The sequence below is a fragment of the Melozone crissalis genome, unplaced genomic scaffold (assembly GCF_028551555.1).
Source record: "Melozone crissalis strain CALT ecotype California unplaced genomic scaffold, PUWL_Pcris_2 ptg000023l_1, whole genome shotgun sequence".
NCBI classification, from domain to species: domain Eukaryota; kingdom Metazoa; phylum Chordata; class Aves; order Passeriformes; family Passerellidae; genus Melozone; species Melozone crissalis.
Window position 1 is genome coordinate 17,748,520 of NW_026535801.1, and position 144,179 is coordinate 17,892,698.

The following is a 144,179-nucleotide window of genomic DNA, read 5'->3' on the forward strand; positions in this document are numbered from 1 at the left end:
CACGAAGCGCTGCGGGCCGAGAGACGGACATCAGCAGCCTGTCCCCGTCCCTGCCTGTCCCTGTCCTGTCCCTGTCCCTGTCCCCGTCCCTGTCCCTGTCCCTGCGCCTTCAGCCAGCGGCACGGCTGATTGCTACCAGAAGTAAAGCAGCAGGTGAATAGCACCGAAAATACAAATTACAGTTTAGAATTTACCCGAAAAATAAAAGGAAATACAGCGAGGGAAACGGAAACCCATGCAATTTGCACACAAAGATACAAATTGTGATGCTGAAATGTGAGGAAAACCGCCCAAATTCATCTAAAAATATGACACTGATAATTTTCAAGATGCACACTGTATGAAATACAAGATGCCGAAGTGGTTTACTAAGCTATACATTCAGGTGCAACGCCATAACTAAATACTAAAACCACAGGCAAAAACAATATTTTAAAAATACCTAGAATATGAAAACTAAATTTGAAATGCGTTTAAGTATTTCATCGAGGCATACATAAATTAACATATTTTAAATAAAGCTGAGAAGAAAGCTAGAAGATATCTTCCCGGAGCACAGAGAAAACCCCAAACAATAATAGGCAGCACATAAAAAATGAGTAACAGATGGACCAACTGGAGGATTGTGCTTAATGTAATTAACATTAGCACTTACTGGTAACGGTTAATGGTCCTATACCATCACACCTCCCAAAACAAAACCTGATCAGGGACGCATCAAAAGACACGAAGTGAACCCTGAGGCATAAGTGCCATTTAGATCGTGTTGAAGACATTTTCATCAATCTTCACGAGAAGTAACAGCTATTGGAGAGAAAGAGATTGTAAGCAAGTTTCCATCTTTTATTCTCTACATTTTCTTAAGTAACTAGACTTTTCCCCCAAAATACTATATATGGCTAATTTCTTCTCATGTCTGTGCTGCTAAATCTGAAAGATTTGCATCCCTTCAGCTGTCATTCCATAGTGGAAACCTATCTGAAAGCATGGTTCTGCATTTTGAGACAGGAGTATGAAGTGACTGAAATGCTTCAAGAATCCAAAGAAAGATTTCGTATGTACCAGATAAGTGTTTAAAAGATGGAAATGTTCATGTCACTAGAAAATCCTTTGCATTTTTTATTAAAGTTTGGAAAAAAAATCCCACATTAAGTTGCTGCAGTGCATTTTTTTCAGTCACAATTGTAGCTCTATTCAAAATTGAATTAACTGATTGTTCATTCAGAAAATGGGCGTTAGAAATTGTTATTATATGAGCAAAAAGGGTTTTTCTCTATTTGAAAGCTTATCAGTGTTGTAGGACTTACTTGAGAAAATAGAATGTGCTTCACTAAGCAAACCCAGATGGCATTCACTGGGTGCTGTGGTTGGCTTCCTTTTAGCTTCTTCTTCATCATGTTTGAGAACAAAATGAAAAAAAGCCAAAGCCTTAAGTCCTTCCTAAAAGCAAATACTACGGAGGAGAGATACCTTCCGGATTATTTCGTGTTCACAAGCACAGAGCCGGTTTGTGAATCGGCATTTTTACCTTCTCTCTGCAGGACAGGTTCTCCAGTGCCATCTCCTGGTGGGCACGACCGGCGGGAGCCGAGTGTGGAGCCGAGCCGCATGAAGGGCTGAGAAGATGAAATGTCAAAATAGATATTAATTTCTACCAACTTATTAAACAGAATGAAGCAATCTAGCGGCAGATAAATTTTTTGTGTGTGTGTATGAATTGTATAATTTGTACCATGCTTTGTAATCCTCCAGTACACACATATATACATATATATGAAATACATATGATTGGGATATATATATATATATGAAATTACTTATATAGAAATAAATGGAGCACACAGAGCATTACTGCTTCATGTCTAGAATACGGGAGGAAGATTTCTTTTTTTTCAAATAAATGCAAATGTGAAGATAGGGGTTTTGTTTGTTTGTTTGGGGTATGTTTGGTTGAGTATTTTTGAGGGGAGTTAACTTTCTTATTTTCATAATCTAATAACAATTTGCTCTATTGAGTACACAATAAAAGGACATCCCCATCTTCTCTGCCCCAAAAAACAGGCAATTTTTTGCAAAGGAGAAGAGGGTCACTGTCATTATCATCACTTTATTGCTGACTTTACAGCAACCCCTCTGTGCCATTTTGAATTATATATGTGAACAGAAGACACAGGTGGAGAAAAACAAATTAGTGCTGAGACATTACTGCAATTCCAGAGCAGGACAGAGCACCCACAGACAGAATCCTGCGCTGTGTGAGTGTGGCTTTGTCCTGGATGGCAGGCACAGGGGCCTGCTGAGGATACAGCAGTGGGGGCTCCCATGGCCCCTGCAGATCATGGAGCACAGCAGCACCCCTCTGCACATTTTAATTGTGCAAGGCAACTGGCAGCTGGTGTGAGTTGGAGATATTCTTCATCTTCTCTAATTTATTTTGGAAGTTGATTGGGAATGCAGGAGGCAAATGAGCACAGAAATGGCTCTGAGTTACCTTGTTCCACGTCCTCCCCCACTCCTCCCACTCATCTGCACAGCTCTGCCCCCACGGCCATCCATCTCTCCACCACAGCAGTAATACACACAAATGAACTTCCAGCAGGTGCTCCATTTCTTCTCTGTCGCTTGTAGGAAGCAAAATATCTGATCCATTATTTTTTGCTTCCTTTAATATTCTAATATCTGTATGTCACTAAAGGCTTGTTCTCAGTCTCTTGTAAACTACCTCACCATAATGGTCAAGAATATTATCTCTAGTTTGCATCTCAATGCAAAGAAATGAAAATATGTTCTCTCTTCTCTAACTGGAAGCAAAACAAAGTAAAGCCTTGCTTAAGTTGCCCTTAGCATAAAGTCTATTTAACAATCTCAATCCCTTGTAAAAGGAATTCATAGAAAATACTATTTTTTTTCCTCAAATAAATGTTAGCCCTAAGGCTGTTAGAAGCAACTTCTGATGGTTGATGCATGAAGTCCTGTGCCACTAGAGATGGACACTGAATGCCTTCTTCTCTGAGTCTGATGTGGACTCTTGTCTGTTTCTTCCCAAATATTGCTGTGAATCCTTTTACAGAATTCCCTCCAACCTGGTCTTAGAGAACATCACAATTTGGCTGGATATTTTCTTGCTAGTTTGGTTGCTGACTAAAACAATTCTATTGGCCAGATAAATGAAAGCCACTATCTCTTCAAACTGAAAATGTAGAACTAAGCAGGATTGTGTGTCTGTTCTTCAGGGTGATGAGCACAGGTGACACATTGGGGTTAACTTGGAGTGAGAATGAAACATGCTGCAGATGGACGATGTAATGGGTAGGATGGCATGGGCTTAAGCCATCCAGGGAGACTTCAGCTTCACTGAAAACCTCTCTGGGATCATTTTTTCAGAGATCCAAACTAGGATAGGCAGGACTTCCCTTCTGCCATTCCTACAAAGCTAAAAATGAGAAAAAGTACAAAATACTGTAAATGTAATGTGGTCCCATACTGGGCCAGATCAAAGGTCCATCTAGCCTGGTGATGGTGTTTTCAGCACATCCATCCCAGATAGTTTAACAAGGAGCAGAAAATGGTGCAGTGCCACCAGTCACGATGGCTCAATGCAGAACCACATTGCAGCAGAAAAAGTGAGGGTCTCCATCTGCTCCTTTTCCCCCTCTCTCCCTGTCCTTATTCTCTCCTGGCTGTGTGCTTCTGCTTCTTATTCTGCATGTGTGAAGGTGTTTGTCAGGTCTTCTATGAGCCAATGTAGCCAGTTCAGTGACAAAAGGGTTTTCTAAGCTGAGTCCCACGGACACCAGATCTGTATCAGGGGATGGAGCAGATCCCACCAACAGGAGCAAAGGGAAGAGAGAAATGGAGCAGTAGGCAGAGGGAGTGAGCCTTCCCCCCATGAGCAGCAGCAAGCTGTTACATTTCCCCAGCTGCACAGGTGGCACACTGCCCTGCAGTGGCCTTTACTGAGCCCTCGAGTGCTGCACGCACCGAGCTGTCCCCCTCGGGCTCGTTCCCCCTCGGGCTCGTTCCCTCAGCCCCTAACCCGAGGGTGGGAATACAGCGGGGCTGCCCACCCCTGGCCAGGCTGACTCCTCACTGCTGCTCCCTCCTGCTCACAGCTCCCAAACTTCTGCTCACAGCACCACTGAACGAGCTGCCCCAAACTTGCAACAGAAAATTGGAAATCAAGGTGACCCAAGAAACTTGTAACTACCCGTGGGTCTACAGTAGAGGAAATGGACTATAAATTACTTGAGATAGAGTAAACCTGACACCAGCTGAAATTGCCAACTCTTTTCAATAATAAATCATTTTACAAGTACAAATCTATCAGAAGTAGGGATTCTTGCTGTTGTGAACCCCCCAGTTTAAAAGAAAACCAAACAAAAAGAAACAACCTGCTGAAAGTTGCCTTTCAATTCTGGACAACTGCAACCCTTAAATTAATTTTGGAAAGAATATGTAGTCATTCTCTTTACTGATAGTTTTACAGAGCATCAGTCTACCTAGAGGTGACATGGATACAGAAGAACAACAGATGATAGTTTGAAATAGATCTTTAAAAATACATCTTAATGTTATACTCTGTATTTCTGCTTCCACCGCTTTTTAAAAGTCAGTTTTAAAAATGCTAGATCTCATTCTCCATTGTCTTGTCATTGGTTTTTAAGTTTTTTTGTGTTGTCAAAAAGATTCTGTAAATAACACAGCATGAAGTCTGAGGATAAACATACAGAAATACAAAAATCATGGATTTCTTCTCCACTGCTTCACATGGGAAATTGTCAACTACAGATCTGCAAGACACCTGAAGAGTGACCAGGTGAGAATTCCCCATTCCTGTTGGAAGGAGAGGTTAACATCCCCTTTCAGCAGTGACCCCACTCTGCAAAGCAGTGGACAGCATGGTTATTTCTCTTGTTCAAGTGAACATAAACAACTGGATGCTCTAGCAAACTCACAATAGGCTACTAAGAAAGGGCCAGATGCTCTTATCCATTTGTGAGGGTGAAGAGGAACAAAACAAGTAAATATTTATATTATCATATTGGCATGTAACTGGAGCTCAGTTGTAGAGAAAACAGTGATTTACAAGCGTGTTCCTCCTCTCTTGGGAATCCACATAAACCAAGCAAAGGTTCAGCACTGAGAAAAAAATTCTGACAGAAGGACTAAGCCAGATGAGAGAGCTACAGGTTTTTAGGACACACTGGGCATACATCTCTGGGCTCAGATGATGATTTGCAAAGAGGAATGTTTTCCTAGGCATGATTCATCACAAATTAACAGGAAAGATCTACCTGGTACATGAGAGAAGTTATTGTGCATTGCGGCACACAGCTTCAGTCCCAGCACCCCAGAAACAGTCCCACCCAGAGCTTTGGGCTAAAGCTCAGCATTAAGGATGCCTCTGCAAGATTACTCCAGCCAGAACATCCTAACTGTTGCATCCCTGCCTGCCCATGCCAGAACTCCACTACAGCCAGCCTTTCTCCAAGGCTACAGTGTGGAGACCATTCCTTGTCCACACGTCTCCCACAGTCACTTTGAGCCACAGCCATCAGTTCTCTGACACTGAGCACCTCAACAAGGCTTGCATCTTCCCTCCTGAAATATCACAGAAAGTTAATTTTGCACAAGAACTTACAATAAAATATTTTGGGGTTTGGACATATTTTTGGTCCTCATGGACATTTGCCTTTGAAAGCCCTTGGGACATGACTGCAGTTTATTTATGTCTAGGTTGTGCTTGGTTTCAGCCCTAGGGCTGAAATATATAGGTATGTATATACATATAGGTATGTATATACATATATATTTCATATAGGTATATATACATATACCTCCTGTAGGTGAATTTTAAGATTTCCTCCAGACAATGAAGGGCAATAAAACCACACTCTGCAGGAAGTGGTATAAGAACAAAAGTGCTTTTTTGATGACAAGATAGCATCTTTTCTGTGAATCTTTGCAGTGAAAGAGGGAAAACAAAGTGTGCTATTTAATGCTTATCCTGTCCTTTGTGGATTAGAGGTTGAGACACCTCCTCAAGAAACAGAGAAGAACATCATGTAAGTGTAGTTTTGGGATAATCACACCCATAGCTGGGATGGTTAATGTCCCAGGAGCATCTCTGAGAAGCAGTCACATGTGGCGACACACACTCTTAGGCATTCACACAATGTTGTGAGCTGACAGTGACAGTCAGGGGGGTAAAAGGGGAGCGATGACAGGAACGGCAGAGGAAGGCAATCCCTTACAATGTGGTGATGTGTATAACTCAGAATATCCTCATATACACTTACAGTGCTTAGCAAGAGTTTCAGCTGTGGGAGTTACACTGTTCTGTGATGGGAAATGATTCTCCATCGTGCCCAGCTCACTGTGGAGCACTTAAAGCACAGATCCAGGTGTGAACTCACTCCAAGAGGTAAAAACAAAGCCGCATTACGTAATAAGATTTAATGGTTATTTGAATCTCTTTTTCCATCCCTGTGGATCATTGATTTAACCTTTCTTGTTTTGTTCTCAGGATATTGCTTAAACAAGTAACCATGTTCTGAGATTAATCAGGACCATTTTTGTGTATAACCCTTTAAGAGTGTTTTTGCTTTAACTTTCTTCAGTAAAGGAACACTAACAGAAGCAGTAGCTTTGCTAGGAAGTGCAAAATGTTGGCAAAATGTTCAGATTGGATGGCCATAGGGAACAAACACATAAGCTTTTATGTGCACAGCCTGGGGTTCAACTGCTATTTTCTCTCAGAGGAAAAAAAAAGCAGACCTTTTAAAGCCACCACTAAGGAGATTTCTATTTAGAGAATATGCAATAACTCATATTGAGACAAGATTTTAATCTCAGCAAAGCTTTGGATAATCTGCTGGCACCTGTGTTTGATGCTCTTCCACCCCATTGCACTGCTTAGACTGAGGCCAAAGGCCAGATCCTGCAAGTGTGTTTGTGGCAACAGCACTGCTTAAGTGAGGGAGAGTTTTATCAGAAAGGAAAAAAAGACTGGTCAGGATCCGCCCTGGAAAGTATCACCTGTAAGGAAATGACCCCAGTGTCATCATCCTTTATGCTTCTCTGGAGCCTCATATTCTTTTTAACAAGCACTGCACCAACTGACACTGTTTGTTGTGGCAAATATCGCAACAATGCCTTGTGCTGCCTTGCTTGAGGACACAGTGTGAAGTATAGACCACTCAGTCTCAGGGAACCAGGAGAAACGTAATGTCTAGGACGATTTTAGAAAGAATTGGGAAAGATTTTTCACATGTAGATCTCAGCTGCTGGAGGCTGTGCATCAGCCTGTGTGTGATCTAGAGAGATTTTTATAGAGGTTTCAGGATACAAGCAAGCAGGGATGGGTTTGGGACTGTGTAGATACCATCAGAGATGCTGTGGAGCCTTGTTGCTGCTGAGGCCTCTGTATCCAACTGAGATGTGGGCTCCAGTTAACTAGTGTGATATTTGCACAAATTCAGCCTCTGCAGCTCAAGGAAAGAGAAAGAAATGTACAAAATAAAAATGGGCTTGGGTTTGATAATTTGGGCATGCAATGAGTGATGCTGTAAAAGGGGATAATGTGGCTGGGCATAGGAAAGAAAAGGAAAAAAAAAATCTACATTGATGTATCTTACATAGATACATGTATCTTTCATCCCCTTTAAAATGAACATTATTCACTTGAAAGAGTTAAAAATAACATCAGATTTCTCTCCTTCTTTGATTCTGTGATTCATGTGTCCCATTTTAAAGTCTACACCCTGTGAAGAGGAGTACATTATCAAGGAAAGAGCCTTGCCAGGGACAGAAGGTAATTTCCCGTAGCAGGTGCGTACAGCAGGTGGTACACAGTGTACCTGCAACGAAAAGGTAGATTTAGGCTAAGATTTTATTTAATATGGAAAACTTATTGCATCCTGAGCCACTACTGGGGATGTGCCAAAAATCGTGTCTGCAGCATGATTTATTACGTGAAAATACCACCGAACTAATCAGTGGAGTTACTAATTAATACAAATCTGCATTTTTGCATAAGCAATTAGTGCAAAGAGAGTGCAATGAAAGAGGAAGTTTGACTCATTTAATCTCAGTGTCTATTCAAGCGGAAAGACCCACTAGGGCAAGGCACTAGGATCTACATTTGGATTTTTTTTTTCCTTTTGATTAGTTAAAGGAACTAAAAGGTCAAATTATCAATATTTAATTCAAATGGAAATGCATTTGTTCAAGAGGAAAGAAAACACTTTATTTAAACAAGGTGGGACTCTGGGGGTAAATGCCTGGATCAAAAATAATTAGGTTTTGCAGTTATAACAGCATCTAAATCCCTTCTGATAAGAATCCTTTTTCCTAATGACAGAGGTGGTTTGACACCGATAGCAGAGTGCTGACGCTATTTAAACTATAGCTCAGGAGGTAGCCGGCCTACCAATACAATTTAGACATTTGCTTTAATGGTACGTACTTCTCTGATTTGTTTGTTTTTAATCAATTTGAATTATATTTTAAATCTATTGTGATTTCATAATTGTGTGCACTTGACTAAAAGAGTAATTTAAAAAGCTGATAATTAAACCTCGGTGGTGATGTATTTTCCATTAACTAAATAGAAGTTTACATTTATAGAATTAAAACAACAACAGCGTTTATCTAGCAGGGAAAGGCTCAATAAAATTAATACACTGAGTTTTAAGGGGGGAAAGAGCAGAAAAGGCACCTTAATCATCCGTACCAATTTTGGAGCCCAGATGTACACTGTGTCCTAGAGAGACGCTACGAAGCGCGGAGCCGTCTCACGCCGGTGGCACCGAACCGGTACCGGAGAGGCTCATCCAGGGCGCGGTTCTCCCGCGGCGATTCCAGCGGCAGGCTGGCCCCGGCTCGGGGTGATGCGGGCGGTGGGGCTGCCCTCCCCTCCCGTGCCCTCCCGTCCCGTCCCCTCCTGTGGCCGCAGCCTTTGGAATTGGGGAGCGGGGCAGCGCCGCGGGCAGACCCGGGCCGGCCCTTCCCGAGTCCGATCGCTCCGGCCCCGCGGTGCCGTGCCCTGGGGAGGGACAGACGGACAGGGACAGCGGGCAGAGACGTTTTCCCTTCTCTGTTTTTTAATCAGGATAACCTCCTTGTTTTGCGTGTGTGCCTCTCTGGAGAGGGAGGACGGGAAACCTGGCAGCGAAAGGAGAGCCCGAGCGGCCCGGGCTACCCGGGCAGTAAATCACTCGCTCAATTATAAGCGCGGCTTCCTCTCTCCAATAGCTCCAAGCTATTTGGGGAGGCATCTTTTCCCCGCACTCTCGCAGGTGCAATATGAATCAATTATCTTAATTAAGATAATGCCGCAAACCCAAGAGATTTCGTCGGGAGCGGATTTCGCGCTCCGGACAACTGTAAGGCGTTTCCACAGCGCTGCCTCCCCCCGCAGCGAGCCCCCCTCGCTCCCGGCTGGGACAGCGGCGGCCCCGGGAGCGCCTCCTGCCAGCGCCGGGGGGCGGCAGCTGAGGCGGGAGCGGGGGCGGACGGACGGACGGACGGACGGAGCTTTGTTGGGACGCGTGCGGTTCGCGTGCCGCGCCGCGGGAGGAGGGGAGGGGGGCGGGAAGCCAGCTAGGGAGGGAGGGATGGGGGCAGAAAGGAAAAAGAAAAGGAAAAGGAAAAGGGAAAAAAAAAGAAAATAAAGAAAAATTAAAATAAAGGGAAAAGGAAAAGAAAAGACAAAATGAAAATTTTTTTAAAATCATTAAAAAACAATAGGGAGAGAAAAGAAAACCAAAGGATTCGGGAGGAAAAATAAACAGAAGCCGAATTAGAAGCCAGATGGAGAAGGAGGAGTCTGTAGGTCAGGGAGAAAAAAATAGGCACGCTTGGAGCGATAAAATCAAGCGGCTGGGGGAAGAGGAGGAACCGGGAAGGTGGGAAACTGGAGCCGTTGAGCCAGGGACGGCCCGAGTAGGGGAGGCAGAGCCGGCTGCCTGCGGGACCGGGAGCAGAAGCAGCGCCGCAGCCCCGGCAAGGGCGGGAAGGTGAAGGCGGAACGGCGGAGAGCCCCGGGCCCCCGCAGCGCTGCGCCCGTCCCCGGCCCCGACGGGCGGCACCGGAGCAGGGCCCCGTACCTGCGGGCCCGGCCACCGGTACCCTCGTCAGTCACCCACTGGGGTGGGACGAGCCGGGCCAGCCGGGTTTAAGCCCCTCTGTCCGACTGCCTGCTTCTTTATTTGTCTCTCTAGTTACCTGCCAACCGACAACGTGTTGATTTTATCTTGCTCCCAGGGAAGATGACTGTGTTCATCACACTCAGAAGCACACGAGCACCCCAAAGTTCTCACCGCTCCCCGAGATGCAGTTTTCTGTCAGTGTCCTCCTCCCAATACTCTTGCCTAGTGTTTCCCCAGTGCACCACATTCCCGGGTGTATTCCCAGACAGAGTCATTCAAAGGGACATTTTCCAGTAATCTAGACAGGGCTGGACCAGACCCATCTCTCTCGTGCACGCTCCAAACCTGTTTGAACCTCACTGCCTCCAAAACTTGTCCGTTCCAGCAGCGCGGCCGCCCCCGCAGCTCCCGTTAATGGGGTCGCGCTCTCTCGGGGGCTGCCGGCCCGGCCCAGCCGCCCAGGGAACGGGCATGCACCGGACCCCGGCCCGGGGGTGCCTCTGTGGCCGGAGAAGGCTCGCCAGGGCAGGGCCATCCATCGGTGGCCAGGGCAGGGCCATCCATCGGTGGGTCGCTTCCGTCCCCTCCGTGCCGCAGGGAAGGGCCGCAGCCGCCGGGCCCCGCGGGTGCCCCGCTGCAGCCGCGTCCGCCGGACCGGGTGGCGCACACCGCGGTGCTGGCCCTCGCTTCCCACCGGGAACCGGCCAGATTCGACGTAACAAAAAGTAGCCGGTTGCCCTCTGTATTTGGTTACCGACAAGGCGAACATCCCCGGAGTCCCCTCCTGCTGCCCCTGGCTATGTAGGTCACCAACAGGAGAGAAACATTTTAGAAATAACCCGACCTGGAAAATTATCTTCCAAATCCATCTCCTCAGGGGGGAATGATTTGTTCCGCATTTAAAGCCTCAAGAGGTGAAAATAATTTTATTTTTATTGAATAAATATCCGGATAACGCGTGCCGGTAGCACAGCTATCATGCAAGGGGGTTACATCCCTCCTCAAAGCGCATCCCTAAGGTTTGGCGGCCTTTGCAAATTCCGCCGAGACATTTGAAGACTCTTAAGCCGCCCCACTCGGCTTCTTTCTTCCAAACTTTCCGTTAACCGGCAGCATTCCCACCGAAAACCCGGGAAAAGCGAGCCGGCGTTTGCTCCGGGCGTTGGGACAGAGCGGCAGGTGTGTGTGTGTGTGTGTGTGTGTGTGTGTGTGTGTGTGTGTCACAGCCCCGGGACGTCCACTTTCCCCAGCACCGGCGCAAACCGGGAAAAGAGGAGGGGGCCTGTGACAAGGACGGGGACCGGGAGTCTCGGGGGGCCAGAGGCGCGCGTGAGGAGATGTAACGGGGTAGCGGCGGGAACCCTCGGCGGCCGCACCCCAGAACAATGGGAACAATGGGGCTCCGCGGGCCGGGGCTGGGCGGCGGCGGGCGCGGAGCGGTGCGGAGCGGTGCGGAGCTGTGCGGTGGCGGTGGCGGTGTCGGCGGTGCCATTGGTGACAGATGGCGCGGCCCGCGGGTCAGCGCGGGCGTGGCGGCTCCGCGGGCGGGCGCGCGGCCGCATACAAATAAGGGGCGTCACGTGGGGGGGGCGCCGCGCGCCTGACGTGGGCGGCCATATGGCGCGTGCCACCGGGCGGGGCGCGGGGCGGGGCGGGGCGCAGGCGCGCGGGGCGCGGCGGGCGCGCGCGGCCCGGGTCCCGGTGCCGGCCCCCCGGCGCGCATCCTCCGTCCCGCTATATAACGGGGGGAGCCCGGCGCCGGGCAACCTCGGGAAATACACGCCACACGCACACACGCGCGGCGCCCTCGCACGGACAGCTGTGCCGGGGTTATGAGACCGTCACCGCGCAGGAGAGGCTGAGCGACGGAGGTAACGGGAAACCGTGTGTTACCCCCGGGGAAAAGGGTTCTGCCGGGGTGGGAGAGGACCCTGCGACGTCGGGGCGGACGGGATATGCCTCTGCCTGAACGGCTTCAGGTTTTATTGTCGCTTGCGGTCGTTCCTGCTGGTGTGCGCGGGCACACCTGTATCCATCCATACACACGTACGCGTGTGTGTACATTTATATATGTATGTATGTAAATGCGTGTGTGCGTCCATGCACGCATTTAAATCCGTTTGTACAGCCGCATATTAGATATGTTAATGTACTTCCACCGATGCACCTCCGAACTTTGGGCTCCCCTTCCTCCCGGAGCGCGATCGCCGCGGTCCCGGCGCAGGCTGTGCCTCGGCGGCCGTGCGGCATTGTTCCTTCCCGGTGCGCCCGACGCCACCGGGGAGCGGTCCCAGCCCCGCACGGGAAGCGAGGAACCGATGCTCGTTTGCAACAGAGGGGACGACGGAGACGGGAAGCCGGGGCCAGTCCCGCACCTGTTACCGCAGGGGCAAGGCAGGGCAGGGGCCGCGCAGCCCGGTGACAGTGCTGCGGACGGAGGCGGCACCGGGGAGCAGGTGCTCGGTGCCCGCTGGGGCGGACAAGCCCCACGCAAGGAGGCGGCGAGGGGGAACCGCGGAGAGCGGCGGGGACAGGCGACACAGGCGCCAGCCGTCCCTGCAGGTGCCCTGTGTGCGCGTGTGTCCTCCTTCCCCCTTACCCTATTCGGCAAAAATGTTTGAGGAATTTTTTCCGAAGCAAAACAAAACAAAACAACCCGCTCTTGGTCCGCTTGCGTCGTGCCGCCCGGGCTGGCTCCCGCACGCATAATCTGCTTATATTCCCCGCTAATATCGGCGAGTTACATAATGGCATTTGAACATATGTCAACTTAATTACAAGGCAGAAACGCGGAGACAATTAAAAGTTTGCCCTGGCACGGTGGGGAATCCAGGGCTTCCCTCGGGAGGGGGCGGCGGGACCGGGGAGCGAAGCGCGGGCAACTTCTCCCCGCGGGTGGCCACGGTCGCTGCTCCTGGTGCTGACACGTCTCTTTTCTGTCCTCTCCGCCATGCAGAGGCTCACCATGACCAAGTCGTACAGCGAGAGCGGGCTGATGGGCGAGCCGCAGCCGCAGGGCCCCCCGAGCTGGACGGACGAGTGCCTCAGCTCCCAGGACGAGGAGCACGAGGTGGACAAGAAGGAGGAGGACCTGGAGGGTCTGCACGCCGAGGCCGAGGAGGACTCCCTGCGGAACGGAGAGGAGGAGGACGAGGAGGACGACTTGGACGAAGAGGAGGAGGAAGAGGAGGAGGAGGAAGACGACGACCAGAAGCCCAAGAGGCGGGGCCCCAAGAAGAAGAAGATGACCAAGGCGCGCATGGAGCGCTTCAAGCTGCGGCGCATGAAGGCCAACGCCCGGGAGCGCAACCGCATGCACGGGCTGAACGCGGCCCTGGACAACCTGCGCAAGGTGGTGCCCTGCTACTCCAAGACGCAGAAGCTCTCCAAGATCGAGACCCTGCGCCTGGCCAAGAACTACATCTGGGCGCTCTCCGAGATCCTCCGCTCGGGCAAGAGCCCGGACCTGGTGTCCTTCGTGCAGACCCTCTGCAAGGGCCTGTCGCAGCCCACCACCAACCTGGTGGCCGGCTGCCTGCAGCTCAACCCGCGGACTTTCCTCCCCGAGCAGAGCCAGGAGGTGCCTCCGCACGTGGCGGCGGCGGCGGCGGGCGCGCCCTTCCCGGCGCATCCCTACCCCTACCAGTCTCCGGGCCTGCCCAGTCCGCCCTACGGCACCATGGACAGCTCCCACCTCTTCCACCTCAAGCCGCCGCACGCCTACGGCGCCGCGCTGGAGCCCTTCTTCGAGAGCGGGCTGGCGGAGGGCGCCAGCCCCGCCTTCGACGGGCCGCTCAGCCCGCCCCTCAGCGTGAACGGCAACTTCTCCTTCAAGCACGAGCCGGCCGCCGACTTCGATAAGAGCTACGCCTTCTCCATGCACTACCCCGCCGCCGCCGCCGCCGCCGCCGCGCTGGCCGCCGCGCCCGCCCACGCCGCCATCTTCCCGCCCGCCGCCTCCCGCTGCGAGATCCCGGTGGACGGGCTGGCGCCCTACGAGGGCCACCCGCACCACGAGCGCGTCCTCAGCGCCCAGCTCAACGCCATCTTCCACGACTGAGCCCCCCGCCCTGGCCGCAGGGAGCGCCGGGAGCCGCGCCCGCCGCCCGCCACCGCCTTGTTTACAGCGGGCGGCCCGGCGGGTCCCGCCGCCGCCCCGGGCCCGCTGTCGGCGCTGCCGCTCCTCGGGGCGACGCTGTAAATTGGGGTAGGGGCATTGGGATCGCGTCAATTACCTGATCGGGATAACAAAATCACAAGCAATAATTAGGATCTATGCAATTTTTAAACTAGCGATGGGCCAATTACAAAATATATATGAAATCTATATTTTTCAACCAACGTTTTACTACTTGTTACCTTTCCCATGCTGAATTATTTTGTTGTGATTTTGTACAGAATTTTTAATGACTTTTTATAACGTGAATTTCCTATTTTAAACCATGCAGCTTCATCAATTTTTATACATATTGGAAAGGTAGAATTATATCTAATTTATACAAAATGATTTAACTAATTTAAACCAGCAGAAAAGTGCTTAGAGAAGTTATGTTGCCTTAGCACTTCTTTCCTTTTCAAATAGATGAAGAAGAAGAAAAAAATGCACAATCCGGGCAATTTCTTTCCTATCCAAGTCTCTTTTTTCATTCTTTTTCTTTTTTTAATTTCTTTTTCCTTTACCCCGTACAATAAGAACCAGATCCCCTAGGTCTTGAGAAGATATAAGAACGATAGACTTATTTTCTATTAAAACATATCATTTCAACACATTACTTGCACAAACTTGTATATAAAGATTATAAGCAAATGCCAACACCCTTTTTAAATCGAAAGCTGCTTGACTATCACATACAATTTGCACTGTTTCTTTTTAGTCTTTGAACCCCTTGGCATTCCGTGGTTTTTGGTTTGTTGGAATTTTTTTTGTTTGTTTTGGTTTTGGTTTGTTTTTTTTTTTAAAGATAACTTGAAGATGTTAATGTTTCCAGGCGCTATAAATGCATGATTTTATACACGTTCACACAATCCGTGGTTGTCATATGCTCATCTTATAAATCTGAACCGAAATCTAATCAGGTTGTTAAAGTCGGGCTATATACCTATTGTAGTCGATTAGTACGGTAGCTTGAAACAAATTCAAACCATTTAATCCGTAATTAGAACAATAGCTATTGCATGTACAATGCAGTCCAGAATAAGTGCTGTTTGAAATGTAACGCTGGTTCAACTGGAATCAATCTGTACTGTAATTTTGTTTGTAATCCTGTATATTATGGTGTAATGCACACTGGGATTTTAGAAAAAAAAAATCCATCCTTTGGCAACAACATAGTATTGAACATTTGGTCGAATGTTGCATTTTTCCTTAAATGTGATTTTTTTTCTTAGTGTAAGTAATTCCTATGGGATTATTGTTTTATTCGGATAGCTCATGAAAGGTGCAACACTTATTATTTGTAGAATAAAATTGGTCTAAAAAAAAGGACACGGGTTCTTTACTTACCTTGAGAAGTGCTCGGGCCGGGGCTGGGGGGTGGCGTTCGTTTGTTTACAGATAAACCCGGCTATTTGCAATGCTGATTTGTTGGACGAGGGGAGCGGGGCCGGAGCGCCGTTCGCTGGGAGCTGCGGCTGCCGGTGCGGGCTGCGCCGGGCTCCCGGTGCACCTGCCCGGGCGGCTCAGCCCGGCCCTGCCATCCCCGGGGTGTCCGCAGCCGGCAGCCGGCCCCGGGGTGTCCGCAGCCATCCCCGGGGTGTCCGCAGCCATCCCCGGGGTGTCCGCAGCCGGCAGCCGGCCCCGGGGTGTCCGCAGCCATCCCCGGGGTGTCCGCAGCCGGCCCCGGGGTGTCCGCAGCCGGCCCCGGCCCGGACCCGCACACCCGGAGCGGGCGCTTGGGCCCCGCGCTTGGGCAGCAGGTGCGCCTTCCCCCCGCAAGGCAGACCTGGACCCGCGCTATCGATTTATCGTCCCTTCCCCTTTGCAGACGGGAAACGTATTCCTTTAATCTTCGCTGATTATTCTGAGGCTTAAGAAAGCCGGAGACACAACCTGCGGGAGAGCAATTCCCCTAATGACCGGGAACAATTATCAACAGGTCTTTGCCTCCGACCGTCAGAAACAGATTTAAGACGTTACCTGAAACACTTTACATGAAGCCTGTCGCAAAGCGGGGGTATTTCATAAATATTTCAGCTAAACCCAGCAGAAAGTAAACAAGCTTTGCTATGGATGAGGGCATTTTTTTCCCCAGGAGAAATCAAGCTTTTGGCGTCTATTTTAAAGGTGTTTGCAGCTACGGAAATCCAACGTGTAAGCATAGCAAACCTGCCCTAGCAGTTCAGCAGCCCCTGCTGCCAGGCTTCCCCGTTAAAAACATGCTAAAATTTAATTGCGACGCCGACTGATGCATTTTGCAGCATCTCCCTGCATTTCGCCAGAGCCTGCAGCTCCACACTCGAAAACTGTTGCTGAATCTGAAATGACAGAATGCAAAAGGCAACTTTTCAAGCACCCATAAACCTTTCCCAGTCAGTGGCAATACAGGTAAGGGTCCCCTAGATAACCCGGGGGGGATAAATGAATGATGATTTTTCAGATAAAATTGAAAAAGCTGACCCAGGCTTGCTTGCCTTTTGGTTATGCACCTTCCTCCTAAATACAAGGATTCTTCTAGTCAGTCAAGGGGCAACTCACATGCCACCATCTTTTATTCAAAGGCAGGCACAGATGTTCCTTCTGCAGGGGAGGTTTTAATTTATGAAAATGATATTGTTTATGCATGAATGCACTCTGCATAACACACAGTACTTCCATCTGATGAGAGAAATACCACAGAACCAGTGCCAATGTCAGGAACATATTCTGCAAATTTAGTTGCTTAAATGTGTAATGAATATTTGGAAGGCATTTCCAAAGCACAAGAAACCTTTTCAATTACCTTTTCTTTTTCCACTATTGATAACAAAATTCAACTCTTCCAGCCAATGCAACCTACTTAAAAGATCAATCTAGGCTATCTCAGTATTTGCTACTGTGATACTTCAGAGAAAGTAATGTTTTAATGTTATGAGCAATCTAATAAGGAAAATTAATTAGGCATTTTGGTAACTAGAGGCTCTAATTTACAAATCACTTGCAAGTTTTCTTATTTCAATTAGTTTTGGGTGGTTTTTTCCCCATCACCACCCTTATAAAATACTGGAGACCTTCCCCCCTCCCCCGCTTTGCTGATGCTTCTGATGTCTCCATGATATTTCTTTCATATTATTAACATCAAGCCAAATGTTGAAATTTCTGCTCATGACTCCCACAGGAAGGTCTATCAAGGTCTCTTTTAATGGAAAGAATTACTCACACTGTTCCTATCCTATGAACATATCGCTAATTAACTAAGGCTACAGTGGGATTATCCAACTTCCGCATGCAGAGAAACAACTCTGGGGTTGGTTTGTGCCCACACGCACACTGGCTCAGCCAGCACAGGCCTAAAGCTCTATTTTTAGGGCTGGTTGTGACCAATGGCCTTTCCCTTCTTCTTTATGACATACTTCTGACAGCAGAAATTGCTCTGCCACTGGTGCGTGCTTGAGGTTAAATCTGCAGGTACAGTACACAAGAAACAGTCATGACTAGCAGCTGTTCCCTTCTGGGTTTCTGGAACAACAGAAGAGGATCTGTGGAGGTTGTGGACCCATTGCTGGCTGTGACAGACACAGTGAGGAGTCTGAAATGGTGGAATTCCAGGTTACATCCACAAGATGCCTCAAAGACTGAACACTCTGGTTTTAACCAGCCCAAATGAACAATGTGCCTGAACAACATCAGACCTTGGCCCAGTGCACTCAGGAGGAGTCTCCCGGTGAAGGGAAGTCGATTCAAGGAGAACCAAGATTCCTGGATTCACCAGAAGAAAACAGAGAGCCACTTTCTCCAAAAGATACTGTTACTGAATATTAATAAACTAACATGGAAAAGCAACATGCAATTCCAGAGGTAATAAGGATTAATAGAAATAATTCTAAACTGAGTACTAGACAATTCTATCTTCTGTAACAGTAATCTCACAATTATTTCAATATTGTAACTGATTAAAACTAGACCCACCTTGACCTTATCAATTGCTTCTGACATATTAAAAGCAAGAGTCTCTTTTTTAAAAAGTACGATACTTCTGGTCAGAGAACCATCCCTTCAAATAGTTTTAAAAATTACAGTTACATTTTATTCTCTTTTATAGATATATTAAAGATATCTTGCAATTAAAAAAATCAAGCAAAACCCACTAATTTCTCAGCCATTTCTATTGAGGAAGAACAGAAATGAAACTTGGAGTTCTGCCTGGTGCCGTATCAGGGAAAATATGCAGAAGTTGGTCTTTGTTTTTATTGACCAAATGGGTGGTATGGTAATTATTTCAGAAATTAAAAATGGTCGACACTTTCTCCTTATCTGAAAATCCCATATTACAAAAAATCCTTAAAACACAGTACATAAATACATAGTGAAACAGTGAGCTGAAGATCTACAAATACACTAATATCTACATAAGTGTTTTTTTAATAATTCATATATGTATTTAACAAACTGTCAGAAGCTATGCAATACAAAATTAAAACTGACAATGCTCTCAAAGCATTCTCTTAAGTATTTAGGTTGCCTAAAGGGTATGTAAAACATAGAATATCAGCCCTAATTTTCAGTTTCCTAGCTTGTAGTAGTTTGCAGCGTAGAGTTCACTGCATTTTGCATGAAATAAAATAGAAACAACTAATATTTACATGTTTACCAACACTGTGACAAAGCAAGAGACAATAAGATTCAGAGGGAAAAAATTACCTTAAAAAGATACCAACCTTAATGCAAAGAAAAAACAATACACCCCGAGCAATGCATTCTCATTTAATATTCTTCCTATTACCACATTTTTCTCTATTGTTCTGATTAATTTCAATTCATGGGAGTATCAGGAATGTCTGCAACTTCAGACTGCATTTCTGCAGCTTCTTATACCTGCATAATAATTTCACTGGTCTCTTTGCAAAGGTTTGTCCATTTCCTTATCTACATTTTTTTTTTCTCTGTTCTTTAAGGCTTTCCTTCTTTTGAAAATTTGAAGATGTATAGCAATAGTAGTGCCCTCTTCTACAGACCATTTATACCATTTTCCTTCAGAATAATTATGGCTTTGCTTATCATGCCAAAAATTGGTGTTCTGCTTAATGTCGCTTCTTCATGGTAAACCAATTCAACAGAGCAGAATTAATATTAAGAGTTACAAAAGATTATTTTCTGAAGTAGAAATGCAAGAAGGGAGCATACTTAGGAGAGCTAATATCTGTGAATGAACAGCTGAAGTATGACTGACTGTACACGAAACCCTCATTGTATAAACACACTGTAGCCAGAAAAACATGCAAGCCAAGGGTATGCTGCCAACTTCAAAATTCAGGTTTCTCCAGAAGGAAATCTCCAATAGCTACAGAAAACAAGTCAGCTACCAGAAAAGTTCAGTCAAAAGCTCTAGAATGGGGATATTTTCCCCAGAGTGTCCCCTTATTGCTTCTGGTCTAAATTCCTGTTCCTTAACTTGAACATCATATTTCTTATGACTCCAAAACTGGCCTAGATACCTCACTGCATTTTTACAGACACTTTTTTTGAGGTGTCATATTTTCCAATAGCAAGCTTTACCCACTTGCTGTCCTTCAGTTAACACTAGCTGTGCTTCCCTCACTCACTACTTCTGTCACAGGTTGTCCTACCTCTTTCTTCACTTCACAGGGTTCTTCTGGAAAAGAGTTCTGAGGCTCTCACCACTTAGTAGCTTAGAGAGCAAGGGATGATTTCCAGAAAGAGACACTGTTAGTTAAGGAGAGCTTAGCTCCTCTCTTTGTTTCCTACTACCTCTTTTTCCATAGGATGCTTCCCTCTCCTAGGCCATCTGGTTGTGCTCAAGGCCAGCACCCTGACCTGGGACCAAACCTCCCCTGGGTCCAGATTGCTGAGAGCAAACTCCAAGACACCACAAGGGAGATTTCCTCTCCTTCATGCAAGATCTGTCGTTTGGAAGAGGCTCTTAAGCGTGGTGTCTGCCTCCATCTTATTGCAGTCCTGTCTGTGCCATATCTGGGTCCTGACTCACAAATTCAAAATTCGTGTCTGACTTTGGACCTGCCTTGATAACACAAGCTTCCCTGGTGTCTGCTGGGCTAGCACTGACAGTGGTACTGCCACCTGACCTGGCCTAGGGACTGTGCTTTTCAGCTTGATGCTGGACCTACCTTGATACAAGGGGCTTGTCTGGCTGTCTGGGCTCTTGTTGAACTCAGCTACACACAGTTCTGTTTACCTTGCTCAGGTGTATGGGCTCCTACCTGACTTGTAATCACTCTAAACCCCATTTCCTTTTTGAAGCAGCCTGCTCCTACTGTTCCTCAGAATTCCTCCTCTTGTTCTTCTGGCTGCAAGGCCCATGAATCCACTACTGAGCCTTAAAAACCCTGAGCATCCCCACCTGCAACCCCCTCACCAACCCCACACATGAGCCTGGAGCTCTATTCAAGTTCCTTCTGGGACTACAACTTTTTCAGTTCCAGATGGTGTGGGATGCTGGTCTGCAGCTCAGCCACAATCCTGACCTGGCTCTGAAGCCTGCTGATGCAGACTTGCCTCATCATTGCAAACCTGGCTGATGATTTGGGTCTTTAATGGAGTCTAACACCCTTCCCTGACTTCCTTTTTCAGGTACATTTGCAGGTAGGCTCAGTGCTCCATGCTGCTTGAATGCCTGCTGTACAATTCTTACTGACTGTCTTGCATCTTCTTTCTCTGATACAAGAACAGAAGATACCACATTAGATCATCCATACACACAACCATTTCTTACAAGAAAGTTTATGGGAGTTTTATGTGTGAGAATTCCAGACATAGCCTAGAAAAATTGATAAAATTATATTGCTGGACTATTCCATGCATTTCCGAATTCAATGTGCAAATCTGAAATTTGTGATAACTAAAATAAAATAAAAAAAAGGCTGTTAGAATAGACTTGTTTGGAATCTTTGCCCCCAGGAAAAAGTGTCTGTCTCAGATTTACAAAGAATTGTGGGCATTGAGAATTTGTGAACAGCAGCAAAACACAATGAACAGACTTTTATGGGTTTTGTTACTATTCTATTAAGTTCTCTTACTATTTTATGTATTTATCTAATACATTTAGTACCTTAACTGTTACTGATTTAATAGACTTTTCAAGTAATGACTATAAGAAGGTGTTAGAAGTTTTAATTACATCAGTCAAAGGATATTACAAGTCTCTTAGGGATTGCAGTAGTTTCCCACTGGTGGTACTGAAAACACTATTATTTTAGGGTTCTAAGCCAGTTATAAATTTACCCTTTCCTCTACCTTATAAGAAATTATCTAGCGGTAATATATAATATACACTAGGTGGTATAGGCTAATAAATTGTCCCAGAAACAAATACAAATGACTGCAGGGAATTATAGAGGGCATATGGCCTCAAAAGAGATTTGACTATACCTAGCTTCATATTATGCTTTATCTTCCAGTTAATGATTTAGCTTTCCTTTTGAATGACATCAGTGCAAACACATTAAAGATCACTGACACCAAATAACAGGCACAAATTGAATTGGATCATCTACTGCTGTATCAGAATGATAAATGTTAAGGCAAGCTTGTTTGGCTCACAGTTTTTCCTGCCTCATCAGTCTTTTTTTTTTTTTTTTTTTTTTTTTAAAGATATTTTGCACAAAACTTCTGCACTCTACACATAATTTCAATTATTTATACCTTATTCTATCTGATTACTTTGCAGTTGAGATATTTTTTATCCCGAAAAATAAGACCTAAGGAACAAAACAAAAATTGTAATAATTGCTAAAGGTTTTAAGCAAACCTAAACCTTATGTGGTCATGTGATTCAGAAAGGCAAATTGGTGAGGGCTGTATTTCAGTAAAAGCTGTATTAATGGCTCGATGCAAATTGAAAACAGGCTGCATATTGAAAAAATATTTGGAATATACTTTAAACATGAAAAAGTTATAGATAGAAATAAGTATCAAAAAGTTGTACCATGATGACTTTTTAAAATGTGTCTTAAACCTGTCTTCTCAGCTACATAATAAGTAGCTTGTTACTGTTCTTTATGGAATTATGACAGAAGGCAACATGCCTTGAGAACAGGCATCATCTTGTGAGCTCTTGGCTGGTTTGACTCTCTTCTACAAGGCTAAACATCACAGGATACTCTAACATGTGGCTTAAACTGTATCTTGTATCCATCAGCAAAGGGCAATGTTTTCAATCTATTGCTTATTTCTCAGGAGGACAGTTACATTTGTATTGTGACAAACATTAAAGATAAAATTTCTGAACTTTTTGTTCACTTATATCCTTTTCACGCCCTAGCAAGCCACCATGACATTATAAAACTTTATAATTGTACAAGTTTAGCCCTTACAGGCTCAGAAGCACCTTATAAACGGGAGTTGACCCTGCACTCTAACATGATTGTCACCAGTGAACCTTACAGCAGCTGTGAGTAAAACTGTCGTATTTCCAAGCAGTAAAGTTCTATCATTCATAGAGCAAGAGTAAAGTGGTCTTCCTCCCTTGCTTTCAAGCTTTGAGGATGAGGGATGACTACGCAACCCTTCTGGGTATTCCTTCGGCACTGGCCCACTTGACAGCGGATCTGTTCTAGTACGAGTCAATAGCAGACTCCGAGTCACTGATTTGCTCGAATGCAATGTTTTGCATTCTTATGAATAAAGGGTACAGCTGGATGATGCCTCCACCCGGGTTTATGGCAATAATCTGTTTTGCAGCAGGAATGCCAGTGTGGTATTTACATTAAGATTATGTCAGAGTCACAACTTGTGAAAGATTCAGCCTTTTTAGTACGGAAGGGCTATTAGAACTTTACATCGTAGTTTTCTGAAGCTAAGTAACAGCAATATTGTTAATGATAACAGAAAAGTGGAAGACTTGGCACTCTGACAAGGAAAATTAATTTCTGTAGTGGGAGCGTTCCTTCCTTGCAGAAGTAACTGAGGAGAGCACAGCGCTGAGATGCCCGAGCCCCTTCGGGCCGCGGCTCCCCGCGGGCAGCGCTCCTGACGCGGGTCCGGCCGGCGCCGCCCTGCGCTCTGCCCGGCGCCGGGGGGGCCGCGCTGTCCCGGCAGCCGAGCCCGCTGTGCCGGCAGGCGAGCCCGCTGTCCCGGTGTCCCGGCAGCCGAGCCCCGCTGTCCCGGCAGCCGAGCCCCGCTGTCCCGCCGCTGCCAGCGAGGCACGGACGCAGCCCCAGCTCCGTTCCGGGCCGGGCGCCCTCCCGCCGGCCCCCGGGCTGTGCGGCCCCGCCTGCGGGGCGGGGCGGGCGCTGCTGGGCCCGGCGGGCCGCGGGCGGTCGGCGGGGCCGGAGCGGAGCGGGGGTGCCGCTGCCGCCATGCCGGGCGCCGCCGCCCCGCTCCCCCGCCCGGCGGGCCGCGCCCGGGCCGCGCCCCAGGAGCGGCGGCGCAGGGTGGCCCCGCTGGCCGCGGCCCCGCCGGCCCGGGCCGGGGACGGGCCGCTCCTCAGGGGCATCTTCGAGATCGGCAAGAGGAGCTGCGACGTGGTGCTGAGCGCCCGGCGGCTCCGCTGGAGCCCCATCCTGCCCGAGAGCCCCACAGGTGGGACGGGGCAGGGCGGGGCACGGGTGTCCGGCCCGGGCCGGGGCGAGCTGGGGCCCGCGGGGAGAGGCGGCCGGGGCTCTCCGGGCAGCGCGGGACAGGCACCCTAACCCGGGACTGCAGTAAGGTGCTGAGAGGCAGTGCTGCGGGCAGCTCTGTTCCCTTCGGGGTTACTTTGCTGACTGAAGAGAAAAAGAAATTGTTTCTAACGCTTTGAGTGTCTTGTACCTGAACCAGCTCTCTCTAGCAAGAGTCTTGTCTTCTTGGTGGGTCATACGAAAGGGACAGAAGGTAGAGATCATGTTTGTATGGCCTCTTTAGCCCCAGGCAGAGCAGTAAGAGGATTTGATTTTGTTTCTGCGGCATCAACTTTTCCCGGCTTATACTCTTTGGCAGGTACACAAGCTAGAGCACAGAGAGGAGAGTATGGTTTTGCGGGATGTGCCTGAGTTTTGTGATGAGGCTTCTGTTGCAGGTCGTCGTTGCTCTATGGCGCTCACACGGGAACACATGAGAAAGTGTGGTTACAGGATTTGATCAAGTGAAACAAATTGTATACAAAAGTTTAAGAAGCAAAGGAATGCTGCTTGAACGTATCCAAATAGATACCTTTTTCCTACAAACTGTAGAAACATACATATAGTTGTAAAACTGCGTACACACTCCTAAACGTCCTTGTTTATTTCAGTGACCTCCCAGTGCTTACATGAAAGAGAAGTCAAAGTTGTATTCAGGAATGCAGTTTCCAGGCAGCGTGTTTGCCTTCCGGGATGGCATGGTTAGTTCGTCCAGGCTTAAAATACCACATCTATTTTAGAAGTGTATTGGATAGAACTTAAAAGTTGCTGTAGGTAAGATCTCATCGCCATAGAGTCAGCATTTAGAGAAGCAAAGAAGTAGTCAGATGCTCGCAGGTGAAGTCATTATGGTTCATTTAATGTTGGGATACCAGAGCTTTGGAAACTGATCAAGTACACAGTCATGCCCTGCTGCTGACTCCTCTGCTCTGCACAGTGTAACCGTGTTAATGCAGTGCTGCACTCGCACTGAAATACCCGCTTTGCAGCCGGACTGCTGCGTTCTGATCGCCCCCACACCCGGTGTGGGGCACAGCCCTTCCTCCTGGGGAGCCGGTCTGGGTGCCTTAGGTAACGCTGCTAGCACTGGAGGCTCTCTTCCTTCTCATGTGGGACTATCTACAGGTCTCTGTGTATGTGATCTGTAGTGTGATTTATTAATTATTTAGTTCTGTGTGTAGAGCTCTAATATGAATGTCACTTTATGTTCTGCTTCCTTTAATGTAGGTTAAATTGCCATATATCAGGAACTAGGGTCTGTAATTGTCTTGTAATTGTCATCAGGGAAGGATATTAAGGTGCAGACAGGAAGAATTGATTCTGGAGTATATTGCTCCATGCTTCCAGAGATGGGGAGTATATTCTGTGTTTTGGAATTTGTGTGGTTTTGGCTTTGTTTGTTTTCCTAGGAAAAAATCATCCCTCTCAGCTGCTTTCATACAGACATCAGAAACTTTTCATAGCTCCTGAGAAGTAATGACGTATGCAGTGCCTATAGTCAGACCTGTAGCAGATGGCAGGACTTCAGGAGTCCTATGAAAAGCAGCACAGACAAACTGCTGCCAATTTTATCAGGATTTGGGCTTTTACTGCACATGTATTAAATATACGCTGAAACGTCTTTCTCTGAAAATTTGGTTTTATACTTTATGGCATTGAGCTGCTGAATAGTTTCATTTTTGAGAGGCTGCAGTTGCAGCAGTCAAACACAGATTCTGGAGCTTGAATGTTTTTTCTTTCCATCATTCTTGGCTCCCAGCAGCACTTACCCTGGGGTGTTCTGTACTGGTGCTGGGAGGAGCCATCTGTGGAAGGGTCTCATTCGTAGATAAGTACAGCAGTGGAGTGTTCAGAGATGGCTAAAGGATCTCTGGACAAGTCTTTCCACTGGGATTTGGCTTATGCATGTTCTCTCCAACCCAAAAGCTTCCTAATGTAGTTTGCCTGAGGCTCTAAGAGGTCAAGCCAGGTCTTCACGCTTTGCAAGCGCTGCAGAATGTCTTGCTTGGACTCATATGTAGCAATTCTTCCTATTTTAGGGAAAGGTCTTTTTTCTATGGCAATTGCTACAGTCTGTCAAAATCAGAGAACCATAAGGTAGTTGCTTTGTTCCCTTTTTCCTAACCTCCCATCCCCCATAGTTCTCCAGATGAATTCCTGTCTTGCTGAAGTTGTCGTTTGTCATCCACAGCTCTGAGGTTCTGATTGTTTGTTCTTACACGTGGTAGTTTGTGCAGCCTTGGCTCCTCCAGGTTCCACCAGAGCTCAAAGCTGCAGCTCAAAGTCCCCAGGCAGGGGGCATTCTGCTGTGCCTGGGCCCAGTCATGTCACAGGGATGTATGTATGTGTCGTTCTGCTCCACTGTGCTGTTCCTGGGGGGCTCTAAGCAACCTGATTATCAGGACTTCCTCCTTTACTCTGTCCTGGAGTTCTGCAGCTCTTGTCTCCAAGAGGTTTTTGGCTACCCATGCTTTATGATGACTTTTGATGGCTTCCTTTGCTGTTCACAGCAAAGTTCCTACCTCTGAAATAAGCATGACCCATTATGAGTTTTGTGTGTTATTTGTTATCACAGAGCTTATGGCAGAAGTGAGTCTTGGGCAGGTGGCTGGGTGTGGAGCCTGTGGAATGTGTCAGGTGGGAATGTGGACAAGTGAGGCACAGCTCAGGGCCCCCTTGGAAAGGCTGCAGCTCCAGCCTGGGTGTGCAGCTCAGCTGAGCCTGTTCTCCTCCCTGGAGGCAGGACCCCTTGGCCCATAGCTGGTTGCTTGCCTTTAACAGTGCACCGGGTGCCTCAATGAGACACAGAGCTCACAGGCAGTAGTTGGTAGGTTTTCTTCTCTAGCCTCTTTCTATGTGTCATTCCTGTGCTATAATCATGGAAATTAAGAAAAAGGCAAGACTTCTCTATTAATATTCCAGCCCTGAACTGTGGAGGTTCTCATTTTGAGTGCTGCTGCAAAACTATAGCAGATAAAGTGATCTTAAGTACAGATTTGAATATTATATGTGATTTTTTTAAGTTCCCAGAAGATCATTTGTATCCTCTTTATGCATACGGTTTTTTTTGTTGTTAAATAAAGACTGTAATTCTGATAATTTTTAAAGCCTCCAGCATGTTTTTAAAGTTTGCCGCAGAGTTTCCTGATTAACAATAATTGCAGTTTTTCAGCAGATTTCTGACAGGTAGGAAATGTAACAAAACTGGCAATTGTCCAGTGCTTTACCAGTATGTGAAGCCTGGAGGATTTTGATCATCCTGATAAACTTTGTAAGTGTAATTTCCTGTGTGTGTGTAGTGTACTAAACTGCATATGAAGTTATTCTCTGACTGACAGCTTGTGGGCTGGGCTGCCTATTTGGATAATAATAGTAATAATTTGGATAAAACTTGCTTTTTAATTATAAGTAATTGAACATAATTTCTAAATTAATTAATGAACAAGAAAATAAGATCTTGGAGCAATCCAGAGGTTAATGTACTATAGAATATATATTTCACAATGAATAAAATCAAAAATATATTTTTATAATGAATTTAAATTAATTAATAATAAGCATACTATTCTTATCTATAGTAGCTATAGTTCTTGTTGCTATTAATCTAAAATATAGATTTACAGATATTCTATCTAAGTGCAGCAATAAGGAAAAAGAATCACTGATGTATTTCAACAGTGAAAGAGTCAGCAATAAAGGACTTAAAATTAATTCCGAGTGCATAGTGGCCTGTTGCCAAGGCTATTTAGGAACAGATGTGGCTGAAATAGATACCAATAGTCTGTTTGGGATCTCTAAAGTAAGACATCTGTCAGTCTATCGGTCAGTCAGGAATAATGGAAATGGAAACTGGCTGTTACAAAATGTGAATTACTGAAGTTCCAAGAGGACTGAATTCAAAGCTTTTGATTCTACTTCTGACATGTAGAGAACATATTTTCTCTAAGTGGCTTATCTGTTCTCCAAACAGAAAAAACTGTTTTTAAGGAAGAGACGTGAGAAATATGAAGTGTAACTGAAAGTGAGGTGTTCATGTGCCACATAAATATGTGACATTTTATATACATATGTACATTTTAGGATGTAAATTGAAGGAAGAAAGCATGCAGTTGTAAACAATCCCATGGTATCTGAACTTATAAAGCACTCATATCTTTTTCCAGGGAGTCTGTAAAATTAATGTATTTTAGAAAAATGCTGTATGAAGCTGCAAAACAATTTACTAATCTACAATTTATTGTGGAAATTGAAAAGTATTTATGGAAATAGGATACACTAATTAAAGGAGTCTTAAATTTTGTTCTTTATTTCAGGGGACTTTTGAACATATCTTGACTGTCCATGTGTTTTTTTTTCCTTTATCGGAAGATCAGTTCACGTGTTTGTGGCACAACTTAGGTTGTTTCATTCTTTCTGTTCTTTCTTGTATTTCACACATTTATGCACCTCTTTGCTTACATTGAAAAGGGCTAACATCCTCTGGATACCTAATAGGGCCTTTTATATGCACTTTAATTCTCTACCTCCAAAGAGCGAGATCAGATATTTAAAACTTTGTTCCAGGAAAAAAGTTTCTGTGCCAGTTCTTGAAAATTGTATTTGTGTGTTCAGGTTTGCATGCACCTTAAGTTCTGCCTGTGTTAGTGAGCTGGATTCTGATGCTATGGGAATTTGAAATAACAGGATTTATTTAGCTTTCATGGAAAGTAAGTCTACTTTATAGCCTGTTTAATGTAAGACTTTCTGTTGATGAATTTGTGGTTTGTGTTGTCTTAAAGCTCTTGCAGGCCATAAACTGAGCAAGTTTTAGGCTTGGATAAAGGTGCTGGCTTTTTCTTTCATGGGTGAGAATTTTTCCTTTGTTTCTCCTGTAGCACTGTGTAATAATTAGGTCTTTGCCATGTCCTATTATTAGAGATAAGGCTGTGCTTTGCTTTATTCCTCCGCTCTGCCTGCCTGGGGAGCGAGGCTGGTGCCTGGCTGGGTGCTTGGCACAGCACCTTGTGCGCCATGGGCCAGGTGGCACACCAGGAACGAGCCAGGCGTGGCTGCTGCTGGGCTTTGGCTGCTGAGCAGGGCATTGAAGGATTGATAGGTGGGGATTAGGGGCAGTCAGGAGCGCTGGGGTGGGGCTGAGCTGATGTGTTGTGGGAGTGTGGGGGGTTTGGGGCAGTGCCCTGGGTGTGTGGGAGCGATGAGAGTGAATGGAGGGGACACTGGAGCAGTTGCTGGGCAGACAGGGAGACATGCAGGGTGGTGCTGTGGTGTGAGGGGGTGTGTGATACAGCCTGGGGAATCACTGGAGAGTTAGAGGAGACATCATGAGGTAATGAGGAGTAGAATATGAATTATTTTATAAAAAGGTATCAAGGTTCCGCAATTATCTTGTTCACAGTTCACTCTTGACTATGCCTTTTGGGCAAAGGTGTGCAAGAGTCAAATGATGGTCCTGCTTACAGAGCATGATGGAGAGAATCCAAAGGTGTATATTAAAAAAAAAGTTGATATGCTAACCAATCTTTGATGCCCATGCTAGTGATGTTTTCATATCCACAATGGTGCTGTAACACTGAGTCACTTTCTCAGTTTAAACTATTGTTCTTTTAAAATTATTAAAGAATATGCAATCAAATCCCTTATTGAAGTAGGAAGATGCAGTCAAATCTCTTATCTCAATTTCTTAATTATCCTGGTTTTTGTCCCTTCAGAAACACTAATTTTTTTAGCCCCTCCCTCTTTCAGATCCTAGATGCTGTTGTATTCTTTCTTTGATTGTCCTTTTACCGTATCATCCCCGAATCTGTACCCTCTATTATGCACCTTTGTCTTTTTCTATTGCATCAAATGTTGCCTGCTTATCTTAACTTTTAGGCGTAATTAATTGGAAGATGCATGAAAGTGAATTTTTTTCTGCAGTTGCAAAAAAGAAATAAAAGCAGGGAAGTCTGTCATCTGCTCTTGTTGGAATCAATAAAACTAAACTTAGAAAAACAATCTTCCTCTCCTTGTAAATGTCTTGTTAACTATGTATGTCACAGAAGCAGCAGGTAAATAATAGATACTGTTGCAATTATGTAAAACCCAAACAAATAGATACTGGATAGAAGAAATCCCTTTTTGTTTGCTGTTTCATTTAGGTATGCCTGGCTATGTTATGCACTGCCTTTAGAAGGAAGTATTTATTCAGGACATGCAGTTCTCTAAAGGTATTTTTATCCTACTAAGACAATTTATGAAAAAGCTTGAGTGTCTGAAAATGTCGGAACATAACCTGAAGAACAGAGTAGTCTGTGTACCTTAACATTTGTGGGCTGTGGAACTAATGTTTTCCTTTTGAGGAAATCAGTGGTCCTGGTTTTTATGACTTATGTTGTAGCAGTACATGCAGACAAAAAACCATAATGTGTTGAGTATCTGATACATGTATTACCATATTGCCATAAGGAACTGCTATTATGTTAGACACCAACTGATTTCGTGATAGTGTTGGATTTCTCTCACATATGCTTATGTTTTTGTACAGATGATCCTTTAGGAACATCTGCTAGTTTTGTGGTGGTATCTGCTGTTTCCTTTCAAAATTTGACCTTTTTGTCGTTTAGTGCTGTGACTGCTATAGAATTGTTTTACCAGGATGCTTTTCTAAATTGATTCCTGTCTCATAGACATTAGCTGTCAATTTTTGGGGTTGTGATTTTTTTTTTTTAACTTTTAAAACTGCTGACTTGAAATAAAAGTGACTAGAATATTTTCCAATTCAATTGCTCAGGTTGTTTCAAAAATACTGGTGTCTGTGGACTAAAGGTGTGGATGGTACATCTCAAACTGTTTCTCTAGGGAAGTAGTTTTGGAACTCTCTTCTTGCAATTTAGGAACTCTTCCCCCTTTAGTTGAAGAGCAGATTTGAACAGTAAAACCATGTGTTATTAAAAAAGTCAGAAATGTAAGCCTGAATTTTTTTGTGAGATTTGATGTCTGGTGACTGACCTGTAAGGGATTTGATGAAACACAGTTCACTCATGTTTAAGATCTGATGGAACTTCCTCCCTCCCCAGTTTCTCACTTAGTTGTGAAAGGAATGTATTAAATCACTTACAACAGTTTTTTCAATGACTTGGTGTAACTCACAGGTTTCTAGTCCAGCATGTGGCTGTTTCTCACCTGAGTGCTGCAAGTTTAAACAAATGGTCAGTTCATTAACAGAATTCAGTGCTGAACTCTGAATTTCCTGGCTGTTGCCTGTTTGAGCAACATCAGATGGTAGTTAGTTGGATGCTTTTCAGTGCTGAATAGTTGCTGTAGTTGTCAGTTTATTTGAACTGTGACAATATATCTGTTCTGCCAGTCCATACACTCAAGTGAATATAGGAAAGTATTCTTTGTGAGGCTCTCAAAATGCAAAGCAACAGATGTTATGTACTGCACAATTATAGGTATCCTGGAAACAGGTCTTTACACAGTGCAGGCAGTCTTGGAAAAACAAAATTTGACGTGTGAATGATCAAGTTAAGGGTAACAGCAATAAATCCTTATGACTAAATATAATGCTGTTTTGCACATACTGATCTGAGTTTGGGTAATTAAGTGCTTATTGTTATATCACCCTCCTGTCATTTGACAAAAGTTTAAAAATTATCTTGTACTTATATTTTTTTGTGTTTTAGTACAGCATAGTAGAAATAGAATAAATATTCTCACTTAAAAATAACATATGAATATGTTTTTTGAAAAAGCCTATGTAATTCTAAGGAGTGAAAATTCTTGTAAATAAATTGCTAACAGAAAATAGGGAAAAATTCAAGGTGACTTGCTGGGTTTCTATGTGAAAATAGCACATTTTTGCCTGGCTGATCTGAAGATGGTTCAAAATGAGATTGCTCCTGTCCAAGTCCTCTCCCTGCTCTCCTGTTTGTTGCATGGCCTTTTGGAGTCTTGTCAAAATGCTCTGTCAAGAGAAGTACTGGAAGATTTCACACTTGGATGGTTTTGGGTTTCCCAAAGGCCTGCTCTGTCACATCTATGTAATTTAACTTGGAGTGAGGTGATTAGCTAGGGATCAAAATTATTGTGGTGCCAGTGAATAATACACTAACAGTTAGATGGCTATAGGTGATGGTAACTCATGTCAACACCAAACTTTGAACAGATTTGTGATTTTATTCCCTGGATTCTGCAGCTGATATTCTCTGGTAAACCTAAATCTATTGTATGTATACAAAAGATTATATACAGATGTCTGTTTTTAATTTTGTATTGTTTTTATTTAAGGAAAAAGAATATGCTGAGTATTTAATGTCAAATGTCATGTTTCTTGGACACTTGACTGCAACACACTCATTAAACAGGGCTAGTAGTAACTGGAGTTGGTTTGGGAAACAATGCTTAGTAGAAAAATGAGTACCTGATCAATGTTTGTTTCTTTTTTAAATTGTAGTACAAGTTAAAATTAAATAAGAGCTTTTTTCTTAGGATTTGCATTTGCTGAGCAGTTAATTATTTAAAATATGATGGAAATGAGCAGGTGGTGGTTTTGAAATTTTGTCCCTAGGTCTCACTTGTTTTATGGAAACAGTTTGGGGAAGGTACACACAGAAATTCAGTACTGAACTTACAATGATTTATATGTATACAAATGTTTGTCTTGCTTAAAGCAGGTACTGTTTTTTTCATCAGCATTTAGCAATATTGATTTTATGTGGGAGCAGAGCAATAAAGTAAGTTCTTTCCTACAGCCCAACTTCAAAGCCATGGCAGTTTTACAGATTTGACCAGGCAACAGGACAGTGAGTCCAAGAGTGGGAAGAATTACACATAGTGTAGTTATTAGTGTATTGATCTCTTGCTTGAATGCCATCAGCTTGGAATAAAGATCAGGAGCTGTAGCTATACCATTCCTAATGTGTATGATTATAGTTTATCATGTGCAAAATGTCATCTGTCACTTAAACAGTTGTTAGGATTATTATGGTGAGGATAATGAGAACGTAAGTAGAGGCTAAAGCAGATGTTTGTATGCTCTATAAACCAGCAGTTATTTAACCACATCTTGGATACTGTGTGCAGTTCTGGTGTCTGCAAAGGCAATGTGGGACTGGAGAAGGTTCAGGGGATGACAATGGGTAAAGGTGCATAATGGCTTCTGGATGAGAGTGGCAGACTAGGCTGGCAACTTTTGGTCTGAAAGGAAGGTACTGGAGATGGGCTCTGGACATATGGAAATATAGTGCTTCTAATAAGGCTGAGCAGAACCAGGCTGAAAACCAAATGAATAGATAAGAGAACTGTAAAACTTACTGCCAAAGGATTGTTAATGCTAAAAGATTTTGTGGATTCAGATGGAGATGGAAGGCCTCATTTTACTGCTCTTAAATGTATAGAAACCACAGTCAGCTCAGGGTGTCCCAAATGAAAACAGGTGGGGAATGGAAAAGTACTAGTGGGAAACAGAATAAATGCTTCCTTTATTCCTTCTCTTCTCTTAGCATCTGCTTATGGCTATGGTTTGATATAAGATACTGGGACAGATGGACGTTTGCTCTGTCTTGGTATTGCTGCTCTTACATACCAGAAACCATTAAATTATATTTAAATGATATTTTGAGTAAAAGCATACACATCACTAGTCTGCAATTCTTCCAGTGTCTGCAGTGCCAAGCAAGATTTAATGATAAAATCTTAACTTCAGTTTGCCTAGCCTTCCATTTGCAAGGTACTTATTTTTATTGGTGGAACAATACAGTTTAAAGAAGTGTGTTCTTTGCCTGACAAAATACCATTTAATTTTATTAAATGTTGGTTAAGTATAACAGTGCAGTAGCAGAATGTTTAGGAAACCTGAATTTCTTAGCCATAATTCCCTTGAAAATATTGTTCATATGACTGCTTCTTATTATTTATAGTATTGGGGTTTTTTTATATATTTATTTTTTGTTGTGGAGATAGGAAGGTAAATTCCAAAGACATAGTTAGACTTGTATAGGATAAGAGTCTGAAACAATTACAAATGTTTTAGTTTGATCAACTTCAGAATAGGGAAAAAGTGTAACTTCAATATGCTTTGATGGTATTTTTCCATAAATATATTTATGGGAAAAAATATATTTATTTTAAAATTTATTTATGGAAAAAATTATATTTATCCATAAATGTGTTAGAGAAGATTTCTGATGTTCACAGAAGAAAACCCTCAATACAAAACATCCATTTCCATTAGTTATGTCAGCCACTTAAAGATATGTGCCAAGATATCAATACAGATAATTTCTTGAACAGGTGATGATAATTTTATTGCACAATTCACTTTATGGTTAAGTCAAAGATTATTGTATGATTTGTAATGTGTGGCTGGATATGTGTAAGAACTAATGTTTGTTAAATTTACTTTTAAACGAGAAAAATAGGTTTAATACTGAGATAGAGGAAAACTTGCATGGAATATAACAATAACACACTGTGCAAGTGCATGCTGAAGAGTTTGAAGATGCATCTCTCTGTTGCTGTGTGGGTGCTCTGAATGGGAATTGCTCCCTGACTCTGCAACCATCTGCAGGATTGTGATGCTGTGAGTAAAATTTGTAGGATCTGCAAGTAAGATACTTACTTCAGCCTCATAGTGGTAATCCCTGTGCATATTGGTGTAATTCTAGCATTTAAAAGTTTGAGGGAGTAAAAATTTGTGTGTATTATGGGAGATTTGAAGTGCATATTTGTCAGCTGACATGTTTATTCCACAGTGAAGACTGATCAGAAACTTTGTTTGTTTGTTTGTTGTTATATGTCAATCATATTTGTTGTCATATGTCAAGTAATCTTTCTGTTTGATTTTAGTACTTAGTACCAGGATTAGGAATGGATTTGTAAATGTGAAGTGCACGTGCAGTTACCATACTGGAGACAGGAGGAGTTGGTGGTAGATGCCAAAGGACTTGCTTAAAGTACATTGGAGAGGTTTGTTGGAAGTTTTTGGTGCATGCCAGGATGGAAAGCAGACATTGTGGGGCATTTTGGGGTGGGTTTTTTTGGCTGGTTTTTTGGCAAGTAGCTCTGTTTTAAAGCAGTCAGAAAATAGGTAAGTTTCTGTGTATATATTTAGTATACTAATTTAGATTGATATAAAAGTGCAAGTTATCTCTATACCTAATTTTGAATTTCATGATACTCAATCTTGAGCTTTTATTCATAAAGCATTTTATGAATTCTGCATGTTCTCTGGCATGCATTAACTTATTCTACTTTATGGACTGGTTATGCCACATTTCAAAATGGAGATCTCCAGATTTTTGAGAATCTCGTGAAAATCTCAATCAATATTTTAAATGACTCATTACCATTTATTAATGGTAATGAGTCATTTAAAATATTGTTTTAGGTATGGTAATAAAAATTATAATTTAGAATTATAATTTCTAAATGGTATAACAACATAAAATATTAAAACAACTCTAAGGGCTTCACCTGATAATTTTGAGTGTATTTTAATTTTCAAAATAGCATTATATATAATTTTTTCTAGACTAACTAGATATTCCCTAGAATTATTTTTTCTGCGAAACATTTTGTAGACCTGTTGATAGGTTTTATATGTGTGTGATGCAATGTACCAAAATTTAAATTAGCTGAGAGATATTTCTTATCTCCAGTTTTCCTTTGACACGGGTGTGTTGCGGTGTGTGTGCAGCAGGGCTGCTGCTCGATGCAGTGAGCCTGCCCTGAGCTCAGTGCAGATCCACAGGCACAGGTGGGTGTCCTGGTGGCACCACGCAGGGAAACACATGGCACTACACAACATGGGGCAAAGAGCACGCAGTTGGAATTCAGAATCATTCTGTGGATACCTTGGAAATTTGTGCTTGTTCATGTATGGGTTGTAATTTCTGAAAAGGGAGTGCGTGTTGTTGTATTGAACATTTGTGAGACAGACAGCACTCTAATGTAGCTGTCCTTACTTTGTGCAGAGAGGAGCTATTGTATGAGCTTGTTTATGTCAATATTTTAATAATTTATCTTTATAACTGCTTTTGACTATATTTATAGTAACATTGGCACCCTGTGTACAGAAGATAAAATCAGTGCTGAAAGGAAACTTGCATCCATCTGGAAGCAATAAACTTTTCTAAAAGACTGCACAGTGTTACTTAATCCTGTGATTTCTCACTGTGAGTGAAATTAAGGTTTGGTTCAGTTGTGTCACATCATATTGGTATCAAATCTTTTGTGAGAGCTATGTCATAGTGTTAAGCTACAAAAAAAATTAAAATTTATGACAGTCTGAGCTTGTAATTTCCTCAGTCACAAAATTATGCATCATTGCAAATGGAGTCAATTCTAGATAATAAAAATAATTGTAATACTGGAAAGCTTCTGGAGTGTTGCATTTTGTAAGCTTTCTCTTCATATGAAGTGCTAATTTCTTTACTGCACAATTGACTAAGAATACTTTAAATTTGGTGTTGCATTCTAAGTAATTTTTGTATTGTACATCGATCCCGTAGTATAAATTATATTTTTGTTAAGACAAAATATTTTATAAAGTTAGAGAAACATGAACAGTGTTCACAAGGAGAAAGGGGGAAAAAAAATCTATATTATAAAGATCGTCTAATACAATTCTGGGGGGGTTTTTTGGCCCTTTTCTTTTAAGTTTGTTACAAGTGTGGTGTACATGAACAAAATAGGATTCACTCACCCCTGCAGGCAAAGTGGTGTAGCCTGCATTCTTCCTGCTCCTAAGTGGCAACTGAGCATCGAGGTGAGGGAAGGGTTTTATGCTTGTCAGAGGATTCTGGTGGTGCTATTGCCATCTCTTGCCCTTGGGCTAGTGCAGGAGATGCAGATACAATGATACAAAGGATCACAGAGTTTCCTTCATAAATCTCTGGAGAAAAAAGAAACAGACCAGACATCAATGAGGATAAAGCCAAACATGTAGAAGTTTGTGGATGAGGTCACCTAGCAGCTGATAGCCGTGCTTTGATAACTAAAAGCATGACTTGCTAGGGTACTTGAATTATCCACAGTTTACAGAAGGAAATTGACTTGTGTTTAGAACAGGCCGCTGGTTCTTTTTTCCTGAAGAAAATGTTTCTTGAAACCCTTTTCCAGAAGAGACTAAAATTCAGATATTTGAGATATAATGAATTCCCTGAACACTGATATTCAGCAATATGAATGGTTTCTAAATCTGTATTTGAGGCTGAGGCAGATCTGGTGCAAGTAAGTCTCCAAGTAAAAGTAATTGTAACTTGTATTAATCAAACTCAGTAATGTTGTGTGGCCATAAGAGGTAATTTGTTTCTCCACTTCCCCTTATTTTCTGAAATGACAGAAGTAATTGCTGTGATTGTAACGTAAATTAGTGGGTACCAAACACTGTGTATGTGTGAGATGCTTTTGAGGAAATGTAAAATTAGGCTCATGTTTCCACTTTGGGGATTCTTTAGTGTATTTCAGCTCTGCTAACCCACTCTATTAAATCATGTAGGCTACTAGATACCAGTCTTCTCTTTATTTCAGAAATCTCTCTCAAAATAAATTCCATTTTATGATGGATGTAGGGTTGGTCTGTGTAAGACCAGTCATTTTATATGATACATATGTTTGCAGAGGTTTTGGGAAATGATGGAAATCAGTGACACTTTTTAAAATGTTGTTACTCCGAAGTTTCTACCATAAGTCCTCTTACTTATTAAATGAAAAACCTCAAAGTTTAAGCCACTAAACAAAGGGTTTGCAGCTACTTGTCAAATCATACTATGAAATTAGGCAGTATGTGGGCCATATTCTTAATATAAAATGTAGAGCTTTCTATAGTACATTTCCAGTGACCTCTTTCTTGCTCTGGTATTAATAAGAAAGTGTAATTATTAAAAGCAAAGCTTTTGCTTCATGCATCCTCTCAAATACTTCAGGAGGGGAATCAGTCCTTGTCTGCCTTGCTTCCTTTCAGCTTACCTTGTTGTTCTAGCATTATTCCTGATAGATCTTTATGCTATTTTTAAATTGATCATCTCCCGCAAATGTATTTGTAGAATGAAGGGGAAACTCTTCCTTAAGGTGAAGGTTTTTCTCTGGGACAGTGTTAGGCTTTCTGCTAAAGCTTCAATCACAATTTTTTTTTTTTTTTTTTTTTGCAGAGATATTTATTCAATAAGTTATGTGACTTCTTTTCAAACTGCCAGTGTCAGTATATTTTTCTAATGAAATTCTGCCATTAGCCTGTGCTTAATAAGCAAGGTAATTCACTGCTGCATGTGAGAGCTGAGTCAAGGCACTAATGAAAGCCTGATGGATAGCTGTCTGATGAGCCTCATTACAAGAGGAAAGGCCTTTTCCATGGCCTGCTGGGCATCAGGCAGGCTCAGGAGGATGTTTCACGCTGAGGAGTGACAAGTGTCACTCTGAGATGTGGTCATGCTCCCAGGGAAGTCCCCAAGCCTGGCCTTTCTCCACAAGGCCTCAGCTCCAGCAAAGCCAGCCTCTGAGCTGTACTAAACTATGCTCTTACAGTATGGGATCCTCTTTTCTTTTGGTTCAGCCAGAACTAAGTAGTTTGGTGGTGGTTGTTCTTTTCAGAAGTTTGCCTATTGCCATTTTTTAAAGCTGTAGTGAAACTTAACCAAATTTTAAGTGCTTCAATCTGATCGAGCTCAAGACTTCAAGGACAACCCCAAATGTTCCCTAAAGCTGCCCTTCTTTCAGTTGCTGTGGTAGGATGCTGTGCACAGGGGCTGTGTGGGCAACAGCCCTGTGGCTTGGTGGGGGTGTTCAGAGGCTTGAGGATTGGTTTTTAATAGATATGGTGGAGAACAGGGGCTGCAATCAGCTGGTTGTGGTGTCTTGGGGGAAAGAACCGTTTGAAAACTGGTGAGAGACAAGAGGGGAAGATGAAAGGTAGGAGGTTACATTTACCCATGCTTTTAGTATAGCAAAATTGTTTAGGAACAAGGGAATTATTCTATTATGTAATGTAAACCTTTATCCCATGACTGAGATTTGCACTGCAAAAGTACTTGGGTTTTTGGCTAGTATTGTGTTTAAAAATTGAAACCTGAAGTACAAATTTGTTCTGGAATTTTATTTTTTAAATATGTCCATTATTCTTCATAAAAATATTCTTTTTAGCTATCTGTAATTGCTTAGTAGTTTAAAATAAGATGACTTTAAGCTAGAATAGTGAATAACTCCTTGTCCAATGAAACATAACTGAATGTGTCATTGTTTTGTAAAGTGGAATTTTATTCTGAGACTTGTAATTTATTTTTTTTAATGTATGAGATGTCACTAGAGCTCTAAAGAATTAAGAGAAGCCATTGTGCATCTTTTCCAGTTCTCACTGACTCTTGCTGATCTGTGTGATCTTTGGGGAGTTGGCAATTGGAAGTGAAAATGCACAGCAGATTGGCTCAGGCCACGTTGACTTCCTGCTGATGAAAGCAGACAGTCCCAGTTCTTCCTTCTTCCCTGCTGTGAATTTTCTTAGCACTTCGTAGCATCTCTAGTTTTATAGGACTTGTGTTGAACTGATTGTACTAAACAAAGTGTCAGCAGACTAAGCCAGGGAAAAGTAAAGTGGGCAAGCTCTGTTACTTTAGGGGTTGATTTGACTCAGCTGGGCTCTGTCCAGAGCCAGACTTCAGGAAAAGGGCTGGGCTGCACAGTCGTGGCAGGGGAATCGAGGGTGGGTGTCTATTGAGAGAGGGATTAGCAGGAAGGTATTGCATTTGCTTGGCAAAATACATCCCTTCTCCCTAAGATTCTCTAGAGAAGGAGAATGAAAGTGGGTTGTATCCCTGTCAGATGTTTTTAAGCTCAGTTTTCTGCCCTGAAGGAATACAGCTGCTGCTGCAAGTGAATAGCTGCCATTAAAGGGTGAAGTGAGTAGTTGCACCCTGCTTTTTCTCTCCAGCTCTGCACAAACTGAGATGCATCTCTTCAGTCCCTTGTAATACTTTCTGAGCTCCTTGCTGCTCCCAGGCAGGTCATTGCACAGTCTGAGAAATGTATTTCTAGGTTAGGGCCTTGCTTGTGTTAAACTTCTCCCGTAACTCCTTTAAAAAGAACTAGAGTAATGTAAAACTAATCTTCAAACAAAAACCAGCCCCTCCCCAGCCTGGCCCTGGCTGTACCACCTCAGCTTACTGTTGGATACTTTTGGCAAGCAGAAACTGGAATTTTGATTTCTCTGCTTACAGAAGACAGTAAGAGGCATAGCGTCAAATTTTGCCAGAAGTGTTGCATGACTTATCTTTTTGCAATAAGAAACCATTCAAAATTCATGTGTTTTGAAATAGATTTTCTGTCTCATGTTTAGGGTAGTTAAATAAGTGCTAAATAGCCAGAAAAGCTTTACACTTTTTTCTTGGCTTTTGTGGCAAGAATGATCATATCTGCTTTTCTCACTGCCAGCCCTTCTTGATCAATAAGTAGCTGAAAACTGTAGAGGTTTTATGAATCAGCTGCATGCTGCTTTCTGTGCTTTGCTGATTTACTGTGAGGGAAAAATAGACTTAGTAACTGATGGGCTGGTTTATAGGCATTAGACATTATATTAAATATTCCTAAACATAGATTTATAGACATACTGTCAAAAATTAATTTAAAATTCTATTTATTTTATTTTTGGGTTTATATTAATATAGTTATGTTTATTGTATGTCCTGAATGGTTATTTTGAAAGTAGTGTTCATACAGTATAGAATGGTCTGTGATCAATTTTATAATGAATATTTTATAATAAACTACTTCTTTAATATGTACTGATCACTGTATTTTCTTTAGTATGGTCTTGATGATTTTTAAAAATTTCTAATTATTTCTGTTAAGTTACACTGCACTCAGCTATATCAATCAACTATTAAGGAAGTAAACTTTGAGAACACAGTGGGGCAGAGAGCCTAAAATGTGTAAAAGATTTATTTATTCATTATAGTCAGGAGGGCTAGGTATCTTGCCAAAGGTCATAGGAAGCATTTGTGACACTCTTTGCTTTTTGTCCAGTTCTTGTATTATTGTCACATTTTATGTGTGTTTTCTGGTATTTTCCATGTACTCCAGATATTTGTTATGGAAATCAAGTCCTTAAATACCATATCTGGATGCTGGGCTTGTGTGGTAAGGTAACAGTCCAAAAAGTGGTTCCTTGTTGAAGTGTTGGTGTTTATATTTAAATAGCACATTTTCTTTAAAATTGTTCTATTTTTCAGTTGTACTGCATTTTTTCTTTGTGTATATTTTCATCAATTTTGCTGTAGACATGAGGTGGTTAACACTCTTAACTAATTAAAATTTGGTTTACTATTTCCAATAAACTCTATTAGAGTGTATTAGTTCCTCATCTTTTGATTTAGCTCAGTCTGGTTGATTCAGACATAATTTTTTGTTAAATTAGAGATTTGGTCACCATAAATAGGAAAAAGATAGGATAGTCTCATTGCTTGAAATTAGTGAGATGATAAATAGGGGCATAAAACTTCCTAGAAATTCATCTACCAGGCAGATTTTTCTTTTTTTCGTGCTGTATTTGGAAAAAAAAAAGTGGACATGTGCAGAAACTGTGAGTACAATTAGCGTCAAGCAGATAAATCCAACTCTAATCCTGTTTATGCTCCACATCAGACAGATGTGCTGAGATTGATTCAGACAAGCCCTTGGCTTATAGTAACTTTTTTTTAAGTGCCATATATTCTGGTTTTGTTAGATCTTTGTTAAATGTTAAGTGCTGTTAGTTTTGCTCTTCCCTAACGCCTGTAACCTACTTTATGCAGGTTGCCTCTCTGCTTTCATGATGACAGGGCAGCCTGGTAGAAGAGATTATCTTTATTCCTTGTAATTAAATTGACTTTTTTTTTTCAGAAGATACAACAATGGGAAGTGGGTACTGAATTAAATAAATAGCATGATATCTAATAGATGTACACTTAAATCTCTTGCAAGAACAGATGGTATCCAATATCTTTCTGAGTAATGTGAGAGGACAGTTAATGTCCTGAAACTGCTTGCAATAACCAATATGATACTAACAAGCCAATACGGTTTTTAAAGTTTAAAAAGTGTTTACTACAATATATACTTTATTGCACAAGTAAGCTTGGTTGTCAACTCATTCTAGAAATATTTTATAAACACAGCTTATGACCTAAATTTTCTTTATCTTAATGAATTGTTTTATAAAATTTTACTACATTTGAGATGGTCTTATTTTCAGTAAGCAGAGAAAATGAAAATTATAGAATATGCCTGGGATTTTATGCAGATTTCTTTACAACTTTAGGAAAAAATGGGCTATCCTAATCCTACTAGCTAATTCAATGTTTCCTCTAGAAATTAAAACTCAAGGATGATGTTTTTTTACAATTCAGAATTCCTAGAGTTTATATCCTTTTCCAGGATGCATCTGGAAATGTATTCCTGTAAAATCAGCAAAGTCAGATGATGGTTTTGAAAATCTAGTTCTATCTAGTAAGAATGTTTGATAAATGCAAGTAAGTAACTGTCTAAAGTAGCCATGAAAAGAAAATGCAGACCTTACCTGACTTAAGACTAAATGTCATTTTATGAAAGCGAGTGGAGAATAAAAAGTATTTTGTCAGGCCTTCATTTTCCTTGACTTGTGCAGGATAAATAGACCAATGTTTGTAACTTCTATGTGGTGCACATCCATAGCATTGGTATAATAGAGTTCATGATCTCCTCAGCAAAACTAAGAGTTAAATCCAAAATATGATTTATTTTAAAGAATTTAAAAAGCAAACCCACTTAGAATATTTGTATTAGTCTGGGGAAATGTTGCAGCTCAGTTATTGCTACAGAATGGTTGTGGTTATATTTCTTTTCTCCTGAAACATTGAGGTAGTGTGCTGGCATTTTCAGTGTACTGTATGTCTGACCTTGAGACTTTGTGAAAAACCCTAAGCAGACTCCTCAAAAATTCTATTTTAAAAGTTAAATAAGTGTTTAATGTAGATGGTAAACTATGTAGTTCTAGGTAATTTGGGACATCTCCAGTCAGTTTTTAATTTCAGGCCTACAAAGACTATTTACTCTTAAATGTTTTGGAAGAGCAGCACAAATTTTGACAGAAATTAAGATCTTGGGTTTGGTAATGTTAGTACCAAGCTTGTTTGTACAATGTCCACTTTGAGTTTGTGTAACATCATAGTTAAATGGGAATCATACAGTATTTCTTCCCCCTCAGTTCCCTCATTTTTAAAGGATACATTGGCTGAAAATATTTTTACAACAGTTGTTACAGTACTTCAGGATTTATGTTGGGGTTTTTAAAAAAAGTATTTAGGTGAGTTTTCTCCTCTTTATTTGCTGTATACTTCTGAAAATATGCACTACAGACAATTTCTTGTTTACTGTCTCAATGCACAGTACTCTCAATTACTTGTCACAGTATTCCTGCTAAGAGTGGATTTCAGTACAGTTTTACACCTTAGTAGCTGATTTATGGAGATATTAGGATGCTAGAGTGTAACAGGTTGCAAAAAATATGTGGGAAGTATAACAAGGTCATGCTTCTATTTGTCACAGGTTATTTGGTACAGAACAGGAGAAAATGAGTTGGTTGAGAATTGTGAGGAGAAGTCATATTGCTTTAGCTGTGTTAGCATGGCTGAGGAGAAGTCATCCAGGATTCCTGGACATGAGAAATGATCACTCCTAGCCTCCTTCCAGAAATGATGTTGAGCAATGACAGTGTCAAACTGTTATGAGAATTGACAAAGTCATCTTTTTCCTGCCCAGAAAAAGTATATGACTTTCCGAAACCCTCAGCTTCATGTGGTGTAATGAAGTAGGGGGTGCTGTCCATCTTTCCCTGGGTGACAATTAAAATAGTTTTCCCAACACTCCAGTGCAGCATGTATCAACTATTCATCAAACAGAATCTGCTGTAGTTTTTGCTATTGAGAAACCAGAGGTGTTGCTAGATTTGGGGAAGTTTTCTGCTTTCTAGCATTTCTTGCCTTGGGCTGCAAAAGGACCTTTATTGATGTGCTGTATGAGATCTGCTGTAATTACGAAGAAAGCAGGGAAAATTTTCTTTCTGTGTCCAAAGAATCTGATACCTACAGGAAGGGTGATATTTTTCCTTCAGTTTTTTGTGTATTTGACTTTGAGGAATCTGAATGCAGCTCAAGAGAGCAGAAAAAGGAGAAGCCTGTACCACAGTGCCTCAGTTGATACATCTCCAAAAGGCACTTGGAAATGAAGTGGTAGCATCTGCAGCCACAGCATCCATGCAAATAACAGCCCCAAGATAACAAAACCTTCCCTTGGCTAACACAAATCTCCCCTGGGATGAGGATCTCGAACTCTGACAAGAACTTTCTGGAAACTGTTTTTCTTGTCTTCTAAACTGAATTCATAAATCAAAAATGAAAGCAAAGATGGGTAACACAGTTTTGGCTTATTTGTCTATTTTTCCTTGACTGTTTTCTGACATGTTTCTGCTGTAAACACAAAAGGTAACGGTTGTATTAAATGAAAAAAATATAGTGAGCATATAGTCAGCTTGGGTCACAGCACACTATGATTTACAAGTATGACTGCTATGATTGCTGTGATTTAGGTGAGTAGAATAAAGAATTTGCTTTTCAAATGTGAATTCAAAAAAAGTCTTTCCTGGAGTGTGAAATTTTATTAATTTTTTTGAACACCAGAAAGCTGAGTAAATAACCTCTCTGAAATTGCTTTGTTTGTACAGCTGGATGCATAACAAAGTAGGTAAAACAAAAGACCAATGATTGAGGGAAATGATATGCCATAAGTTTCAATGCAAGCATGAATGAACAGATGCAAGAAGTGAACGTAGAGATGAAGCTCTAACCATACTTTTAGTTGTTACTCCCAATCACTGTAGTAATGCTTTTCTTTTTTTTTTTCCCTTACAGGTGATTCCAGTGTGGCTTTACAAGCTCAAGAGGAGATTATTGAAATGAAGGATGTATTTTCAGTAAAACTGAAGCGTCGTCGTTTTGCAGGGCAGCAAAAAGGTGGAACTTTGTTGGGTATCACAATTTTTAAATGCTTGCATAAAGAGGAGAACAAGCTTACAGACTGTGCTATCCATTTAAATAACTTGAGTGAAGATCATTGTCAGTCATGGTTTAGACATCTGAAGGAAATTTTAAATGGTAAGCATTAAATAGAGGTTGCTGTCATATTTATTTCTATTGGCAATACATGAGGCTGACTGGAGCTCAGAAACATCTTGCCTGTGGAAATTAAAACACAGATATGAATCTTATTTCTGGCAAATGTTTACTACTGAAGTTTTACATAGTCAAGTGTAAAATCTAGGAAAGTGACAATAATTGACTAATGTATCTGTAAAAATGAAACAAATTTATGTTATTTTTGGAAGAGTCTTGGATGGAAGCTACTGAAAAGAAGTGGTTTTCTTTATTTTGACTGAAGAGTGTTCAGTTCAGAAATCTGTTTCTGAAAGAAGTACTTGAAATTGCATCACACCTGATAGTACTAGAGTAGTTGCACTCCTGGGAACTCTTCAGGAACTTTCTGGTGATGGTTTAGGAAATCCCACTTGAGGCTTCCATATTCTTTAGCAACATAATGGGAGAGACTTTCCTTATCTTCATTAATTCACAGGTGGCAGCGCTCTTAAGGTTCTGTAGGACTCTTGTTGCTTGATTTGATACAAAATTTATTGACAATAGTGATGGGATGCAATCCTTTACTGTAAAAATATCTTTCTGTGTTTGCCTAGGCTAATGCCAATTTTGGGATGCTTTGTTTAACCAATTCTAGGGTTGGTTGGTTGGGGTTTTTTATTTTATTTTATGGAAGCTCTATCAAAATTATGAAAAAAATATTCACCATATAGGGAAAGGAGCCTCACAAGAAATCCAAACCTTTCACTGAAGTTTATATTTGAAAGGCACAGAATGTAGCACACTTTTGATTTAAATAACCAAAACTACATCCCTTCCCCAATGCCAAACTCTGATTTAGCTCCAAAATGTGCCTCTATTTACAGATTATAGAAAATGAGTTTATTAGAGAAGAAAAGCAGTCTATCTTGTGACACACTATTAGAACTCCAGCTGAATTGTTAAGACTGAGCCAGATTACGGAATTCAAATCTTGTACATCTGTAGTGCTTGTGACAATACTTTGAATAAGAATTTAGGGTGTGCTTCTACTGAAGTTTCACAAGCACATATTAAAGAAACAACACGAGTTATTAATTGTACATTCTTGCATTGTTTGTTTACAGTATGGTTTGGATTTTCCCAATGAAGATGTGCATTAAGAAGTGCCTTCCCTTTTCCCCTTTTAAAAGGCTTTGTGATGAAATATCTCAATCTGCACAAGTGCCAGGATTCCTGTAGATCTCCAGCTACCCATAAAGGCAAGGACATTTGCATAAGGAGCAAATGTCTGTTTTGTTCCTAGATTACTCTCCATCTATCAGGAGCAGTGATACCATATGTTCACAGAAAAAAAGCTGCAGTATCTCTAGCTCAGGTTGCCTTGACCTCGAGGTGCAGTCTGTGCTTTAGAGCTTTGTAACTGGAAGCCACCTGAACCCGAAAAAAGTGTTCTGTGCAATGCTGTTTCAAGTTCTTGCTTCAGTCTTTCTCTAGAAGCTCAGACCTTGTACAGATGTTTTTTGGATCTCTGATCAGTACATTTTTTTCTCCTTGTTTTCTACTTCAGGTATAAAAAGGACTCAGATAATAATAACCAAATGAAACTCTCATCATACCAGTTGCTGATGTGTATATTCGCCTAAGTCTGAACTAAACACAGCTGAGTTCTGTTAATTTCTCAGTGGCTGATATTTCTGTGGGAAGCTATAGTGGGTTTTCATAGTTTTTGATGCAGCGTTTTTGGTTTTTTTTTTTTGTAATAGTGCTAGAATCATTCTTGTTCATGAACTCAAATTGGCTGCTTCTGGTTTTATCCTTCTGAAGTAGTAAATATTACTTCCCTGCCCTCCCTCCTCCCCCAGTCTGTCTGATCACAAAGTAATTTTTCATTAACAGCAGCATTATTTACATGAAGGATATTTTTATTGTTTCTGGGCTAGATCAAATTAAAAGGAGGTGATTTATCAAAGTAGAACATATATATATATATAGATTTGGTCAATAATATTTAGACATTCTGACAAATGGGCGCACATATTACTGACAGATGTGTTTCCTCTGCAGATAAATTCAATTACTACTTGTTTACCTTACTCTTTGGCAAGTTTTTAGGTTTTTAGGCATATACATTAATTAGGGAACAACAATAGCAAGTTTGTTGGTGATAGCATGAGACAAAGTTTATCTGGAGGTTTCTAATGAAGATTTAATTTTTTTGGAAGTTTCATGTACAGTTTCCTTTTTACATTGTGATCTGTGTCTGGCATGGCACATGTCATGTCATAAATGGTTTTCCCTGTTCATTCTTATCATCTTCACAGGGAGTGCCCTCTGTTGCTTTGACTTTGTGTTCAGAGTACTTCAATTTAAAGTTTAACTGAGCTGTAATTTTTTATGAAGCCTGATATCATGTAAGTGAGCACACACAGATATAAGTGTTTAGAATTTAGTCACAGTGACTGCCATTATGGTTCTTTCTGTGTGTGTGTGACAGGGTAACAAAATAAATGTACCACCATCTTCCCATATTTGAGGAAGTTCTTGTTTTCTGCCTGCTGTTGCTGCTGTTGCAGTGCATGCCAGCTAGACATGAAGAGCTTGCTCATTGATAGAGTGTTCCTGAAATCTGATCTGTACATCACATGTGTGTTAAACTGCTGTAAGATAACCACTGCCATCTTCATGCACCTCTGGAGCCTTGGCTCTGGGCTGGCTCCTGTAAGGCCCCAAAGTGCAGTTTAGACAGGGTCTAGTGTGCTGTTATCTTTTGTCAGCCCTGCTGCACACCCCACTCTCAGTGATTTCCATTTATACATCACATTTTTGTACAGGATTTACAGGCATGGCATGTGGGGACACACTGTGTCAGTAGAATTCACTGTTTCTTCTAAAATCCTCTGCACGTGCAAATACATAGTGGTTATGAAAGGGTTGAGGCAGGCTCAAAAGTGAGAGAAAATGTACAGTTGTCAATGCTCATCAATTGTTTTTAACAAGATAAGACTTACTAACAGCTGATTTGAAAAAGCTTGACTTAAAAACTCTGTAAACTAACAAGACAGTAAATGTGGTTAAGAATAAATGATAAAGTAGCAAAAAAAGCACAAAGTGCATTTTATTTTTATCTGCTGTTCTGTAGTATCTATCACACGGGGATTCGATATGAAAGCCTGAAACTTCATGCATGAAGTTTTAATTAAACCATTAATGTTAAACATTAACTTAGCTTAGTTAATATTAACAGCGGTGTCTCCATAGTTACATCAACTGTCTCATATTGTTAGTTTTTCTCATGTATAATATTCCTAATGTTGTATAAAGTATTTATAAATGTAGGTGGTAATGACATGATTCCAGGCTCTTAACTTTTGTAACATAAACCCATTTTGCTGAGGCTGGGGCCTGAAAGCAGCACAGATGTATGTCTGAGCACAGCGTCTCTGCTGCCCCAGGAGCCTTTGTTTTCAGAACACCCTGATTGACCCACCACCCTTCATGGTTCACTGATTCACTTGATAGATCAAGTTTAAACTAGTGCATATTAGCACATTTGTTAGTACTAGGGGAACAGTTGGCCTTCCTGCTTTAGGCTGCTGGCTCGTTTCAAATGGAGCAGCCAGGGAAAACAATAACAGAATACCAGTTAGGGGAGCCCCAAAAGGCTGGCAGACTGGGATCAGTTGCACATGGTAGTCAATGACATTGATTCATTCATATAGATGTTGTTTAAAGACAATTAAAAGATTATTATTCAAAAACACTTTAAAGAAGCTTCACAATTATGTTGTGTGAAAGTTTAATCTTTGGCTGTTGCAGGCTATGCTTTCATTAAACTCATTTGTTTGGCGCATTCTAACGTGTCCAGTGCACACCAGGAATGATAAAGTAATAAATTTTGTCATGATCATCCTTTCATGTCAGTTGGCAATTATTTGCCACAAATAAAATCACTTCAGTAGGGCACCATCTCTGCTCAAATGTTTGTGAAAAATCTTTCTGTCAATGAAATATTTTATCTTTCTAAAAAAGTAAATTGATATTCAAATAGTCATAAAGATAATATTTTAATACTTTAATCCTGTGAATTCATTTGGTTCTTGAAAGTCTTGCTGGGATTTATGTATTAACTCTGATATGCTTTTCAGCAATAGCCCAATATGCATAATCATAAATACAGTTTCTGGTTTAGAATGGTTTATATGAGTTAATTTTTCTTAAAAAATTAAATTCAACCATTTCATCAAAAATCTAGGATTTTTTCTCCAACTGAAAAGTCTATTTTCTTTTGCCTCACTAGGATTTCTTTTGAAACTTTATATTGCCACCTAGGGTTAAATTTTTACATTTCACATGCAAAAACATTGAAGTGAGATAGTGATATTTGCTTTTCTCCCTTCAGTTTTCTCCTGATGTCTGTTTTGCAGAACTGTAACTCACACTGTCTGGGTAACAGAAGTTTTGACATTTCATCTGCTTTCTCTACTTCTACAAACTACTTTTCTATTCTTTCCCCCTGCTTTGTCCATTGTACTCTTATATTTGTATGTTTGGCGTGTAGTTTTGGTTTGTTTTTATAACTCTAAAGGTATACTCAGATATCCATCACTGAAGTCAGTTTTTACAATTTTTTAGCTCTGGGTGTTGATGGGGGGATTGAGTGTTGGGAGGACCAGCTGATCACAGTTTCTTGTAAATAAGATAAGAAACATGACAGCACATTTATGAATTTGGTTAAATCTTTTCTCTTTTGAAGTAAGAGTTCTTATTCTTATAAGTTTTCAATTTAATTTTTAAATGGGAAACTTATAATTTGCCTGATGCTTTAGGCAAATGATAGTCACAGAAATTATATTTTTGGTCTTAATATTTTTATAACTTCTAAAAGACTGCAACAATACCAGTTAGTAGATTTCAATTAAGACACCATGTATTTATGATAATTATTTATATGTATTAATAGTCTTTGGGAGCTTTTGTTTAGACTTCCTTGTTTGTGTTGTAATTCCTGTAAAAAGACATTCCACTGCAGTACATACTTGCAGTGCTGCTTTCTCTTTCCAGAGAGTCAAGATGATTTTAGATTTGAATGGACATCTGAAGATGATCTGTTCTGGCTTCCTGCTCAGGGCACGTGAGCTTCTAATAAAGATCAGGTTGCTAAGAACCATGTCCAGACAAGTTTTGAAAATCTCTAAGGATGGACAGTGTCATCTATGGCTAACTGCCCTCATTATGAAGGATGTTTTTCTTTATTTCTCACTGGAATATTCCTTGTGCCACTTGTGCCCATGGCCTCTTTGTCCCAGCATCTGCAGGAAGCCTGGCTTGGAGGCCTGTGGCTCGCACAGGAGATGCTCAAGGAAAGATTTTGGTAGATTTGTCCTTGGGGCTGGCCAGGCCGGCTGCCGCTGCCTCCTGCCCACGGCCTGCTCCGGCCCCTTGCTGTGGGGGCAGCTCCGTGCCGGACCTGCTGCCCTCATCTCTCCTGGGCTGGGAGCCTGCAAGGGGGGGCAACTCTTCATCTTCAGGCTCAGGAGATGCTGAGAACAAGGCTGTAGTGCCATCCTTTGGACTGCTGGCTGCCCTCTTGTTCTGCAGCCCAGTGAGCCCCTGCGCTTCCTGGCTGCCCTGGCACCGTCCCCTCATGTTGGGTCTGGTCCCTTGGGAGCTGCCAGTGCTCTCTGAGGTGCTGGAGCTGCCAGCGTTCTCTGAGGTGTTCCCTGCTGGAGCTGCCAGCACTCTCTGAGGTGCTGGAGCTGCCAGCGTTCTCTGAGGTGTTCCCTGCTGGAGCTGCCAGCACTCTCTGAGGTGGTCCCCACTGGAGCTGCCAGTGCTCCCTGAGGTGCCGGAACTGCCAGTGGTCTCTGAGGTGCTGGAGCTGCCAGTGCTCCCTGAGGTGCCAGAGCTGCCAGCGCTCCCTGAGGTGCTCCCTGCTGGAGCTGCCAGTGCTCCCTGAGGTGCCAGAGCTGCCAGCGCTCCCTGAGGTGCTGGAGCTGCCAGCGCTCCCTGAGGTGCTGGAGCTGCCAGCGCTCCCTGAGGTGCTCCCTGCTGGAGCTGCCAGTGCTCCCTGAGGTGCTGGAGCTGCCAGCGCTCCCTGAGGTGCTCCCTGCTGGAGCTGCCAGCGCTCCCTGAGGTGCTGGAGCTGCCAGCGCTCCCTGAGGTGCTGGAGCTGCCAGCGCTCCCTGAGGTGCTCCCTGCTGGAGCTGCCAGCGCTCCCTGAGGTGCTGGAGCTGCCAGCGCTCCCTGAGGTGCTCCCTGCTGGAGCTGCCAGCGCTCCCTGAGGTGCTGGAGCTGCCAGCGCTCCCTGAGGTGCTCCCTGCTGGAGCTGCCAGCGCTCTCTGAGGTGCTGGAGCTGCCAGCGCTCCCTGAGGTGCTCCCTGCTGGAGCTGCCAGCGCTCTCTGAGGTGCTGGAGCTGCCAGCGCTCCCTGAGGTGCTCCCTGCTGGAGCTGCCAGTGCTCCCTGAGGTGCTGGAGCTGCCAGCGCTCCCTGAGGTGCCAGAGCTGCCAGCGCTCCCTGAGGTGCTCCCTGCTGGAGCTGCCAGTGCTCCCTGAGGTGCTGGAGCTGCCAGCGCTCCCTGAGGTGCCAGAGCTGCCAGCGCTCCCTGAGGTGCTGGAGCTGCCAGCGCTCTCTGAGGTGCGCCCTGCTGAGCCCTGCTCCATCCAATGCTCAGAGGGTTTGGCTGGCCCACGTGCTGGGCTTGGCTTTGTCCTATTGAACATGGTCAGGTTTTTCTCAGACCGTTCTTGTAGATGATCAGGGTCCTCATGAACAGCAATCCTTCCCTACAGCACATCTGCAGTCCTTACCAAGTTCCCTATTTTCTTTTTCCTGCTTTTTGAAAGAGATGCTTTTGAACATGGGTGCTTGTTACTGCAGACATTCAGGATTCTCCAGGATTAGTTTGCTGAGCAATGACTTGGCACTCTGTGCAACACTTTCACATAAGCATGGTTATACATTTTTTGTGGATGATTTTGAGGTTATAGTAGCAAACTGATACAATAATTTCCTTCAGAAATTATTAAGAAACTCTTCTAAATTTTCTGACACAAACTGGATAAAGAGCTAGTTGTTCTTTCAAGATTCTTTGATGTGTTGGAATAAATGGAAAAATTATCTCTGTGACTTCTAGAATTATATTTTGATTTTAAGGAATACTTTTCTCTTTAATGCTGAAATAGTGTTTAGCTATAATTTCTTTAATAACTGTTTCTGTTCAATTATTGAGGTAGGGTAAATGGAATGAGCTGCAGGAAGTCCCTGCTGACACTCTGAAGGTACATGTGGCTGCAAAAATTGAAGTAGTATTCTTCATGGGCAGGAAAATGTGCTTTCATTCTTGGCTCCCTATGTAGCTCCTTTGGCTACTACTAATTTTGTTCTTGAATGTTGAAAGCAGTACACTTGCCAAATATTCTAGCTTTTATTTGGCTAAGAAAGTGATAGTCTACCCTGATACTGAAACCAAATTCAGAATTGTTAAAATCAAGTATTTTAAATAAACACCAAAAGAAGAGCAGTATTGCACACTACTTGCTTCTTGCAGCAAAGCAGCCTCACTAAACCATGGCCATTGTAGGAATTCTAGAAAAGGGAATTTAAATAGTAATGTTGTTGGTTTAGCATGAGTTATTTACTCTTCAACAAAATGCCATGTTTCAAATAATAAAATTACTTCATGTGATCAGTGTGCAAGACAAGGTTCAGCTTTGCATAACAGTGTTATTTCCTTGGAGTTTGTTACTCCAAAGGCCTAAATGAACACTAATTCTCAGATTTCCAAATGATACTGCCAATTTTCTATTTTTGGACCTTCTTCACAATGAGAAAATTTCCTTTGGACTGTTTGATTTGCACTCTCAGAAAAGAAAAGAGTTGGATTGTTGTGTCAGTTTTGTTGGGTGTTACTTTCGTATACCTGCTGGGAGTGAGTCATTAAATTTCAACAAAGATGCGTTTTTATGTTTGGGTTTCTTTTCTTTTTTGGTGCCCAAACTTCACACTCACCCTGCTCCTGAATCAGGGTTTAACTGGGCTGTGACATATGCACTTTTTTCTGGTTCCTACAGCTGTTTATTATTACCTGCATAAACAAAATTAATCAATGCTGTAATTTAAAGGTAAGTAGTACAAATGCAAGAAGAAATTGAGACATTTTTAGACTGTAATTTACTCATCCTGTGAAAGTATTGTAATGGTTCTGATTTTAAAAAAACATTTAAGCTGTAAAAATAGTCAGATTGTGTGTAATCTTGAATGTTTTGTTTTCTTTTTAGGTTTTCAAAACAGACCTAAATCCTTGAAAGTGTTTGTTAATCCAAGCAGCCACAAAAGAGAAGCCACTAACATTTATTATGAAAAAGTTGCGCCTCTTTTTAAACTTGCTGACATAAAAACTGATGTCACAGGTAAGTTGCTTCAGAAGTATAACTTAATCCTTTGTGAAACTAATAGTTAAGCATGTGAGACAAATTAAATTTACTGCTTATCCCTATTGCCTTTGACTGCTAGTACTGTATTTGGAGCTCAAGTTAATGCAACACAATATATTTTTATTTTGTCCAAAAGTGCTTTAGCAACTCTCTTATTGATTCAATATTTTTCACCTATAGCAATCAATACTAGTAATCTAGTCTTTTTTTCCTATGTCTGTTGTAACTGACTTGAAAAATTATCAGTCTCAGCTTAAACAAATTATTGGAGATCTCATCTTGCAGTTGTTCCTTAAATTTATTATGAAATGATGACTAGTTCAGGTTGCAGGCCAAAAATTATTTTGATAAGATCTCACTTAGCCATGAGAATATACTAGTGCAATAATGGTGGATGAAAATTATCTTGCTAATTTTATTCCCTGTATACATGTATTTTTTAACTACTTAGCCCACAATTAAAAGCAATTGAAGATTAAAGACACATTAGAAGAAATGTGAAAATGATGGTGTGTATTAGAATTCTGTAGCAATAATTTCCTAACTACCCTGAACTGAGAGGGAATGCCAGCAGCTTTATATAAATTTTAATTTTCACAGACATATTTTTCTACCTGGAAGGCATGGATCATAGTGTGAACAGACTAATTATGTTGTCATATTATGAATTGACTTAGCCCTGTTTGGTCACAATTTTAAAAAAATGTTTTAATACAAGTTGTGAATATAATTTGTGGAGGTTTCAAAAACATTTTTACTAGCGGAATAAAAACAGTTTAAAGTTTATTTTTTAAGTATTTGTCTTTGAATTTTTAATAGGAAACTTCTGAGTGAAGCCAGAAAAATGTTTAATGGCCTGTCCTTTAATTAAGGTTATTTTGGCAATGTTGAAATACTCCTGTGCTTATTAGCTGCCTAACACTCCTCCTACAGGCAAAATGAGAAAACTACATTGCAGTTTTCAATGCTAGTTGAGAACTAAATAATTAAGAATTGTTCTTTTTAAAAAAAGAGGGTGGTGGTGGGTGCTGAGTAAAAATCCTGCCCACTGGTACCCTATTCTAATAAAACCAAGCACTTTATTTCAAGTAAATTGAACTGGGTTTTTCCTCCCATAATTGTTTTGGATTGTGTGATGTTGGAGTGTGCTTCTTGCTGTTCCTGCTGTTTTGGAGCATGGCCAATATTTACATAACTGGTGGTGTACAAAGGTGTATTGGGCACTGAAATTGTGAAGGATTTTGTACAATTTTTGCAGTGAAGATAGTTTACATTGAGACTTTTCCACTTGCACGTATTTAAAATTCATTGAGTGAGAAGTTAAAATTTGTTGAGCGCAAAAAAATTCTAGCAAATTTGAACCTCTGAAGTGGCTTCTAGTGCATAAAAATTAAAAAATTTTCAGGTTACTTAAACCACTTCAGAACATCAAAGATCGACAGTGGAGGGCTGAAAGGCAGAGCTCTCCTCAGCCAGTCCTGTACATTGGTAGCTGTTGCTTCCTCTCTGATGAGGCTTTCCAGATTTTATTCTTCATTATAGCTTCTCTTGGAATAAACTTCTTATGTGTTTAGAAGTTTGGAGTGGAAATATTTTCTCCTACCCAAGGACATATGGCAATCTAAAGACATGTCTGTAAATAAGTGAGTGCTGAAGTAACTCTTACTTTTTCTAATTATTTTAAAATTTTGTAGAGTTTTCTTTCTTTTTTTTTTTTTTCCCCAGACAGCTTTGTGTGGAACACTTTAATAATTTCAGTAAAAAATAATCAAAGGTATTCTGGAGTGGATTGTGTTTTGCTGGGTTTTAGAGTTTTTTTTGTCACATGCAGTAAGCAAACCTCTGAAGTGCTTAGAGCTCTAGAAAGTGTGAATTAGCAAATTTAAACTGAAGCAATACTTTGAATTGTGGCTAAGGTGAGACAATAGTTAAAATCTGACCTCTTTTAAGAATTGGGCTATTTTTTTGTGCTGCAGCTGGGATGTGGCTGCTAGGAAAAGACCAGTGACTCTTCCCAAAATTGAGTTCTACAAAAGCTCACTCCACTGTTGAGATACCTGCAGGTACTGGCAAACTGTGATAATTGGAACTATTATTTTAGAAATACATTAGTGTCTTGTAAAATCTTACACATATTTAAAGAGAAATAAATAAAGGAAACCCTGACAGAATCCTAGCTTGTCTCACTTCTCTTCCTAGTTTTGACTCTCTTGCTTCCATTTATTCACTCTTACAACCTGGACTTTTAGGCAAAAATAACAGCCTTCCCTAACTCCTATTTTTAGGGCAGAACCACCAAAGAAAGGAATGTTTGAGAGTTTGACAAACAGCACTGGTTTATGGTAAATTGCATTGGCATATGGTAAATACCAACAGATAACTGGTGTTGATGCTGGATGAGAAAAAGCTGTTATCAGTAACAGTTAATCCCATTGATTTTAGTCTGTGGCAGGAGTGCCAGCATGTTTAGGTGCCACATGAGTGCATCCCCTGTTTTGAAGTGTTGAACTAATTTTATATTGCTTTTTCTGTGTGTAGTGGCCAAGCCCTTGGTTCTTGTTTGCCATGTGAAGAGGATGTTAAAGTGGTTTTGGAGTATGTGTGACTCTGTTCAAATGGGGTGCACCTTTGGTGTCCTTTCTTCAGAATGCTGTTATCTGGCACTTAAGGACAAAACAGTATTGAAAGAGAAAATCTTTCTAGATTATGCATTAGAAATGGTCAAAAATAATCAAATGATATTTTTGTGATAACGATTTTGACAAAGATGAGATTTAGATCCTTCTCAAACAATGAAAGAAGCTTTCTTCCTATTAACAAAACACATTCAGTAGGTTTTTTTGTTTGTTTGTTTTCCTCCTGAATTGGAACAGTGCCAAATATTCAAACACTTAGCTTTTTTTCCAGCTATCAGAATGATTTATACATGCCCTTCTGGAGGTTGTCAAGCCTGCAGAAAACTTTCTAGACATGGTCTTTTTATGTCTGTGTTGGATTTTTCTAGGTTATTTTTCTACTTGAATTATTCTCTATATGTTCTCACAAAGTTTTTCCAGAAAACATAATTTTTTCACTGCTTTTTTGTCATGATGTGTCAAAATAGATCCTCTGTCATTCTCTCATCAAATTTTAAATTTCTTGTACTTCCCCAGTCTTAAGCCTTAGCAGTACTTCTACATAATTTCCAAACTTAAGCAATTAGATGCAAAGAGGATGGATTTGCTCTCAATCTGGCTAACAGTAGTCATTTTTACTGCCTTTATTGACTTCTCTGTAGACATGAGCCCTCTTTATTTTTATGTCCTTGTTCCTTGAGTGAATTAATTCTGTAACAGTAAGCATAACTTACATTACATTAGGAAAGCACTGAGCATGTTTTTTGTTACAAAATGAATCTTATTTACTGTTCCATTTTAATTAGACTGTACTCATAACTTTCTAAATGTCATCGTGTTCATTTAAAAAGGCATGTAACCTGGTAACCAACTCTATTTTCATGGGAAGAGTTTCTTTCACAGCTAAGCAATGGTAAGCTATTTGAACCTTTCTGCATTTTTGCATGATGCACACTTTTATTGGTCACTTTACACACAGCCTACAGATATTGATAAAAGCATTGTTCCCATTGGCAATGCAAGGCTGGATATGGTAGCTTATATAATGTGCTTTGATATTCCAGAGAGGCCCTGCATGAAAGAAAATTCTCTAAATAATTCCCAAAAGTTATTACAGTGATAGGTGTTTCTGCAGCAAAATGATAAATCTCTGCCTTCCATATAATCAAAACAACTCTGTTTTTTAAATTAAGAATATTCTAAACACCAAGCATGAGAACTTTGCTGGTACTGATTGGGAGATTTTGAACTTACAGACAATATAAACAAATTTTTAGTGTGAAGTGTAAAAATTGTATCACCTTTGCTTTGATTTTGTTTTCCTTCTCATTTTTTGGGAGAAAAGATATATACACTCACTATGTCCACACACATACTTGTGTGTTTGTTTAAATAGGAAGAGATAGGGGTATTTTCAGTTCTTGTAAGCAGCTTTTGAATAGTCTATAGAAATACTGTTGGAACAGGTACAGCTATGGAATGATTGTTTTAGACATCAAGACTAATAATTTTAGCAGTGTTTATGAACACTGGAGAAAAGCCTTGAACTATGTGAGCACCAGGGACAGACAAGCATGAAAGATTAATGTAATTTTGCATATAATGATGCACATTCTTACACAAAAAATCCATCTGCAAGTGTCATGTCAGTCAGCAAAAATCTTTGATGGGTGGCTGCAGCTGGGCTGTCTCTTCTGGCAAAGCTGCCCTAGAAAATGCTAAATGTAGTTATGATGCTTTGTGCCATCTGTAGTATGCCAGTTTATCCTGCCTTCACTGGCATTTACAGTACTATATGGGGTATCAGCAAACACAGAGACATCAATGTGGAGTGACAGATTCATTTCCTCCAGAGGCTATGAACTCTGGTGTATACTTGTGCCACCTTCCTCTGTGTGTTATGCTGTTGTCACTGGTATTTGGCTTGATTTCATACTTCTGTGTTTAACTCCTCTTATTTTTGATTTAGCAATTTGCATATCCTAACACAAAGGCAATTAACTTTGATTGATGCTGAAGTAATTCTATCTTAACTGAGGAAATGCTTATTTTCCTTAAGTTTACCAACTCTGTCAGTGCTAGAACTTGCATTTTGATGCAACAAACATCTTGAATTATCCAAATTTAAATGCATGAAATAGCCATGTATCTGGTAGCAGCTGTAATTTGGTGTTTGGCCTTTTAGCTAGCATAACTGTAAAATATAACTTCTATCATTTTAATGCATTAATGACTTAAAAATAATCTGAATCAAATTACTCTGTGTTCCTTATGTTGGATGAACAAAATAATTTAAAATTATCTAATCTGCTGCTAATTGATGTTTTCCACAGTAACCGAATATGAAGGACATGCTCTCTCAGTACTTAAAGAATGTGAACTGCAGGCATTTGATGGGTAAGTTGGTTAGTGACAATGAAGGTTAGTAAATCTCATCATGTTGTTTTTTATTTGTATTCCAATAAAAACTATGTCAGTGGGTATTCAAAAAGTTACACTGTTTCTCATATATATGAAACCTGGGAAATTCAGTTCTCATTAAACACTTTGGTATTTATTATTTACTGACAATAGAAATGCATCTTGGATTCTTAAATAATGGTAAATGTACATAAAGCTCTCTGAAAATATGCTTCATGAGGGTTTCAGTCTCTGTATTTGTATGAATACAAAGATAAAGAAGAAAAAGCCTGGATTGTATCTTCTTTCACAAGTATCTTTGACACTGAGTCATATTTGAATTGTTTCATCTTTGATCTTTGGGTAGACACTGGGAACTTCCCCTATAAGGCTTTCTCCAGTAACCAGATCCAAGCTGGAACCCTTTTGAAAGACCATAGGCATATGTGCCTCTACCTTTTTTGCTATCCTTTTTTTTTTTTTTTTGACACCCAAAAATGTAGAAATGACAAGACAACATGGGTTTTTTTTATTCATTGCAGTATGGAAACAATATAGCAATGCAATTTCTGAGCTTGATTTTCTCACTAGGAGAGTTGTGGTTCCTTCCATGTTAACAGCATATGAGGTAAACTGAAGTTTATGATTTGCAGTAGAAAACTGGAAGTTTATATCTCAGTGCTTTCTGAAAGTGACACTCCTATGTGTTAATTCTTTGTCAAAGTAGTTTGTTTGTATTTATAATTTCTCTGATTTCCCTAGTCACTATTCTATTTTGAAAGACCACAGGCAGATGTCTTATACCCTCTAAATTTTTTTTGCTATCCACATTTTTTTTTAGGGACACTGCAAATTGAGGCACTTTGTTAATTTGGCTTTTTGCCCCTGACTTGTGACTGATCTTTGGTGACAAATAGAGAGACTGCACTTGTGATGCTGCTGCCTCAGCTGGGTTTTCCTATCTGAACAGAGACAGAAATAGACAATGCCCATACATACATTTCTTCTCTAGGCAGGAGCCTAAAGTATCAAGGATATTTAGAGTAGCCTGGGTTAGTCAGTCCTTAGTGAATAGTTTATTAATAAAGTTGCATCTGATGGTTAAATAGATGTTTCTTTTCCTCAGAAATATGTTTCTTTCTCTCTTTCTTCTTCAAGGTCTAAGTAAAATTTGTTGGCTCAAGGCTTTCTACTCTTTATGCATAGCAGGCTCTCACTGATTAGCTTTGGAATCCCAGGTGCCTGCTGGTATCTCTATTTCCAGCCAAAAAGGCAACTCTTGATGATTAATGCTAAAATAGTAAAAAACAAAATTAGCAGCATTTTCATGTTATTCCTTGGACTCTCTCTACACAGCACTCCAAAATCAGAGGAAAATATATCTGTTTTCAAAAGTTTTAATAGCTAGAAGACAATCCACACAAGTCCTTCTTGTATACAAGAAGGTATACAGTTTTTCAGACTTCACAGATTAACTGGTTTTGCTACCTAGACAGAGAACTTTAAGCCTGGGAATAAACAAAAAATGAGTCAAAAGAAAGGCAAAGGCTCCTGATTGCAAGCAGGAAGAAAATGTGCCTCAAACTTTTATATTCTATTCTTCCAGCTATATATTGTATTTTTTTAAATTTAATGTGGCAGTGTTTAGCTAGATAGAGGAAATATTCCTAAAAATTAGAGATTAAAAATTGGCTTGGAAATAATAATAGAAACTGAAGAAAAATGTTAAAGGCGATGAGGTAATTGAATTTAAGTATTTGATAACATTAATAACATAGTGAGTGTTTTCTTATAAAGATCTGACCAGTTTTACCTGGCTGAATGAGTGGGCATAGTTTCACAACTGCATTCATACAGATGTTTGAAAATAATATAATTTAGGTGAATTGCTCCCAAAGTAACTCTGATGTTTTTGTCATAAATGTTTGGAATGTATTATTACTATTATTATCATTAAAATATGTTTACTAACTTGGAGAATCACTGTAATATGTACTTAAACAAACAAAAACAAGGAAAAAAAGGTTTGCTGTAACAGAGCTTTTAGAGACAAATGCATTGCTCTCTATAGCCACAGCAGGTGGGAGTTTAATTACGTGCTCCAGAAGCAGTGATTAAGTACCTTTGTGCAAAGGATTGCTGGCACCAGGATTTTATACTTTGCTAAATCCCTCAACTGCCTGCATAGTGTAGGAAAATAGCTGTTTTCAAGTGTTTTTTTATTTTATTGCAATATTTGGTGAGTTGTTATTGTAAGGGCAATTAAAAGGCATTGGAATGTTTGTATGGGTCAGCATTGAAAGATGCAAAGAGCTTTTCCACTGAGGCACTTAAACATGTGTTTGGTTCTTCCATCTGATCAGTTTAAGGGCATGATGTGTGGTAAGGTAAGAAAAACTTTGTCAGTTTTTAAGTATATTTACTCCTACTCGGACAGAAAGCAGAAATAAGAATGCTTAAGGAGCATTCAAGTAACATTTACTGATCTGACAATGAAACCTAAGCTTGTTGTTAAAGAAAGAATGTTTTTAGCTTTTTGAAGTACCATTATGTATATGGTGTGGGTGGCTGCCTTCAACTTGTTTGTTCAGCTGTGAAAGAGTTTGTTTTGAACTGTTTGGCATTTTTGTTTTGTAATAGGGTGGTTTGTGTTGGTGGAGATGGATCTGTCAGTGAAGTTGCTCATGGGCTACTGCTCAGAGCCCAGATAGATGCTGGGAAAGACACAGAATATGTGTCAAAGCCTGTCAGAGCACCAGTTCCTCTTGGAGTAATACCAGCAGGTGAGAATGAAAGGTACTGTTACATTTTGTTAGTCATCTGGTTTTAGTTCCTCTGGCATGTTTGGCAGTTTTGGCTACTAAAGGCAGTTCTTGATGCTAAAGCTTCAGTTATGTAAGGGAGCTATTGAATAAATGTCCTAAATTGGTCATTTATATTGATTACAAATGACTTGATTTTAAATTGTAATGATAATTTATAGTAATGGCACAGATGAGCTCTTTGCCTGAAGGAAGAAGCTGAGAAAGAATAAAACTAAAATAATTTTCAGCTAATCCATACAAGATCAAGTTTCAGTCTTATTTCCTGACAGAAATGATACCAAGTGAAAACTTTATTTTCTAGATTTTCCTTATTTGCATCTCTAGTTTTCTTCTCAGTTGGATTCATGGTTAGGGTCTATTTTAAAATGGTGTCTCAGAAATACATTGTGTGCATTGTAGTAAAAAAAAATATTGTGTGCAAAAAACGACTTTCTCCTTTACAGACGTGAAAATCTGTCTCTCTTAAAAAGTCATCTTGCTCTTTTATTAACTTGTATCTGGTGGTGTGGTTTTGTTTGTGTTGGGGGGTTTGTGTGTCCCTTCTGCTCAGTGTTTGTATTGGCCCTCCTTGGGGTGTAGCTGTGCCCAGCAGGAAGGCTTTAGCAAGAGCTGCTGTGGTTTAAGCCGAGCCCCACACAGCTGTTTGATCACTGCCCCACCTGTGGGATTGGGGGACAATAATAAGGGTAAAAGCTGAAAAACTCTTGGGTTGAGATACAGTTTAATGGGAAAAGGACCAGCAATGCAAAACAAGGAATTCATTCCCTGCTTCCCATGCGTTCAGCCATCTCCAGGACAGCGGGGCCCCCATCACACGTAAGAGTGGCTTGGGAAGACAAATGCCATCACTTCAAATGTCCCACCCTTCCCCCCTTTTCTTACTGAGCATGGTGTCATATGTCTGGAATACCCCTTTGGTCAGCTGGGCTCACCTCTCCTGGCTGTGTCTCCTCTCACCTTCCCAGGCACCCCCAACTTCCTCACCAGTATGGCAGTGAGAAAAAGAAGAAATGGCCTTGTCTCTGTGTAAGCTCTGCTCGGCAATAACAGAAACATCTCTGTATTATTGACCTTGTGTTCAGCACAAATCCAAAACAGCCCCATAGTAGCCACTGGGAAGAAAGTTAACTCTACCCCAGCCAAAAGCAGCACAAATCAGTACAGTCAGGGTTGCTTCTGGACTGCTATATGAATCACTTGTCTTGAAAAGAAGAGAGTTGTTTTTGCATGAACATTACTCTTTGGTGTGAATGTGTGCTAAGACTACTTGACATAGTTCCTCAGATGTTTTCAACTGGTAAGGACAACATTCCTACAGCCAGTAAAACAGCAAATCACTGTTTTGAGTTTTCTACAGTAAAAAGGAGCACGCCACTTTGAACTGAGCCAGCAGATTTTTATATGCTTTGATTTGGTTTCCACACATAAAAGGACCATTAGTTTCTTCTTAAGGAGCAAGACTACATTAGCTTTCTCTGAGGTTAAAGGCCCTTGGTAAAAGAGACATGTCAAAGACATGAAGGTAATGAATTTGAGTTGGGCCATCACTTACCAGCTCAGTTCCTGTGAATATCTCAGTGGTGCTGAGATAGAATCTCTGCAGCCCCTGACTCAATGCTGTGTGTGGGTCACTGTGCCTCTCAGTGGTGCTTTCTCTCCTCACTTTAGGACAGATATGTTGTGATCAGAAAGGACTTGTAAACCCAAAAGAATTCTGTAGGGTTTCTTACACAGAATGGCATAGATTTTGTGAAAGAGGATCAGAACAGTTTATAAAATATATTGTGAGAAACTCCTAATAGGTTCTTAAAAACAATCTGTTTGTTTGATTTCCATATTCCTGATATTCCATGAGGTGCTCAGTTAGGAAGCAGGTAATTATGATACTTGTTCTCATGAGGATGCAACTCTGGTCAGTTAACATTTTTTTCCCCACCAGAAATCCATTATACAAAATTATTAGGAATTTCCAGCCAAGTGGAATCAACAACTGAATTACAGGATAGTATTATGTGGGTGGTTTAAAATCTGGTTTTAGTCTCTATAATAAGTACCTAAGACAGCATTTTGAACTTTCAGTCCTCTTGATGGGAAGAAGATGCTTTTGAGACAATTTACCTCCTGAAGAGAGAGGTCCAGAGGGGAGTATGTTTTTACTGAAATACTCTACTGAGCTGCCTTATTGTGGTCCAAATCAAATGGATGAGATGTGGGGAAGCCTGCAGTTGTACTGCTGGCCATTAGCAAGAGTGTTTGTTGCTATGGGAACTACTGCTAAGAAACTGTATGGAGGGGGAAACAGAGAAAGGGGAGGGGGAACTGTGGAAGGACATTAAAAAAGCTATCCAGTTGTTACAGAACAAGAGACAATCTTTATCTGATGCCTACGAACCTTTTGATCCAGAGGGGTTCATATAAATAAATTCGTGATTCCCAATTAATTCAGAAAATAAAATATTACTGAGGGACTGTTAATTTCTGTGATATTTCAGGCAAAGAACCAAAATGTTGGTGCAGTTTTCATCAGAATTTTAGCTATGCTTGACTAGGAAGTCATTACATCACATTTATCTGTTTGGATGGGGGAGACATTAACAGCCTTATGAATATTCATGTTGTCTGGTTAATTAAGTTAATTGTACTGCAGAAGTGCTTGCACTTCCAAGGACAATTTTTTTCTCTACAATTTCTGTTTGGTACCTTCATCAGTCATGCTTTACATGACCTGCAGATACTCTGTTCTTACTGAGATGCTTTTGCACTTTTGGTGGGAAGGAGGTGGTAAGAAGTTGTTTGTAATGTCAGGAAAATCGGTTGATATTTTGAACAGGATTTAATTTTGGAGTAATAAAATCATTGTTTCTGTAAAAAAATGCTAATGATAGAGATGGTGGAATTTTATGGATCAAACCTTTTCACATTAAATTGAGTAGCTGAAGTGAGAACTAAAAATGTGACTTACTAATGTGTGAGCAGTGCAAGTCATGGACATCAAAGGCTTTTAGTTCTGAAGTAACATGATAGTGTTCAGGGGAGCAGTTGTTATTGGTAAATAATATCTTGAGCTTGCATAGGGGAGAAGAGATTACTTGGGAGTTTGAATAATGGCATTAAAACCATTATTGAATCACTATTTAAATAAGAAGGGCTTGGGTCCTTAATTTTGTATATTTTTCTACGTTGTTTATAGGCTGCATGTTTTGGGTATGCTTGTTTGTTTTGGTTTGGATTATTTTGTCTGGCATCCTGCTTGTATAGGACTTAGTTAATAAGGCACATTATTCAGTCATTATTGGGATTAAAACTGCTGCTAGGCATGTGCTAAGTGGAGTTTTTATAGAATATGATGGTGGTTGCTCCCACAAAACTGTGCTTGGCCTCGTTCTACAGCTTGTGGAAGGGTGGATGTGGTGCTTTTGTTTTTGAACACAGAACTTATTTCCTCTTGTTCGGAGTCCTGAAAGGGTGGGATTTTGCTTTGTTTACTTCTGCAAACGTTAATGAGCTCCAAAGATTTAAGAGAAGGATGCAATTACTTGTGCCTATCCTGTTTAGTAGGAATGAGATTTAGGTCTCATTAAAGTCAGTTTGAAGATTGGTACCGACTTCAGCTGTGGTTGTTTGGTATCTTGCTGCCATCTGCATTGATAAATTACTCGTAAATCAGGATTGCAGCTTAAACTCATACCAAGCTTGATCTTCCAAACTATATTCCACCTTGTGGTCTTTAATTAGCTTGATCTTCAGTGAGAAGTGAAACATTTTTTTAGAATAACAACCTGACTTGTAACGATCTGCTGCTTGTATGTGTGATTTCCTTTGTTTTGGAGACGTACTCATAACAGTTCATAAGAGCTGTATAATACTGACTGAAGGAAATATTTGAGTATTTTTTAATTACATCTCCAGCTACCTTCACTGGCAAAGCAGAACTAGTTGGATCTGGAAGTTAAATCAAACATGCAGTCATTCAAACATGAAATATTGTCAAGTCATTCAAATATGAAATAGTGTTGGGCATAGACTTGTAGTATTCTGGGAAGAATTGCTTTTTAGGTCAAATGTAGGGGTTTTTGTAGGTTTTGGGTATCTGTTACCTTAAAAGATGTACCTCACTTCCTTCATATAGCAGGAACACAGAGCTCCTCTCTCTGATGTTATGGCAGCTTTCCATGAAGTTCTAAATTGCTTTCAGAGGCTAGGGTGCACTAAGGATGTAACAGGTGATCTGTGAGATTCCCAGTTATACTAAAATTTTTCATTTAGAGAAATTTTTATTTATTGGAAAAAATCAAAGATTTTTTATTTATTTATTGGAAAAAAATCAAAGATATATTCCTGAATAAGAATGGCATGATGCCTTAGAGCTTTGTAATTCTGTACATCAGTCTTTGCAAATTCAGGATGTTTTTCTACACTCCGCATGACATAAAAACAGAATTTGGGGAGAAGCAAAATTTTTCAATCTGGTACATTATGCTTTAAAGTGCTTATTTAAATATTGAGTGCCTGTTGCTTGACATGTGGTAGTCTTTTCCTTTCTTCTCTTCTTTCCCCTACTTTTGAAAGACAAGTAATTCTTCCATAAAACTTAGGGCAAATTTAGCATCCAGACTTGTCTATTGCTGCTGTAGATTATTAAATGATTGAAACAAGAAAATTATTATAAAATCTATGTGACCTCATTTTTATATGAGAATGTTAGGTTTTAAACTGTTCTTATGTAATTTTTGTTATTTTAATTAAAATTTTATTGAATTATTCATCTCTTAATCAGTGATATGAAGAAGTCAATATTCTGCCTGTTTGGTGGCAGGCCTTTATTTTTCCAGAGGTGAATTCTTTTGCTGCTTGGCTAATGCCAGAAGTGAGAAAAATCAATTTGAATTTTTTTTAAAACTGCACCTATTTAGGAAAGACACAACTGCTCCTTCTTCATGATTTTAAAAATAAATTTATATTCAAAAGTCAGCTGATGCACAGTATTTTATGTCCTAAGCATTAAAGCAGAAGGGCAAAATTTACATATATATCTCCATGTTTCTTACCCAGGTAAAGTGATATATCCATCATCAGCAGTCGTGGGCCTTCACAACTGTGCTTCTTTCTTTTGCAGACTGACAGCTGATTTTCCACTCTCTTTTTCAACTCTGTGCTGACATTGCTGGGTTTTGACTATTTCTTCTATTTGCCACCTGATTTATTCACGCCCTTGTTTCAAGTTCTGTTCTTCTCTCTGGTGCTGGTAGAACGGCTGCTGCCAGCACCCAGGCAGTGACAAATGGAAGTGAGATGGATCAGTTTGGGTGCACTGAGTGCAAGTCCCCTCTTTGTCAGATGTCACATTCTGCCTGCCCTGTTTTTCAGTCATTGAGTTCCTACTTGTGAACCTGATGTGCAGTAATTAATTTTGTTCACTATTCCAAGAGTCTAAAATGTAGCCTGCAAGAAGCACAGCAGCTATCTTTGACTAGATTAAATATCATTTGGCTTGAAAAATGTACAGTTTTGCAATGTCTATTTTACCAGCCTAAAAGTATTCCCCAAAAGTAATCCCCTTATTAGATTCTGCCTCCAGTTCCTTAGTACAGCACTTGGGTATATAAGAGGTGATGACTAAGGAGATGATTTAAAAAAAATCCAAGCAGGCAATATTTTGAAAAACTTGTTTCTCCCACTGCTTTGTTTTTATGGCACTTATGAATGAATTTGCAGAGAAGATTTTATAGACCTCTGGAAGTTTTAAAGGATTTAATTTAATACTATTCAGCATTTCTGCTATTAACAAGAGAATTTATGGGAAGGCTTAATTTTTTATAAAATGCAGTAATTAAAAATGCTGTGTATGTTTGTACTGGTTATTCTCTATCTCTCATGATTTTTTACAGCAGGTTTTTTTTTCACTTTTACAGGTACTACAAATATTTTGGCCCATACACTCTATGGTATTAAACATGCAGTGACAGCAGCACTGCACATTGTAATGGGTAAATATTTTTACATTCACTACCATATTATAAATAACAAAGCAGTGTGTAGAAGTTTGTCATAACCAGTTGCTCAGTAAAGACATAGCATTTTGCTGTGTCACTGTAACCTATATTGTAAGGCTTTTAAACCCAAATTATTCTATCTTAGTTTTAGCTCCAGGTGCATTTCCTTTAATTACTAACAGTTTCTATAAGAAAGCTTTATTCATAGAAAAAACTGTATCATTTGCCACTGGGTCTGCACAATAAATGGGTTTTGAATGTGAAAATGAAATTATGCTAAAAGGGAAAAGTAGGTTGCTAGTGCAAACCTTATTTTTAGGTCTTGAGAAATACCAAATAATTTGTCAGAAAATGTTAATTTTACTCTCAAGGTAGTCTTTCTTTAGCAATTTTATTTTAAATTAAAAAAAGAGAAAAAAGATTAAGGTCCCTCTTGAATATCGCTTCTTTTGGTCTTGCAGTCTGCGGTGGAAGAGCTTTTGTTCTATTTCTCAAGTCATAACACAAAACCCTTTACAGGCAAAATCTTAATCTGTCTTTCTTTAAAAATCAGAGACACTGAATGCAGGGTCTATTAAATAAAAAAATGTATATATCCTATTTTGAACAGAATTATATGTTTATATTTTATAACTGTAAACAGTTATGAATACATTTAAAACCTATGTTTAAGAGTTCCCATATATCCTCCAGAACAATGTGCAGTCATTACATATATTTGGTGAAACGGTTGCAGAGATTTATGGAAATATTAGCAATATTACATCTTCCTTGATTCTACTTGTTGAAAATGTGCAAAAAATTAAGAGTCAGACCCTTTGCAGCCTTATGAAGTAGCTCAATGCTTTACTATAGCTTCAACGTTTTCAAGCATCAGAAATTACTACTTTGATAGAGTCTTAATTTTATCTAGATGGATTCTGGTTTTGATTCTGAGAGAGAGGTGTCTGGACGGGTTTTTCCCCCAGCTAAAGTAGATGGAAAAGAAATGGTAAGTTGTGTGTCATTTGAAATATAGATTTTTATTTCCTCTTGTCTCTCTGTGCACCTTTAGGACACATCCAAGCGGTGGATGTGTGCACCTTCAGCACTCCAAGGAAGCTGCTGCGCTTTGGGTTCTCGGCCATGTTCGGGTTTGGGGCGAGGACGCTGGCTTTGGCAGAGAGGCACCGCTGGATGCCCTCCAGCCAGAGGAAGGATTTTGCTTTCATCAAAACCCTGGCAGATCTCAGGTATGCCAAGAGATGTTATGTTTTTCTAGTGTTTCTTATTTTCTTGAGGAAATGGAAATAATAAATCTCATAAAGACGGAGAGCAGTAGTTTATCTTAATTGCAGACAGATTTAACTCAGATGTGATGTATCTTACAAGTCAAAGAGGAGATAAATTCTATACATTCAGAATCTCCTAAAAATCATCTTAACTTTGATAAAAGTGTGTCTAACAGTCAGAATACTTGTTTACATCCTAGTAAATGTCATTACTTTTCTAGGCCAGAGGAATGTGAATTGTCATTTCTCCCTCTACAAATTCTGCAGGAAGACACTCATGAGAAGGACAGGTAAGTAAAACTGACTCAAGCAATTCCAAAGTTACAGAAATGAAGAAGAATAAAATTGTACAGATTCTTTACTTTGTTCAAATTTAAGCAACAGGTGATACAAGCTTAAAAAGTATTTATTTTGACAACTGCAAACTTGTACATATTGTAAAGTGTTTTCCGTAGACTGTTATAGAGGATCTTGTTACAAGACAGTCTTCCAGTCAGTATTATTGATTTTTTCAGTTCCACTTATATGCTACTTTTTTAATAAATTATGTGTTGCTTAAATGTGCAAATGACTTCAATTTTTTTTTTTTACCTACATGCTTCCACCCTTTTAGAAGGAAGAAAGAGAGAATGAAAAAAGGTGAGTTTCTGCTTTTAGGATTTTTAAAACTGAACCATGGCTGATTAACTGGAGTAATATAGAGTTACTCTGTTATATTTAGGTAGCAAGGATCAATGGCAGAAAATTCAGGGTCACTTCCTGAATGTGAGCATTATGGCAATCCCTTGTCTGTGTTCAATGGCACCAAGAGGCTTGGCACCTAATACGAGGTCAGTATGGGTTTAGAGAATTAGTCATGTCTATAAATTCTGACATCTTACCTTAAGACCTTGGCTTTTCCGAGAATATGAGCCTATGTTTAGGTAGTCTAGTCCCTCTGGACTGGGGGAGGGAGAAGAGACTGCAGCAGACTCGATAATCCCAGGAATTGTAATCAGTTTTTGGATCAGGCAAATAAGGTCAAGCAGTCTAACTAGAATTATGAGTGGATAATTGCTGTGATTAAATTAGTTGGCAAGTCTGACTTAAGTAGTAGTCATGGAGCAGTCATCTGTCATAGGATTTGGCTTTATGGGGAAACTTCACCCTTAGATTTAATTTTATTTTTTCAAATATAAAAGTGGCCCTTGTCTTCTGCTCTACAGCCAGCAAAAATGAAATATGAGTCTTTCTCATGTTATTAAGGACTGAAGTTCACACTTGCCTTTTTCTTATTATTAATTTTTGTTTAGTTTCCCTCAGAACTTGGGAAATGAAGCTTCTACATGCAGGGTTTGGGGAAACTAAGGAGTATGTAAGCTGGTTGTTGACATTGATTCATTTTGCCTTTAGCTCCTTGTTGAGAGCCTGCTTTATGCTGACCAAAGCAGTTCTTAGGTGGTAAATATTTGTACCTGTTTTATCCAGCTGGCAATTGAGCAGAATAGCAAGTACAGACTTTGTAGTTGTATGCAAAGTACAAAATGCTCCCTCATAAAAAGAATGCAGATACTCACATGAGTGTGCCTGAATGTGCACCAAAAATCCTCAACACTCAGGGAAGTTTATTGAATGAGTCTCTTTTCTTTCATTAGATTGTCACTAGCTGAAATTAGAGAAGAATTGATGAGGTATTTTTCTTCAAAATTACTGGCCTATTTGGTAGAATTTGACTTCTTGGAAACAATGTAGAACCAAATAATTTACGATTAAACTCTTAACGAGAAGTTTTCTTTGCTCTCAGGGTCCCGCTAGTCTCACAGTCCTCAAGATAGTGCTCTGATGCTGTCCCATCTTAGGAACTTTGTTCTGCATTTAGTGTTTTTATTTTCCAGTCAGTTGGGAAATTCTGATGAGAATTTTAGCTTTGCTTTCTCTTTCTATCTGTTCTTCCCCATTTCTCAGTGACAGGGAATTTTATGACTTCTCCATGCAGTTATTGCAGGTTTGAATGAGCCAGTTTCCATCCCAGTGCAGCTGCTCAGTGGATCTCCCTATTGTTTTTTTGTGTGTAAGAATACCCTTTGTTCTTTCATCTCTTTTTAAAAATGATCTTGAAGTGTGGTCAACTGGTAGAGTAGGAAGGGTACACTCAAACAGCAGTTTCCTTTGTCATAGTGAATAGCATATTGACTGTAAATCTCTTCAATATGGGAAACAAAAACATGGCACTGATTGTTAGAGATTCCAGACCCACTATGGAAGGAACTCATGTAGGTTTCTTCTCTCTCCTTTTTTCCCACGAGGTTTCTGCCATGTGAAGTCATTTGAAGTGGGGTGCAAGCTTTGGCTGCTATCTGTAACACCAGTTACACTGGTCTAAATTTGCAGAAATGTGTCCAGATACATTTAACTGTCTGTGCTATGTGAGCCCTGTGGGATGTCTTTTTCACAGCATAGGTGTTGTGCTTCACTGCAGATGGACTTTTTAGAGAATTAATGAGAATTCTTAGTCATTTCTAAAGATGAAAGGCCCTAGTGCTGAATGCCCAGTAGTCTGCTGTGCCCTTTTATTGAAACAAATATGATAAGGAGGCAACTTTTTAAATGTCATCATCACTCTTTCCTGAATCAGCAAAGTACTGCTGTGCCAGGTGACTTGCTTAATGTTTATGTAACAATTACCCTCCCAGATAGTGCTGCTACCACAGTCTGAGAACATTCCTGATGCAGCTGTTCAGTGGCTAGCTGAACTATCCCATTCAGGGCTGGTAGGCTGGAAGTCATTTTTTTAAACACTCTTAAGATATTTTCCTAAGATAGTTGCTGAATAAATAAATAATTATATGTATGTATATAAGTGCAGAAGATAGGAAATACACCACCTCTCTCCAGAAGGCAGTCTCAGCAGGGATTGCCATGTTCATCGGGTACTCTTGTTGAACACTGATCTGTCCCTATAACTCAAATGGGACTTAAGCATGGTTGCATGGGTTGCATGGATATATATTCCAGTTAGTTTCTGTGCCCAAGTACAATCCATTAAGGAATGGGGGAACTGATACTGGCTCACAGTTCTCAGAGATGCTAAAATACCCATGGAGACTGGATACTGAGAGCCACGGGGCATCTGCACTGTGGGGGCTCTTCTTGTTTAATCTCTAGTACATGACTGTTTTAGCTCGTACAAAACTCTTAGTCCTTAACTTTTATTTTGTGAAATGTATAAATAGAGCTGTACCAAGAACTGCTATGAGAGTGTGAGTTGGAGATGGCAGCCTTTGTTAGGGCAGCATGGGTGTTGCTGGAGGGGGTGGGGGAGCCCATCTGCACTGGCTCTGTGCTGGGGGGGCTCCCATGCACCGTGGCACTGTTTTCTGGGTACAGCTCTGCCTCACAGCACTTATGGTAGCTGTTACTTGGTGCTGGAGAGAAAAGTAAAATGAGAAGTTTGTGATCCCTAATGTTTAAAAACCATCTGTTAAGTAGAAAAGCAAGTTTTTCTTAGATTGTATGTATTGTATTCAACAAATTATGGCTATTGAAAATGAACTACAAGTTATTGTTACAATGTATGCTATAAATATATTGATGCTGAATAACTTCAGTGCATAATTTATATTGATCTAAGGGGTGGGGGTCAGCAAAAAGATTTGAAAAACCATTGAGACTATCCTATTAATTTACTCTTGTAGGTTTTTAAAATTTTTTCTTTCTAATCTAGGCTGTTGAAGAGCCTATTCTACTTCCAAATTATGATGAAAGATAATTATCTTTTTGGTGTGCTTTTCAGGTTAAACAATGGAAGCATGGCTCTTATTGTTGTACAAAATACTTCTCGAACAGAGTTTATAAAGCATCTGAAAAGATACACCACTGCAAAAAATCAGGTACTGTTAATTTTTTCCTGGTGATTACAAAAAGAACAGTTAATCGTGAAAGTAGACAAGCTGCAAGAGTTAATGTTAGCATCCTCGTAAGGAGACTTAGCTTCCTGTCAGAATACATTAGCCCCTTTTTAGCTGATTTTTTTTCTTTTTTTAAATCACTAGACTAATACAGATTAGCCTATTTCAGTCCATCTGTTGTGGTTTAAATTGTGTTTGTGTTGTACCATAGTTTTATGGGTGTAAAGCCCTTCCACCACAATAAGGAAATGCATGCTGTGTCTGAATTTTGTGTAGTGCAGAGATGAAAAATGCAGAACTGTGGGGGCATCACACAACTCTGTCAGAAATTGGTACAGTTGGTCATTTCAGCAGGTCATGGCATGCTCTGCTGGTAGCAGTGGGTTGTGAGCATTGATTTTTAGCAGGTATGTATCCCATCTAGTTATATTGCAAAACTGTATTTCAAAATTGTAGTCATAATTCTGTCTTGGAAGAGAAAAATGAGATATTCAAACATAGATCTTATTGATGTCTAAAGCCCCAGTGCATGGCCCAAGCACACTGGTACTCATTCAAGTGTTCTGGGATTACGTGAAATCACTGTAACAGGAAGGTTTGGGTTTGAATTCATCTACAGACAGGGAGTTTGGGAGAGAGATGGGTGACAATTCCAGGTGATAACAGTAATGGCTGAATTGAGGAAATAGCTTAAGCTTTCCAGGTATGCTTTTGAAGGAATGCCTTGATTTTCTCTCTGCCTTTGTGGTTACAAATCAGACAGTGGGTCCTCCTTTAAGCTTGAGACAACCATTTACTAGAACTCTAACTATCCTGGTTTAGGACAGGATGACTGGTAATGATGAGCAGAGCACAGGAAACAATCTGCTTGGACTTTCACATATTCTGAAAGTATTTGGAACACTATTTTTTTTCCTGAGGCACTGTTTAGGATATAAACACCACATTAATATATAAGCACTAGCTGGAATATATAATGGCTCATGTGGTCAAAGCTTGAGTTAAACGTTCCTACTTAGAACAAAAAATGTGCCAGCTTTTTGATTTCAAGTAACCCATTTTGTTTTAGGCTATCACCTTGTATCTTTAATTTTTATTTGCTGTCTTTCTGTGTTTGGTTTAGTTCAATTTTCCCTTTGTTGAGACCTACACAGTTCAAGAAGTAAAAGTACAACCAAGGCTTAAAAGTGGCCCTGATGCCAAGGAAAATGTGTGTCCGAGTGCAGAAGGAAACTACCCTTGGAATATAGATGGAGACTTAATGAAGGAAGCATCAGAGGTTCATGTCCGGTAAGGTTCAGTGTCCCATTTAGGGGCCACATACCCACAGCAGATCAGTGCTGCAATCTCAGATGTGTCACATCTCTGTAGGGCACAGATGGTCCCACAGTCAGGTGAGCTAAATGCTCCTACATAGAACTGCTTGCACTGCAGGGTCTGGCTCTTCCACCATCGTTTGGGCCTCTGCCTTGGCTGCCTTGTGTTCATCTTTGGAAAGGTTTGTTATAACTCACATGGCCTTTCCTTCCTGGTGCTTCATCAGCTTCCACTCCACTTCTCCTGTTACTTTACTACTTGTTGTTTCTTCTTTCCTGCTACTTTACCCTTCCATTTCTTGGAGAACAGATGTATATAATGTGTCTCCATGAGGAGCTCCTTTTGGGACAAGGATTCCTACTTGGAAAGCAGCATGTGTAAGGTTAAGAAAAACATGTAGTTCTTCAATTGTGGAAATCTTAATGCTGCTTGAGAATAGTCCCCATATTCAGCTCTAAGAATGAGACTACAAATACATAGCAAATGGGAGGATTATCAGTGGAATTAAGGGGGCAGCAGCTCATTTTTCTGCAATGCACACAGGATTAGTTGAAGGCACACAGCTCAGAGTAAGTCTGGTCTGTAAAATAAAAGGCAGATCACGTTGTAGGGTATATAATATATTCTTCTAAAGATGAACCTATAGGAATTGTCAAAATGTAATTCAACCTGTAGGAATTGTCAAAATCTAATATATTCTTCTAAAGATGAACCTATAGGAATTGTCAAAATGTAATTCACCCTTTTATATGGATTTATTTCCATATAAAAGCTTGTACATATTCATTCTCCTCGCCAGTCTCAAAAGCAGCACACCCATTCCAAGAGTTGATGACACTTGATTGATAAAGTTTGACTTCCTTGCTTCCTAGGGTGCATCCTCAACTTATTGATCTCTATGGAGTGAACACTGATGACCTGGAGAGTTCCCAAGTGACATGCAACTGCATATAGAAGGGACAAACTGGAGATTCTGTAATAAAGAATCCTGTTCTCACCCCTATGCACAGCTTTCCAAGGTCTGGACTTGTACTGATATCAGTTGTAGCAGAAGTTTAATTGGTAAGGGTTAGGATTTGTTCTAATTCTAGGTTTAAATTGTTATTAAATTATATATTTTTAGCAGGTTCTATTTAACCGTATTGAAGGTATTAGGCTTTAAAAAGAAAAAGTGAAAATTGATTGTATTGGATTTGAGAAGCATCCATCAGAATAGAGGAATTTTTTTTTTTCAATAGTCTAGATTGTTTCAGATTGAGATACTTCTAAGTCTGCTGCTGCTATTTATGTTCTCAGGCAACTCAGTTCAGCACAGGGAAGAACCATACCTCTACTCACCAGCTCTAACAGAAGAATAGTGGCAAAATAAAAATATATGCATTTATTTTTTTAATCAACTGCTTCTATTTCCAGTTATGATTTTTAAACGTTGCCTTAATATATTTTCTCTCAAAATGTTTCTAATCAAATAATACAAAAGCATATGTTGATGTCCTGTATGGCTTTTCTTTGTTAAAATGTGTTTTAAAACCTGCTCTTTGTATAAAATTAGTATTTTCTCTGTTTAGAATTGAAACGTTATTCAGCATAGTTTTTGTTGCTGCTGAGACTAAAGTTGTGATAAATAAGTTAAGAGTTGACTTAAATTTTTATAATTTCCTTGTAGGGCATAAACATAATTTTTGAGTGTTTGTGGTTTTGGTAATTTACTTAATATTAAAGGCAATTATTTCAGAGGACAGCAAATTAAGACTATATTATTTCTGGGAACTGGCTTCTTTTGAGATGAGAAGTAGCACCTGTGTTTTTGCAGGACCATGGATAACAACCATGTTTTCCTGGTCCCTCCTCTGGGAGCCGTTCAGAAGGCAGTGCACAAACAAAAACTGCATTGGGCCAGGGCAAGACTGAGCTGGTTTTGGTACTTTCTTCAGGAAGCTGTCAAGTGTAATGTGAAATCCAGTCTTTGTATGATGCTGCTAAATCAAGGGGTTAAGCCTTTTCAAGAGATTCTATAGCTACTGTGATTTTAAATAGTTGTAAAAATTCTTATATGTGATAAATACACAGGACTAAGTACCACACCTGGAGCACTGCAGGTGAGCATTTGGCTCCTAAAACCAAGCTATTGCCTGTTGTCCAAGTCACGGGCAGCAGCCTCCACTTAAAATTCATACTCTATCCCATCAAGTTATTTTAACATGCTAAGGCAATTCAAACTAAGCTTCTTTAAGTTGTTTAAAAAGGCATTCCAGCAACACTTAGTAGATTTAACTTATTTATTAAATGAAATTTAACAAAAGAATTGAATTTGCAGAATCAACAGCATTCATCTGTTAAACTTGTTTGGGTTTTTTTTTAATAAAATGCAGTTGAGTAATACTTCATAATCTTGCCACCATCAGGACATTGTACATTCATTTTTTGTCAACTTGGTTTATAAAAGCTTCATAACTTTGCTTCATATCCTACGAAAAGGCAACCAACATATACATGTTAACAATCAAACCTGAATAGAAAGTGTACAATTTCCAAGGCATTATTATCACATGTACTGACTTATGTAAACTATTTCAAAGATAAATAAAATGCTTTTGTTTCACTTCCTTGCATTGTTTGTACTCAAAAGAACATGAATGCTTCTTCCAGTATTTGAGGTATATTTTTCACAGTATGCTGTAATGTCAAGCTAATTTCTGTTCAAAGGTTTTTTTTGGTTAAAGTGCAAAAATTCACTAAAGCCATTTGGAAGGTAAGCATTTTTGGTACAGTTTTCACACATATTTGCAAGAAAGTATTTAATTCTTGACATACTTTATTTTGCCTTTTTAAAAAAATATTTGCACATTCATTTGTCCTTGCACTGTAGATATTAGAGGAAAACATACTTTGGAGTGATCTACATCTTTGGCATCAAATGAAGTGAAAGGAAGATACAAAATGGTCCCAAATACCTTTGGAATCTGTGGGCAACACGGCTTTTATGGCACGAAGCACTCTGGTAGCAGAAGTGCTTGCTGAAGGCACTTGCAGTGGGTTTGAGTTTCAGGCTAATTCCCACAGGATGGATGGTGCAGCTCTGAAGCTTTTGTACAGGGGACATTCCATTCTGGGTGCAGTTCACAAAGACATCCAAGGCCGGCCTCACTCTGTCCTTCTGCTGCAATGAATTCTGTCACTGAAAAAGCTGAACATTCTCCAGCTCTTCTGGGGAGCAAAGGAAGGTTTGTTTCCCTTGTGGTTTGTGCTGTTTCACCAAAGCTAGGTGGCAGTGCAAACTTAGCTAGCTGAAGAAACTTCCTGGAGTACAGAGCCGTGGTTTGATCCATGGTTCTGGTGAGTCCTTGCCTTTCTTCTGAGTGGCTGCTGAGGGTGCCTGTTTGGATGGTATATATCTGACACCTTCCAAGAACCCAAGCTGCCTCTCCAAGTGACTTCCTTATTCAGTACTTTCTGAAGTACTTCATCTAAAGACAAAATTTGGCCCATTGTGGTTGGCAGTTGGTGTCTTTTGGGTATTTGTGTCTCTGTTTTGTCAGCTGAAGCCTGTCGTTTTTTCAGGTTCTGGAAGAATGCCAGCACTAAATCCTATAAAAAGTACTATAGAAAAGTCTTCAAATAAATAAAAATAAATACTTGCTTTAAAAAAACCCACATAGAAATAATTCGTTGGAGAAGTCCAAAACCTTATGGCAGCACTGTGTGAGGAAAGGATGAAACAAGTAATTCTATCATGCTTGCAAGTACAATGTTATGGATGGCTACAAATTATATTCTCCAATACTTTAATCTTTCTACAGCTGCATCTCCAGGCTAGTCCACACAATTCCCTGCTCTGAATTCACCTTTGGCCTTCCTGGTTCTGGCTTGCCTGGGTGTCTAAGTACCTTCAGTGATGTGGCTGTGCCCGTGAAGCCAAAGCTTACCAGCTTACCTGCAGAAGCCCAGAGCTTCTGAGAGCTGTTTTCTATGTCTGTGTGTCCTACTCACAGTCCTATGGGTTTGAGCTAATTTACCCTTGGTAAAATGCCAGACAAAGATGAGAGAGGATTTCTTCTTGAATGCCTGATCAAAATATTATTGAAACTTTAAAAATTATAGAATAACTCCTGCTAATGTGTTTGAGATCTTACTTTCCAGGATTGGCCAAAATTATTACTTTCTACAAATAGTTCCTTTTGGTAAGTAATTCTTGTCTTTACCTTTAGTGTTCTTCTGTCTGTTTGAAACCAGATATATACACACACATATATATATGGCATTTCAAATATTACTGGGAGACTTCAGAACAAACTGGTTTACCATTTTCATATTAGAACAGTACTGTAAGGTGTATCCTCCATACAGTTCAAGGAAATAAAGCATGTTTTGTAAGAGCAAGTAAGTTCAAGGTTTAGATTTCTTGTTGCTGATGTTTCTCCTGTGAATTAATCTGAATTTCTTCATTTTAAAATCAAATGTTTATTTGCCATCTTAGTCATTTTTGTTCCCACTTTTAAAACTCCAGCTGTCTCTTCTGTTCTCGTCTTGAGGGATCTGTTTGTAATTCCTTTTGAAGAAGCCAATCTGAAATAAATAATTTGGAATCTGTTGTCAGCAAATCTTTGTCATCAAATCTAAACCATAAAAGACTATTTAAAATAAAAATGCCTATGTATGGTATTTATGAAGTATGGTATTTGCAAGTGCTTTGTCATACCAAGTAATCAAGTGTTACTCATCAATCAAAAAAGTAGGTTTGCTTTTCCTTCTTTTAATTTTTGGGAGGCTAATGCTGTTCTGTATGGAGTAAAGACTTGGGCTTGTGACCTTTAACAGTTCATGGAATCCAGTATTTTTAAAAATATGGTAATAAAATGTTAAATTTGTTTCATTTCTACATGCCCATGTAAAAATGATGGATGGAGAAAGTCTCCGCGTAGGTAAAGAAGTTAACAGTCTCTCAATCACTTGTCAGAGGATCTGCATCCTTATTAGTTTTGTCTTTTACTTAGGCACAGAATTTTTTTAGTATTTATGTTGCAGTTTGAGATACCATATAAAATATTGTAAAGGGATTTGTGGTGTTGAGCAACAGAAAATGTAGAACATGCAGAAGATGAAATGAAATGAAAAAATGGAGAAACACTTTTGAAGAACCCCAGGTTACAGGAGGAATTCTCTTTCTTTAGAAATGACATATCATAATAAAATGTTATTTATTCTGTAATCCAGATCCAAAAATCCTTCAACAGTATGAATTCCTGACTTGAAGCAACTAAGGAATACTCAAAACTTACCTTCCACAATATAAATGAAAGAACCAATAACAAAGCAACACCAACTATTAAACCGAGGGAAATAATTAGCACAGTAACACGGTATTTTGGCTTTTGGTGGTGCACTCCTTCCAAATAGACCTGAAAAACAGAAAATAAGCTTAGTGCTAACTCTTGGGGGTTTTTCCCTAATAGATACTAAAAACTCTAGGAAAATTAATTAATTTAAAAAGTAATTAACACTATTCATTGCTGGTGTATAGGTTTGCATAGAATTCTACAATATTAATTGCTATTAGTTTTTCTACTTTTACATGTTCAGCACAAATTCATAAGAGAATTCTTACATATGTGACTTGCTTGTCCTTGTGTAGTTCAATAACTTTTGCACTTTTTTCTGGCCAGGCTGTTGCTCTTACTTCAAACTTCAATACTGATGCATCATCCTGATAAAAAATAAAAATAAAAATCTATATTTTAAAAGATAACTTTAACACACTGATTCCTGCCCCGCAAAAATGATAGCACAGCTGCTGACATAACCAGAATCTCACACAAACACAGAATGGTGCTTTTTTCTGAGCACAAAACAAATTAGTACCAGAAGCTGGAATGAAGCCAGGTTGGATTTTACTTAAGTCCACATCCATGCTGCTTTTCTTAGAAAAATACAATTATGAGTTGAAATTAAATCCCCATCCTACATAACCCAGCCAGAATAGGCAAAGCAATACATACCATAAAGTGACAAACTAAAATACATATTTTTGTTTTTCATACATCACCTTGAGCCTTAGCACTGGCAACTTAAAATATGTTAAAACCTAGAAGATTTAGATTTACTCATGTTTGAATCATGTTTCACTGATAGAAAACAAATACTAATACTTGAATTTATATGCAGGGAATACTGAAAATATGCCTTGAAATATTCCCCTCAAGTATGAAAAATTCATGTGTTACCATTTGTAGAAGTAAAGGAGTAGCCTCCAGATGCAAGTGAACAGTTGTTTCTTTTCCACTCTCCATGTTTCCCAGCGTGCAATGTATTTGTAAGCAAAGGCTGTCATTCTTCATGCAGTACTGTACAAGGGAGGGAAAGATTAAAACTTAACTTTATCAACTACATAATCTTAAAGACAATCAAAACTGACTAAAAAGGATTCATGTTTATTCTTGAAAACTCAGGATATAATGTGAGGTTGTCATCCATCACTGTCATTCCAGAGGTGCTAAAGGTAAAGTAACAAGAGACCAACCTAATTGTTATACAAAATACATAATTTTTATTAAAAATTCAGTTATTTTAAGACTGAAAAAGAACAAGTGTCATAATTTGTTTATATATTTAGGGTTTATTTTTACACTGTTATTTCAAATTAGCTTTTATCAATAATGAGGAATGACAATAACTCTGCTATCCAGTGCAAACAGTGTAATTGGTTGATCCTAACATTTGTACATTGACAACTAGTACCACTTCACATAGCTTTGGAGAAGACAAAAACACAAGGCTGTACATGATTATGTTTATTATATCTTTAACATTATTCTTTATCCAAGACTACCATGCTGAATACTGACTGGATATTCTAGTGCAGGCTTTATCTCAATGATTGGCTGATATTTCTTGTAATGTGCTTACTTAAAAGTCCCAAATTAACAATTTTCAAAAAGAGGTAGGGTTTTTTTGTTTGTTTTTGTTATTTTTTAAGATGACAGATTAAATAATGTTGTACTTTGTCAAAGACAAAGTGGAGGAAACAGATTCCTATGAGGACAAAGCCCCAGCAATGCAATGCTAACACAGCAGCTGTGGTTTGCCTGATCTCCAGCAGGGTCTGTGAGCAGGAACAGAGGGATGAGCTGGAACAGGCCACACATGTATGGCACTCTCCCAGCCTCCCAAACAGTTTTAATTGCTTCCCAGCCAAATATGATTTCCACATATTTTGTAATTCTTGACTTCCATTAACTTGTATAGTCTTCCTTGGAATTCAGTTATTTTTAACATCTGGGGCTTTTTTTAAACCTGGCTCCTGTTAGTTATGTTTGCTGGCATTGCTTTGATGAGGAAAGGACAATGAATATTTGATCTGCATACCTCATGTAATTAAAATAAAGCCTGGTTTTTCCCTTATGCATCGTTTTCTGTTTGTTACTGAATTTCCTCTGCCATTCTGCTTGCCCACTCATTCAGTTCCATACCCCTCTGGCAGTTTTTTGTAGGTGTCTGTCATCCACCCTGACTTCAGCAATGTGTCATTAATCAACTTTCTCAGCTCAGTTCTCACCCTTTCACTAAAGTCACTTATGACTATCCTGAACTTACCACAGGTCCCACCACACATCCTTGGAAGATGACTCTGTGACTTCAGTATATAAGATACACTCTTTTCTTAAGGCTTATTGATACAGTCATTTCCCACTGATGCCAAAAGACAGAGCTTACCATGTGCCTCTTAGTAGGCTTTGAAAAGAAAGTGATGACATCCTTTAATATGCTTTCATTTTTTTCTGTTGCAGTACAGTCTCTGGGATATTCATTATAGGAGCAGTGTCCAGCTGATGTCTGAAAATAAATATAACATCATTATTAAATATGTAAATTTTATTTCCATAATTCTGAAACACATGGGACTGAAGATGATCCTGTTCTAGTTCACTCTGTTTCACCATGGCTAGCAAATCAAACACAGACTGAGGGCCTAGCTGACTTTGTTTTGCTTCTCTTTTTCATAGAATTCATACAGCTACTAATACATTAAGTAGCTTTTGCTTACCTTGATATCCAATGGGTTGAATAATTTGATGTCCCTGGGTGGAAAAGCATTTGGTATCATTATTTCCAAGCTGGTATTTGGAGACATGCTTGGTCCTGCACTGATAACCTTGTGGGGAAGAGGTGAAGAGTTCAACAGTTAAAACTTCAAGGTAGCTATTCAGGGAACAAAACTGCACATATATAAACACATAAAACTGCACAGAATGGGGTAGCAGCTGCTCTGTGTGCTGTCAGGAAAGTGGATTGTGCTAGGAGTGTTAACACCTTGTTCATTCATTCTGTGGGCTTACTGAGCCCTTCCCTCCTCCAGAGCTGATGAGTAAGTACTGCTAATCTCTGATGAGTACCTGAGCTCATGCAGACTGCCTGCCAGGAGAGGATGCAAAAGGAACTAGGGGAGATTTATGTCCCAACTCCTGCTTTTAATCCACTGAGGACAAATTTCATGCCATAGGTACTCTTACAAGAAGCTCCTAATTCCTTTTTCTTACCATAATTCCTTTTGAAGTGTTTCTGAAAGGAAGAAGTGGCAAGTCAGAACTGCTCTAGCATTTTCAATCCTGCTTGTGTTAGGAAATTTTTCTCTGATCACTCAGTGGGAGATTTGCCAGGCCAAAAAAAGTTTTCTAAGAGGGGTTAACAGCAACTTCCCATCACTAATGCACAAAAATTACTCATGGTGTCCTTGTACTCTTAAGTTTCCTTACTGACTGTCTAGACTATCATTAGATGCACTAAACATTAACCTTCAAACAAGGATGACAGGGTTTACAAAGGAAAACTCTTACATGGAAAGTGAAGTTGATATTTTCCTTCATACATGTCACTGCTGAATCTTTCTCTTCTGCTCCATAAACAAATGAGGTTGGTGACACAAACCTACAATGTTTTAGAAATTGTTAATAAACAGAATTCCTACATAGCACTAGCATAACTTTCTGCTTCATGCTACCTCCAGTAAGACTGGTTGTAAGAAAACACTCAAGTTTGCTTTTAAGTAAATCTAGGAACATAGAGTAGAAATCATCTGCCTTTGGAATAGAAACCCTCTACAGTTGTACTCTTTCCTCTGAAAAAGGCAGATGAATCATAAGAAGTCATAAATCCTCACCAAAGCTACACTCTATGAATGCCCCACAACAAACCCAGATTGTGGTTCATGTTAAGCAAGGAATCTGAGGATCTGCTATACTCTGATTAAACACATCTTTCTGGGAAAAAAAATCCACTTTTTAAAACATGTCAGTCTGTTCAGAGACAAGTTTGATGCACCACAGACACCAATGGTCTCACCTCACAGCAGTGGAAAAAAGCCCTTACAAGTGTCTAAGTCAGTGCCCAGGACAGCTGTGCCAACTCAGTCCCAGGATTTTTTAGCTATGTCACACTTCTGCTTAAAGACTCAGTGAATTTAGAACAGTAACAAGACAACAGTTCTGTGATGTGCAGGTAATACTGATAGGGGACTCACCCATGAGTATTTAATTCAACCTCATATTTTAGAGGTATAGGTAAAGTCAGCGTGTTATCCAGCAACATGTTCCCATCTTCATTTTTACTACAGAAATGCAAAGAGAGAAAAACTGTATTGAAGGCACCATCATAAGCTATACATTATTTCTGTAAAAAATATTAAGCAGACCTTTGAGCTTATTAGAATAAACATATTTAATTGGTAACAACATGTCAGGCATTAATGCCCCCCACATTTTTTTCAGGCAGAAACCTACTAATAATTTAAATATCTATCACCTATTTTTTTGGTAGTTTCTCTTTCTCTATTTGATTTGCAGCCAATTTACTTCCTTGCAATCCTGCTTTGCTGAGCCTCTCCAGTTATCTGTTTTCCAAAGCTAGTAGTATTTTTCATTGAGCAATTTTTATTAGACTTTACCAGGTAGCATTAATGATGATGTTGAGGTCCTCATCTGCTCTGGTTAATGAGCTTGCATCCAAGAGGAAACTATAATCCAGCTGTAGAACAAATAAAATTTTCCTTATATTAAATGATAGTGTATCTTGACATAGTTTCAATGCAAATATTTTATTAAGCTCCTTTAGAACTCCCTGCCCTAAAAAATTCAGAACTAAGGAAATACTTAATTTTTGTGTCTTCTAGTCCCTTTCTATTGACCTAACATATATGTCCATGGCATTGGTCAGCCCCACTTGTCTAGGAGCCAAGCACAATCAGTCAATGCACAATACAAACACTGTTGGCCCTTAATGAATTATTTCAGGGAGCGTTTAAGCAATTAATTTAAAGGTAGCAGGAGAGATACAGATACCAACATGATAAGAGATGGTAGTTGGGAATGAAGAAGAGATCCAGAGATTTTTTTTCCCCCCATGAAAATCCTCATAACAAATTTAGGGTGTTTCTAAAGCTAGGAACTCCATTTGCAGCTTACCTTTGAGTTGTGATCCACATATAAATAGCCAACACTGCACTCAAGTGTCACTGCATTAATTTCTTTATCTAATACTTCACAATGTATCTGTTTTTCTTCCTAAAATAAAGGACAAGTTACTAATGATTAAAACCAAAAAGGTGTTTTTTTCAGACACTTCAAATTGCATGCACACACTAAAATTGGGTGCTTTATATTTTCCTGAACCAGGTGTTTGTTATTTCACTGATGCCAATATCCAGAACACCCATGATCACTTTAACATAACAGATTATATCGATTATTGTATCAGTTACTTCATCTGCTTCTTGCTTTTACTGAAGCTAAGGCACATGCACCAGACCCAGACCCACCCATGTTAAAAGCCAACTCACCAAGGTGGATCTGGGGCATTCTACATGGAGAACAGTTATTTTTAAAAGGCAGAAGGAGAGCACAATTAGATTTATGACTTCTTATAAGCTTGTGTATTTGGGAAATATTCTATGAGATCACTGTGATCACTGAAAACATGACTATCAGCCAAAAAAACAGCTGTAATATCCTGAAAATAATTTAAAAACTTTTTTTATTATTTATTTTAGCTGTTACTGAAATTATGTAATCATTCTGTATTGATTAAATTGCACTTCATTTAGGTAGCTAGAAGTCTAAGAATCTAAATTTGATGCTTTGGCAGCTTTTGATGAAGGGTCATAGGTTCAGTATCTAAAGAAACTCAACAATTCATAAACGGAATTTGAAAAACACCAGGCAGAAAAATAAAAATATCAAAGGATTACTGTTTGAGAGATTTTTTTTTTCCTTACCAATTCTGAAACTCGAATGTAATAAAGACCTTTAGGGATCTGAACATGGAGGAGAGTTTCATATGCATCATCTCCAACATTAAGCAGAGAAATGTTCAACAATAAAGTCTTCACACTTCCAACACCAAGGTACGTTTTCTTTTCGTGAGACCTATAAAAATAATTACAATGTAAATGGAAAGTAATTTTAGAAACAGCCTGTAGGCAAAGCTGCTCTTTTAGGTAGTTTCAGTTGGTTCTGACAAAGCTCAGCTGGAGATGTAAGGGAAGGTTTTACTCAATTCTGTGACTAAGGTAGGACACCAGTTATGTGATGGTCACCCCTGAAAGGCTGGAGTGGTTAATGAGGGAGCAAGGGAATTGTCATCAGTCCAGCTGTGCTCCTGGCCTTTACAAGTCCTTTCCTTTACAGGCCAGAATAGCAATGTGTCACTGCTACAGCACTTTCAGACATAATTTCAACATTCACTCTTTGCACTCAAATGTGGGACTGAGTTAATGTGAAGAGGGGCAGAGTGAACATGCCTCTCTTATGATCTGTGTAATGTTCTATATTCATGTTACAAGTACAGACACCCTGTCGGGGGCTGAAAGTAAACTTCAGCTTGACATTAAAGTTTAATTAAGACTTGCAGAAAGGGTGCCTAGAAATAGACATTTATCAGATATTCTGGCTCGAAACCAAAGCATTAGTCACTGAACACCTTTGGGAAAGAAGCTGGCACTTACAAAAGCAACAGAAGGCAAAAGCACTGCATAAGCAGATAGGTTCCAAGACAAAAGCAAATTAAAGAAAAACACAATGTTAACATTTTGGTAGCTTGTCAAGTTTAGGTTAAATTGGAATGTTGTTTTAGCACTTATATACCCAGCACTCACTCCTCTTACCCACGTTAAAGCCAAGCTCATTAACAATATGCTGTCACAAAGATGCCTCCCAGCTTAACACACAAGTACACAAAAGCACCAGGTGCACATCTGGGACTACAACAAAGCTGAACCAGAGCTTTTCCCCAGTAATCATATTTCATTCTTCATTAAAAAACGCATGATGCAGACTAGAAACTTACAGGGCAGGCCAAAATCTAAGCAATTTAAACAAAACATGATAGTGTATACATGAAGACTTGCTACTCAGTAAATAAAGCATTACATTGCCATCCCTATTTGATTTCATTCTTTTAAAGCCAAAGGTGTTTGCTCTGCTCTTCAAGGATAATGAATGCATTCTGTCAAGACAAAATAAATTATCACTTCACAGTTAACTAGTTTTTAATCGAGATTCTAGGGGCACAAGGTAATTTAAGGTGATACTTCACACTTTATCAAGATACTTAGACTATTTATTTACACTGCAAATCTGCTACTGGGTCTAATGTCAAGCAGATATGTTATAATCTGTGTTTTTCTTTCTTAGAGCTTGCAAGTGCTTATAAAACTGCATTTCTAATGTCACAAATGCAAATTCTGCACAACCATTCTTTCTGAGAAATTTATGAGTGTTTAAATGAAATAACCATCCAGCCTAAGAAAATGAAAGGGCTTAAGACTCATGCTACAGGCCACAAGTTAAAGTAGGCAGAAAGATACACATCTTACTCTGAAATCTGTGAAGATGACAAAGTTTGTGCTCAGGATCACACAGGTGGGATTAATCTGCATTAGGTGACTGTCAGCATCTTTTGATGCCATTTTAGGTTGTTCAACCTAGTATCTTGATTTGAGTAGCATCGACTTTAAAAGTGATGAATGACATGAGAAAATCCAAGTTACAGGTAAAATATCTAAATAGCTGAGATTCACAACAGCTACAATTCCTCTTTTTGCTCACCTGTATTCCTTACTTTGAAATATAATAGTCAATAAGGAAAAGGGTTGTGATGATAAAATACAACTTAAAACAATTAAGTTGATCTTATATATAAGAATGTTATATCTTCATTTTTATACTGCTGATTGAGACTTCATACAGTGCAAGTACACTATATCCAGAAAGAGCAGCAGAAATAACCAATAGCTTGTCAATTTTACAATTTTAGTTATGATGTCTGCATATTGAGTAGGCATTGTGCAGCGTTATCTTAGCCCATTTATATATGAGGTGTAGAACACAAATTTATGGTTATTTAAGATGATTTTTTGAGCTGTAAAATCTTCTAATTATGCAATAACAGTTCTTCAATCATATAAATTTATGCTACATTTTCTGCAAGATTTATGATTTACAAATAGTCTTCAATTAAGAAGCTTTACATCTTGGTTTTTTCAGAGAGTCCTGAGCATTTGTGGATTACTGTAATTTACATACAAAAGATCAAAGAATAATTTAAATAAAATCTTACTAAATTGTCCACAAAAATGAAAGCTACATTGTACTTACTTTGGAAAAACAACTTTTCCAGAAACTCTCAAGTCAGCTGAACAATTTTCTTGGGAACAAAATCTTGCAAAAATAAACTGTAAAAGCCAAATTAAAAGAAAAGGAACTTCAGTGTTTTATGCTTCCAATGGTGAGAAACAGTATTTCCAGAGAAAGAAACCCATCACCTAGTAACTAAGCACCAGGAAGTGTCTAATAGCTCTTACTGCTAACATACAATTCAATCAGGCTACGATTTTCCATTTTCCGAACACATTCTGTGCATCCAGAGTAACAGTGAGGAGGCTTTCCAGACTCAGTCTGTCACAGGGAAACCTGTGGGTGTATGTTCAGACAATCTTTACAGCAGTACACAAGGAGGGCAGAATGTTTTAGAAGATCCAGAACTGATGTCTGTGCAGTCTCTCCTGTAATACAGCACATTAATTATTGCAAGAGTTTAATTACAACTCTTACTTATCCTACTGTTAGTAAGGTTTGATGAGAGCAGAGACACCATGAGTTGCAGGTGCCCATGTCTTGGTTTATCAGTATGTTATAGAGCACATTTCTGTCACTGTATTCAACATCTCCCTCTTTCTTTTTTTTTTTATAACTCTGAGGTTTCTAAAACAAAATTTTGAATGAAAATGAGAAGTCAGAGCATGCCATTTAAAAGAAGCTCTTACATATCTTGGGAGTTCTGATGACCAACTGTATCTCAGTTACAGAAATCACAGAGAAAGCTGAGTTGGAAGGGACCCATCATGATCAGAGCTCCTGATCCTGCCCAGGACATCCTCAAGAGTCACAGCCTGTGCCTGAGAGCATTGTCCAAACACTTCTGGAACTCAGGCTTGGAGCTCTGACCACTTTTCTGGGGAGCTTACCATTGTGAAAAGTTAAAAACTCAGCATATTCTGACTTTCACTAAAGTCAAAGTCTCTTAAGTTGGAATTTTTTTGGGAAAAAAGGTTAATTTCATAGTTACTAAAGAATATACTCTTTCTTTCCCCTCACAGACTTGAAAACCTGCAGCACTTTTACAGAACTAATATTTCAGCAATATCAACACTTCAAGATTAATACCAACATGATATTGTGTATTTAACACAGAAATAATTTTAAAGTACAATTTTTATGTTGTGTAGTTGAATGGGTATTTCTAAGAGTGTATTTCATGTATGGGTTCTGAGATATATAGTACTATTTATGCTGGCAAGTTCTCTGCACATACCTTCTTTATTGTTAAACCATAATACAGATGGTACACAAGTTCTGCAAAGATTTTTTTTTCAGCAAAAAATGAGGCATTTTTTTAGCATTCTGGTTTATTAATTAATATCAAGACACAATCCCTAGGTGCAGGTCTGGAAAATGCATTCTTTCACATGCTATGAATCACTGAAGCTTTTTTTAACTAGAGATTAAAACATGAATATTTACTCACTGCATTGGAAAAAAGAGAACTCATACACTAACCTTGCTTTTTATAACATCTTTTTCTTTCCTGCGTTGAAGAACAGCCTCAAGTGGTGAAAATTCTTGAGCATTTCTTTTCTGTAGAATATGATGCCCCAGATGATAACTCGCTTCAACATGTACAGGAGTCAAGATATCCCTTACATCTTTCTACGAAAATTGGAAACCTAATGAGTTAATCATATAAGACAAAACATGTATGCTTATGTTTTAAACTTACAAGGTTGCCCAGAACTCACTAAAGCAGCATAACCTATTTTTCACATGTAAAATAATTCCATATGGCTAATACACTTTTATCTTTGTTGCTGAAGGAGGCAATCAGAAATGCATAAAGGCAGAATATGTTCAGTGACAGCATCAGCTATTTCAGAATGGATGATTCTTCTAGGATAAGAAATCCTACTGAATAGTGAATCCACTTCTGTCAATAATCCTGCCTCACACACCTATGAAAGGCTGCACTGCCCAAGTAGGAAAAAAGGCAAAGTTGGCTAAAATGAAGAAAGCTAATCAGTAGAATGAGGCCGGACAAACCCAATGGGTATTTACATATGAAATCAAAACTAGTTCTCCCACAGTACAATTAAATCAAGTTGTGACTGCATTTTATTTTCCTGCCCCTTTATTTTCCATTCTGTATTAAGAAGATTAAATAAATGATTATTTTGTACATGAAGTCTTGCCTGTGTAGGAATGCTCAGATCAGAGCCCCAACTACCTACTTGTGAAAACTGAACAGCTTGAAGCACCAACAGTAACAAACCTGATTAAATTACTCCCTTAGTGTAGGGGATAGACAGACACTGATTGTCCTTCCACATGGCCACTGTTTTAATTCTTATCTGCAAGCTTGTGTTGGCCAAATCACATATTATCTAATTTGTAATAATTTTCCACAAGGTCTTCTCTGCATCTGCTTTATATTACTTCCATTATACTAATTAGCTATTAATTAGCCTTTACTCAAAATACATAAAATTTATATTGTCTCTTGCAAGGACTGTACTTGACAGACATTCACACTTACTTAAATTTAGGAGCTTCACACAAGTACAGAAACCTCAGTGGGTGGAAGGAGATGCTTATAATGTTATTAATTAAAAATTGAAAAGAAAATTGAATTCTATGTAGGAAAAAATTCCCTAACGATGTACTATAGGAACTGATGAGGCAAATCAATTCCTTCCTCCTACACAAATACCTGCTAATGCTGGTACAGCAATCTGAACAAGGTCAACTGTCAGTCACATCTCCATTTGTTTACAAAACTCTCATAAAGTAAGTGGCAATTTGCCATTGCTCCTGCAAGCAACATTCACTTAGGTGCAGCTATCAGCTGAGATGCATCTGGGAAATTTTCCAGTAGGTAACATAAGCTTCCCTTTTTACCCTGAAGCTTTGTGATGAAGAACTGGCTTCTAATCATGTCACAAACAAAAAATAAGGGAAATCAAGGAAGAAGAAAAATACATTGAAGAATATTTCCCTGCAGGTTTTTCTGTAGTTGTAGAAAATAAAATTTATTTTCTAGCCTTTGTGCAGGATCAAATGCATCGGTCACCTTGATAGATGTTTGTTTCAAAAGGTCACAGAATTGCTACCTTGAGGATTTCAAAGAAAATGTTAGGCAAAGTAGTCCATTATTTTATTAGCTTTATTTCCCCTTACATCTAAATACTCCCTCTCTTCCCTCCTAGATAAGGTCTGACAGGAGAGAAGTCTATTTCTTCTGCGTTTAATAAAATGTGGTTCCTTTGCGTCCACTGATTTTTATTGTTTGTTGTGGTTTAGGACTTCCAAGTTTTTCCAAAATTTTTGTTTTGGAGGACGAGCTTCTAAAATGTTTGATAGAATAAAAGTGATTAATTTTTTTCTTGTTATTTAAATGGCCTTAAAAATATTATATCCTTGTCCTGATTACAGGTTTTATTCCATTTTCAAGACAAGTCCCTCTTCACCTTTCAGAGGGATACATCCTGCACGAGTGCTCTTCCTACACCATTTCCACCCTCAGGTTATGGGTGAGTGCTGCATTCCTTGAAGAGAAAAAAAATCAAGCAACCCCAAACAAAGCTCTTCTTCACACCCTGCCAGCTTTTGGCTCCTTGCAGCAAACTCACAAAGCACACCACACTATAGACCTTGAACTACAGACTTTTCTAGCAACCATCTTCATTTCACTTCTTGTGGATCAGGAATGGGTTCTTTCCTTTTTAGCTGAGTCTACCTTATCTACTCACAATAACAACAGAAGCAAAACCATACACATGTTCTTTGTTATACTTACAGATGACAAAACATAAAAAATACAAGTTTTAAGACTTTGCATTAAGGAATACATAAGAAAATTCCATCAGAAATGTTCAGCAGAATATGAATGTTGAATCTTCATGATTGCTCCAAACCAACCTCAATCAATATTTGATCTATCATGCATAAAAATGATGAAAAAATTTCAAGAATGCTCAAGGTCCAACTTAATCACTGTGGTTATTATTATACATCTCACCAATGTAAGAGATGACAGATCTACTGACTTCCTCAGAGAAAGCATCAGAAATAAAATATATTAACTGTGGAAGTTCTGAATACAAATATTTTACTTCCAAAATTATGTGGTGTAATTATAAACAGAATAGGTTCTTTTGCAGCAGGTCTGCTTTTCAGAGGAGAACAAAGGATTTACAAGACAATACATACTGAAAACTACATTACCCTCATAAATGCTGGATGATCTTTGCAGGTAGTAATATTGCTGTAAATCTTTACTTTTCCTGAGATTGTATCATGTGTTCCATTGGAGGAAAAATAAAATCTTGCTTGTGTATCCTCTTTTCTGTTCACGTCAACACTCAGATTATAAAGCAACACTACAAAATAAAACCCAGGGAAAATAAAGGCTATAAATCTTCAAGAGTTGCAATCTTAATGAGTTTATGGTAGAAATTACAATTTCTGACTCACTTCCATAAGTATATTTAAACATCCATTTTAAAATGCTTGGCTTAAAAACACTGACATAAATCCATACTAAGAAAAACTTCTAATACCCTGAAAATTGCTTCATGGCTGTTCCCCAATACATGCATTTATATCAGGGATAGTTTATCAGGTTGTATTTATATTTTCTACCAAAATCTATTTACAGAAAACCCACTTCAGTTAGTTACAGGGCTGACAGTAACTTACAACAGACACTTAAGTCAACTAACACTGACAAATATTGTTTACCTTCACAGTTTTTTCTATTTAAGTTAGCATGAATTGCTATGGTAACAAGTTGCAAACAAGTTTCAGAGCATTACAGATCTATTACTTCTAATTTTTTTGCCAAGGGTTAGGTTATCTACAATTTCTACCAGTACTTTTTTTTAAATTAAAAAGTCTTATGTACAAGTCCAGCAAGGGTGACCCAGTCTGACTGCTCCTCTTTCAAAATTAATATGAGTTTCAAAAGATCTGATAAAGATCAAAAGACATATAACCTAACAATTCATCACTGCATGTGTTCTCTGTAACATGCTCCCTAAGGTTATTGTCTGTTCTCACCCAGAAGAGTTGAGCAATTTAATTTTATATACCAAGTACTTGCAGGGCTGTTTGCAGTTTACAAATAGCACATGACAAGTAGGTTAAAAGCACTCAGGCAATACAGGCAAATTTAGACAGTAAATTATGTTAAATTAATTCACCATGAATATTCCCTCTGAAAGACACCACTTCTAGCAATACCACTTTTTTGCCAAAAGCAAAATATGCATTATATAAAACACAATACAAGATTTATTTTTGAGTAATTTTGGTAGGATTCCTTCTCTTTCAAAAAGTGCCCCACAATATGATCAGCTGCTTGAGCTGGTTTGTGAAGGAATGCTTTCTCTCTATTGCTAAGTGGAAGGCAGCATCCTCCAGCAGTCCCATCTGGTTTGGTCCCTGCCTGAGAAGATTGCTGTTAGAGGACATCTAAATATCACCCTTTTAATGCTGCTGTCTCTCCAAGCAGCAGTTCTAGCAGGGACGTGCTCTTATTCCAAATTGAACAGAAGTGTAGAGGCCTGATATTACAGGGTAATTATGACATAAAAAAGGTATCCATGTTTTCAGCTTTTCATCTTATACTGAAGTCAGATTAATGCTCTATTAAATACCAGCAGCATTATTCTGTAAATAGGTGCATTTGAAATCAGTACATATAGGGGATTATTTTTCCAGTAGCTTACCAATATAACCAGGTACCTCCCGTCCTCTGTAGGCAAAGCATATCTTCAAATTCATACAGGTGGCAGGCTGCTCATTTTCCATGCAGTCCAAATTAGTTCGATTTATTGAATTAGAATGCTTCAAAGAAGCTTCAACAATTATCACTGGCTTTGTTCTAAGAATAGAAAAGAGTAACACAAATAATGTTCAGATATAGCTTACAGAATTTCTGGAAAAACTAATCATCCCTGACAACCTATTTTTATATTTTAGAATTATAATTTTAAAGTTATCTGCATTTTTCAGATAGTTTCAAACAGTTGTATGCAAATTATTTTTACTTCAAAAAGTTACAGAATGATATTTTCATCTTTTCAATGTGTTTACTTAAATGTTTCACTTGTAGAGCTTTCTAGAGCCTAATGAGTGAAGTTGAAGATATCAAGAATATAATGAGTTAAATTAAATTACTGAGTTTTAATAAATTCCACTAAAAAACAGAGTTAAATTGTATGGCCTTCAAAAGTATTGAAATACAGCAATCTCACCTCAACACCACAGCAGAATCAGAGAAAAATGCACCAACTGCTACATCTGCACAAAAAGAATGTATCAATAACCATAATTTGTCAAGAGGAATTACTTCTTAGGTACAAGCATTTTATAGCATATTCACCTTTTGGTGAATATTAAGACACCATTTGCCCTTTATTTACTAGAAGGGATACACCAGTATTTAAAGACAGCTCCTCAAATACTTGTGCACTGTCCATAAAAGCTGCATGCTAATTTGCTGGACTTCCAGATATTGATAATGTGATGATTTGATTTCTATTTCCCATTTAGGTGGTTGATACTGAAGGACAACTCAGCTAAATAGAAGATACTTGCTTTCTTCTCCATCCAGATATTCAACATTACTATACATGCACATACATACTGGTTTTAATACATAGAATTGATTTGCTTATGTCTATTATATGTATGAAATTGTACATAGAGAGAGATAATAGTATTTCCTTTATTCCAAATGAACTGAACTTCATGCAAGAAGGAAAGAAATATAGACAGTTTATATACCTCCCAAATCAGGTAGCAAAAGTGAATTGTCAGATGACTAAATGATATAAGGGCCTGAGGATGTGACTGCCAGAGTAGTAACCAACAGCTGACCTGTGAGCAGGCTACTTGTAACCTGTCCTTTAGGCCAGCATTACAAATTAACCTGGAAAATGTTTCTGTGGGCAGAGCCAGAACACACAACAGGGTAACTTTGTGCTTTTGCACCCCCAAGAGCAGGACAGACATACCTGACCTGACCTAAGACTTATTTGCAAAATGTCAGAATGTTTTGATGATGTGTATAAAGCAATTAATATATTCTTGGCACCAAGATAGCACTACTTTGTCATGGCCACAAGAACTCCACAATGGTTTTAGCTCAATGCCATGAGCCCTAAGTGAAGTAGTGTTCACTCAGACTGAGAGTCAAGGAGCCCATGACTCCTGTCAGAATCCAGACCCTGGCAATGCCAGCAATATATTCAGGTTAGCACACTAGTCTGGACAACAAACATGCTTCCAGTGCCCAAAGCACCTCATTGTGGCATTTGTAAATGAGATATCTGCTTTAAAAATATAAATAACATTTCTCTTCCCCTTGTGCACTACGATCTCACTATTACATTGTTCTCAGTCCTTAAATAATAGTTAGGTGACCGTGAAACCTGACTGCCTGGCCTCAGCTTTACCTCTTCTTTTTTCTCTCCAAAATATGAGATGTGACATGTCATCTCAGTAACAGATTCTGCTTCTGATAAAACTATCAAGTAGGATAGTTTTACCCAAGTAGGATAGTTTTAACCCAACAAGTAGGGTTGTTCCCCATGAATTTCTATTATTTTAAAAATTAAAAGTAAACAAAATTGCTTAATTTACCTTGATAACCATTGTTATCTACATCAATGCCACTTGATATGGATTGTCCAAACATGCTTAAAGAATTACTCACTTCTTTTCCTTGTATTCTCTGAGGACAAAAATGCAAAAGAGAAAATAATTATTGGAAAGCTAATCTCTGAGTTACAATTTCCAGTGAAAAATGTTAGCAGAACAATCCTGATGGTGAACTTAAATCCCATAAACCTTTTTTAAAGCTCCCAAAACAATTTTTTTTTCTCTTACAGGTTATATTATGACTGGAAATCACAGACCATGTAAAAATTTTCTGAAGTCTTTTAATATACTTCAGATGGTCAGACTGTTAAATGAAGGGAAAACCCTCTCAGATTTAAACTTGGGGTTTTTGTGGATTGGGTATTTTGCATTGGAAAAGCATACCTGTGAAAATGTTGGTGTTATTCCATCTTTCCTGCCATTGTATATATAAATAGCCCCTTTTAGATTATCTTCGTGTGGAGCCCCAATTGCCACATCTGTGAAAAAACAATTCAGCAATGATCATGGACTAGGAAATATGACCACTGAGCAGCTGAAGAAATGCAAATCTGCATGCAATGCCAGATCAGATTTACTTGCCTGAATTCAAAGGCAGTTGTGAACACAGATATAAAGCAAACAAAAACAATACAGACCAGCTCAGTAATCTGATTCTACCTTAATTACTGTGCGTGAAAAGCAACAATCAAATACTGCCATTTTGTTAAAGACACAGTCTATTTCTAGCAATACTAATTTTGACCCTTAAGAGGTTAAAAGGTTACCATGAAAGAAGGCAAAATTATCATGATCTTCAAAAAAAAGAGAAAAAAACCAAGCTTTATATTTATGGAACAGTGATGATTTTCCTGCTCTTCCCACATGGATTAAGTCACTGAAACACAAGTACTCTTATTACAGCGCCCAAAATAAACCATTTATTTTTCTATGAAGCGTTCATAACAGTTAATAATAAGCTTGGAAAGGCATTTAACAAGGAAATGAAGGTACAAAGGGATATGTTTTATGCCTAGATGACCTAATCCCAGAGGGGTATGGCAATTTGTAACAAACTGAATGAACGTACCTGCTCACCAATCCACCCTCAACAGCCCTTACCAAAAACTCCCATGGTTCAAATAGCCAGAGGCTGCTTACCAGGGAGGGATGGGGAGATTATGTACACCATCTTGAAAGTCACTGTTAATAACTGGGAGCTTGCACTTACAAATAAGCAAAAACTGAACTATCTGCAAATCAGAAATACTTTAGGCTGCACTGAACCAAAATCACAAAAAACCCAAACCTTTGACTGTTTGGTTTTACAGAGCAATTCTCTCATTGAATCCACATTGACTGAGTCCATACTGTGGTGACTAAACCACATAAAGCACATTATACATCTCTCTACTAGTGAGATGAAAATGGGACAGTCAAGTTGTGCCTGTCAAAATTACACACACATTCTTGAGGTCGGATTCTACACCACCACCCACACCATTATCTTTACAGGGCTGATAATGATGGTTTAGATCATTGAAGGAGTTGGCTCTGCTCTGCTTTTTAATTATTACAGAAAAATGCTTTATATTACCCAATTTCTCTTTATATTTCGCTTCCAGCCTTTTTGTTATAGCAGTCTCCCAACATGAAGGTGCTTTCAATATCCCCATGTATTTAGTACTTAGTGGGGACAAAGAAGCAGATTTTGACTCCATTTTTGTTTATGATTGTTACAAAATTGCCAAATTGTTCCCCAACCTTCATCTCAGATATTTAAAACATGATTAGTGATTCCATTTGAGTTACAAAAGCTACAGATTATGCTATCACTTTATGCTCATGCTCTTTATTAGACAAAACCTGGTGCCTTGGTATTAAACATCAATGACTGTGAAGCAGCTGTATTTCCAGTCAGAAAAGAAAAGTCAAATCCCAAACCAAAAGAATTCTCAGACTTCCATAATCCTCCTGTTTATCATGGCATTCCACTGATCACAGAGAATGAAACTCAACAGGTTTTCTTTGTATTCTTACCTTCAAAACCATCATTGTCTATGTCTCCTAGATTGGCTATGGACTCTCCAAACCTTGCTGCATATGAGTCACTCCCACTGAGCTCTATGTTCAGCTCTACCATCTTTGCTTCCTGAAGGAAAACAGAGTCAATGGCACATGAATGGAATATTACTCAAAATGTTAAAACTGCCTTGGATACCAATATATAACCCCATCAAACTTATTGATGTAGAAGCAAGCATTTTCAGATACATTTTATGGTATTTAGTGTAAGAATAGTAAAGTGACTACACTTCCACTTCTGAACCTTAGAAAGAATTAAAAGAAGCCCATTCTAATGCATGATCTGTCCAGTCATGTCAATTGCAAAACAGGAGTACCAGTCTGTTTCCTGACTGGTACCAGTAACTGCATGCAAATGTTTCAGTCCTTGTTTGTTTCTGAAGGGCCTGGTAAGTTTTCTTCAGCTGGCAGTTCAGTGGGAAGCACAGCAGTGGAGGAGAGCTTGGAAAGGGGCTGCAGGGGCAGGCTGTCACCACCTACAGCTCCTAGGAAACGAACCCAGTCTATGTGCAGCTCCAGCACTGGTGGGAGTAACTGCGCTACAGCTGACACTGCAGCCTTTGGGGGTGTGCTGTGCACTCCTGCTGGGGCAGTCATCACAGCCCTAATGCTGCTTTTTCCATATCAGGAAATATGGAATAAGAAGAGAGGAAAACTCTTCCTCTTAGCCTGTTAAACCAGAATGGCTGTGTTGCCGTGTGTTTTTAAGAGAAAATACTTACAGAACCTGAATTAATATAGACATAAACTCTTCCCTCTTCTCGGATGGTACTTTCCATTGGAGCACCAACCAGTAAGTCTGAGTAGCCATCTGAATTCAGGTCCACAGCACAAACTGCAGCTCCAAAGTAAGAACCAAGCTGTGTGCAGACAAGAAATCATTATTATTTTTGCATTTTGATGAAGATGCGCTAGAAGTTATGAGGTGCAGAAAAGCAATAGGACAGATTTACCTTTTTGCCCTTTAGTTCAAAGAGAACATTTAGTTGCCTCTCCTTGCTAAAGATATATGCCTAAAAGGAAAAGAAAACACAAGCAGAATTCAGCAAACTGTAATCTGGAACACTTCCCAGTGCTTTCTCTACAGCATGTGCTAGAAAATCAGCACAGCAATGATCAGTACCACAAATTACAGCTACCTCCTGTTTCCTACTTGCATCTTTCTTCAACACCATAGTTCACATCAATGTTATGCAGATTGCCTACCCTAATTCCTTACTCAACTTTTCCCCCATGAAAAGTCACATCTGATACTTGTCTTTAATATATTAATCTATATTGGAAGATCATAGTATTTTTGGGGTTATAGTCATTAAGTCAATATTATAGACAATTCCTTACTTTACCAATCTGCTCCTGTTGGGGAGCCCCTCCAATTACTTCTATACTGGATGGTGTCAGAAAATGTCCAGCTCCAACAGAATATCCTGCAAATCAGAAATGCACTATTCAATACTGGGAATGCTATGTAACAAAGAAAGAATAGGAGCATGCCTTATAAAAGTTGTCAACACCATAAATTATCATGAGTCTGACATTCAGACCTCATGCAAGTCAGCAATGAAAACAGAATAGAAAGTTTTTGAAGTATAAGTAAAAGGTCACTACAGACAGTAAGTTCCATCAAGCAGGAAAAAGTGTCAGAAACACTCATTTCTTCCCAAGAACTCAATTATCTGCCATACTTCAAAAGACAATAAAATAAATTGCAAACACCTTCTGTTAATGCATATTCTGTAATTGTTCAGTAAGTCCACACTATTAATACAAATAAAAATTATCCAAGTAGATGCACTGGAATGTGGAAATAATAGATTCAATTGTTACTCTGACTATTATAACTGGATTTAAGAAAAATTAAATGTAGTGCTACTTCTATGTGCACATACACTCATAGAGCACCATGGACACACACATGAAAATGTCAGGAACAAACTGCAAAAGCCTTATTATGCAGTAAGAAACCATTACATCAGATTTAGTAAATAAATCTACATAACAAAGCATTTCTGTATGTGGAGAGAGATTATAAACAGGACCATGTTTTGGTGCAGACATCCAGACACAGAACTGCAAAATAAAGGCTAACACCTTAACCTGTAGCTGCACAAGGCATCCTTACTCTTTCCACAGTACATCACAACTCAGAACACAGGACAGATAACATATTCCACTACTCTTGCATTTACTGAATGACTGCTGATGTTCCCAGAATGCAGAGGAAATGGAAAAATCTTCTTAGATAGATGAGAACAAGCTTTGAATCTTTTGCCAGTCAACATAACTGCCTAGAATTCAAGTTCTCATTAAGCCACCTTTTTCTTTTCATATTTTAATCTAAAAGAGATGAACAGAGCAATTTATCATTTGAAGATCAACATTTAGCTTTTATTTACTCAACAAAAAATTAAGGATGAACCTTAATTTACCTCCTCTGACATTTACTTTCTAGTTATTTTTGTTTTGCCAAAGTGCAAACATTACTTATTCTTAAGGACTTAAAAAAAAAGCCAAACATACACAAGAATTACAGTAATTACATAGTTCTCATTTTTCTTTAATGGTATTAAAATGTTTGGCAGGGGAAGGGGAAATCACATAACTGACCCTTTAAAGGCATAGAGAAATTAAATTTTATTTCCAACGCCATAGTTTTCTCCTTTTTACCATGACTAGAGTTTTTCAGTTTTCTGAAATGTTACTTGCCCTTCTCAGATTTCTCAAAGGAACTGTCTTCTACTTTATGATTTCTTTACGGCAGTTTAAGTGCCTAAGGTTACTTTTTCATCAGGGCCAGCTGAATTGAAAGGCTGAATAACTTTGAAAATTCCTTTTATAGAAGTCAGCTACCCCTCTCCAAGAGATTCTCAAGTAGCCAAGAAAATATTACCTAGTGTTATGTATTACAAATATCTAATTTCCTTCCTTCTTTCAGTTGTCTGGTACACGAACACCCTTGTTTCTTCCAGCTTATGGAAAATGCTACAATACTACTGCACTTCCTGTAGTCTCTAGGTTCTTAATTATTATTCTTTATTTATGTTTCTCATTAAACTGTTAAAGATGCCAATGTCTTCGTCCCTATGAGTGCAAGAATAGAGTAAGTAGATAATGCTATCTCCTTACATGCTTGAATTACACTCTGGTCACAATATACTTCCACCACTTGGTAGGGGTAATTTCATTCATTACTTAAGGGAGCAACAAACTCAGATTTCTAAAAAAATAATTTGGTAACAGAATTAACCCTGAACAGATTTTTGTCTTCAATAATTATAAAGATGGCACAGATGCTGAGGGAGGGAAGGAAGGTACCTTTAAACCTTTTCAACCACACTATGGGGCTTCAACTCCAATATGAGGGAAAGGAGCAGAGGTTAAAGTAGCATGAAACTGCAAAATTACAGGTTTATCACAGCTGTTACTGTACAGACATACAGATGAATTAATGGCGCTCTTCTTCACCTTCCTGTAGAAGGGCAAGTTCAGAAGACATATGGCTCTGCTGAGCCAACATGCACCAGATCACTAGAGTGAAGCAAACTCCAGCTGACTTCAGGTCCTGGATGGCCAAGGCAACTAAGAGAGATCACATTTGTGTGGAAAGGCCTTCCCTAACCTCTCTTCAACACAGTCCTTATACAGGTTTTTACCCATTTGCCTGGATCTGGCTTCTGGCTGTCAATGATTTGACTCATTCAGAAATTCTCATTCTTATACTTTCAGAAGCAGAAATGTGGAAAGAATTTATTTCCCTAGGCAGGTGCAGTACTTTTCCTGCTGATTACTACTGGAAAACTGGAGCTTTCCACTCTCTGAAGCTCTTCTTTTGTCCTGTGAAAGGTTAGAAGTTCTACTGGCTGACCCTAGGCATCTGCGTGTCTGATCCCCCTTCACCAGTCAGTCTCTCTTCTGCTTGACTTTCCCACAGAGTCCCTGTGGCCTTTGCAGGCCCAGAACTGAATTCTGAAGTCTTAGTTTCACTGTGTTTCACAATAGCTATTTCATAACATATGCCAACTTCCTATTGTCAGAGGAGTGGAATCAGAAACAGGAAATATTTATCCACGTGAACCAGAACTTCGAATGGGAAAATGCAAAACCCAATGGTCACAAGCAAAAATTTTCTTGCTTAGGAATTCAGGAAGGACAGATGAGCTTTTCTCAGTGCAGTGAGAACTCTGAAGCTGCTGCTGTTTTTTTGGCATAAACCTTTCCAAACTGTAGCACTAAATTCAGCTGGTTACTTGGATATAGGCATGCGAGTAGAACTTCATGGCCTTGGTTACAGACATTCATAAATGAGGGTTGCCTTCTCACATATCCAGACTAAAATATGTTTGGAATAAAAAAGAAAAAAAAAAACAAACAAAACAACATTGGAGGAAAGTTTGTTTCTAAAGGTCACAGCATAGTTCCCCTTCTTGAAAATACAATTAAGACTTCCCTGCAGCTTTCACTGTAAAAATTTTTTTCATATTTCTGTTAAATGTGAAACCCTCTCTTTTTCTGTGAAAGCTCGTGGCAGCATTGCAGACTTGAGTAAAATGAAAACCATTGCTAATCAGAAGCATTCCTACCTCCTAAATCAAGAAATGGTTAAAAGTCAGTGGAGAGATGGTAAGAATAGAAATCCACTGTTTGAGAAGTTTCCTCATAAAAAGAACAGAGAGGAAGCCTTAAAAATGAGTAATACTTCACAAAATTAGAAATCATCTGTAGAACTGTTGCTTCTGGGGTTAATAGTGAAAACACTCAAAAACATTGTGCACTCCCCCCAGGACCAGCTATTTAGCTTATATTTTAGTAAAGTGTTAAATCCTTTAAGTACCTAGATAACTGCCAAATTTCACTTGGTTACTGGAATCTGTGTAAGAGTGGATTGTATTTGTAGTTCTGTTGAATACAAACACAGAACCAGTCCAATAGAATGATCCAGGGGCTCCCATTATAATTAAGTCCTAAAAGAAAAGCAAAACAAAGCCATGTTATTCACACTGAAATATTCATGAAAATAAGCAAAACCAGTAAAATGCTCTTGTTTAGATCTCCTGTGAATTCTATGAAATGCTACTGGAGATGCATCTGGCTCAGCACTGGGGTTTACTACTAAATTACAGATAATATTTTCCAGACTTTGTAAAAATACCATTTTTAAAAGCTTTAAACTGTAACAACAAAATACAGCAATTCAGGATATTCTCTTCTCAAATGAGCTTTTTAGGAATTACAATCTTAGGATGGAATGAAGATTAAATAATAGAGAGTATTACTCTGCAAATCAAGAAGGCAAGCATTATAAATGTTACATCAAACATATTAAAGATAAAAATAAAATTTCATCCTCTGCTATATCCATGCCCTTTTTCCAGACGAAAAATAACTTTGGTTTTAGTAAGGTGTAAAAGTATTCTTGGGATTAAAAACGAAAGCAAGCCTTACTTGGGAATTACCATGCAAGTCATAGCAAGATTTAATTAAAAATAAATTAAAAAGTGATTTTTCCCTCCCACAATAAAATACAGCATAGATGTTTGCATTTACATATCCCTTTTTAGACATTATACATAAAAGTAAGTATATAAACAGAGAGACTTCTGGTATCTTTAATACACACCTCAATGTAAAAACTAGATATTCCAGCCTGACATGACCCGTGGTTTTCTCCATACTTTCGTGCATGATCTGCGAATGGGCAAGAAATATTCAAAAGGATGAGAAGCAAGTACTTCCAGAGTTTTGTCACCAGGCTTTCAACAGAAGTTCAGAAAACTTATGAAAAAACAAACAAACACCTCCCCAAAAAGTTGGTTTTCAGTTCTGCAATAAAACTAAAACAACTGGTTTCTACTAGATAGCCTTTAGGTGCAATATACTATTGTAACAAACTTAAAACACTGCGTATCACTTGATCACACCTGCCTTTGAAATACTGACTTTAAAGGCTATACTTTCAAAATTGTTCCATGAATGAAACAGACAAATAGTTTGAGCACCACGTCTGGATACTCTTCCACTCTGTACTTCAGGCATACTCTGACAGGCTTGATTGAACTTGCCCTGTGCTCCACTGGTGCCATGAGGGGTTTGGGTTATGGCAGTCTCAGACATCCTGCTTTCATCCTAGCAATCCAACACTGTCCCAGCTCTGCTTTCCTGCAATTCTTTGCTGACTGCCTGCCATCAGGGTTTCCTTCATTCCATACACAGATTTGTACACTTAAAGTCTCCAAAGATAAAAAACACATGATTTCACTACCCCTTGTAAGAGTCTCCAAAGCCAGTAGTGGGACATTTGATGGCACTACTCCGTCTGCACAGGAAGATCACTTTGTCAGCTGATCCTTGCATTGGCAAGGCACAGGGCACGTGATTGTTCTCCTGGGTGGATGATAGATAACAATGGGAAAGCATGGATGGAATCATTTGGTAGATTCTGGTGCTGCCTCTTATTCTGCTCCTGAAGTTCTCCAAGAAAGAACCCCTGAAGGTCTCATGCCACAGCAGCAGCCTTGGCAGAAGACAAGTAAGGGACAAGGACATGCACTGTGAGAGGCACTGCAGCACCTTTGCATCAAAGGCTAAGGAGCAGGTGGTACAATCACTTGCAGGTATTTCTGCCGCTCTGCTGTGAGACTCTCCAGAGCAATGACAAGAGTAAAGGAAGGAAGGATGTCCTCTACTGGCCTGGTTTTGAAAAGCACACATCCTTCAGCAATGCAGTCTGGGGAAAAACTACTCTGATGCCCTGTTCCAATTTTTTTTTTTGCCTTTTGAAAGCAGGTTTTCTTTGAAGTGATAAACATCTTTACATCACAAACTGGGTTCATATCATCAGCACTCAGCCTCCAAGCCTTTGGCTGCAGAACACCTACTCAGAACAACACGGGCTTTTCACAAACTCTGCACCATTCAATTGTGTATCTCACCCTTCCCTACAAAAGGACTCAAGCCTTTTGCTTACCTATATGGCACGGGCATATTCTTTTGCTCACGTCAGTTCGAAAATCAGGAGGGATGGCAAAACAAATGCCCTGTGGCAGTTTGTGCTCATTTTTGACGTAAAACACATTTTTCCATCTATGTCCACAAGCCTATGGATATAAAACAAACATGGCACTTGACATGGAAGCCCAAGAAAGCTGGCTGCAGTGTGACAAACAGGCCCAGTGGTTAATACATACAAGGATAGATCCGTCCTCCTGTGGTTGCCTCGACAAGCTGACACCCAGCCACTGATTATCCCGCTCTTCCACACACGTCTTCCCACAGTAGTCGCCACTGGGATGGCCTAGGAGACAAAGACCAGGGCTCTGAACAGAGGGACAAGGTGAAGAACAATGTGGTGTGTAACAGGAGAATCCAAGAACTCTGGGGGACAGTGCTGCAATTTGGATATGGTGGCTCTGACCTCAGTCTCACACAGGTCACACAGACTTTTTACTTTCTTCTTGAGCAAAGTTATGATTGTGGGTAGCCAAAGGGAACATCCTGGCTCTGAATGTGATAGGCTGGCAGTGAGGATGGGCTTCCCCATCATTACTCAGATAGAAAATGACATTACACTCAATTCTGGTGAAGGGCTGTCCCTGTAAGTGCTCTTCAGCATAAATGTTTGTAAGAAACACAAGTAATACCTGTGAGTGCCACCTAAACTCTAGCCTAAAGCAAACATCCCTCCAACTGTGTGTCTACTGGTAGCAGACCTTAAAACAATCTCTACTGCAAATGGCTATCAAATAAAGGTTGTATAACTGCCACCTCTGTTGGGGATGGCACATCATTACCTCTGCACATCCTGCATGCTTCTTTCACTGTTGCAATTATTCACTAGCAGCTCTTAGTGTTAGTTCTTGAGTAGGGTTATTTTTTAAAACCTTGAGAAAACACACTGAAATGTCTTCTAACTCTGCCCCACAGCTCAAAAGGCCACAGTATTGCCAAGTTAGCAAACATCTGCTTTCCTCTGGAAAGCAGTAGCGAACCCCAGAGTAAGGAGAAGCTACACATTTATTCTAAGTTATATAAAGGAAGTTTTTAATTTTTAAGATGTTTGTATGAATAAGCATTAATCAAATTGTTGAATGGGTATTTTCCATGCATCAGCATGATAGTTTATGAAAATAAGTTCTTATAAAATAAGGAAACACATTAGGTCATTTGAACAAACTCTTCTGCATAATTTTTAAAACTTTCTCAGATTGAATACAACTACAGGTGAACCCAAAATGTTTGAGATTTAAGTGTTAGTTTAGTTACCCAGAAGAGGATGTCAGTACAGACCACAGAGTACTAATGCTGATGGGATATTGTTTGCACAGAAAAAAGCCCCATAAATCACACCCCACGCCTTCTCACCCCTCGCCCCACCAAAAAGCCTGCAAAAATTAACCCACCAAACAAAACACCTGTGTTGAGAGCAGAACTGGCATTTATTACTGTCCAATGCATTAGAGAGTTTAAATGAATACATAGATTATCCTATTGGCTAATGTCAGAGATGACACTTCCATGTACTGAATATACACTGCTTTTCAGAAACAAGTGTGGAATTTAGTTTTGGAACTGAATTATGCAATGGAAAACTTCTCACTACCTAAGGGAGACATTTCCATGGTTTACATGAATTAAAAAGCAGATTTATCTGATTGAAATATCCTCAGAAAAGAAAATTCCATTACACTCCCATGTGTAAGAATTAGCCCTCCTTTAAACTGCACAAGGCACTTCTGGTAATTCCCTTCTAGCAATGAGTTCCATCCTCTTCTAACAATGACTTACCTGGGACTTGCTTTTATGTGGACTTACAGGAAATGGGAGAAGTAGAGAAGGCCAGGGCAATAAATTTAGACCCCAAGAGACTGAGACTTTTTATCACTAAATCAAATAAAACCAGACAATGATGATGTGAGAGATGAGTAAGTTCAGCCTGTCTCAGTGCTTCCTTCCTGTGCCTCTTTCAGAGGTTTGTAACAAGAAAAAGCACCACCATTCTTTGACACTCAATGGATTTCATTCCCCTTTTCCTTTGCTCCAGTATATGTTGATTCAGGATTATTTTGGCCCTCTACTGAAATGCTGCCTTATGTTTCCTATCTTTCTCTGACTGGCAAGTATTCAACCACCTTGAAATTACAAACATTTGTGGGAGAGAGAAGCAAGAACTTGACATCCCAGACAGCCTGATGAGTCCCTGCTCAGGGTATGACATTATAAAAGCTTTATCAAATGAGAAAATGCAGCATTCTGCACAAGCAACAGAGCAGCACTGCATAAGCTCAAGAGGACATGGCAGCTTGGTTGCCTCAGGGAAAAGGAGCACGTGCTGTCATAAAGTCACTGAGAAATAAGTAATTGCCCATGCCTGTGTACATTACACAGCTGGAAGATACACTTCTGCTGCAATCCCCTCTGAACAGATCCACAGAAACAATGCAACTGCACACAAATATGGTCAGAACTTAAAAAGCCACTTCTGGTTTTGGCCTCAAGGATCATAATACAGATGTTTGCAATGTCATCTGAGAAACCAGTTTTATATAACTTGCTCCAGTATTTTCCATGCCCAACAGCCTCTCATCACCCACTTTATCCTTCCATAACTCCTCTGGTTCATTGCTAACTGATGAAAATGATGAAGTCTGCTGCAAAGGCAATAAGCCTCCTGATATCCTGCTCCTAGGTGTCAGGGCCTCAGAGTCTAGTTTTACTCACACAGGAACTACTTTCTGTTTTCATAGATCTGATGGGGTTTATCCCTCCTATGTCCCTCAAATGACTTCAACCCAAAACATTTTAAATGATACCCATTTCCATCCTTCTGTAACAGACCTAGGTCCAGAAGATCCCATGTTCCTTGGAATAGTATGGCTATTTGAAAGAGGTCACTTGCAAGGTACGAGCACTGCAAGCAACATAAAAAAAACACAATACCAAAACTCAAACTTACTGAAATCAAAGTTGAACACACACAGCTCTGACTTTGGGGAAAACCATTAACTGTTCACTTTTCCATTGTAATGATTCAGCTGGGGGAGCTAGAGGGCAATTTGTTCACAGGTTAATTGTAGCAGAGACTTAAAGGAAGGGAGCAAGACTGAAACTGCAGGCAGAGCTTTCTGGCCTTACATTAAACAGTATGCAGTGAATTTACTGCATTCATTTGTAGCTAAAACTAATTTTTTCTTTAGACTGGACGGCAAATTGCACAAATTATTTCCTATATACTTAAGCCAGTAAATCACTATTTCAAATCTGACATTGGTGCTATTGAAGAATTTCTCTAACATTTTATATGTCCAAAATTCAATAGGTCAAAACGTATAGAAAACTTTGTGTAAATTCCTCTGCAATAATCTGTGACTACCCCAAGATGACGTGGGCAAGGATTTGAAACTCAAGACTAGAAGATGGACACAGTGCTTCAACCTGAAGTACTGTATTTTGTACTTGAAGTTTCGTAACCAACAAACTTGAAGTTTGATTACAAGCCTCCGCATCTAACATAAGCCATTATTTAAAAATACTCCAAATACAAATAAATCTGCAGTCTAGAACACTTGACACCATAAACAGAAGTACTAGAACTCAAAAAGAGACTAAAAACTCTTCTATTCATCAATCAGAGAGAGATTTAAAAGTGTCAATGAGGGGCTAGGAAAAGGAAGCCTTACTAGTGTATCTCATTGCTCTTTTCAGCTCTTAAACCAGCCCAGGACCTGCAACATCTTGAAGAACATTAAAATTCTTCAAAGTATGTCTGGATAAGTTATCCCAGATACTGTGATGACTGCAGCATAAGACTGCTCCCAGCAGACCTTTTGCTTCTGAGAAAGCAGATAGGGACTTGTGACACATAAAAATACAACAGCAGTTTTGTGTGATCAGAGGCTTCCTAATCGTTCATGAATCCTTCATTAATTAGTTATGGCAGTTTCAAGGCTACTTTAGCAAAAAGGAGTGACAAAGTATTTTAACATATTTATGTCTCCAAGTACATTTCTTTTACATCCATTTATTACAGAAGCCCAACATTTGGAAAGCCATTTCTATTGCCTGTTATCACCTCTACTTTTTTATGACTTATAATTAGAAACTTACCACCTCAAAGACGGTTTGACCAGAACAAAATGCAAGTTCAACTATTTAAGAGCAAGACAGAAACATTTATTTCTTACTGTGCCTGTTCAGCAGCGCAATATATTGCCACACATTTTTCTAAGGAAATTCCCTATTCTATGAGATCAGAACCCAAACTCGAATGAGTTAGACAAAGATAATTGAGTTCAGCTTTGTAATTGCAAGTTTCCCTGCACATTTCTCTGACCTCAGATACTATGCCACTTCATTCACATGTTGCACAGCTGCCTTTGGCTTCTTCATTGACCTCCATGACCTGTTTTACAATACAGCACTTCTTTTCAGCTTCTATTTAACTTCAGAAATACTACAGACAAACCTTAGTGATGCAAAGATGTCATCTTTGCAGTAATGAAAACCTAGTTTGAAAAAATGTGACATAACTACATAACTGTTTTAAAAAGTATGTTGCATAACCTGCAGCCCTCAATTCTGGGAATACAGGCCATGTTAAGCTGAGCCTTTGGAACTGCATAAACTTTTTCATATATCTGTTGTCTCATTTCACTTAGAATCCCTTAAGCTATTGAAGAAAAACCCATCATATTATTTCTTTGGAGATTTTGTTTCTCCATTGGCTAAATGAGCAAACTGAGAGGCATTGCAGATGCTTGTAGTTTTCAAAGAACCCGAAATTTTCAAGTCTTCCTTTTCTTCCCTCACACAGTAAAGGACTATTTTTACCACCAATCTAGGAACAGGGATTTATTGACTCTTAGCATATGTTATAAAGTCACTACTTTAGTTGACCTCCTAGATTTTTTGCAAGCCTCCTAACCATCAGGCAGTCAGAAAAAAAAAAGTTCTTTGTTATGTATAACTTTTTAATAGATATAGTATTGGAATGAAACTACTCGACAAAACCCCAAAATACTACCTGGGCTGGTATAAATTTAATTTCCATTCTTTCTAGCAGCAACTGCTTGTCTTTTTCTTATAGGACTACACGTAAAACACCACTGAAGTACCTTAGGTTTTTGTAGCCCAGTTACAAATTGAAACTCTTATATTGATTTGTAGCAAAAAAAGACTAAAAACAAACTGACAGAAGGCTAGAACCTGTCAGTTCTAAGTTTTATACACAGACATGTAGAGAAATAATTGTTTTAGTATTTTTTTGGTTACAGAATGCTGTCACCAAACAGAGCTCCGCCCTGACAGCCACCAGTTCATGGTGTGCCATTGCTTTCAAATATTTTGATAGCCCTTTTCCCGCGCTTCCCCGCGCTGGGTGGTGTGCTCATAACGGATGGGATACTCCGGGTCGGAGGGTGGCACAGTACAAGTTGGGGAAGATTCTCTCCATAGCACATGAATAGCGTCAACAGCACTGTATGCAAATGGACAGGAAGAGAGCCCAAAGCAATTCACACATGTTCATGGCAGCCCAGCGCAGAGCCTTCCCCTTTTTAACAAGTATCAAACGCTTGAAAGTTGAGTAAGTTCAGCCAGTTACATCTGCTAAGTATGGAGACCGTGGAGATAGAGAGAAGCCAAGTTAAATGCAGGACCCATAAACACCGATTCAGTCAAAAAGAACTTTGTTCGCCTGAAACTCCAATAAATCTGCAAGCAGGGGGAACCCATCAGCAAGACAGCTGTGGCTCAGAGTTACTTTAGGGTGGCTTCTACGAAGAGAAGGCTTTGGAGGAGAAAACATGATTTAGGCACATACTTCCACCCTCCCATCCCTGAGCTTATTGCATTCACCCACTGCCCTGAGAGCTGCAGCAGCTCTCCGCAGAGCGGGCTCACACCGAAACTCTCACGGGGCTTCTGACTCGGAGGCTGAAAGGTGCGAAACGGCTGTGGGAACATCTGTCACACCTAACTTCCCCAAATCAAGTTTTGGTCATGTCATCCCTCTTGATGCCGCCGCTACAGTCCTCGGGCATTAGCGCTGATCTCGCCCTTTGCCGAGAGGCACAGCACTCTGCAGTTTACGGCGGAAGGGCCCAGCACACCCCGCAGGGCAGCGGAGCGGAGCCGCGGTGCGCGCAGGGCGGCGGGCACACTCCGTCCGTCTGTCCGTCCGTCCCCGGCCACCGCCCCGCCGGGGTCTCCCCGCCCACGGCCCGCCGCCGACTCACCCAGCTGGAGCTGCTCGCACTCTCCGCTGGAGCTGCCCCCGATCCGGCACCGGAATATGGCCCCGGGGTTCACCACCGACTCGTTGGCGGGCCAGCTGGCCCGGGGCGCGCCCGCCACCAGCCTGCGGGCAGAGACGGCAGCGTGAGGAGCCGCGGCCAGGGCAAGGCGCGACGGGCCCCCGCGGGGGCGGCCGGGCCGGGACTCACCATCGCTCCTGGCCGTGGCGGTGCAGGAGCACCGAGTAGCCGAAGAAGGTCCCGTTACCCCCGCGGAAGAGCAGCGCGTGCTGCGTGTCCAGGTTGTAGGGCCGCGCCGTCGGCAGGCGCAGGCACAGCAGGAGCAGCGGGGCGGCCCAGCCCGCAGCGCCCCGCACCCTCCCGCAGCTCCGCATGGCTCCGGCCGACCGGCAGCGCACCGACGCCGGCTTCCCGCCTCCCCGCTCGGCGAGAGGAGAGGGCAGGGCAGCGCCGCGCCGCGCCCCGCCCTGCCCCGCCCAGGGTCACCCTCCCCGCGGCCCTGCTGGGGGTGTCCCCGCGAATGGGGGAGTCACACGGGCACTCTGCCGCCGCCGCCACCCGCGCGGCCGCAGCCCCTCTCCCTGCCCGGGCGGCGGGGGTCGGGTTTCTCCCCGCCCCGTCCGCGCCCACGGGGACGCTGCGGAAGGGACGTGGCCCCCGTGTCCCCGGGCAGTGCACGGCCCCGTGGGACGCGACCATCCGACACCGGCGAAGCAGAGAGGGCCGCGTCCCCCTCGCTTCGCCTCGACGCACTTGGCCGGCCGGGCCGGCAAAAGGAGCAGGAGATCCTGGAAACTTATCCCAAAATCTCCCGCCGAGCTGCGGGCGGGGCAGCTCCACCCAAGCGCTGGACTGTGTTCTGAGGAAGGAAGTGTGGAGAGGATTGAGTTTTACCGTTACATTTAGGAAGAATCCCAGTACCCCTGTGTTGAAGCCTTCCCCACCATGGCTGTGCTGAGGGGTCTTGCCTGCTGTCCCCCGCTGGGGGTATTTCATTCCTGAAACCAGTGCCGCAGCAGCAGAGCACAGTGAGCCTGGCCTACCCGTGTTGCGCAAGACTGCTCACTGCTGATGGCTCCTTCCTTTCACGTGTGGTGTAGTCAAAACAGCCCGTCGCTTTTTTTTTTTTTACATTTTAGAGTAACTTTTTCACATTCTTGTTCAGTTCTTCAGTTGCTGACAAAGTTAGCAGCCATGCCTCCAGACAGCAAAGGAACAAAGGAAAATGAGCATTGTGCAAGAGATCTGGTATTTGGCAGACCTTGTAAGGGCTCCCTTGATCTTAGTGAGGAGCTTTTCTGTGTGTTTTCGGCAATCAGTTGCTGGCTCTTGATTTAGCTCATACTGAGTTGTGTTCATCCTGAAATCAAGGCTTTTACTTCTATCTGCAAACCTTGCCTCACTGAAGTCGTTTGAATACCAGGGCTTCCCTGTTGCTATAATAATCCCTGTATATGGATGACCTATGTGTAATGGTATTTTGAATCTGAGAAACAAGAACGGAAGAACTTGTAAATTAAAATTTTAGTTAACAAAGATTACTTACTGCATCTGGAATAAAATCCAGTATGATTGCAACTATCGAATATTATACACATTAGAAATAACAGTGAGATTTCCCTAATGGAAGTTTAGAACATGGCATTTTAAGTTTCTTGGAAAAATACCCCCCTGTCATTTCCATTAAGTAAGTGGAAATGTGGAAAGTTTCACACTTCTGCAAATTGCTGAGCAACTACCAGAGCAGGGAACTGAGGCAATGCAGAGTGAAACATCTTGTCATCCTGACCACATGCAGATGTGTAGTTTCTGGAATGAGATCAGCACAGTGGAAGATCTGACAGCCAGTCAGCAGTGTATCTTTTTTTAAGTCCTCATCTCTTGAGCCATCAGAGGGCTTCTCCGGATGACACTGATGTGGAGCAGTGGCTGTTTCGTGCAAAGGAGTCAAACAGCTTCTCAGCTGCTATTCATCTTCCTTCCAATTACTGACATCAAAGGAGTTAAAACAATCAACAGCAGCTGTGAATCTGCATTTCTACTACTCAAGAAGCTTTCACCCTCATTTTCAAAGCAGCAAAACAAACATGATTCAAAACTGAAATGCTAAATTGTGGTTTAGTTGGCAAAAAATTGTGACATGGTTGTTCCACCATGATGCAGGAACCATGTTGAGATGATGGCTGGGTTCCTAGCTGACAGGAAAAGGTAGATTGTAAAGTTGTGGGATTCAATTATTGGTGTGTACATAGCTGCTTACCAGCTATTATATGAAATTGAGACCTCTACATCACCTGTCAGGAGGAAATGTGTGTGTTGTCTCCTAGACTCTGCTGGAATGGATGTGATCATGATCCACCAGGCATCAATGAAATCAGTGGAATATAAAGTACTGGAGAATCAGAAATCCATACTTTGAGAAATATTCTCAGGTTTCAGTACCATTCAGGTACCAGGCAGAGAGCAGAATAAATGCAACTGACAATGGAGTAATGGAGAGAGAACTTGAGTTTTATTAGGGATTAAGAGAATTTGCAGAAAAGGTGGAACCAACACTGGAAGTCATGTACCTGTATTTACAAATCAAATATCATTTATGTATCAGTTTATATCTAAGTTATCATGAAATAATAAAAAAAGTTCTCCCCAAAATGTCTTACTGCTATTCATTCGCAACAGCACATCTCCCGCAGTCCTCTGTGGGTTAATAACACTAGAAGCAAAATATCACAGTGACTGGCTTTTGTGCTTGAATTTGGTTCACCATCTAAGGCAATTTCAGAGGAGCCAGTGGGATGATTTGTTAATTATATTAGTCTGCAGTTTGGCAGCATTTTTTACAGCAGATGTGTACATTTCATCTGACTGTCCTCATCTCTTGCTGCTTGTTCTTGAGTCATACTGCTGCCCCTGTTACACTGAAATTGTTCAGTGTCTGAGCAGTGAAACACATCAGAGAAGTGATCTGAGTTAAAAATAACTCAGCAAAATCCCCCAAACCTAGATCTGATTTGTAGTTTTTATATTGTGTGGCTGGACAGTTATACTGGTTGCATTTATAGGATGGTTTAAACTGATGCTGCAGCTTTAGGAGCTTTCTCGTGTAACAGCCTTAACTTTCTAGAAGTAGCAAGTCTATAAAGTTAAAACCTACACATCTAACTTAAAATGAAGCAGTTTCTTTCCCTTCTTAAGTGAGAAGAAGGGAAAGAAAATTACTGAAGGAAGAACATCCTGATTCTGAATGTCTGTCAGCTTTCTTCTTTGGAACATATAATTTTTGATTCCCTAAGTTGGAAGGCATTTGTATTAAATTAAGTCCTGTGTATGGGCTGTTGTTGGGAAACTGATCACATGATTGTTTTTGCTGTGTTATAAATACATGAAAGCACGTGCTGCTAAAAATCTTCATGGATATGGCTGCTTTCAGCTGTCCCTAGTCTCCTGTGTGTCGTGTAAGCCTACTGCTGCTTATGGAAGAGCGTCTCCAAATCTACTCTGAATTAGAAATAAAAAAAAATCAGTGGTTGAGTTCTTGTTCCTAACTAGAAAGACATGAAAGTTTAATTTTTAAATTGTCTAAGTACTTAAATAGTCCTCTTTCAAATTTGAAGTTTCTAAACCTTTCTGATTTACTGAAACATGGAAAATCTAGGGTTTTGGTCAGACCATAACTATGTCTTATTTTTATATAAATTTCTCCCCTACCACCCCCAACAATGGCAGTGGGCCACAAAGTCTAGTATTCATATGCTGTCATCTGAGAAATTATAGAAGGCAAATACACTCTTACCTCTAAGGCTGTCTTCAAGAAACTTCATCTTCCCTCTGCTGTAAGATACATGTGAGCTCTCATGAAGAGGTTGTATTGTCCACTGACAAGTATAATTAAGCACAGATGTTGGAGGCACCAAAAAGAAACAAATGTTAGCAATGGTCTTAATTTTATAATTTTGCTTATATTCTCTTTAGAGGTCTGAATTTCATTTAGAATCAGTTAAAGAGAAACAATCTTTTAATTTAATCAGCTTATAATATATTTACACTCATATGATGTCCTTTTAGGAAATTCTTTAAAGAAGTTTTTTCTTCCCTTGAAAAATTGTGCTGCTGAAATAGACTGATCTGCCAAAAGAGCCTTCCAGTATTTAAACATATAATAATGTCATACAGGCAATGACTATGGCAACCTGACTAGAAGAAGCAAAGAAAAGATAATTATAGTTAACAACGGCCTAACTATTAACTGCATTTTGATTTACAGATAAGTAGAACTGGAAATTAATCATTACATGCATATGTGTGATTTTTATTTCTTAAAATTTTGTCAAAGATTCTTGAGTTGCAAGACCAGACACAACTAAATAACCGGTTCTGAGCAGAATTGGGCAGTAACTTCTTTTCCCATCCCAGAGGAATTGCTGAACTTTTGAAACTTTCCCATCTGAAATTCAAACAAAGAGTGTTTTCATGCACCATTTCTTTGTCTTTCTTTGTAAAAGTCTGGTTCAGCACAGTTGCAGCATTTTTTCATTATTATCAGTTTTTTAAACAAATATTTTAGTTAGATCTAATCTTTTTGAGATAAAAAGGAAATATGTATGTTCAGAGAATTTCAACATAAAAAAATGTAATTTTGTTTTTTTTTAAATTAATAATTTATTTAAATCAATGCTTTCTCATAATTATTTTTCCATAATTAATTAATGTTTCAACACATTCACCTCTGCACAGAAAAAAAAATCTGACCATTTATTGATATTGTGTTTCTTTTTTTTTGATGTTTATATTTTTTCGTATTTCTATTTTTTCATAGATTCCACATGTCTGCTGATGAGATCAGATGCAATGGGAATGGAACAGAATCTGAAAAAACTGCCTAGATTTATTTCTTAGCTGCAAAGCAATTTTAAGTGAAACATTGGTCTGTTGCATCTGCTAAGAAAAATAAACTGAAGCACAAGGTAAAAGCACAAGCTTGGTTATTTAAACAAGTAGATATTAATTTTGCTGACAAAAAGGATCAGTTCTGTACTCAGGTATGAATGAATTTGGCTCTTACCATTAATGTTAGTTTCAATTTGCATCAGTGTTTAAGTATGTGCACATGTCAATACAATCACAGCGTTATGTTATGCAGGACTGCCTTAATTGTTTTTATTTTCCAAAGGTTTCTATAAAAGAACTTAAATGAATAGTTTGAGTGGAGTGTAAGGTTCTTCGTTGTCTCTCTCATTTATTTTTAAGGGTTTTGTAAAATAATTTCTAACAAAAAATAGGCATGGTCAATGATTGGTGCAAGTTGGGCAATTAATAGTTTAGAAACTGAGTCAAATGATGCTGAGGCTGAAAGCCTTTGGCTCCATAGAAAAACTAAGCACTATGAAAACAGCCCCCAAATTAGAAAGGGTGGATGTGTGTGGACCATGTTCTTCCAGCAGTGACAACAGCTAATATTTCAGATAGAAAAAATACCTCACAAGACCTCCTTAATTCTTGAAAATAATCCACCAGAAACCAAAATTGAAACAGTTGTTGGAAGAGAACTGTTGAAAGGAAACATCTGGAGGAAATGCCATTCCAATTTCAGTCTTTTCTTCAGTATATTATAACATACATTTTTCAAGATGTGATACTGTGCTTCATCAGACAACATCACAATGAGATCATACCTCTGAATATGGACTCCAGGTCACCTTTATGAAGGATGGTAATCATTATATCTGATTCTGCTTCCTGAGAGAGTATATTAAAAATATTTCTCATCCACTGGTCATTTCTTTGATGCTAGCATGAGATCCTAGATATGCACAAAATGATTGCTGCACAAACTCCTAATCTATGTAAAAATGGAAGCAGGCATCTCAAAAAAGGAGCCAGGCCTGAGAGTTCAAGAGAGTTGCAGAGAAAAGTCTAGGACAAACCACAGCTAAATCCAGAACTACAATATGGTAAGAAGGAATTATGGCAGAAGACAGTGAAAACTGGGTGATTTTGTATAGCCATATGAACAATGTGACACTTTTGGAATTCTTCAGAAGAGATGAAAATAAAAGATTTTCCTACATTGTTATGTTTCTTATGTATGTATATTAATATTTTTCTTGAACGCCTTTCATGGATACTCTTACTGTGAGTCCAAAACCCATCCCTTCCCCATACTGTGTCTTCATGAATTTATTAACCTCTTTAAAAATTAGGGAAAACAAAAATTTTCTGGTAAGCTATCACAGCTCTAGTTGTTAAAATCTCAGCTTAAAATGCCCTTAGTACTGGCATTACATTCATAAGTAGTCATTTGCCAGCTATGTATCTGTGATTTCACAGTTATCAGGTCCAATAAAAGTTTAGACCCTGACAATTTAAACATTAATAATTTTTGTTGGCTTGCAGAAACAAGACCAAATCTGTATCATTGTCATGTGATTTGAAAGAGATTTTTTTTAAAGTTACACTTACATTAAAGGAAAAGGTAGTAGTATTGAGATTTGGCAGACAACAAATTACTTAGAGGATATACTACTAAGAGTTCATCCACTTACAGGTAACTTTAGTTGTTCCTCTTATTTTGCCAAAGTAGGCTGTGTCTATTTGCCTGTTTGTTTGGCTGGGTTTTTTTCTCTGTTTATATAATGGGCACTATAAACAATGTTACATGTTGTTGCTAGAAAACTTGTAATGAAATAAACCAATGAGATGCTGTTCTACTTGACAAAGTTTCTCTGAGTTCTGTTTTAGAGTACTGCATGTAGTAGGTTAAATATTTTCTTTTTAGGTTTGATTTTGACATATCCTAATTCTCAGTTTATTTCTGAATTGTTTTAATTGTACCTGGATGTATTTGAAACGTATGTGGCCTTTTGTGCACTTGTAAAATCTATAGACTTATTGCCCAATATACATGTATAAACCATGTACATTTGTATTTTTATCTCATATTCTATGGGCTATGTCTTCTGTTCCAAAATGGACCTGAGAATTCATAGCATTTTGAATTGAACTTTTCCTTTCATTTACTCTAAAAATTTACAAATTCTAGTTACATTGGGATCAGGTCTGAACAATTTTATTCTCCCTTTTCAGTGAGTGCTTATTATACCTGAGCAGGTGCACCACAGTATATCTGGCCTGAGAAGAGAATACTCTGAGTGCATTTTTTCTTCAAAAAAACATTAATATTCAGTTTTTGTGGCTAAATATACCACTCCCAAAGCAATTGTGTGTTACAGCAACACAATAAATAAGATACCTTAACAAACTTCAGCAATGGAGTCTTCCCATAAAAACAACATAATACAATTCAGAGGTGCCAGTGATTTCCTAAGGAAGGAATAGGGTCTCTAATTTTCTTCCCTTTTAATGAAACTGTACTTCCAAAAGTCAAGGAAAGGCCATATGTGTGTCTTGCACATAAATGGTATTTTACATCCAGCTACACTTGCTGGTCTGTGTCTTTGAGGAGCGGTCTGTACAGACACATAGAGCAGTTTCTCCCTGCATACACATTTATAAAGGAGAGGAAAGCACAGTGAAACTGGCTGTTTAATAACTCCAGTGAGACAATCACTCATGTCCTGGAGGAACATGCAGGTGTGTGCTCAGCTGTAGCACAGCTCAGAGTTTTAGTGAACTGAAAGTTCAGCTCATACATGAGCTCCTGGGCTCCTAGGGCCTCAGTGACTGAAGCTGTACCAGTTTCCAGCTCTGGCTGGGAGCTGGCTCCCAGCTGTGTTTGTTTTCCCCCAGCTGCTTGGCCATGTCCGCCACATGTTCCCTGTCTTCTCCCCCATCTTGTCCTGAGGCCAAAGAGGCCCGGCCGAATCCAGGACGCCTGGCAGGGAAGGTGGTGTGTCTTGAGCCTTGAGGGATTGCTGGCAGGTCATTTAGGGTGTCCCTGGTGGGCCATGGGCACCAGGGCGGCTGCAGGTGTGCTGTAGGAGAGGCTGGCGGCCGCCCTGCACTGCGCGCAGCCGGTTCCGGCTGGTTCCAGCTGGTTCCGGCCGGTTCCGACCGGCTCCCTCAGGAGCTCCTGAGGGCTGCGCCAGGCAGCCATGTTGCGGACACCTCTGACTGTCCCAGACAAAGGACAAAGCGCTGCTCAGGTGGTGAGGTGTGGCAGGAATAGAGTGAGGGATAACCCTGCAAGCACCAGGGGTAGGGCAGGAGGGGGAAAGGTGCCACAGGTGCCAGAGCAGAGGCTCGCCTAAGGCCTGTAAAGACGAGACGCCATTAAAGGCACCCAGGCCGCGGCTTCTCTGGGACCCCATCCTGGTCCAGTGGATATGGCCTGGAGGAGCTCCTGACTGTGGAGAGCCCATTCTGTAGCAAGCTTTCCTGAAAGAAGCTGTGGCCTTGGAGAGCTCTCACTGGTGCAGAGCTTTCCTGACAAGAACTGTGGCCATGGACTGCCCATGCTGGAGCTGGTTCCCTGACAGGAGCCATGGCTCCATAGAGCACACATTGCAGCAAGTGACAGGCATTGCACCCATGCTGGAGCAGGTTCTCATGACAGCCACTGTGGCCCTGAGGAGGCTACACTGATAAGAACTGAGACCCATGGAGAGAAACTTCAGCCCATGGACAGGAGCCTGCTGCCTGTGGACAGGATCTACACTGGAGGTGGGGGGAAATGTGGGGAGGAGGGAGAGGAAGGAAGGGGCTGTCATGTACTCATAGTAACCTCATAGTCCCCATCCCCTCTGCTCCTCTTGGACATGGCTGGGGATACAGGGGACCTCAGAATGAAAGAGTGAAATTGAGTGGGTGACAGAAGTGTTGGTGTTGGGGAAGGTGGTGTTTTAATTTGGCTCCAAATCTATTAAAACTGACGGAAATTATTTTCCCAGAGCTTGATCAATCTTTTCCTGATGCCAGTGACTCGTAAGTGATTTCCCTGGCTTTACCTTGACCCCAAAGCTTTTTCATCATACTTCCTGCTCTTGTCCTCTGAGCAGGACAGTGAGAGAGAAGCTAAGTGGCTCTCTGGCAGCCAAAGTCTACCCAACACAAAGTTCCAGGCCTTTTCCAGTTCCAAAATACTGCTTTCAGTGTAAATAGACTGGAACTATAAATTTTGAGGTATAACCATTATTCAGGACAATTTTCAAGGAATATTTAAGTTAATTTATGTCATATCACAATTGTATTCTCTATTTAACTCTCTTACAAGAAACATGATTTAGTGCTTTTGTTAAAAAAACCCTTTTTTTTGTGCAGTGTTCCATGAGAGCCATGATAAACAAAGACTTCATTAAGATCTAGTACCTGCAGAAGAATCAAGCTCATAACTAAACAGTAAGAAACCACACATTTTTGATTTTTACAGACTTTAAAGTGATGTCAAGTTTCTCATATGAGTTATAAGCAAAAGTTCCAGCTCTTGATTATACAAATATCTCACTGGGGTTTACAGCTGTTACAATCTCTGTATTATATCTTGTGATCTCACCTCTGGTAGCCCTTTCCTATGACAATCCTTCCTGGGATTGTACATAGGGTTACAGAATTTCAAAACAATTGAGGATTTTGTCCTCTATGTGGGAATTTCATCAGTTTGAGATGAGGTGAGTGGAGAATCTACAGCACAGTATTTATGACATAATGCTTAGAGATATGAAAATGCACCATAATTTTAAGAACAAAAGGTTTTCTTCTTTTAGGCAGAGTACAGTTATCTTTTTATGGTCATGATTTTAGAGCAAGTAAAAAGATTACTTATAAAAACCCCACACCTATATTTAAACATCATTACAAATCCTATGTGATAGTACTTTTAATTTTATATGAAAAGTTATGTTGGTATTAACCTACCCCATAAGAAAACAGCCAAAATAACTTAGCCTTCTTCATTCTTGTGACATATCTGAATCACAGTTCTCTCTTTATTCTCACAGTCAGGATTATTTCATGTACAAAACTGACCATAAATGAGCATACAGTTTGCACCACATGCCTGTGGGGTAATAAGACATAGTATCTGTTTTGAAAAAGGAGTGTTACTGATCTAAAAAAAAATTCTGCTTACTGAGATCACAGAAGGCAGTTTGAAGAAAAGTAAACCAGAATTTAAGTGTCATCACAGACAGATAAAAATAAGATGATGAATATGTATTTTGTGTAGCTAAGACAAATTTGTGTGTTTCACAGAGAAAGAAACTCAGATCTAGAGCTGCCACAGGCTGAACATTTTCAGCAATGGGCCATGTCTCTGTGACCTTCAGTAGCTGTTCCAGCTGTCTGGCATTTCATTAATGAAGCAGAGATTTGGCCCTACTGTTCACTATTCAAGCTTAGACTGGGTTTGAAATTCTAGCTCTTTGAATAGCTAAGGGAGTTTTTCCATTGTTTTCAACCAGGCCACAATCTGTATATTCGTCTGGGACTGTGTGAACACAAAAGTATGATCGCTAGATTAAATCAGATTAATGTGCTTTGCAGTGTGATGTTTTTATTGTTGTTTTTAGGTTTTATGGCTAATGAAAATTGATCTTCTAATTAAAACCCTCACAAAAATTCTGGCATATTTATTTAAAATATGATTACGTAAATAATTGGTAGAATGTATGAAAAATGGGTTCTCTAGTTAGATGATTTTTCCCAAGATATGTGTATTTTGAAATGATTCTGTGTGTTCTAATGTCTTTATTACATAGGATCAGTGTTATAAACCTTCTGCTTTGTGAAAAGATCCTACAGTTTCGTCTTCAGAAGTAGAAGGAAGTGCAATATCGTATATCTCTTTCTGAACAAATTTTCTTTCTGCTATTGCAGTTACCATGAGCACGAGTCAATAAACAGCTTTCCTCATGTCCCAGTGATTGTAAATCTTTCAAATTCAAGTTTAAAGATCTTTACAAACATAAAACTTATGAAAATACAGAGTTAAAAAGGCAGCCATCAGTTTAAAAACAAATCTGTTTCAGATAATTTTGACCATTTTACCACTTAGTAATTTTCAAAGGTATTGCTCGTCTGAGACAGTGAATAAGGCATACATGAGCAAACCTGATAATCAGCCAAACTTTATATTCTGAAAAGCCTGAGTTGGGTATATCTCTTCATGATTACAGTAATAACCTTCTGAACCCAGCTGAGTCATGTGCATTACTTTTCTATCTTTCTTCTTGTCTACTTCCTTTCTTTTATTTATCTCTGGTTTTCAAGGCAAGAAATGTCGACTTTTTTTTTTAATTAAACTTAGATTTGTGTCATCTCAGTTTTCAGAAGCTTTTTGAGTATTCATCTTGTGTTGGCTGCTTTTTCTCCTTTCATGGTTTAGCTCTTGAAAATGTTATTAGACACAGTTTGTGCAGACTGTGAAATCAAATAGCTCTGTTTAGTCACATGTGTCAGCCAGTAGTACAATTCTGCCCCAAAACAGGTACTGGGGTCCACTCAGTTTGATGTAGCCATAAAATGTTAAATATTTTTTAAAATTTCTATAAAAAGTGCTTTTAAACCATTAGCATCTCCAATGACTGCTGGATTTCAGGTTTATTCTTCAGAGAAGGGTAGAACAATCTCAAAAGTTAATGGTAGTAGGGGCCTGCTTTCCACTAGAGAAGGGAATTGTAGTTTTCAAATGTCTTCATGTTTAAATGGAACAAGTTGACTGATGGAAATCTCAGTGCAAATGTTAGTGTTCCCTGAAGTTTGTTCTATTGTAATTTTCTTCTATTAATCATGGTTCATGTCTGCTAGCTGCTAAGTAGAAGCAATAGGTAATTTTTCACAAGGGATTTTGCTTTTCCTTCCTTTGCATATTAATTTCTACAAAGGATAAAGCCAAAAGAAGAATTGGCATTACAATTTCAGAGAAAAAAAAGAGTAATCTGGGAACAAAAATGTTTTACTTACAATCATGAATTCTTTGGAGCGTATAACTGTAATGAGTCAAAGAATAATAGAATTTTACAATATCAGATTTGAAGGGACTTCAAGGATCATCTGGTCCAACCTTTCTTGGCAAAGGCACAGTCTAGACAAGATGGCTCAGCACCCTGTGCAGCTGAATCTTAAAACTGTGCAGTGTTGGGGAATCCATCACTTCACTGGCGAGACTGTTCCAATGGCTGCTTGTTCTCATTGTGAAAAATTTTCCTCGTGTCCAATTGGAATCTCTCCAGGATCAACTTGTAACCATTACCACTTGTCTTTTCCATATGAGTCCTTGTGAAAGGGGAATTTTCATCTTTGTATCCATCCATCCATCCATCCATCCATCCGTCCATCCATCCATCCATCCATCCTTTAAATATGGGAACAAGGTGATAAAGTCTCTCCTAAACCTTTTTCCAAGGCTGAACAAGCCCAGTTCTTGTGGCACTTCCTCATATGGCAGGCTTCCCAGTCCTTGGATCATCTCTGTGGCCCTTCTTTGGATCCTCTTCAGCCTGTTTCCAGTGTTTGGTTTGGGTTTTTTTGTGTGTTAGGCACCAAAACCGAACACAATATTCCAAGTGTGACCAGGAAGTAGCACCCTCAGGTGGAAGATAATGCCAGGATACTGAGTGGGATAATGATTTCTGTCTCTCTGCTGGTGATGTCCTTGTTGATGCAGCCCAGTGTCCTTCCTGCTGGCTTTCTTTGCCACAGCAGCAGCAGCAGCACTGTTCACTCCCACTGAGCTGCTTGTCCACCAGGATCCTCAGGTCCCTTTCACAGAGCTGCTCCCCAGGAAGATCCCAGCCTGTGCTGTGCTCCTGCATTATGTTTTTTCAGGTTCAAGGCCTTTACAGTTATTTTTACCCCACTCTTCCAGCCTGTTCTGGTCTTCCTCCAGTGTGGCTCTCCCTTCTGAAATGTCTGCTTCCCTCTTCAGTTTGGTATCATCAGAAAATTTCATCAGGGTACACTTGATCCCATCATTGAGGTAATTTATGAAAATATTAAAGAGTAATGTGCTCAATATTCATCCTTAGGGGCCTGCACTTTAAATACAGGAAGATGTAGAATGTAGATACAGATGGAGCTATAGATAGAGTTGTATACACACAAATACTCCCATGAAAGGGAAAACAACTGTCTTTTAAAAGGGTTAAAACTGATGCCTATGCATCTTTAAAATTACATTTTAAACGTGGAAAACTGTATTTCAGCAAGGGCGTTGTAGCTGTTAAGAGAGAATGCAGCAAGCACTGTGCCACTTACAAGCAGGGAAAGTTTTGTTTAAGTCTGGGGCTATATCCGAAGCAGATTCATAAACACAAAGGAAGTGTCATGTATAGTTCTGGTATTTAGATCAGAATTGCAGCTCTGGATCCAATCAGTTGAGCACAGGGTCTGACTTCAGTAGTTGCATGTGTAGGAGTGAGTGTTTGCCATCTAAGGCTGTAACAGCCAGCTGAGCTTACAGCGAGCCGTGACTTGTAGAGAAATACACCACAGTAAATCATGCAGACCATATATTTAAAACTGTAACATGCAGCAATACAGTTTGTTAGGCAGACTGCCGACTTTTATTCCATGTCTCAAAGCTAAATGGTGTGTGCCTGAGAGAGGGTTGGGGATGAGAGGTCACTGAGTTAAACTGATTTACACCTGCTGAGAATCTGGTATGGTGAATTATTTTCAACCACTGCTTGAGCAGTAGGTATTTATTTTTATCTTTCTAAAATATTTTCCTCCACTTGCCTCTTTTAGCATTCCTTGCTGACATTAAATGTTTGAGAGCAATTTTGCCACAAGTAGGACCAGTTTCAGTGACAGCTGAAGTTTTCCCATAAACTTGTGTGGATTATGCAATTTAAGTGGACAGAATTCAGTCTTAGCTGCCTGTCATGTTGATCATAATCACAGTTATTTTTTGGAGAGTATTTTCATAGTCTTTGCACATATGATCTCTGTAGCTCAGAGTGTTTGCATGCCACACAGCATCTGGCTTGGTTTTTACAGGATCTTAACAGATGCAGTCAGGAACTATGCACAACTCCCTGATGTCTAAAAATACTTGTATTTCAGTCATCTCTTGTGCTATAATCACTGTCCCATACAAATGTAATAATAATAAACCATTGGAAATTACTCAAAAATGTCAGAGCAAATGCCCACAGCATGTAGCCATTGAACATTTAACAAAAAAGAACTGCTGGAGATAGAGAATACTGAAGAAAATACTTAAAATGCTTACTTAAGGAAATATATTGAAATCTTTGTGCCAGGATAGTTTCAACTTAAATCTTATTAGAAATATTTTGAATATCATATTGACCCCCCCATATAAAAGATATAAATCACATATTTTCTTAAACTATTACTTGTATTTGGCCTGCACAATTTCATGTTAAGGAACCTACAAAATTTCTTCTATTTTCTTTATATCAGAAAGAAAGAAAACTGTGTTTAGTTGCTGCCTGAAATATAGATACACCATTGTAATATAGTGGAAGGAAATCTTGGGCTCACACTTTTAGTTCTTCCACAAAAGTATCTTTGACTGAAGTGAATGTTTTGCCTGAATAGAAAGTCAGAGACCAGGATGAAATGCCAGATGAAACAGACTGCTTATAGTAACTTTAACATAAATATAGTGTCCAACAACTGTAAGGAACTCCAAGTACAAATAATGTGTAACTCTTTCAGATCCGTGCAGTAGATCTGGAGCTAAAACCCATCCTCGAGATAATTGCTGAAAAGAAGAAATAATTAGGTTCTGAAAAAAACCCCATAAATAGGCACTGAAAAGTTTGCAACCACTCATCAGTAAAATTGTGTTTGGGGATCTCTGTTGCAGAGAGAATCATAAAGCTAACATTTGTCTAGGTTTTCTGTCTTCTGTCCAAGTTCTATTGGCAGGAGAAGAGGAGTATGGGTGTTTAGGATTCCCAGGGTCCCAGCAGGTCTCTAGGCTACAGCCTTTGGAACTGGTAACCACCAGTCAAGTAACCACCACTGGGCTACACCCACTGAACTGGTAATCACTACATGTAGGTTTTTTGATTCAGAACAGGTGTAATGAGTTCTAAAGTGAGCAAAGTAAGAGCAATGTTAGGTATGACTCTTCAAGTTAATACAAGGGGCAAAAGTTTCAAGCCAAGGCTGAAACAGGTGTCTGAAATGGTGTGCCATTGAGGAGGGATAGAGTGAGACCAGGGTGCACATATAGGTAATCAAAGTGAGAGCAGGGTCTGTGAACAGTGTATATGAGTGACATCAAGCACGTCCCTCCTATTACTTGAGACTTGTATGTTAAGGAAAAAGGAAGTGAAACTTGTTAGGCAGCTTACTCAGAGCAGAATGAGCTTTGGAATCTGACTTCTCCAAGTATTACCAGGAAATATGTCTCTAGTTAGTCAGATTATACCTCCAGCACAAAATAAAAACAAAAAACACCAAACAAAAACCCCAAACAAATGGAGAAAAACCAAACCAAACCAAAACAAACCAAACCAAACCTCCAACCGCAAACCCAGGAATTGGATCTTTGTCTAATGACTTAGGGATTCTAAAGGTAAATGATTTTCAGGTATGCTCGCTTTTATGGAAGAGAGATCAACTAATTAACATCTAGATAACATGTGATTTGAGTGATCTATCACATATAATTATGTGCAAATAATAGCCTTACATTTCAGATAATCCATAGGCAGTAATTTGTTTGGACAAGTGTCAGTGAGCAGTGATGAACAGCAAGCAAATTTTGTAAAGTCATTGTTGGTTTGTGGATCAGTTCTAACAGGAAAAATGATGTGTAGTAAGCAGTGTTAATTTTGAGTGTTCATTTAATTCTGCTAGAAGGGAAAAGATTACAAGGTTTCAATTCTCATTTTCAGCCATTCATTTCTGTGTTGCAAATAAGTCAAGAATGTGCTCCTTACAACATGAGCAACTCTAGCTGTTTGTACAATAAAACATTCTTTGGTGACGGTATTAATCCAAAAATGCCAGATGTATAATATTTTCATGTGTGCTTTTCTTGTGAGTTTCATGTTCCAGTTTTCATCTCCTACAGGTTTTTGTTTTCAGTAGCCAAGGTACACTGGAGCGCACACCAAATTATCTGACATCTTTTAAGTATGAAATTTCAGAAATTTAGAATGAAAATCATAGGATCTGAGAGATGTAGGGTAGCATAAATTATTTTAACAAATAATTCTTTAATTATTATGGTACCGAATCCAACCTTGAGCCAATAGCTAGTGATCCTGTTTGTCCTTTTTTGCATATTACACAAGTTTGCTCTTTCCCTTTTTGAATCACACTCAGATATTCTACAGCCATCCTTGGCTTTAAGCATGCTTGCATGACAAACCTTTGCTTAATCATTTTTATCATCTTGTGTTAGGGAAATAGTGGCTGGTGGGGTCACTTAGAGGCTCCTTTTGTGGATCCTGTTTCTGGGTGACCATCCAAGGTTAAATGTGCTCTGATATCTGTGTAGAATCAGTTTTCTTCATAGAGGCACAGCTTTCAACACTGAAAGTGTCAACTGCAACCCCACAGAAATGGTATTTCTCCTATCTTCTTGTGAATGAGAGCTGCCATACACTGCTGCATCTCAGTTATCAGGATAGTAGTTTTAGTTTGGTCAAATGAACTGAAATTTTTAATATTCATGATAATTTTCACAGGAGAAATGAAAAAGAAAGATGTGGTTCCCGGGATTTGTGAATCCTTACCTGGTCATGCAGCAAAGCCACAGTGGAGTCAGGGCTGCTTGAAGATGGGATTCTGATCCTGAGAGGGGCTCATCCATCCCCCTTTGCCCTGGGGACTTTGGTCACTGCAAAGCTGCTGCCTTTCAGAGTGGCAAGGCTGGAAGCCCACAGAGCTGGGTGACCTGCAGGGACAGTCAAAGGCCCACTTAATGGAGTCACCTCATCCTTAGGCTCTGGCTCCAGAGATCCCCCCTGTCCCCTTTAATGACCATGCTAGCGGGTTTAATAAGTGGTTTAATAAGGCCATCGGTGGCTTTTCCTGACCATCCAGCTTAGAAATCAGTAAATCATGGAAAAACAGTTTGCCTGGGCACAGCTGCTCAAACTCCAAGCCTGTGCAGAGCCAGAGGCTGCAATACTATGTGGATGTGCATGTGTTGGTTGTTGGAGCATTGCACTCCCTTGGATGTAACTGGGAGTTGTGGGACGAGCCCTTGGCAGGTGTGTGTCTGCAAAGAGTGTGATGTGGTGTGGAACAGAAGTCTTGGAGCAGAAATCACTGTGTACCTGCTGTAGCCATTTTGCTCAGTAGACAGATTGGAGATGTTGTGCCGCTGAGTGATGTGGTTCTGTTCCTTAATGCTCCATGACAGAATGAAATAGGCTGACACTTCTAAATTGAACTGAATGGATGGACCTTCAAGTATCTTATTTTCCTGTTCAAGTTTCAAACAGTTCAACTGCAAAATATATTTATTCAGTATTAACAAGAGTACCTGTTGCTGCTTAATTTAAAGTGAGAATTAACTAATACATCAGTAATGAAATACTAAAATAATATAAAGCCCAGGCAACCCAGGAAAGAAGGGATTGCTAACATTATGATTGCTTATTTTCTGAGAGAAAATTTCTCAACTCTGCTACTAATTTTCATTCTTTGGGTTTTTTCTATAATATATGAGCAGAAACAGATGTTCTCCAATACTAGCATTTGATCTGTGTGTAAAGAAGTGAGGGTATTATGTACTGTCAAGGCAATGAGTGATATTTAATCATGCAGAGTCCTGTTAACCTCAGACAGAGCTACAGTGGTAAGCATCTGTATATTGTCCACAAACCTTAGAGTAACCTATTATGACAGTCAAGTCTCTATAAATGATATGAAAGTATTTAAAGAAACAACAAGGTTAATTTAGATAATTCCCAACAGAGGAAGGTTTTACTTTCCAGTAGAGTTAGGGCCATGAAATAGTTTTCTTTGTATAATTCAGCAACTATTTCAGGTATCAATCACACATTTTAAAATTGAGTCCTTTTCTTAAATATTCCAGCATGTTTAGCTGCTTTTGGTTCTGCAGGCCAGCCCCAGGGTGGGCTTAAATGGCTGTTTCTGTTTAAGAGGATCTCTGGCTGATATACTCTTTCTGTTGTTCCTACTCTGATTCCCTTCTTGACCCGGATCAAAGAAATTGGAAAGTTATGAAGTCAGCTTTTCACTTCAAGTTTCCTCAACTACTCAGGCTGGAATGCCCAAGGGAAAAAGCATTTAGCAATGATAGCTATGTTATTGCTGTCTCAGTACTGATCTTCTTGGCCATCAAGTTAGAATAAATTGTGGCAGGGACAGAGGCTGTGTAAATCAGCCTCAGGGTTATGGCAGAGCAGAGCCATGCTACAGCTCTTACCCTTCCACAAGGATGTTTCAAGTAAAGTTCCCCTGGATCTAGCATATTTAATAAACAGCAGATCTGATGCTATTACTTATAAAGTGACAGGGGCTTATTTTATATGGGCTTTGTGAAAGCTCATTTTTGCACATCCAAGTATTTGCTCCAAGTTCCCTGTAGTTTCTACAGTCAATATTGGTACCAAAAAGAGGAAATTCCCCAGAGCAGCCAAGTTGCTTGAATTGAAAAGAATGCTCGAAATTACTTCTCCAACCCAGCATTTTCCAAAGTCATCACCATAAATCTGCCAAATACATTCCAAACTAGTATCTTATGACAGACTATTCCCCTTGTAATACCCAGTGGAAAAGACTGGAATCTGTGCCTTTTTTGCATTAACCAAAGAGGCATACCAAAGAATGTTAATTTAGAAAAGATGGACATGATACAACATTTCATATTAATTTTCAGTTTGAAGAGTGCTTATGTAACAAGAGTCCTAAAGATCTGGATGCATCAATAAGACCACTCTTAGCAGATGCACCACTGCAAATAAGGGATTTGTCATCAAATGTGCATGTCAGTCAATGGACTAAGTTAATTTATGATATACGTTAATTAAAAAAAAAAGCTCTGCTCTAAATATTATAGAAGAAACTCAACTATTTTATTTGTTGGAAGAGTAGAAATCATAACATCTGAAACCTCTATAAGCCTTCAGGAAAATATATGCCCAGGAAAAAAGAAAAATTCTGTGAAAATTTCTCCAAATCACCTGGATTTTGATGGCCTGAGCAGTCATGTCATAGTCATGAATGCCTCACTGCTAGCTCCAGTCATGTAAATTGGAGTTGTGCCTAAGATGGAAATGTTGGATCCACATTTGCAAAGTTGGACAGGCTTTGCTCATGCTTGTCTTCAATAGCCTTGTGAGGCTCCTTTAACTTAAAAAGAACAGGCTACTTTCTGCTGTTTGGAGTAATATCAGAGGAATGAGCTGAGCAGAACATAAATAGAAATAGACAAGGATTAGAGTATACATTACTATGACCTTTGCTATTCTTAAAGTGAAATTAAACAATACAGATGTACTGAAAATTGAAGTAGGACTTTGTTGTGTGCCCTATGAAGAAGTTCAGAGTCCGCTGAAAAACGTGAGTCTCTCGAAAATGTGAAACACTTATTATTACTAAAGATTCCCTGGATTCCCTACCTACCCTCACCACTCATCAGATAGGGCTAGGTACATCATCTCTGGAGGAGAAGAGTAGCTGAGGACCAGATAATGTACATGCATTTGTATCTGGATTTGCTATAAAGAAAACATTGCTTTGTCAGGGCTTGTGGCAAAGCCACATACTAGGCACCACTCTAGAGACAGGACAAGTTCCTGTCACTAGAGCACATTATTTAAGAAAAACAATATGGAGAACAATAAGTGAGATGATTTTACTTCATAAAAGTGTGTAACATCACCTAGGTGTCAACACTTATGACAAGAAGCAGATTTAACCACTCTTAACTGATCCTAAGGTCCTGTGTCTGTCTCTTCTTGTCTCCCTAGGGCTGGCCCCACACTCCCTCTGGGGTTAGTGCCATGCTTTTTCAATATGTCACAGAAGGGGAATTAAATTAATGGCTTTCATTGTTTTTCCTGGAAGAGAGGCAAGTTTTTTTATGAGGATAAGCTATCCCTTGTAGGATAGCCTTCAAGGGAAACTGGTGTGAAATCTCCTTCAGGGTGAAGCTTTAATCATTATTCTTACTCTTTTGGAGTTATTTTCATGCTTTTTGTGTAGCAAAAGACAGGCAAGACTGTAACAGTCAGTTATAAATTCCTTCTCATTGAGTAAATGCAGTTTTTCCTATGTGCTAAAAATTAGTGAGATCACCTCTTAATCATAGTTAATCACTCAACCTAGTATAGTTCAGCTGTGTTTGGACATTAAAGAAAAATCTGTCAGACATACTTACCATTTTTTTGGTGCCAAAATTCACACTACAACACTTTTCCACATTTCATTTCCCTATGAAGTTAGCTCCAGTAATTTTGAATTCATTTAGAAGGAATGGCTTCTTTCAGTCATCTACCCACCCACAGATGCAGCAAAAAGCAGAAAAGCTTTTTGTATATGATGTACTAGGAGATTGTGAGTAGCAGGCTACATTCTTCCTTGAGATGCAAGGGAACAATAGTTGGGGGTTTGTACTAACTAGCTTATTAGTAAACATCTTCCCAAGATTCCAATTTGTGTGTGTAAACATGGTTTGCAGACTAAAAGCAACTCTTTCTCTCTCTTTTCTGAGAGAGAAAGGTTATTTTTAGTGATAACCCCAGATTATTAATTAGCTCAGTTACAGACCTGCATAAATGAGGTTGTCACGGTTTCCATGAGACAGTTTCAAATAGAGCACAGTATCATGGCAATGGCCATCACCTCACCATCTCTATCCCCAGCTCTGGCTCTCTGACACTTCTCACATGATATAACCTTATATGGCTACTTAAATGTACCATAAGCTTCACTCTAAATTCAAGACAAAATGAGCCCATGAATTGGCCTGTAGCTAAGTAGAGCTGCGCATAAATCCCTAAAAAACATGTTAAGTTAGAGATCTCTTGTTTATCCATTTCATGGTTTCTTTAACATTTAATGCTCCAATTAATTTTTCTCCATATTAATCAACATGTCCTTTCTGATTCCCTTGGATTATGTTTTCTGGATTTATGCTTTTTTAATTTTTTTTTTGATTCATGAAGAATAAGGTCTCCTTAGTTCCACAGATTTATAACAATCACAGTTATTTCATTCCCACAAGAAAAAGGGAAAAATAATTTTTTGCTATTAGACACCTACAATCCTTGCAGCATTATTTTTCTATGGTATATTTCTTTGTCTGCTTTGTAGAGGCTTATAAAAGTAAATTTCCGCTTGCATTAAAATTTGTTGAATACCTTTGGCTGTGCACAGAACATTACACCTAACATATGCCATCCCATGATATTTCTTTTTGTACTCTGCCTGTGGAAAAAATTGCATCCTGTAAACACTAATTTATTAAATATTAGTGAATTTTAGATGTGCGATGACATATTTCTTGCTAGCTCAGGGCCAGAAGCTAGTGCCCTATTTGCAAGATATTGTTTAGCTTACCTAGTTAGTTTCTATGCCATGATCCATTTAAGCCTAATTTATACTATTTAAAAATGGTTTGCCATTTTTATTAAATTTTTGTTGTAAATAAAAGCATACAAAGAAAACGCACAATTTTTGGAAGCACACAAGTATAGATGCAGCAGACTTTGTGCCCTTGGAATATTTTTTTTCTGTAGGTCATATATATGTATGTTAAGAAATTAAAGGGACAATGTTTACAATGAAATCAGAAGTCATTAACTTTTTCATTCTATTTTAATGATGTGAGGATCTGTCTTTTCATAAGCTTTGCATTGCATATAAAATGCACAGCAAAGTCTTAAAGGCATAAGATTAGCATGAAAGGATTTACCCCTAATGTAATGTAGTAGCAACTACTAATGTAGTAGCAACTTTGGCAGCTTAATGTCCTTTTGTTGGAATTTTTTACTAACAGAAGCAACTTGAGCAAATTCTAGTGCACCATCAATATTGCTTAATTCTATGTGTGCAGAAATATGAGTAATAGAAATACACTGCTCTTTTTCTACTTTAGCAAACTGATTTGTCAAAATACATCTTTTTGTTTAAAAATGAGATGAAAAAAATTAATGTTACAAGTTTTCAGTCAATTAGATCCTGCAAAGCATTTTTTGATAAAAATTAAAGAGACAAAAATCAAGTGGCAAGAGATTACATGGGCAGCAGTTATTGAGGCAAGGATTTGTGAGAAAATAAAAAGTACTGTACAGGAAACATCCTTGCTGATCAGATAAAAAGCTGATCCATATTACTGTAATGTGTAATAAATGAAAACCCCACACATTCGACAAAACAAAGGTAAGCAGAAGGAAAATGTGTCCTAAGAGAGCATGAGAGAGCCCAGACCCAGAGGCTATTCCAGATCTGTTTGCACAACTGCCTTTAGACCTCACCACAGAGCCAGATGTTGCTGCTAGAGTCTTCCCAAGCTTGGCATCTGGGTCCTGGCATGCCCCAGGAGCAGCCTGGGGTGCTACCCCCTCATTAGGGTAGGTGCACAAACATAAAGCCTGGATGAATTGCTTCTTGTCTCAGCTGAAAGATCTGATTTGCTTCAGAGTGTAGATCCTCTAGACCACAAAAGGGAAATATTTGAGTAAAGATGTCACAGATTAAATGTTTCTCACTCTGTATGAAAACATATACATCTATTAATTTCCCTTTTTTCTATTGGTAGGAAGCTCTTCACACACCCACTCCCCTCCCCCAGACTTCAGCCTCTGTGTAGTAGTACTTTCTCTCAGTTTATAGGAATTTGTAATGGCATTCATAAGGCTTAAAAATTGTGTGAGTTTTCAGGCTGAATCTTATGAGGTTCTTGTAGCCTTTGCACAGGATATGTCCATCACTGGTTGCCATATTCTCTCCTAAACAGACAGGATTTCACCCACACAATAGGGATACTGAGCAGCAACTGTAAGCCAGATCTTCAGCTGGCACAAGCTGCACTATGCTTAATCAACTTCAGTGTGAAGCTATGCCAGTTTGTACCAGCTGGGCATTTAGCCCTTTGTCTGCCCCCACATAAAAACTGTGTTTATCTGCTTTTATTGAAGCTTTACATTTTCCATGTCAGCATAAGTAACATTTTCACTTTAGAGCCAAAAATGACTTTTTATTTCATTTCCCATTTCTGCTCCGTCTCCATCCATCTTGAGAATTAAATGCACACCGGGGAGGGTAAGTAAACTGCTTAGGAACATCTGGGATGCATAGAGTCTCTGTTCCAATCTCCAGGGAGAGCAACCCATTTGCACAGTACGTCTGGTGAGCATAGAGCTATTACAGGAATCAGTGGTTACTTCAAAGATTTAATGGGACGTCCAAATCTTGCAGTGCTCCTCTCCCTCAGCCACCTTTGATGGCTCCTATCTGAGACCAAATAGGTCAGTAAAGGACAGATGCCATATGAGGGACAATGGACTTGGTCTCTGTGCTAAAATCCTGAAATAGCGGTATATTTGCAATTTCCTGGGTCTCCCTGCTTCAGACTGGATAAGAGTGCTACAAAGTGAAGTCTGCTTGTGCAAACCTGAATACATGAGCAGTCATGTATCCACCAGTGCTATTGCTTTCAACTTCAGTGTCTAAGTGCTCACCACATGAGTAAGGCTTGAACATAATAGCCTTCTGATAGTGTTCCAAGTTTGGGGGGATATATGAAGGTTAATTGAAGCTACAGACTTGGCAACTTGCCTCAGATGGCTGTGTGCCATGGTGTTTGGGGATTTTAGCTGTTATATGTATAAGTAATTGCTCTTTACCAAATGCTTTAGGGAGAAGAAAAATCACCAAATCTAACAATTTAAGATACAACATTGTCTATGCAAAAAGCTAAAGTAAACCCAAACATTCAATATATGCAAGGTAAGCCTTGGCACTGGGACTGCTATCTAGCACCAAACACCATGTTCCTGCTTCTGAAGGCATTTATCAGCAAATTATTGGCTCAGTAGATTTAATCTCGCTGTACAACAATGATATTTATGAGAAGAGCCAGGCTCATGTTGCCTACCTGGAGACCGGGCATACAAAAAGGCAGCAGGCAGACTGAGTCTTTTTAAGCCCATATTTTTCCCATCTGCCTGTCCTCCTGCAGCACTGAGGTTTACTGGCCCCACACCATGTTAGCAGAACAAAATGCGTGCACCAGCCACTCTAGGAGAGGGTTTAATATCCAAAGATTCAGCACATAAGATACGCTGGGTGAAGCATTCATGACTCAAGCGAATATGGTGAATTTTGAATTGTGAGCTGAAGGAAAATGTTAATTTTTCCCATCCCTGGTATACAGGTCTTAACCTCCAGCAAAGGAGTCATGTGGACAGTCAAAAAAATAGTGACTGATACTAAATCAAACAGAGTACATCTGGCAGTACCCTTAATGAGTACTGCAAAGAGAGTAAGTTTGTGTACACATGCTTTCCTAAAGCAGTAGATCTTCTCCCAGCCACTGCCTTGATGCTGAGGGGCACAATGGATTTCTCAGCTAGGTTATTGTTGCTCACATTTTAGCAGTTTAAATACTTTCAGTCAAAGCCTGATCATCTGATAATGTATAACAAGAATATATTAAATATTCATGTTACTGTGGCCAGAGATAAAAAAAGGGAGTACTTTGAGTCAAAACCTCAGGATAAATACTAATCAACATATTCCCAGGATATTAGGAATATCCTTTGGACTCTGGCTTCAGGAGAATGCTATAAAATCAACGTCTGTCTCTTTCTGAGGATGGCAGCATTAGCTCAGCTGTGCCAGTCTGACTGCAGCAGTCAGCAGAAGTTGTGTATGCAGCCATAGAACTGCAACAGAGTCTGATCATCATCCTGATGAAATTACACTGATCTAATTTGCACGCTGTGAAGACATTTGGCACTGGCTGGATCTGAGCCGTGACATCTTCATTGGAACTAAAAGTACACTAAGAAGTGACATTACATTTCATACTCTTTTGTGCCAGACTGCGGCATTTCTTCCTCTTTAAAGGCATTATTTCAAGAACATTTAATTTGGCTTTGATATGTCTGCCATTTTGCTATGCAGGAATGTACTGAGCCAGAAAAGCTCAGCTGTAATAAAGTTTGGCACCATCAGCCCACCATATACCTGCACCATCCTGTGCAATTTAATTGGCATTCAGTGGGTTGATAAATGGATTGGCTTAATGAGACAATATACGTGACATATGCAGGACTCTCCTGAGGAATAAGATTCATTTTTGCATTTCACACATCAACATGCTACAGATACCAACACAGTCACCTCCAGCAGCTGTGCTATAACCAATGACATGCCTTCCAGTGTGTTGACCAATATCTCTGCTATCTCTCAAACTAGCTTTACATCATCTCCCATTTAAGCATTTTCCTAACTGAAGTTTTTCATTGTCTTTCTGATTGCAAAAATAAAGCAAGATCCTGTAACTGCCTTTGAAATCTCCTGTATAGTATAATATCCATATATTTGTTGGTATAAATCAAAATCCTATCTTCATAGCTTTATGAGGATCTCTGCCTCTGTTTAGAAAAAGCTTCTAGTTGTAGTTTCAGTGTAGTATAAGTAAAAAATAAAAATATTCAGTAAAAAACCATAAAAGTAAAGATATATTTTATGCAGTTTTAAATTAGTGTGAGTAAGCATGACCTATTCTCAAAGGCTCATTTGTATGGAAGAATTAGATTTATATTAGAGCCATCTCTGAACCGAGTGTGAAGATGGAATCTCTGGGAAGCTGCAGAGTAGCTGACAAAGGGAAGCATTTCAGTGCTATTACAGTACAAAAAATTTCTGATTGTCGAAAAACTTTATTCAGACATTTTTAAAAAACAAACCTAATTTTGCCTTAGTAGGGAATGAACAAGAGAGCATCAGTAACATCAGGGATCTGGTTCAGTGTTTAAAAAACAGAAGTTTTATGGTAGATCTTTGAATTTTGCCTTTCAGATGTAAACATGAATGTAATCAACATCCTTTGATGTTTTTCACAGTCCTGCATCTTGGGGTTATAGACCCTTTAAGAATTAGGATTTAGCAACAATCCAGAGGGCTAATCTGTCTTGCATGGACAAGAGAGACATATATCCAGCTTTCTGGGATTTTACAAAGTCTTGCAAAACAGAGACAGAAAACATTAACCCTCTTACACAACACACACACAGACTTAGTTTCTTAGCTGACCTAAAAATATACATATATATGTCCCTTATTTTAGGGAAAAACATTTAGTATGACCAAGTTCTCAGTCATCATTACCACCAGGATAATGAAGATAAAATGAAGCAGTTTTATTGGTCTTTCTCCTGTGATGTATTTCTGAGGGCCAGATTCAGATGCTTTAAGTGAACAAGTTGTTTATCAAGATATAGAAAGGAATCATTACCTAAGAGCTGGAGACATTTGTCAAAATCATGTAGGCATGAGGAAAACTGAGAGCCAGAGCACTGTTTTCCTGTTTTGCCCTTGAGAAACTGTGTTAGGATTTTCAAAGGAACCTTAGGGAATAAGTAGCCAAACTCCTGCTGAATGTACATCCATATTAATAAATTAAATTCCTTGTTTCTTTTGGAAACAAAAGCTAGTCCACATGCCCAAGAATGTACACTACAGGAATGGCCAATATTTCAACCTGGAAAAGAAAATTTGGCAGAGGCAAAGAGGTGAGTGAGGCTGCAGCTGGCTATTGCTGAGCTGTGCTCTGGGCTGTCTCAGTACCTGCCACTGGCTTCTTGTCCATAAGGTGGAAGAAGCCCACCTATCACTGCCTCTGATTTCAACTGGGTGCCAGTTTGATGCTTGCAATTCTGCTCTAAGGAAAGCCTCATACATGCAAATAAGCCCAAGGAAACTAAAAAATGAAACGGTGTGTGACAGTTTCTAATTACTGCGTAAAAACAACATATGGAAACTTCATTGTCCATTTCATCCCTCAACATGTACTATCAAGTTAGATTTCTTTTGCTCAATCATTCTCTCTAGAGCATTTGGAGCTGTTTCACTTGTATTATATGAAGAAAAACAGCACTTGATATGAGCAAGGTGATGGTTCTACTTTTTCTGTCTGAGCTTGTTAATCTCAGGGAAGGTTTAAAAAAAACTAACAACTGAGTTCACAAAAATTGTAGTGTTACAAAAAAGTAATAATTTCTAAATTCTTTTTCATAAATATTCCATCCATGGTAATGAATCATATTTGAAAATGTATAAACATTGAGAAACAGGAGAATAATATAGTATTTAAACAGAGCCATGGTAAATGCTAACAAGTAGAGGACATCACTTACTGATGTGTGTTTATGAGGTGCATTGTTGTGGATCAATGAAGGAATAGTGAGTATGACTTATTTTTTCTGTACAATTAAATAGGAGGAAGTATTCTTCTAAGCTTTTAAGTGTTTTCTCCCAGATTTCAAATTGAAGTATTTGTGGAGGCATGGAGGCATACGAGAAAATTTGGAATATATGGTTGGGTCAAAGGAACAAAGCATACATCGAAGTCCCATTTTCTATGAGCAAAAGTCTTGCAGCCTTCCCTATCAAGCCCTGTGGCCACAGAAGCAGTCAGTTAATGAATCAGAAAAAAGCTGGTTACCAGATGTCCTTACTTATTAACACACACATTGCATTCTGTAATGGCATTCACTAAACAATCTGTGTGGAGCACAGATCTGCTCTGTTTAAAGTCCCTTTTTCGAAAAAACACTTCTAACTTTTCTTCCTCTGTGATTGATTTCAGGTTAGCTGTTGTTTAAGATGCTGCCAGGCATTTTGTCTAATTGAAATTTCTCCCCCATTCTGAAGGTTCCTAAGGTACCTAGCAAAACAAAACAGTTTTCAGCATTTATCCTTTTACTCTTCCTACCAAAATGATAATTAAATAAGATAAAATAAATAAAAAAATATTAACTTAAAAGCAAAGCAGGAGAGAAACCAATTCTCTTTGATGGGTTTCCACTGCTGCTAATTTTAATGCCACCCATTGTTCAGCTCTGCAGTCTAATTTTATGTTAATATCCTGAAAGTTGTCAAATCTTGGCAAAACCTATGCATAAATTACACAGAAAGTAGCTCACAGGAGGGGGAAAGTAATGACTGTCATGGTTAGCCAAACCCATTAATAGTCTGACAAGCAATAACCCAAGAGCTCTGGTCAACTGCTGCAGACATCTGTGAAACTTTTGCAATTAATTTTTTTTGGAGGAGGTATCAGCTGTGAAATAGCACATAAGTGACTGATTATTATCAGCTCTGCTGGTGAGGGCAGAACTGATCAACTCCAAGCATTCATCCTTCTACCACATTATTGGTTTATGAATACAAAGTTTTATTTTTCCTTCTTTTTAAGGCACTCTAATCTCCAGAAAGGGAAAACGAGGAGTAGTTGCAGATGAGCAGCACTTATACATGATCTTTCATATCAGCGGTTTCCAAAGAACTTTACAGAGGTCATTAGCATTATCTCTGTCTGTAAAGTGAAGAAACTGAGGCAGAGGTAATGTCTGTGTGCTCATGCACAGAACATGAGTGAGGCAGAGAAATAGATAGAGGGGCTTTCCTGAAGTCAGATATTAAGCCAGAGATATGTCTGCTCTATCAAGCACTGCCCTAGAAAACTGTGAGATCATCTCTTTAAAAGCTGGAAAAAGCACACTATGCTGAGAACAATGTAGCACTTTGGTGAATGATTTATCAAGTTTTTGATCAAACAAGTTTCCCTGAATTCTAGTTTATAGACTGAAGGGTCAGCTGAGATCTGTTCTGTGATTCCTCCTGAATATAAAATGCATGGGGAAACTGCTTTATGATTGGGTTTACCTGATAAAGGTCTGCTGCACCAAAATGCAGGCCTGTTAAAACTGAAAATGCATACATTTTAGTTTCTCAATTAATACTCAGCATGGCTGACATGCTCACAAGGAGCCTCTGGGTCTGAAAAGAAGTGTGATATGCCCTGTTGCCTTATTTTACCTGTTTTTTCCTTCTGCTTTTGTATAAAATCTAAAATCCTGGTAAGCATTTGTCACTAGTACACAATATTTTTATCTTTAACAGGATGCCAATGCTGGAAGTTTTGACTGACTTGAATGCTATGTACTTCCTTAAAAGCTTTTTCTTAGGCAAGGAAATTCTGGTTTTTTTTATAAGTAGGTTGTCTGAAATGTTGTCACTAGAGTACAAAATAATCCAGTTGATGCTAAAACCAAAAGCAAAACCTCTAAAAATCCTCAGGCATCATGATTTATATGGAATGCTATACCCCTAAAGAAAATAATTGCTCTCACTTGTATTAATGAACAGATAATTAACATGATAAAATACATGGGGCATATAAAAGTGCAGCCATATCTTATTTTTTGACTACAATATAGATATTTATGTAGTGTTATAACATGGCCATTATATTTCAGATCTCTTATTTTTATACTTCACTTTTTTCATTCTGCATCTTGAACTGTGCTAAAACTTAGAGGACAGCACAGAATAAGCAGGCACTTTATCATGTGTTCTGAAAAAAAATAAAAGAAATGTTACTCAAAGAATGGGATTTTTAAAACCAAACTTATCTTGGAAAACACAAGAAAAAGGGACATGCTAAATGTAGCACATAAACTGATGCCCACAGTCTGGAAAACAAGTTTGCTACTGCCTTGGGACACATAATTTTTAGAAATAATGGACCATTTGGCAGTTCTGCACATGTCACCAAGCATGGTTGGAAACACCATGGGCTTTGCTTTATTAATATACATGATTTGAAATAAATTCCCTCTGAAATGCTGGAGAAATCCTCAAAACAACTAATTCACGTGACCTTTCATTATTTAAGGCAGCCTTTATACTCAGGCTGTCCTGTGCTCTCAGAAAAGATAAATATTATCTAGTCTACTGTTTTTCATCCCCAAATTCTGGCAGAAGGCAGTTCTGTGGGATAGATTGCAGTGCACAGATGGGAAACTATAAGTGGGCATTTACTTGGGGTGCTGCCTCATTCCAGTTAGAAGACTGATAAAGGAAAAACAAAATCTCGATCTTGATTCTGTGAACCACTGCAAACTGAATTTAGCAACCTTCCCACTGTAAAGAAGGTCTGTTTCTAACAGGATAGCACCCACTGCCTTTTCTAGAAGGGTCCTTGGAAGGAGCCTGAGCAACAGCAGTGACAGTGGAGAGTTCAGGCACTTCCCACCATGCCACAGTCACTGCAGTCCTAAGGAAGCCTAAAGGTGATCAGTACAGGCAGAAGAAGGGCTAAGGGGCCAGAAAACTCCTTCAAGTCCATAGTGCAGTGAAGTGGGTGAGAGGGTGACCACTTCTTCCACTTTATTTCTGGGAGCTTCAGCCCTGCCGAGTCCTTCACTCCTGCAGTACAATCTCTGCCATTGTGCTCCCCCCTGCGCTGAGGCCGAATGCCTGGGGTGCCCTTCTGCCCTTGTGTGTCTCTGCGACACGGACACTATTTAGCTCTTGGTTCCCCAGCTGAGCCAGTCCTTGTTATTCAAAAGCTTCTTTTCTCTTGACCATGGGTTATTTCGAGGAGAAGGATTTGAAGGCCCCCGTTTTTTGCCCTTTGACACAGAAACTTCAATAGAATGTTTAGGTTGGACAAAGGCCTGCTCAGAATTAATATAGCTGCACTTTTTGTTGAGAACTTATTAATAAATTAAACCTATGAATTTTTAAATTTTCTTTTTCTTGATATCTAACTACAAAGTAGGCAAATAAAGAAATCAGATAAAATAAATAATAATATTATATACATATATATAATAAAAATAAAACATGGACAAGGGCAGAAGAAACATCTGGTTTTCCTAGCATCAAGAAGATGAGTGAAGGGGATATTTAATTTTAAAAATTACGGTTGTTTAAACTAAATAATTGGGGTTTTTCCCCCTTCTCACCCTTTGCCCCTTCCCTTTCATGAAGAGAAGGTCAAGATTTTGATTTTTTTTTTTGATCTACAGAAATTATTCTACACCAGTAAATTAAACTTACTTGTGACTGCTCTCTGGCATATGGTGCAAACTGGCCTACATCCATGCTATGAAACTGTCTTTCTTGTCCAAAGGGTGTTTGTGTTCATGCTACCTATGGGAAAAGGTCCCTGAGAATTGTTTGGAACTGTTGTAGCTGGGAAAAGCCAGAAGTGTGTCAGGGATTCTTTTAGCAATTTAACAGTGTAGACAATCAAATTCCAGTGCTTGGAAGCATTTCCCTGGCACTTTTAAGTGTACTAGTCTAGATGCAGCTACTGTGGTCAAAATCTGCTTCCCCTATTCACCTAAATAACTCCAGTGAAGTCAGCTGTGAGATTGACTGTAAAACAAGAATTCTGTTTTGCAAATTATTTCAAGCATTTGGCCTTCATTCTACATTGGGGAAAAAGCAAACAACCTGCAACCTTGAGCTTTCAAATTTTAAAGATTAAACAACATAACTGAGAGCTATCCAAACAACAAATAACCCAGTGGCCAATATGTTCATCTAGAATGTAGAGTCTCATGTTGAAATCTCTATCTTCTCTATGTGAGAAAGGCTTCTTCCTGATGAGTCATATTCCAGATGAGTTTGGGAATCCAGTATATTGGGAACTCAAAATATCAGGAATTCTGGTGCTCCAAATTGTTTTATTTTTTACATTAGCATGAAGCCTTAGCCTGAGGCTGAGGAAATTCCAATAATGAAGTACCTTTACTATGGAAAAAGTGTTTTTTTAAAGATATCCTGGTAATTTACAGGGTGTGATTCCAGAAATTCAAAAGCCCTCCAAAAACCAAACTCACAAAACAACCCCGGCCCCAAATCAACTCAGCCTAAACTTCAGTAGTGGGTAAGACATTTGTCTAAGAATGTCTCATCCCAGAGCTCACAAGAGTTCAGATAGGTCAGGAATTTCTGCAGACAAAAGTTGTTATTTTGGAATTAAATTAATTTGTGTACATATTTAGTGAAGTAAAAATATGCAAAATTATACCAGCTTTGACAGTAATATTTTAGAAAAAAATAATGTGAAGCATTTGATAATCTTTTCAAATATAAAATATTGAGCTTTTGTTTTGAAAATATTTTCATTGGACTTTCATCTCATAAAAGAAAATTAGAAAATAATTTCATATGTTAATGTATATATATTCACATGAAAAATATAAACAAATCAAACATTTTGGGGTTTGGATCTGAATATTTTATTTTGATTCTTGCTTGAAAAATTGGCAATTTTATTTCGCAGCTTTTATTCCCAAATGAAAAATAAAATAAATCCCAGCTTTAATAAAGACCTTTTTAATGGTAGTGTAGGGTTTGCATATAAAGCTAATATTCTGGAAAAACATTAACTAAAAAAATATTTGTTGTAATTCTCTGAAAAATATTTTTTTATTTTAATCATGCTAGACATGCTTTTTCATTATGGTTTTCCATATGTCAAGTCAGATTCATATTTATTTACTTCAGTTGTTTTCTATAATGTCTCCATATGGAAAGAAGAGACAAATAGGCCATAATTGTAAAATTTTGCAAAAAAAAAAAAAAGGCTTGATAATTAATTGAAAAAAATTACCTCTAAATAGCATATTATTAGTGTAAAATCCATTTAAACAGCACATACTGGACACAGCAGACCATACATGAACCTTCATCAGAGACACTTTCCCACACAAGTGGTCAGCCTCACACTAAAGCATCATAGACACAAATCCCATCCAATCCATCCACAGTTGCACATCAAACTCACATTCTGTGTGATCCCACACATTAGACTTATATTTTTGGAATTTCTGGGGTTTTATAGCATTAACTGTAAGGACATCCCTGTGCACCTTGCATCAAGCTGCTGCTGATGACGCTGCTACAGCAGTCAGGATGTGAGCTGCACACTCTCACAGGTGTGGATGCACATGCTGGGCCTGCCTTCAGCAAGGGCTTGGGAGTCAGTCTCTGCAGGCATGGAAACCCCCACCCCAGGATAAAAGTAGGCTGTAGGTCTGCTGAATGTACTAATTAGTCAGAGGATGGAGGAAAATTTAAGGTGAATCCCTTGAGCAGAGAGCACAGAAAAGGGACTTCTGTGTTTGAAGCTATTTGCTTGTGTGATTCTGAGAGGATCTTGCTCGTTGTGTGATATTCATTCCCTGGCAGAGAGCTGGCTGATGGCCACTCACAAATACCCCATTAATGCACAGGTCAGCTGATTTCCTACAGCCCTCCTAGACTCGGGCATTTTATTGACTCCTGCCTCCAAAGAGAGCATGATGGTTGGATATTGGAGACTTGGAGAGCAGCAACTGACTGAGGGCTACCTACAGCAACACCCCACACTGAAGAGAGGATCATGGTGTTGCAGTAGCCACATGGAGGTGAGGCTGCCTCTTTGGAGTCAGCCAGGGGCAGAACCAAAACCGAATCTAAAATGAAAAATGTAAAGGAGTTTTTCTGCTTGAAGTTCTTTTTTTTTTAATGTATGTAATATTAAACTCAGATCCTTTGTCTGTAATGCAATCCTGCTGCATTTGACATGATTCTAAGCAAAGATATGAATGATTCAGAGAAAAATACCCACTGAAGCCTACAATGTTTGTCACTGGCAACAGTGTAGACTAAGTTCATGAGTTCTTATTTTTTGTAATTGTAATGATCTCAGTTGATGAAATACACCAAGCAAACTGGTAATCCATTTACATTCTAGTACAGGACTTTCAGAATAAAAATTGCAGGTTGGATTGAAAAAATGTCAGTCATTGCAGAAGGCTTAACGGCTTATGTTTTCTTTATTATTTTGTATGAAAGTACTTAGAAATCCAAATTCTACTGTGAAATGGAAATACTTTGGAAGGAAGTATCCATGATTAAAAGCAATACAGAAAAGCTGAAATATTAAGGTTACATAC

General features: G+C 39.5%; 3 protein-coding genes across 4 annotated transcripts; 2 read left to right on the forward strand and 1 right to left on the reverse strand.

The window, feature by feature from the left end:
* Nucleotides 1–11,862: 11,862 nt before the first annotated feature.
* On the forward strand, nucleotides 11,863–14,256 carry NEUROD1 (neuronal differentiation 1). 2 transcript variants are annotated; one of them, XM_054277822.1, is made up of 2 exons: nucleotides 11,863–12,022; nucleotides 13,108–14,256. In XM_054277822.1, exon 2 carries the CDS (start codon nucleotides 13,117–13,119, stop codon nucleotides 14,209–14,211), a length of 1,095 nt encoding a protein of 364 aa, XP_054133797.1. In that variant the 5' UTR covers nucleotides 11,863–12,022; nucleotides 13,108–13,116; the 3' UTR covers nucleotides 14,212–14,256. The 2 variants fall into 2 exon arrangements, with proteins under 2 accessions (XP_054133797.1, XP_054133796.1); XM_054277821.1 differs by lacking the exon at nucleotides 11,863–12,022 and having other exon boundaries at nucleotides 13,102–14,256.
* Nucleotides 14,257–23,621: 9,365 nt separating this feature from the next.
* CERKL (ceramide kinase like) lies at nucleotides 23,622–76,380 on the forward strand. Its single transcript, XM_054277596.1, has 13 exons — nucleotides 23,622–23,844; nucleotides 44,816–45,058; nucleotides 53,315–53,446; nucleotides 58,419–58,482; nucleotides 61,126–61,268; nucleotides 67,223–67,297; nucleotides 68,358–68,535; nucleotides 68,796–68,864; nucleotides 69,188–69,213; nucleotides 69,296–69,404; nucleotides 72,347–72,443; nucleotides 73,585–73,751; nucleotides 74,651–76,380. Exons 1-13 carry the CDS (start codon nucleotides 23,622–23,624, stop codon nucleotides 74,730–74,732), a joined length of 1,608 nt encoding a protein of 535 aa, XP_054133571.1. The 3' UTR covers nucleotides 74,733–76,380.
* ITGA4 (integrin subunit alpha 4) lies at nucleotides 76,044–110,737 on the reverse strand. The gene is made up of 28 exons (XM_054277597.1): nucleotides 110,542–110,737; nucleotides 110,335–110,456; nucleotides 104,290–104,396; nucleotides 104,070–104,199; nucleotides 102,723–102,790; nucleotides 101,937–102,066; nucleotides 98,447–98,532; nucleotides 98,059–98,118; nucleotides 97,828–97,965; nucleotides 97,061–97,172; nucleotides 95,426–95,520; nucleotides 95,024–95,114; nucleotides 93,634–93,679; nucleotides 93,106–93,260; nucleotides 91,601–91,755; nucleotides 88,883–89,032; nucleotides 87,422–87,498; nucleotides 85,042–85,192; nucleotides 84,233–84,331; nucleotides 83,716–83,795; nucleotides 83,293–83,379; nucleotides 82,610–82,700; nucleotides 81,820–81,927; nucleotides 81,489–81,608; nucleotides 80,000–80,119; nucleotides 79,384–79,482; nucleotides 79,058–79,177; nucleotides 76,044–78,344 (listed from the first exon to the last, which is right to left on the reverse strand). Exons 1-28 carry the CDS (start codon nucleotides 110,724–110,726, stop codon nucleotides 78,252–78,254), a joined length of 3,075 nt encoding a protein of 1,024 aa, XP_054133572.1. The 5' UTR covers nucleotides 110,727–110,737; the 3' UTR covers nucleotides 76,044–78,251.
* Between the last annotated feature and the right edge of the window lie 33,442 nt (nucleotides 110,738–144,179).

Excerpts from the sequence above, each read along its gene's own strand:
- NEUROD1 (XM_054277821.1), top strand. The coding sequence starts at position 13,102 with ATGCAGAGGCTCACCATGACCAAGTCGTACAGCGAGAGCGGGCTGATG.
- CERKL (XM_054277596.1), top strand. The coding sequence starts at position 23,622 with ATGCCGGGCGCCGCCGCCCCGCTCCCCCGCCCGGCGGGCCGCGCCCGG. Across the intron at positions 23,845-44,815 it reads CCTGCCCGAGAGCCCCACAG|GTGATTCCAGTGTGGCTTTA; the intron begins GTGGGACGGGGC and ends TTTCCCTTACAG. Across the intron at positions 53,447-58,418 it reads CATAAAAACTGATGTCACAG|TAACCGAATATGAAGGACAT; the intron begins GTAAGTTGCTTC and ends TGTTTTCCACAG.
- ITGA4 (XM_054277597.1), bottom strand. The coding sequence starts at position 110,726 with ATGCGGAGCTGCGGGAGGGTGCGGGGCGCTGCGGGCTGGGCCGCCCCG. Across the intron at positions 110,457-110,541 it reads CGCCACGGCCAGGAGCGATG|GCTGGTGGCGGGCGCGCCCC; the intron begins GTGAGTCCCGGC and ends CTCTGCCCGCAG. Across the intron at positions 95,521-97,060 it reads AGACAATGATGGTTTTGAAG|ATGTGGCAATTGGGGCTCCA; the intron begins GTAAGAATACAA and ends GTTTTTTCACAG.